At 43.0% G+C, this 144,179-nt stretch overlaps 1 protein-coding gene across 2 annotated transcripts; it reads right to left on the bottom strand.

Moving 5' to 3' along the window:
- Positions 1-76,797: 76,797 nt before the first annotated feature.
- On the bottom strand, positions 76,798-130,697 carry PAPSS1 (3'-phosphoadenosine 5'-phosphosulfate synthase 1). Of its 2 annotated transcripts, XM_088660469.1 has the most exons (13): positions 130,156-130,688; positions 121,213-121,516; positions 120,691-120,805; positions 118,830-119,065; positions 114,410-114,548; positions 112,175-112,293; positions 102,458-102,571; positions 101,654-101,765; positions 97,877-98,082; positions 94,661-94,796; positions 91,500-91,768; positions 83,911-84,140; positions 76,798-77,519 (listed from the first exon to the last, which is right to left on the bottom strand). In XM_088660469.1, exons 3-13 carry the CDS (start codon positions 120,800-120,802, stop codon positions 77,381-77,383), a joined length of 1,812 nt encoding a protein of 603 aa, XP_088516595.1. In that variant the 5' UTR covers positions 120,803-120,805; positions 121,213-121,516; positions 130,156-130,688; the 3' UTR covers positions 76,798-77,380. The 2 variants fall into 2 exon arrangements, with proteins under 2 accessions (XP_088516595.1, XP_034968026.3); XM_035112135.3 differs by lacking the exon at positions 121,213-121,516 and having other exon boundaries at positions 130,156-130,697.
- Positions 130,698-144,179: the final 13,482 nt, after the last annotated feature.

Genomic DNA, 144,179 nt, shown 5'->3' with positions numbered 1-144,179 from the left:
ACTCAGCTGCTCTTGCTAAAGCAAAGCCCTTTCCACTTCAGTTTTTGGAGGGGAAAAGTGCTGGTTATGGTCTGTAAAATACATTAATTTTTTGCTTCTAGGGGGGGCAGCTGCCCCCTCCTGCCCCCCCTGCCTACGCCCATGTGCTAGATAGAGATATTTCAACGTTGTATAGCAGTGGCTACGTAAACAGTATGCCTCACTGCTGTGGGGACTTGACACAGCATAGCATCTGTCTGCCCCTCTGAAACCCTTTCCCATGTTCATAAAATACCCAGCAATGACAAGCCCCTCTCTTTTTCTCAGTCAGTGATTGCCACGAACACAGATGGCTTTAAAAGAGAATTAGACAACTGAAGGCTATCAATGGCTTCTAACCGTGAAGGCTATGCTCTGCCCCCGTGGTCAGAAAGAGTGTTGCTTGTGAATGCCAGTTGCTGGAAACCACAAGAGTGGAGAGTGCTCTTGTGATTAGGTCACACCACGGCCACTGTGAGAACAGGATGCTGGACTAGATGGGCCCCTGGCCTGATCCAGCAGACTCGCCTTATTTCTGCCTACTTGCCTCATATAGAATGCTGCTAGATCAATGCTCCCTAATCTTTGCACCAGCGCATTGATGCACATCTGTGGAGCGAAAGCAACTGTTAACATGGTTTAAATGCCGTTCACTAAAAGTAAAGCTCTAGTTTACTCAGCACATTTCCCTTTGCACCAAAGCATCATTTAAAGGCATTTAAATAGGGCCCTAGTGAAAGTAATTAGATGAGATTTCATTTTGCATAGGAAAGAAATATTGTCCAGTGGGGGGTTTTCTGTTGTGAATCATTACAGGTTTCTTGGCAAATTCTTATTCTGATATTTTCAGCCTTACACAACAGATTATTAAATTACTTTTGGGGGGGGGGAGTCTTACGGCTCGCACAATCTTTGCATGATGGTCCAGAACTGAATAAAGGAACAAGACATAAACTATTCTTTTATACTACAAATGTGGATAGGAAGACATTCATTTGTATGAAGTATACAACAGAAATGCAGCTCTCTCTTTTTTTCATTCCAACAGTGGCCAATAGTTTGCTTTTGTTTTGTGCATCATATGCTGTTGCCCATGTCGAGTAGGCATGGCTAGCATGAATATCTTATGAACACAAATACGGAAGATGTTTCCATGGTGAAAAAGAAATGAGATGAAAAGGCAAGACCTGCTGACTTCTTGAAATCAATGGAACATAAGCATTTCAAAGGGATTAAACCTCCTAAAACCATGAAATCAATGAGGCATCAATAGGCATAGCTGCCAAGTTTTCCCTTTTCTCGCGAGGAAGCCTATTCAGCATAAGGGAAAATCCCTTAAAATAAGGGATAACTTGGCAGCTATGTCAATAGGTGATGTCCAATTAACTTCAATGTAAATTTAAGCATCCTTGACACTTATGGATTGTGCCCAACATGTGCTTGTAATCTGCATTTGTGAAAAATATTATTGACTTTTGATTGGTCCCAAAATTCACCAGTTCCCAGGATCAATCACTGAAATTGGCCTTAAAGGGGGGTGGGATAGTACTATTTAGTAGTATTCAACCAAGTTATAGAAGACTCATTAAAATTATTGAACCTGTTAGTCATGGTCATTAATTTCAAAGGGTGTCTACTCTGAGTAGGACTAACATTGGCTACAACTGTTGTGTTTCATTTTCCCCAAATTGTACAATAAGTGCTCTGCTCCAGAAAGTGATGGCAAGCTCAGCTGTTCTGTTTGCGCACAATACAATGGATGCTGCTGTACTCGGGTAAAAAAGCAAGTGCCCTTTCAAAGATCAATGCTCTGCATGCAGAAATATGGTCAAAGTCATTGCAGACCAGAAAATGTAAAGGGAAAACTTGGATCGCTCTTCTATCAGTTGCGAATGAGTATCTGCTTCGAATTGCCACACTCGATCGCTGGACTTAGTCCAGGTTTTTCTGCCATCAACCATAAGGGAATAAACAACATACTTCGAACACTACTATATGAGTAACAGATTTTTTAATCATGCACTTTCAGGATATTTAACTTCTACATAACTCAGTAACCTCAACATTTACAATTCCTCTTCCTGTTTTGGATATTTTTATTATTACAGTTAGCAACCATTTCCTATTCTGGATTCTCCATGTTTGATGTTTTCACTTTGGGTCATTTAGAACATTAGTTTCCCTCTGTGTCCGTATGCAATGTCAAATTTTAGATGATCTCACTTGCATCTTCCCTAACCGCCACAGTCTGTTTGTGGACTCTGTGTATGGTATGCCACATGTATTAGATACACAATAAAACATAACCATGCTTGAGCAGTTCTGAAGGGTGTTTGGAAATTTCACAGATTGTATAGCTTTATGGTCAATTGTTTTTGTAATTGTGCAGACATGGGCCCACTAATTTACCTTCAGTTCAGCTGTTATCTAAACTGAGGCTTTCTGGGGTTGGTGGAAGTTATCATCTGAAACAGCTGGAGGGCACCAGATTGGCCATGGCTTATAAACAGTTAATGGCAGGCTTAAAAATCAAGAGAAAGAGTGGTCATTAAACTGACCTTGGTTCTTTGCATTAAATAACCATGATAACCATGTTTGGATAGAAATCCCCTATAGATTTCAATGCAGCTTACTAGTAGAGGGGGAGAAATTCAATTCATTTAAAGGTGATTCTGCCTAATTAACATATTCCAAAACAACATGCGAACCAAAATACAGCCATCCTTCAAAATTCACACTTTTGCGAATTTTGCAAAGCAATTCTACAGCTAAGTACTGTGTTCAAAAATGCACATACCCTGTTTCTCCAAAATTAAGATGTAGCCATAAAATAAGCCGTAACAGGATTTTTAAGCATTCAAGGAATATAAGCCATACCCCGAAAATAAGGCATAGTGATAGGCGCAGCAGCAATGCAGTCCGCGGCATGAGCAGGAGGAAAAAAATAAGACACCCCCTGAAAATAAGCCATAGTGTGGGTTTTTTTGAGGAAAAATAAATATAAGACGGTGTCTTATTTTCGGAGAAACACAGTATGGTCATACCTTGATTTTCAAACAGCTTAGTTCTCAAACATTTTGGCTCCTGAACGTTGCAAACCTGGAAGTGACTGTTCCGGTTTGCAAACTATTTTTGGAAGCCAAATGTCCGATGGAGCTTCCACAGCTTTTGATAGGCTGCAGGAGCTTCCTGCAGCCAATCAGAAGTCACGCTTTGGTTTCTGAATGCTTTGGAAGTTGAACAGACTTCTGGAACTTCCAAAGTAGAACTCTACTGGGGTAAGGTGTGCAAAAAAATGCATATGTTAGTGAAGATAACATACAAAAATCCATTATATTAGGGGGGATTCTTTTGCAAAGAAAAAGGTATATCGAAATAAATTTGCACGCTGATGTAGAAATGTTAAGGTATGAATTTAAGACTAGGAAAATGAGAAACTGAGAAACTAAAAATGACAGATTTACCCATCCCTACATTCAAATAAGCATACTTAGGATTGTAGCCAATGACTGACTGACAAGGAACAATGCTCCAGTGCAACCCTGCTCCTGCCATGAATACTTGTTGCATGTTGGTCATCTGGCAATTCTTGCACAAATGGAGTGACTGCCCATTGTACCAATTTCTTACCCACAAACTTTTTGGGATGCATTTGCACATGCATTCATTTTTGCAGTGTCCTGCGATAGATGATAGCAGGAATTTATGTGTTTCATTATGGTTAACAGTTGTCTTACCAAGTGGCTGGGACTTAAGCTTTTCTTTGCTGAGTATGAAACAAAGCAAGATTCCAAGAAATTTGCAACATCTTAGAGTAAACCGGCTTTTCGAGGATTAACTTCATATGAATCAAGCCATCTAATTCATCCCGCATTAGTATTACCAATGAGTGGTCTTTTGAAATAAGTAGAACATCTGGACAAAGCCACAGTCTTCAGCTGCTAAGTGGAATTATTTTTTAAAAAGTAATAAACTTGGAACACGTAAGATTGACTTTTTGTAATCTGGTTTAGTTCCACATTTAAATCCCCTTACTCAATACATCACAAGAGACTTGACTTTTCTAGACCTTAGAAACAGAAAGCCAGCTTTCATGTTTGCAAGACTTTACCCAAGGTTATAACAGAGAGGTGGGTTCTGTCTGGTTTTTATTATGGAACAACTATTATAGCTTGACAAACACAACTTTATAGTCTGACAAAAGGAAAGAATCTCTTCCAACAGGCACTCCATCAAACATAGGGAATCAATTGTCTGTTGTTTCATTCTATAGCTACTGTACAGCCGCCAGTCATCTTCAGCCATAAAGCTATAGGGTCAATAAGATTACACAGGGGCCACTGAAGAGAAAATTAACTACCCCCAGTGATGATAAACAACTCATTTTATTCCTTGAACGTCCTTAAGAAACAATTCTAACCCATCATATAATCAAATATTTTGGGCTGTATTCAATTGACTTTTACTCAGAGTAAATTCAGTGAAATTACTGGGGTTACATTGGTCCCGTCCATTGATTTCAATAGGTCTACTCTGAGTAAAGGTTAATTGACTACAACTTGTTGTGGCTCCTTAACTCCGAATTTACAGTGTTGTAATTCCTATGAGTTATAAGCAACACTCCCAGCTTGTGTAACAGGACTTCAGTTTCCTCTCTTCACAGTGTGCATCCCCAAAATGTGCTCTGGAGGGTTCACTCAGCCCTCTTGAGCTGGTTTTAAGGGCACATGGGGAGCTGGAGAGGAAGTTTCATCACACACAGAGACGTCTGTTGCATAAGCAGAGCTGTAGAGCTGGATACAGTCCTATGAGTAGAGGTTCTTCTATTGGAGATATATAAAGTGGGTACATAGACTCAAGCTATAGACTAAATAGTCCCCAACTTCATGTTACACTGTCACAGAGTCATTAAACAAATTCTTTGTATCTTTCACCACTAGGGAAGATTTTGGACAGAGAACATAGCTTAATATACTTGTAAAGAAGCATCTAATGTTTACCATCTGAAGAACTAAGACTGTGATCCCATGAATGCTTACCTGGGAAGTAAGCTCTACTGAACACAGTGAGAATCACTTCTGAGTAAATGTGCATGCATTTGAAAATCAAACGGAGATGACAAAATTTGAACTCCCAGGCCTGACAAATTGCAAAATCAAAATCATAGGACTAAAATTTGCCTCTCTACAAGACAACTGGGACATAGCCAATGGAACATCACCTTTAAAAAAAGGAAGTCCAGAGGGGAAGCAAACAACAAGCAATAAAAACATACTGAAAACAATTTCATGGCAGGTACAGATTGGGAAAGATCTCTACTGAAAAGGCTGGTTGGAAGAGGAGGGTCTTCAGAGGGTGCTGAAAAGACAACAGGGACAGCGCCTGTCTAATATTTAACAGGATGGCATTCCAAAGCGTAGCTGCCAGTGTAGCTCTACATTGTGCAGAATGGACCTCCTGATAGCATGGTGTCCAGGCATGGCTGGTTTTAGGTTTGATGAGGCCCTAAGTAAGCCCACCTAGCAGTTCGAAAGCACGTCAAAGTGCAAGAAGATAAATAGGTACTGCTCCAGTGGGAAGGTAAATGGTGTTTCCATGCACTGCTCTGGTTTTGCCAGAAGTGGATTAGTCATGCTGGCCACATGACCCGGAAGCTGTCTTCGGACAAACGCGGGCTCCCTCGGCCTATAGAGCAAGATGAGCACGCAACCCCAAAGTCAGGGGTACCTTTACCTTTAAGCTACTGAAGGTAATGGGGCCCTTTATATGTCCAGCTGTCCTTTGTCAACAACAAATTGTTGCTGTTTTTTGTGTTGAATATATGCTATATGGTAATTTATGGACCTAATAAGTATCTAAAGCCTTTTGCACATAACAAAATGTGTATTTTATCAAAGTAATTATTGAACTGAAATACAATTAAGAAGAAGTATATTAATAGTGAAATACAATTAAGAAGTATATGGGGGGGGGGCAAGAGAGTGAGGCCCTAAGCTATGTAGCTTGTTTAGCTTATACGTAAAACCAGCACTGTGTCCGGGTTTCCTTATCCCAAGCTGCATAAGGATTTATATACCAAAACCAACACCTTGAACTTTGCCCTGTAGCTAATTGGCAGCCAGTGCAATTCCTTCAGCAGAAGGTATCAAATGATTAAGGGGTTAAAGCACCTTTCCTACAAGGAAAAGCAAAAGCGTCTTTGGGAGGGATGTATGATTCCCAGTCCAAATCTATGCATGCTAATCAGGATTTGGTCCCACTGAATTCAAACTGCTTATATGTCATGCATTTTTGTGGAGGAAGTGAACTTTTTCTCAACCCTCCCTGTTGACACTAGAATTCTGAGTCATTCAATGGTATCGACTGGCAGTAGATCCAGGGAATTCTTTTTCGCATAGTTTGTTTGTAGAATTCACTGTTGTCACATGGGATGGTTACTGCCTTTGATGGTTTTAAAGAGGGATTAGACAAATTATTCAAGTATAGCTGCATGTGCAGAGGTGTTACACCGGGAAACCAAACTCTTTGATCTGTAAACTTAAACTGCCTGCAGTTAGTTGCTGTTTTATATATGGTTCATTGTTTCACTCATGAGTAGGATGGGACAATCGATAGATTTCAGTCGCTCCCTGTTTCTCATTTTTACACTTTTAAATTCTGCTCTCCACATTTCCACCTTACTTTGTGATTTATTTATTTATTTATTTATTGTTTGTTTAAAAAGCCCTCCTCAACGTCATCAGCATTTTAGTGCATATTTATACTAATATACATTTTTATGAAATTTTACCTAATGTACCTTTTTGCAAAGCATTCATTCACTAATATCATGCATTTTTGTATGTTATTTTCACCAATTTGTGTATTTTCATGCACACTTGACCTCAGTGTATGCATTTATGCAACCCATTACTTGACTGAAGAACTACATTGCAAAATTCAGTGCAAAATTCAAATTATGGCTGTGTTTTTGTTTCAGAAATTGCAAATTTAGTAGTTTTGCCTTTAAATGCAAGCTGAATCATCTTTCTCCCCCAACCCTACTTGTGTGACTTGTTAATTGGAAGATAATGGCCACTACCAGAAACCTCAGCTACATCCTGAATAATTTGCAGGGAGGTTCAACGGTGGCTGCTATTTAGTAAGCATTTGTTTTTGTTTTTGTTTTTTTACATTTTCCAGTCGCTTTCCAGATCACAAAAAGACCAGTCTTTTGGGAAGATGTGTTTTTTTTTGGCGGGGGGGGAGGTTGCATGAGAGTTCCCAATCAACTATGGCTATGAAACCCTGGATTTGCTGGTATTTGATTAAATCCCACCCAAAAATAATGGCAGTCTGGAAGGGCCCATTGACTGAGAAGCAGAGAGGGTGATTCATGTCAAGTCCATCAACCTAAAGTACTTCTCTCTTCAGATTTATAGTCACTGAAAACAGAGAGTAGGTTTGATCAAAAGAATCAGCAGCTGCTGCAAGAGAGAGAAAGAATTGCTCACATTTGATTGCCTCATCTGGCCTCGGAAAAGGGCAGGCTGGGGGGGGGGCATCATAACTTTAAACCTCCAGAGGCACTGGAGGATTTGATTTCATTTAATCTGGAGAGGCGAAGAATTTGTCACTGGAGGAAGATGAAAATTCTCTTCAGCTTTCGTGCCGTCATCCGTACACGATGGCTGTTGACTGTGTCCATAGAAGCTGACATGATGATGAACTGCTTAGTAACCTTCTCCAGCTTGATTTTCCTCAGAGAGTTGGGTATTTTGATGGACCCAAGTGACTACTTCCGTTGAAAAGCTATTTTTGTTTTGGTATTCGCTGGAACGCCTGTTGTGCGTGGTGGTGGGAGGGGGAAATGTGTGTTTGGAGGACTTGACATTGCAGTTGTGTATCATGCTATTACCCCCTCCTCTAAGCATGAACTAAATGGTACTTTAGCTGTGGAAGTTTGGATAAAGATATGCAAGAGAAAAAAGATATGGTGCAACATTATATATATTATAATAAGTTTGTCCAGTGATTCTAGAATATTAAATACTCTCTCTCTCTCTCTCTCTCTCTGTGTGTGTGTGTGTGTGTGTGTATACTTTTTATTATTTTAATGGTACAGAAGATAAATTTTGAGAAAACAATTGTTACAACAGTAAACAACAGATAACTTGATAAAATTACAGACTTGTATCATGCCATGTGTTAAAGTTTCATTTGATTACTAATCATGCTACATTAATTGATAACAATACCAACAGTTTATGATTATAAATAGAACCAATCCCCTTTGGCTATTTAATCAATTTTGACTTAGTTATTAATTTCAGTGTATTATTTATCAGAGTTTTTTTTCTTAAAAAAATGTTTGGGGTACTCTCATTTTGACTCAAGAAGATCACCATTGTATAGTTCAAATCGGGAAAAATAAATACAGGAAATGGACAAAAGTATAAAGAGTCACAAAATGTTTAGGGGTATGCGTACCCCTGCGTAACCCCCAGAAAAAAGCACTGATTATTATTATTAGTAGTAGTAGTAGTAGTAGTAGTACACCATCCTATACTCACAGGGTATAGGGTGGTTCACAACATAAAACAGCTATATGGTTGTCATATATAATAACTTAATGTGAATTCATTAAGATATTATTACACCTTAGCTTTGGAGTATATTGTGTTGTTTGTCCATGGCACACTTGGGGAACCTATGCTTTTCCAAATGTCACCCTTGGCCACTGACCATACTAGCTTGGGCTGCTGAGAGTCAGAGTTGAACAGCATCTGTCCATCTCTGGCCCCATCTCTGGATAGGGCCACTATCCAACCCTGACTATCATTGTCTTACAGCAGGCATGTCCAACTCCCAGCGGATTGCGATCTACTCCCAATATAAAAAAAAACTGGCAGTGATCTACCCATTGTCATTGGATGGAGGAGGAACATGTGTGGGATAGTTGGCAAGCTTCTTTTGGGAAGGGTTGCCCTGAGTTGTTGAGCTGTTTAGGGGGGGCAGTTGTTGTCCCCCTTTTTTTTTTTGCTAGGGTTGCTGGGCTTTGGGGGGAGGGTTGCAAAGAGTTGCTAAGCCTTTGGGGGGATTATTTAGCTTTTCTTAGGGGGAAATGTCGAGAATCAATCAAAAAGCCTTGCCTACACTGCCACTCGTACGAATCGCGCTTACTTCTGCTTAATGACTGATGCCGCTGTGGCAGAGGAAGGACCAAGCACTGGGGGCAGGGGCAGTCTACATTCCTTGCCCAATTTATTTACGTAATCCAGTAATCAACAAGGATCACCCTTGATCAACCAGGATCACCCCTGGGATCTACCTGTCAATCGTGGTTGACCAGTTGAACATGTCTATCTTACAGAGTTGTAAGCATGGGCGCTGTGGTCTAAACCACAGAGCCTAGGGCTTGCCGATCAGAAGGCCAGCGGTTTGAATCCCCACGATGGGGTGAGCTCCCGCTGTTTGGTCCCAGCTGCTGCCCACCTAGCAGTTCGAAAGCACATCAAAGTGCAAGTAGAAAAAAAGGTACCGCTCCAGTGGGCAAGTAAACGGCGTTTCCGTGAGTTGCTCTGGTTCACCAGAAGCGGCTTAGTCATGCTGGCATATGATATGTACGCCAGCTCCCTCGGCCAGTAAAGCGAGATGAGAGCCGCAACCCCAGAGTCGTCCGTGACTGGACCTAACAGTCAGGGGTCCCTTTACCTTTTAACCACAGTAAAGAGTGATTTGTTAGGAGCTAGGGGTCAAGTGGCTATGAGTGACTCTTACCTGTGGTGCCTTTTCCTTCTACAACCAGTAAACCAGCGACGGTAATTTCTGGACTGGGCCCTCAGCTTCTGTGGGAAGAAGGGAGGGATACAAATTTAATAAATAATTGCAACCAAACTCAGCTCTCCCAGATCCCTTCTACATCACAGTTCTTATTTACCTACTTAGAACCATAGAATTGTAGAGCTGGAAGGGACTTCCTTCTGCAATGCAGGAAGCGCATGAGAAGCGCATTTCCTGGCAATGCTGGCGCAAGTGCACCGACATGGTTGTAGGAGTACAAATGTAACAGCTGAGGTGGCACAAAATAGAGGCATAAGACTGTTGTCCATATAGCTTAGCATTGTCTATTCTGACCGGCAGTGACTCCCCATAATCTCAAGCAGATGGTGTGCCACATAAGCCGCTATTTGACCCTTTTAACTGGAGTCGTCATGGATTGAACCTCAAGGCTTTCTGTGCGCACGTGTTCTCTACCACTGAGCTAGGCTCCCTCTGAATTTGCAACTAATGGCAATGTGCAAAGGGAAACAGGGTTGCGGTCTGATCTTTCTCCTTCAATCCTTGACAAACGATAGGACTGGGCAGTCAGTCTGCTGCTTCCCAGTACATTTGGGAGATCACATGCCTTACGACCTGCCTAATGGTCCGCATCCACAAACCTTTCCCTTGAGTCCTAAGAGCTTATCCCTGCACACAAAACACCCATGAGCCAGGCAGATGCAGATGACAGCTCTGAAATATAGAGTCTTACACACACAAAAAGAAGAAGATGATAAATCCAGCAAACCAAAGAAGCCCTAATGCACTTGTCCTGCTTCAGCTGCAATATAATAATACCTAAGTTGATCTTTCCGATTCAAAGTCAGAACCTTAGCCTCACTCCTATCTTCTCCTATCACTGTATATGATTTAAAATGCATTACCGCAGACCTCCAGAGGTAATTTCGCTTTAGGAAGCAATAGGGAGTAAGATAATCCACAAAGGTGAAAGGGGCAAAATCCACTGATGGGGAGGGGGGCATCTAACTTTGACTCCTTTCTGGAAGAAGCTATCCCTAGGGATTCAAGCATCTGGCCAGATAAGTATCTACTTCCTTTCAAGTCATTACTGTGTCAGCATTTTCAGAGATTTATTCTGTCAAATGGTTACGAATATTAGTTTAGGTGCTGTGTTTAGAAGAGCTGTTAATTTTCGAGGTTTTTTTTTTTTAAGTGCTGTAAGGAGACCCTGTTTCTTGTCCTTTTAGCTGTGAAAATACTATTGACAGGTACATCTCTTATAACAGTGGTATGAACAAATGTATATTGCTAAATGATAGTGGTATATTCTGCCACTTGCCTTCAGTGAAAAAGAAGTGTTGGGATACAACCCTGAATCTGGTTCATTTGACCTCATTAATCCATCTATTATAACCTCACAAAGTTTGCAGTTTTTATATGTTTTCATTTCTTCTGTAAATGACTGTGTGATTGACAGATATTTCATGGTTTTATGCATCACCCTGGGGATTTGGAGGAAGGGTGGTGTATAAGCATAAATGTATAAAAGCGAATGTGTTTTGGACATGCTCCTCTCCCGACATATGCTGAGCATAAATTTTTGACTTGAGATCTTAGGTTCAAATATTCAAAACTTGGATGAAAAACAGAGTGCACAGATTCAAAGGCTTTATTCATTGTTAACAGTTTATAAGTAGAGATTTGCAAAATGGAGCACCTAAGCATTAAAATGAAAAAGTAAAAGCTCCTAAAATCACCACTTGACTGGCTGAAGATAAGTTAGAATTTCGTTGAACCTTGTAATTCAAAATCTAGAGATTCTATGCATGTTTGCCTTGTTCCAGGCACCTCTGAGCACAGGGCAACTTTGCCCAGTGGTGCGGGTCCCTAACAGTGGTGGGGTGTTTGTGTTTGTGTCTTCCTGATTTCACATGGGATCTTACAGGGTGGTGATAAACCGTGATATAGCATGGGGGGGGTGAGATGATAAAAAGCCTTGCGCATGTGTCCTCAGGGCCATGTTGACCCTTGTGAGTTTCCCATCCACCCTCCATGTTAAAACCTCACTGAGCTCTTTAGCTTGCTGGTTGACAGGGCCAGAAACATTTTTTCCCCTCCCAGCCTTAATTGGCCTCTTTGTGGGCGGGGGGGGGGTGCATTTCCCTTAGTGACTTTAGCCTTGTACATTTCTCCAATGAAAATAGTGTCAAAGCCGACTGGCTTCCTCTCTTCACACAGTCACCAGGAGAGCCTCCTGGCATTTTATAGCCTTTTATTACAGTATTTACAAGCAGTCATTAGCACATAATGATCATTCATCAGAGTCACTCAGTTCCGATCTCTGCTGAGGGCTGCATTTGCCCGGCCAGGACACCAGAAAATGGCAAACTCTCAAGCTCCATCTTTGGCCCCTCCTCTTCTCTACATGTCTTGCGAGAGTGGGCTTAAACCTTCCCCCCCCCCCCCGATTCTAAGCTGGAACTTAACCCTTGTTGCTCCTGTGAACCTCCTGACTCTACATCTCTCCCTGCCTGCTCCTCTAGACTGACATCAATAACTCTCTCCTCCTCATCCTCCTTGGGAACACCTCCTCCTTCTTCCAACCCTGCATCTCCCCCGCCTTCTGGGAAACCTGACACCCCTGGCTCATCCCTGACAAATAGGATGTCCTATTCCATTATTATTATTATTATTATTATTATTATTATTATTATTATACCCCACCCATCTGACTGGGTTGTCCCAGCCACTCTGGGCAGCTTCCGACATATATAAAACATAATAAGACATTAATTTTTTTAATAAAAAAACCTTCCCTATACAGGGCTGTCTTCTAAAGGTTGTATGGTTACTTATTTCCTTGGCTTGGGGGTCCCATAACCCCATAACCTCCAATATTTCTCCAATGAAAATAGGGATATCCTAAGGAAAGCGGAACATTCCACGATCAAATCAGAAACTGGGATGGCTTTGTGCCTAATGAGTTATGCTACAGCAACAGCCAGACTACTTGTTGCAAAAGATTGGAAGTCTCAAAGAATACCAAATAAAGAAGATTGGCAACTCAAATTATTAATTTATTACAATATGGCAACAAAATATGAAGAAGTTAAAGGAATTAAGGAAAATAAAAGAGCGGAAAACTGGAAACTGTTTACAGAGTATATTAAATGCCAGGTAGAAAAAAACCGATCTCTTTTCAGCCTTTTAAAAAGCTCAAACAAATGAGTTGTAAATGAAAAATAAATTAAAAATAGTAATCTGCAGAAAATTGAAAGGAAAAATATAGCGTAGTATAGAGATGGTTGAGAAGTAAAGGGAAAGGGGGGATGGGGGAGGGCAGGGAGGGCGTAAAAGGCACAGACCACAGGACTTATATTTTGTTTAAATATTTGTTTATAGGTATTTGTTTATAGGTTATTATTTGTTTTTAAACTTATATGTTATTATTTCTGTATTTTTTCTGGAAAATTAATAAAGCTTGATTTTTATTTAAAAGAAAAGAAAAGAAACTGGGATGGCTTTGGTAAATCTGGGGCTGTCCTTGGAAAATAGGGACACTTGGAGGGTCTGGAAATTGTGTTTACTGGTGGAAATGGCATTGGGCCAGATCAACATACTACACAGGGGTCCACAAGGGGCCTTGGAGAAAGATTGGCCATAGTATGCCCTGCACACAGGTTACAGCCCCTGCATGGCTAGAATCTCTTGCCCTGGTCACCCAGGGAAACCCGGGAGGCCTGGTTTGCACCATACCAGGCCCCAATGCTGGGTGGTTCCCACTGAGGGGAGTGGGGCATTTCTCAACCCTGTGGCAGAGGTCCATTCCGTCAGCAAGGACTGCTGGAATTTGCAACAGGATCTTGCTCTACTGCCATGTGAGCCCCGCTTTCTATTGCTCTCGGATTTGGGCTGATTTTTCCCAACCTTGTGTCCTGTCTAGTTATTCCACCACTGTAACAGGGCCCCAAATCACACCTGTCAGGGCAGACTCATAAGTAAATCCTACTGCGTTCTCCATGACTTACTGCCAGGAAAACATGCATAGGATTACAACCTTAATACTTAAATAGCTTTTAGCTATGAATGACAAGGTAACCAAAATAATCAGGTGGCCTTGAAGACAGATTTGGGAAAAAAGCATTTCAGCAACAATACGGAGAAGTCTTTGGAAGGAGTCAGCATCTGTTTCCACTGTTGATGCTGTAATAAGAGGCTGTTTCCCAAATTGTTAGCATAAGAGGCATAATATGTCTTTCATGTATGAATAATTAACTGGCCAACAATTTTCACCCCTTCTAATAGCAGAAATTGATATTGAAATAAAGTTAGTAATATAAGATTGGATCCAGGCTTCAGCTCAGTTCACATTTATAGGTGAACTGACCTAATTCTCACTTTTCAAAACAAAATCTGAATCAAGGCACAGCCCTCCTTTGAAATTTGCAGTTCTCTGAATTTCTATTACTTGTCAAGTAATAGGCATGTTCTATGTAAAGGGCATAAAAATACATTTATTGGTGAAAATAACATGCATTAAAATAGGCAAAACTGTATTAAAGCTGTGCTCCCACAGGAGGCAGTGACAACCACCAATGTGGATGTCTTTAAAAGAGGATCAAACAAATTCATGGAGAAAGGGGCTATTGGTGCCTACTAGGCATGATGACTAAGCTCTTGATACAATTCCCATCTTCCCCGACCACTGGTCCTGTTAGCTAGGGATCATGGGAGTTGTAGGCCAAAACATCTGGAGGGCCGCAGTTTGGGGATGCCTGGCCTAATCCCTCAGGCTTTTATGTTCCTATTGAGAGATATTCACGTTTACTTACAGGTGAATTTTCATGAAAACGTTTTTTATTAAAAAAAAAAAAAACTCAGACTGACGTGGAAATATGGGGTACTAAACTGAAGACTGGAAAAATGAGAAGCTGAGAGAAACTGAAATAGACTCATTCGCTCATCACTACCACGATGCATGCTTTCTACACACAAATCAGGATGAACGCTGAATAAAGTGGTAATCTAAACAAGGGGTGAAACTGACAAAGAGGCTTACCATTGAACGAGTTAGGGTGTGCCAGTTTTTTCCTACTTTCCCAGTGTTGCTGGTCTGAACTTTGGAGCTTTCTGAGTTAGATCTGTGATGCAATAATCCTGGACAGCCATCTCATGGATAAAGTAAGACAGTTTTCTGAACAATTAGCATCCAGTGACCAGAAGCTTGCATTTTAGGTTCTCAAGCACCACCTGCTGGAAGGAAGAGAAGAACCACTTACCAAAAAAAAGCCCTTATCATGTTCTTGAACAGTGGAACAATTTCTGCTTTGCATAATTACCAGAGAACATAAAAGTAGGTCCCTATAAATATATTTTGGCTAATTGTAGTCATGCATCAGTTTTAAACGTGTTTATTCAGATTCACAACCCATTGATTTCAGTGAGGCTTACTTGCAGAGCTGGGCTCTAGAAACATGCTTCTAAATAGTATACATGTAAATAATAATATGTTATCTCACCCTTCCTCCAATAACCTCAGAGAGGTGAACAAGGTTTTTCCCTTCTTATGTATTCCTCCCCCAGCACCCCTGTGGGGTAGGTGGCAGACCCAAGGGCACCCAATGAGTTTTCCAGCTGACCCTAGGAAGCTGCCTTATACTCTCAAATTCTTTATACAGATATCTATTTGTGGTCCTAAAAGAAGCAACCATTGTCATAATTAATTGACATTTAGTCAAAGCCGCATCATATCTTCAAAACAAAAAAAGGTTATGAACGAAAAACATTGCCAAGATACTTCTATGGTTTTGTTCTCACGGCAGAATTGGTCGGGAAGATTTGTTGCAGACAATGGCTATCTGTGACTGAATAATCAACAGAACAAAGATGACACAGTGTAAATTATTCCATATGGGTACTAAACAAAGTCTTCTCTGTAGGTACTTTGAGGCTGAGTTTCGAGTGGTGCTGATTTATTTCGTCCATAAATGTTCCCTCATATATTAAACAACCAGTGGAGGGAAATGGGGAAGATCCAACAGCCTATCTAATATATAGTGTTTTTTTTTCATGGGTCATTAAACCATACTGAGTAGTGCCGCAACAGTTTGAGTGTTGCTGTTTCCATAAGAGGAATAGTTTCATCTTCAAATTATTCCATTTAAGTAATGTAAGGTAGATATGTAAGATAGATATGCAGAATATGTAATGTGTATGGCCATAAAGAAGGCTGATCGCTGAAGAATTGATGCTTTTGAATTATGGTGCTGGAATAGACTCTTGAGAGTCCCATGGACTGCAAGAAGATCAAACCTATCCATTCTGAAGGAAATCAGCCCTGAGTGCTCACTGGAAGGACAGATTGTGAAGCTGAGGCTCCAATACTTTGGCCACCTCATGAGAAGAGAAGAATCCTTGGAAAAGACCCTGATGTTGGGAAAGATTGAGGGCACTAGGAGAAGGGGACGACAGAGGACGAGATGGTTGGACAGTGTTCTCGAAGCTACGAACATGAGTTTGACCAAACTGCGGGAGGCAGTGGAAGACAGGAGTGCCTGGCGTGCTATGGTCCATGGGGTCACAAAGAGTCGGACACGACTAAACGACTAAACAACAACAACAACAACAAAAAGATAGATATGAGGCCACATCTGTACTACACACTTAAAGCACTTTTGTACCACTTTAAACAGTCATGGCTTCTGCCAAAGAATTCTGGGAACTGTAGATTGATAAGGATGCTGAGGGTGGTTAGGAAACCATTTCCCTCACTGACGTTCAATTCCCAGGTGGCATAATAATAATCAGTCCTTCCAAGGGGAGCTCTATGAGGGGAATAGGAAGCCTCCTAACAATTCTCAGTACCCTACAGCTCACAGGAGTCTTTTGGGGAAGCCATGGCATGTTAAAATGGTATGATGGTGCTTTTAATGGTGTGTATGTGGCCATAATATACAACAGCTGGGAGAAAGGAAAAGAAAAGAACAAGGCAAGCATTTCCCCCAGATTGGAAGAGGTGAGCGCCTTGAGGGCTTTTTTGTTGTGATACAGAATATGCAATGTGTAAGGCAAGCTAAGCGTGATACAGAAGTTAAGCCATAAATCCAAAGCAGTGGGACGCTTTAGCATCTTAAGAACACCTTGCTTGCTTTCCGACAGCCGCCAAAGCAAAACACGCTATTGTCTTCTAGACACTCTCTTTCATGTTCCAAGTGCCCCCTTTATAAAAAAAAAATAGGCTGGACACAATAGATCAGATAAACAAAGACACTGTCATTCTTAAATCAAAACATATTCAAGGGGGAGAAAGAATTAAAGAGTCCCTAATTTGCTACATATGTTTTTTGCATACTGTACGTTAAGGGGGTTTCTACAGGAACATATGGAAAGTATCTGAACTAGCAAGACAATGACAATCATAAATCACTCTCGGCTCCAACTTCAAATTATGTCTTGTTCCCTCCACTCTTGGGATATTCACTAGATCGCATACAAACTCATTGTTTTGTGGGCTTGATAATCCATTTCTACCTTTATGAGGAATGATGTCATAACGACACACGAAGGGTAAGTAAAAGCGAAAAAATAAACTAGATTTTACGTGATTCTTCAGCAGATGAATCCCAAGACTTGACTCTTGATCAGATAACCTTCAAGTCACCATAGGGATTATTTCCTTTTTATATATAAAAATATCTCCTACACAATAAACCCAATTCTTCCTTTTTAAAAAAATAGATGGCTTAATAAGTTGTAGATAGCCGCTGACAAGTACTATGTGGTCAACACCAATAGAAATGTAGCATGTGTGCCTGTCCTTATTGGCCCAATTGCAAGCACACACACACACACACACACACAGAGAGAGAGAGAGAGAGAGAGAGAGAGAGAGAGAGAGAGAGAGAGAGACTACCTACTTTATATATGCAGACGATACCTTAGAGTCAAGTCCCTTTTTTCCTTTGTAACTCTATACAGAATTCTTCCTCTATGCATATAGTTATCTCCCGCTTGGACTACTGCAATGCGCTCTACGTGGGGCTGCCTTTGAAGGTGACCCAGAAACTACAACTAATCCAGAATGCGGCAGCTAGACTGGTGATTGGGGGTGGCCGCCGAGACCATATAACTAACACCGGTCCTCCCAGTACGTTTCCAAGCACAATTCAAAGTGTTGGTGTTGACCTTTAAAGCCCTGAATGGCCTTGGCCCAGTATACCTGAAGGAGCGTCTCCACCCCCATCGTTCAGCCCGGACACTGAGGTCCAGCACCAAAGGCCTTCTGGAGGTTCCTCACTGCAAGAAGCAAAGCTACAGGGAACCAGGCAGAGGGCCTTCTTGGTAGTGGCACCCACCCTGTGGAATGCCCTCCCATCAGATGTCAAAGAGATAAATAACTAAATGGACATAAATCTGACATGAGGAATCACAAGACAGAGAAACCAGTAGGAGAACACTTCAATCTCCCAGGACATTCTATACAAGATCTCAAAGTAGCTGTTTAATTACAGAAAAATTTCAGAAACAGACTGGAAAGAGAAGTTGCTGAATTGCAACTCGTTACCAAGCTTAAAACTATGGAGAGACCTGGTATGAACAGAGACATAGGATTCTTATCTCATTATACATGATCAAGCTTTCTTTAGCACCTCAGCCCTTGCTTTTTCCTGCAAGACCAATTGCAGTCATTAACAGTCGCTAACAGTCATCAACAGGTTTACCACTCCTATTAGCCCATCACCCATTCCCATCACCCCCACCCCACCCTCTGACTATACATAAGGGTCTGGTGACTTCTGTTTTAGTGTATCTGAAGAAGTGTGCATGCACACGAAAGCTCATATCTATGACAAACTTAGTTGGTCTCTAAGGTGCTACTGGAAGGATTTTTTTTTTTACCTGACATTTAGAAGACATCTGATGGCAGCCCTGTTCAGGGAAGTTTTTAATGTGTGACATTTTAATGCATTTTAAATTTTTGTTGGAAGCTGCCCAGAGTGGCTGGGGAAACCCAGCCAGATGGGCGGGGTACAAATAATAAGTTGTTGTTTTGTTTTGTTTTTAGTTTATTGTTTTCCATTGGATTTTGATTATATGTTAATTTGCTGTTTATATTGGAAAATTAAAAATATATATTTTTAAAAAAAGAATTAGGTAGAGGGGGTTTCCAGTGTTGAGGGTGACCACACTGGAGGATTGCTTTACTTTGTCCACAGAAAAAGTGGGGGGAGACAATATTCAGAACACCCACACACAGTTAAGCACCACAAGGCAAATGCAATGTTAAAATTGTGCTTCTGAAATAGCAGACAACTCCTGAAATGGCCTAGCATGGCACACTGGCAGCAACTGTTTTTGTGTGTCTGAAGTAACAGGTATGTAGTCTGGGGATGCTTTTGGATCCCTCATTGTTACGTGAAGATCCAACAGGTGCACCAACTATAGGGGGCAGTGGGGCTTCAGCCCCCTCAATATTTCTAGACAGGAGGGCAAGCCCTGCCATCCCCAGGTGACCATTGGCATCAGGTGGGGACAGGATGCACAGAGGGTCAGTTTCACCCTCCACGCCCCCCACCGCTGACAGGCAAGTGTGACCCACTGGGCAGGGACAGAACATGACACCAGGGGCCCCCGATGTAGTGGGCAAGTCAGCGCCCCAGACTCAAATGGCCTCTGGAGCACCTATTATCAGTTTTAGTGTGCTAATGCCTGTTCCTGAATAGGGATAGCTTAGTAACTGTCACCCGCTATGTGGGAATTTCCAGACGACCACAGTGCCTGGAAAAAATCCATCAGGTCATGCATGCACAGCATGACCAGAAGAGGAATGGGAGCAGTGCACAATGAAGAAATGTCGCAATACACTTGCGTCAGCACAACAGATGCCTTCATCTGCCCCAGCTGCAACAAAACATGTCCCAGAGCGTGATTGGGCTGACTCTCCAGATTATACAAAAAATACGATGGAGCAAGCAAGATGTACAATACACACATGGAACAATCAACACAATTAAAGTAATTTGCATCGTTTTTGCTTGAACTGAAGCTCTGTGTGCTTATCGGAGCCCTTTGTAGTTTTGGAGCACAGCCATGAATTTTCATTCAGGCAAAAAGAATGTTAAGAGTGACGGTGGCAGGAGAGAGGGAGAGGGAAAGGGAGATGCCAGTGGATAACATTACATCAGAATCAGCACTTTGAAAGCCCACTGTAATACTTCTGAGTAATTCCAACGGGAAAATCCTACATACATATCTACTCCATTTAATGAAATACCGCTAACATCACCTTGAATCAGAGAAGGAATTTTTATCAGCACCTAATAAAACACAAGCAATAGAACCGTTGTTTTATTAGTTGTCTAGGTTCACACACAGGAAATGCCTATAGAATATAATAGAAGTGGATTATTTTCTAAGGCTTCTCAAGACAATCTTATCTGTGGTGATCAGCTGTAGCATGGCTGCTTAGTTTGGTTTGGAGCATAAGAACTAAGGGTTATCATCCTGAGGTTTGGGAATAATTTCAGCAATGTTTTCGTAGGAGACTCTGGAGTCACCTTAGTTCAATCACTGCTAGGGATTTCTGTAAGATATTATTGATTGTTCTGTTTAATAACTTGTGCTGCCTGTAAAAGATGGAGAAGCCATGCAGAATTGGGTCATCCTTGGAATCATATTTTGTGGGGCTGCCAATGAGAAAAGGCATTATTTTTGCTTGTAAACCTGGCCTAGATATTCAGTGAGATAAGGTGATTACGGAATCCAGCAACACCATTCTTGTACTCAGCTGGCAAAAGAATCAGAGCTAGCCTTAGCCAAGCAAGATTCCCAAGCTGAAGAAGCTCGGAGATTTCTTAACATGTGTGTGTGTTTTCCTCTGAAGGTGTAATTTAACAAGTTGTTGTTGTTGTTTGGCATTTGCATTTATATTCTACTTTTATCTCCAAAAGCTCAAGGTGGCCTATATAGTTCTCCCCCTCTTCATTTAATCCCCGTAACAACCTGTTAGGTCGAGAGACAGTGACTGGTCTTAGATCACCCAGTGAGTTTCATGGCCAAGTGGGGATTTGAACCCAGGTATCCCAAGTCCTAGTCTGAAATCCTAACCACTATAACCACAGTGGCTTAAGTATAACTCGCCACACTGAGTAGCAACCCAATCAAACATGGTTACTCAAAGTCCATTGGTAGCTTTCCCCACAGTGCCTTCCAGATGTTTTAGTGGGAGCTGAGGTTGTGGAAGGCTGTTCTACAGCCATAAACCCATGCGGTCTCCCAAGCCGCTACTGTAACTGCTATACCACTCCAGCTATAAGATGGTCAAAGGTGCATTTAAGGTCCAAACTTCATGTGACAATAAATCATTTGTCACCATACCAATGAGATTTGGACTTGTGGGCCGCCATACCAGAAAGGTTGGAAAACAGTGACCTGAATAAAAGCCTTTTCCCAGTCTCACTAATGGAGCCAAAGCAGGAATGACTAAGAGCAATAATAAAAATAATAAATTAGTTGGGTTTTGCTCCATAGACAAAGTAACCAAGTAATGTGATACTAGATCTTTGAGAGAAGTTGTGCTTCATCATTTTAGTTGGCCTTTTGTTACTCCTGGCTTCAATACAAGACAGTTTTTAGATTTGTTATAGTTTATCAGAACTAGATAGTTATATAGAGTCGACCAAAGGTCAAGAAACAGCTCTGGTTTCTGATTTAAGACAAAGGTTTCACATAAATGTACATATGCAATCACTAAATCCTATCCAGCTAGGGTTTTAAGAATCACATGCATATGTTAAAATGAACTAGTATTTAAATCTAAAATAATCTGTGCATCAATTGAAGAAAGAGGAAGGCAATTGTAGGTTATTTCCAATGATAACAATATTTTAGTCACAGACTTATTATTATTTTTGCATGCCCCTTTGTCCTTTCAAATTCTGAAAAGAGTCATTGGTCAGCATGGATAAATGTTGACAAAATTCTTTATATGTCAAATGTGATCTACTGTCATTCAAAATTGTTACCATTTTCCCAAGAAAACAATTTGGAAATTCCCCCAAAAATGAACTTTAAAAAAAAATCCCTCACATAAATCAGAAAGAAAACAACACTGGGCATTCCCTAAAGCTTTGGGAAACAAATTGAATACAATTATACAGTTTTATCTTATCTTTATGGCCATAAGAATATTCGCTCAGTTTATTTTTCTCAAGCTGTTATTTCTATTTGTGACAATGTATTAAAAGTCATAACTGTTTGATTAAGAACAGTCAAGTAGTAAAAATGTCTTCTGCATTGTCTGATTTCAGACTGTGACTAGGGATTGAAAATGGTGTCAATTTCAGTTTCTCTCAGTTTTTCATTTTTCCAATCTTAAATTCAATTCTCCATTTTTCCACATCAGTTTGCAATTTTTTTAAAAAGTCTTCATGGAAATCCACCAGTATTTCTATGCAAATTTCTCCTAATATCACACAATTTTAATGCAATTTTGCATGGTGTACATATTTTTGCAAAGCAATTTCCCCTAATAGAATAACATTTTTCTATGTTATTTTCGCAAGCTTATGCATCTTTATGCATAATTTCACCCGGTGCATGCATTTTTGTACACATTACTTAGCTGGAGAACTGTACTGCAAAATTCAGAGCAGTGCCAAATTTCAAAGGATGGATGCGTTGCAATTTCTGTAATGTTTAAAAAGTGAAAATTAGGTAGATTTGCCTTTAAATGTGGATGAAATCAATTCTCTCCCCCATTCCTAACTGTGACTGAAAGTTGTCCCAGGAAGGAATGCTGTAATCACAGAAAATAAGCTGGCCATTGAAAAAGGATTCAACAAAATTTTGGCCCTGGGATGGTGGATCATATGTACAGTGGTACCTTGGGTTACAGACGCTTCAGGTTACAGATGCTTCAGGTTACAGACTCCGCTAACCCAGAAATAGTACCTCGGGTTAAGAACTCAGGATGGGAACAGAAATCACGTGGCGATGGCGCGGCAACAGCGGGAGGCCCCATTAGCTAAAGTAGTACCTCAGGTTAAGAACAGTTTCAGGTTAAGAATGGACCTCCGGAACGAATTAAGTTCTTAACCAGAGGTACCACTGTACAAGACATCTGAAAATTCTCACATAACCAAAGAGAAAAAGGGAAACATTCAGACTCACACGTGGAACTGAAGGCTGTACAGTTCAGGAAAAAAAATTATGCTGTGATTCTGTAATATGTTTAATCTGACTCTTACAACCTTGGAGAATTAGGACAATAACCAATGTGTCTGTTGCAGCCTCAACAGGTTTGCATTTCTGTTTGTCTTTAAAAGTAATCCTTGGTGCAATAAAGTCAATTTATACCAGAAGCAGCACTTGCAGCAAGAGGTTTAACCCTTTTCACCCTAGCCAAACCCAGACAAACAACAATAAAACCCAGCACAGCAATGAGTAAATGGGGAAGGGGGTCTCCTATAAAGACAAAATGATGTTTGGGGAAGAAATTTGATTCAATTTGGCTTGAAAAGGAGCCCTTCCTATTTTGCAGTCTGAAACAATATGCGACCCAAAACGCAACCACCTCCTTCAAAATTTGCATTTCCCCCCAATTTCACAATGCTGTTTTCCAACCAAGTAATATCTAATAAAGTGTGTGTAGAATGCATTGTGTTAGTGACAATAACAGACAAAACTGTGTTGTATTGGGGGAAACTGCTTGCAAAAATGTGTGTGTTAGGTAAAATTGCATACAAAAAATGTGTACATTGGAAGAAATTTGCACTAAAATGCTGGTGAATTTTCATGAACTTTTAAAAATGAATTTGTAAACTGGTGTGGAAATGTGGAGAGCTGATTTTAAAAAAACGAGAAAGGGAAATAGCCCCATTCCTACCCAACAGTTTGCCAAAATACTTTAAATGGCCAAAAGGTGCTACTTAGGAATTACTACAAAACAGAATGCTAATAGTACATTGTTAATTATGCCTGTGCACTGCTGACTCCTAATGAATCAATCCTCTTGTGGCCCCTTCATCACTCCATGAAGCCAAGAAAAACAGTCATAAACCCACCAGAAGCTTGGCTAAAATTGATCATCAATTGGCATTTTTAATATAGTAGCACCCTAGGTGCCCCATTGCTTGACAAATAGCAGAGGGCTCCCTACACCCGAGTATCTGGGTTCCTTGCGCAAGCACCATTGGTGTTTGTGAAATTCATCATGTGCACATGGAAGCAGACTTGGCCGTCTTGGATTGGGAGCAGCACATGAAGATCAGAGGATAGTCATCTAGAGTGAGATCCTGCCACTGTCTCAGGCCACTAATAACAACTATCTTAAATCCACAGCAATTAACATTGTCAGTGCTCATAAGTGAACTGAACTGTGAACCCTCTGAGCTTTAGATGAAATTCCTGGTGGATTAAATAAAGCCACCCCGGTTTGCTGAAATCTGTTTCCTTTCAATGTGGTGCACAGCACGAATGTTACAAAAATTATGACTTATTTTTAGGATGTCTCATTTGCATCCTTTCCCACTCACACATATGCCAGCATGACTATGTCAGCGGCTTCTTCCATCTACGGCTCCATCCGAGGCGCTGGCGTGTTTTGCTGATGACCCTACCGTCTGATTACGTGGAAGGAGGAGGTGGGGGTGAGGATAATTCCAACTTTAGTTTCACCCACAATTTCTTTTGGAGCCGTGTTAACTATTCCATTACTGTAGTCAGAGTATTTCCATGACGTTGCTGTTTTGATTGTGAATATCTTTCAAGCTGGAGGACACACAATAGTTTTTCTCCGGAGTCTTGAGGGGGGAAATGAGAGAGACATAACTGACAACTTGTGTACTCTCCTCGTGAAAAAAACAGGCTTTCTTTCATTTCAAAACCAAGTTTAACAAGAACCAGCTCCACTGTGGGAGTGAGTATGCTTTTGAATGCCAGGAACTGCTAGGTGACAAGGGTGCAGCTGCACTCAGATCCTGCTTAGGGACGCCCCATAAGCATCCACTTGAACACTGTGAGAACAGCATGCCGGGCAAGATGGACCCACTGTGGGAGTGGGAGTCCTTGAGCTGGCTTCCACTAGTGGAGAGGCTAGGTGAGCAACATTGCTCTGGGTACCACAACATTAAAGGTCACTCTTCCCCATAATTCGGATGGCAGTAGGATATAGAGCCGTGGCTCCCAACATGGAAAGGGACACGAGTAGCGCTGTGGGTTAAACCACTGAGCCCAGGGCTTGCCGATCAAAAGGTCGGAGGTTCAAATCCCCGTGACGGGATAAGCTCCCGTTGCTCGGTCCCAGCTCCTGCCAACCTAGCAGTTCGAAAGCATACCAGTGCAATAGATAAATACGTACCGTTACAGCGGGAAGGTAAATTGTGTTTCTGTGCGCTGCTCTGGTTCGCCAGAAGTGGCTTTGTCATGCTGGCCACATGACCTGGAAGCTGTACGCCGGCTCCCTCGGCCAATAACACGAGATGAGCACCGCAGCCCCAGAGTTGGTCACGACTGGACCTAATGGTCAGGGGTCCCTTTACCTTATCCCAACATGGGGCACACGCTCCACAGGGGGGCAATTAGATTTTTAAAGGGGCAGCAATTTGAGAAAGAGTTATTAACAGTGAATTTTTTTGCATTTCTTATGGTTCTAGGGGCCTCATATACAGTATATAAATATATATTGTGACATATACATTTTTAAAATTAAAGTCAGAATGGTGACAATGGAGAGGTTATCTAAACAGAAAATACACTGGGCGCATTCAGGGGGAGTAGCACTCCGGGATAGCTCAGTCAACAGTTATGGAATTTCGATACTCGCTAACATGATGCAACTTTTGGAAACCATACTAGATTATCAGCACTTGCTTCAGCCAGGAATCCTCCCTTAAACTATAGCTGCACTGAGCTGCAGAATCTTTCCAGGGCCCATCCATTTCCATGCTGTTTGTTCTTTAGGAACTTGGAGCATCGGTGCTGTAAAGCACTCATATGTTACATATTACACTGGCTCAGTGATTATTTATATAGATAGATAGATGTGCCGTGTGGTAAAGTATACAATAAAACCATTGCAGCTGGGCTCACTTAATTTCAGTGCATCTGGATGGTTCCTGACAAATCAGGTGGCAGAAAGAGTTTGCCTTTCCTCTATTTTATTAGCCAGCACCTGCCATGCAGAGACATCTATGTACCATTTTGCACTGCAGGGACTCTGGATGGATGACAGCAATCCCCAATAATTCACTGCACATCCCAGCAGTCAAAGAATAGTCTGTGCTTCTCTTGTAGAGTGTGGGGAGGGGAACCATTTTTATGGAAACAAGGTGGCTCTGGAGTATAGTAACAGATCATATACCTCAGTCTATCCTATTGCAAACATGAAATATCAAAGAACAACTATATGCAGGCAGGATTTTAACATATGGACTGTACTGCGAAGCCAAAAAGTTGTTCTAAGTTTTTAATCTAGTTTAACAGGGGAAAAAATACTATTGCCACAAGCTAAACTGCTCATAAATATGAATTGGATTATGTGCCATCCCCTCTCCAGCACATTTTAACCTTTGCTCTGAAACAAGGGGAAATTATTTATAAGACTTACATGCCATCTTTCCTCCCAAAGAATGTTCCAGGGAGTAAATTAAAATATACTAAGATCAGTATAAAAGGGTGGCAATGCACATCTAAAGCACATAGTTTCCCTCAAAGAATCCTGGTAGCTATAGTTTTAAATGGTGCCGGGAATTATAGTTTTGTGTGGGGAAAGTATCGTTCCCAGGAGACTTTAGGAATGTGTTGGATTTGTTTAAAATGTTTGGTGTGAATCTGGCCATAGGCTGTTTGGATTCTCCCTAAAACATTAGCAGACGAAGGACAGTAAATCCAAACTAAATGGCTAGCATGAAAGTAACCTAGGAGTCAAGGTCAGGGAGAATGGTTCAAGAGGAAATAACAAAATGTGGGTTTAGAAGTAGGTGCATAGATTCAATGGGACTTGCTAAATTTTGGATAGACGGATTGTGCCATATGAATGCTTCTCTGCAACGGATTGTCTATTGCTGTTCATCATCAATCCAGTTCATCCATTGGTTTTTTTTAATAAAAAACAAACAAACTATCAGATTGGTTGCAGTTTCACAGAGTGCTTTCATCAATCTATCAATGATTTTAGGAAGAAGAAGAAGAAGAAGAAGAAGAAGAAGAAGAAGAAGAAGAAGAAGAAGAAGAAGAAGAAGAAGAAGAAGAAGAAGAAGAAGAAGAAGAAGAAGAAATCATCTATCAAAACAATGAAGCGGAATCTTCTTTATTGTTTAAAGTGTTCATGGCTCAGAAGTTGACATACTTTATGGGCCAGCTTATGGGATCAGACATGAATGCATTTTTTAGGAGCAAGTAGAAGCAGATTGTGGGAAAGAATGTCATAAGTGCAGATGCAGAAACAGACATTTCACTCACACCTACAAGTGCACTCTGAGTCAAAGGTATTATATATGCAGTAAAACATTGCCTTGAGCAGCCAAGAGTCTGGTTTAAGACCCATGAAGCAGAAAACTTTCACTTGGCCATGGAAAACAAGAAGAAGAACACAGTTGTTTACCTTAGGGTAGTTTTACATGGATCAGATTGGAAAGGATCAGAAATAAAGAAACATGGGGCTTCTTTCATCTGCAACATTCTGCATTTCTGTAGCTTAACGCTGAATTGCAAGACTGCTTCCAAAAGTATTAGGAAATCACTAGGTTTGCACTCTGCAAGAAAAAGCAAATGATTACCAGGCATGATGTGTGCTTTTTGCTGCATTTCTCAAATGAGCCATTTAAAGGGAATATCTCTCTCCTCCCTCCCACACACCCCAAAAGTGAAAGCTATACATTAGCCTCTCCTGAACTCTGCGACTGGTAGGAAACTTCAAGATATCCCCCAAATCGTTCATTCCACAGAAATGGTATATTCACGACACTGTTGGGGATGCTATAAATTATTTGTACTTGGAGCAAGCTCTAATAGGGATAACTTCTCCTCCCAAGTTTATTGTGGTTAGTGTGAAGAAGAAAACAATTCATCACACAAGCATATTAAGTGCATTTTAATGAAGAAACACGAGGCCAGAAAAGAAATGAAAAGCTGCTGCTTCCCCAATGTTTTGCAATCATATTTCAGTTTCCCAGCCCATAATTACTTTTTCTTCAGAATTTTGAAAACAGTAAGGAAGAAATATTCCTAAGGTTATGTTTCAGAATTCCTGACTTGGAGCACAGAAGTGCAGGATGAAATGTATCTACATGTGTCAGTATCCCCCTGAGCCAAAGGATCTGGCTCAGAAATACAGTTTCTGCTTAAAGAAGACATCAACAAACTGGAGGTCATCCACATGTATTATCAGAGGCAAATTCTGGATTCTGCTCTAAACCTTCTTGAAAATTAACCAACCTATTATGCATTTAAAAATCTTAGTCTCCCCAATTGTCATAGCTCTTTCTCACTCTGGGTGGCCAGGGGGGGGGGGTGGAAGCATGCTGAATGTAAACTCAATTAATCTCCATGTAAAATAGTTCATCCAAAATACTTGCAAAAGGCAATGGAATCATCTAACACTAAATACTGATTTTTGTTTTTGATAATACAGGTAATCCAGAAATCACCATTGCAGAGAAGAGCACATGCTTTCTTTGCAGAAAGTCCCAGGATCAATCTCTGGCTTCTACAGGTAGGTATGGGGAAGTCCCCTACCTGTAACTTTAAAGAACTGCTGGTCCGTGTCAACAATACTGAGTTAGATGACCCAATGGTCAGGCTTGGTTTAAGGAATTTTCCTATGCATCCCACCAATGGTTCTATTTTGATGGTCAGAACTTGCAACCATCACCTACTTTTACCATGTGTAGTCTTCACAAAAGTCTTGTATTTGCTCGCCATGGTCTACAGAATTCCATCCTAGGACTTAGGTAGAATATGCAAAAGAAATATACGAGTTTCCAAAATCAACATGCTCTCTAATCCAGTTTCTGTTGGTGGATTTATATTCCTTTTCCTTTCTATATTGTATTAATATTTGTGGCATCCAACAAGACAGCTGAGATGGTAAATTGAAGGATCAGATAGTTATGCAAACTGGGCTGAAGGCCTTCCCTAGGACCATATTATTAAAATGTTTGCACTTCCTGGTGGTTCAAGTGCAATAATTGTAAGTAAAATATTACCAGAAGCCAAGAGTGCCTGGTTGGAGGATGGATGGCGGCTAACAGATTGAGGTTGAATCCTGACAAGACAGAAGTACTGTTTGTGGGGGACAGGAGGCGGGCAGGTGTGGAGGACTCCTTGGTCCTGAATGGGGTAACTGTGCCCCTGAAGGACCAGGTGCACAGCCTGGGAGTCATTTTGGACTCACAGCTGTCCATGGAGGCGCAGGTCAATTCTGTGTCCAGGGCAGCTGTCTATCAGCTCCATCTGGTACGCAGGCTGAGACCCTACCTGCCTGCAGACTGTCTCGCCAGAGTGGTGCATGCTCTAGTTATCTCCCGCTTGGACTATTGCAATGCGCTCTACGTGGGGCTACCTTTGAAGGTGACCCGGAAACTACAACTAACCCAGAATGCGGCTCCCAGTACGTTTCTGAGCACAATTCAAAGTGTTGGTGCTGACCTTTAAAGCCCTAAATGACCTCGGTCCAGTATACCTGAAGGAGCGTCTCCACCTCCATAGTTTTGCCCGGACACTGAGGTCCAGCACTGAGGGCCTTCTGGCGGTTCCCTCGTTGCGAGAAGCCAAGTTGCAGGGAACTAGGCAGAGGGCCTTCTCGGTAGTGGCGCCCGCCCTGTGGAACGCCCTCCCATCAGATGTCAAAGAGAAAAACAACTACCAGGCTTTTAGAAGACATCTGAAGGCAACCCTGTTTAGGGAGGCTTTTTAATGTTTAATAGATTACTGTGTTTTATTTTTCTGTTGGAAGCTGCCCAGAGTGGCTGGGGAAACCCAGCCAGGTGGGCAGGGTATAAATAATAAATTATTATTATTATTATTATTATTATTATTATTATTATTATTATGGGTTAGGGGTAGTCAAGAATGTGGAATAGATGGCAAGCGGATGAACATCAGGTAGGTTCAAGACTGGTAATACAGAAGTAGACCCTGCTGTCCTCATTCAGCAGCAAGTCACCTAGACTGTGGGTAGATAGCAACAGAACTGGGAGCAGCAGAACTGGCAGCCATCTGTCACACAGCAGAAGCTGATTTGCCCTTTGATGTCACGTGACTTCCCGGGCCAGGATGATTACGGTCTTCTTTGCGCATGCCTGAGCTTGAACTGCTTGCAGTTCCTTCAATTGACCCAAAGCCCCAGTGTTGTGGGGAAGAAGTGCCGGACAAATAATGGAGGGGAGAAGAAGTAGGGTCTAGTCGTTCTGTAAGAAATTTCAACCTAGGCCTAAGTGTGAACTTTGACATCAGGATAAGGAGCTTGAATGTCCCTCCTTTGGGTTTTGTGTTGCTGCTGTTGAGAATATAGCAGCAGCAGTGTGCATTGGGGCTTTCAAGGGTCCCTTACCTGCGGAGCTTACAATTGAAAATTTGATACTGGGGGAGCAATATCTCACAACGCACATCATTGTATCATTTATGATCATGTTGTTTCACTTTGCACTTCTTTATTGGAAGAGGCCATCCTCTAGACCATGTAATAAATTTTAATTTCCTCCTCTTGCTCAGTAGTTTGTTTGATACCGGTGTCTATCTATTGCAAGTGCTCATGAACCAAAAAGGGAAATTAAATATTAGCATGTGGCTTCTGTCCAGAGTTGTGTTCTTAAATAATGTTCTCAATGATTCCTAGCGAGGCTTCTCCAGTCACCATATAATGTGGGAAATGAGCCTAAACTGGCACCTCTTTGCTGTTCTAGCCATTATCTCTGGCTCACTAACAGAAGAAGAGACCAAAATGAAATGAGAAGCTAAAACATATGCCAACACGTCTGCCAATTTTATCACATAATACAGTATTAGCTGCACATCCAAGACTCTCACAGGCTTTTCCTTTAAACCTGTTCTCACTGGGAGCTGGCAAGTGGTTGACCCAGATGGACGCCTCAGTGACCTTCAGCTCCTCCTTCCATTGGGATTCACAAATTTCACTTTTGCAAATATACAAGAGATTTTGCCAGAACTGGAAAACCTTTCTTCGAGTTTTAAATACCTGCCAAAACACATCGTGATTGTAAGATCTTTGCTTTGGGCAAGGTTCAAAAAAAGAAAGAAAAAAGGCTGAGCAACACAGGTTTCTGCATCCATATTTAGTCTGCGTAGCCTAACTTTTAATGGTCCAAAATTGCAAACTGCCATACCATGCTGCAGCACAACTAAGACCGCAGGGTCTAAGCGTCTTCTGCCACATAGTTTCTGCACACTGCAGGAATAATGCAGCACAGTTCACCACATTGATCCTACAATACCTTCATGCCACCACTCTCAACAACCACCTGGAACTACAACAGTGACACAGAGACATTCAATGTAATGCAAAGGGTTCACATATAGCACATCCAAAAGACACCAGGCATATGCCATTTGTGCTGTGCTCCACGTGGGGGAATGTAATGTGTAACCAGCCTTTCAAACTATGGCCCACAAACCACCGAGGCCAGTCCTTTTGTATATAAGCCCCAGTAGAAGACACATTGACTTGAAATGCAGGGAGCACAGCTTGTTGACTGAAGGCTTAATCTAACAATTTGATTACTGCAACGCATTCTCCGTAGGTCTTCCCTTGGGCTTAACCCAGAAGCTGAAGCTGGTGAAGAATGCAGCAGCTAACTGGTTGCTCGAGGTGCTTGGTCAACACCACATTGGCTGCCAATGAGCTACTGGGCTCAGCTGAAGCTTTTGCATTTAGCCCATAAATCCCTAAACATCTTGGGACCAGGACCCCTAAGGGACTGCCTTGTCTAGAACTGTGCTCCTCAGGTGGGGCACTGCTGAGAGCAGCGTACCTGTATTAGAAGCTGGGCTTTTAGCATTGCAACTCTCACTCTCTAGAATGAAATAAAAAAATTCCTTCAGTAGCACCTTAAAGACCAACTAAGTTTTTATTTTGGTATGAGCTTTCGTGTGCATGCACACTTCTTCAGATACAGTGAAATGGAAGTTTCCAGGCACTTATGTAGAGAAGGGGTGGGGAGGGGTGGGGATGGGGAGGGGGGATCACTCAGAAGGGTGGTGGAAATGGGTGATTGACTGACTGATAGCTGTTGATGACCGCAAACGACTGCAAATGGTTTTGCATGAAAAAGCAAGGGTTGAGATGGCTGAAGATCGCTTATCATGTATAATGAGATAAGAACCCGATATCTCTGTTCAAACCAGGTCCCTCCATGGTTTTGAGCTTGGTGATAAGTTGCAATTCAGCAACTTCTCTTTCCAGTCTATTTCTGAAATTCTTTTGTAGTAAGACAGCTACTTTGAGATCTTGTATAGAATGTCCTGGGAGATTGAAGTGTTCTCCTACTGGTTTTTCTGTCTTCTGGTTCCTGATGTCAGATTTATGTCCATTTATCCTTTGGCGTAGGGTTTGGCCTGTTTGTCCAATATAGAGAGCTGAAGGGCACTGTTGGCATTTGATGGCATACACAATGTTAGAGGATGAGCAATTAAATAGTCCTGAGATGGTATGTTGGATGTTGTTGGGGCCAGTAATGGTGTTGTCTGGGTGTATGTGGCAGCAAAGTTGGCATCTGGGTTTATTGCAGGCTCTGGTACCAGTGTCCATGTTAAGTCTTAAGTCCAGACTTAAGATTTTTTTATTTTACTTCGATCCAGACCAACACGGCTACCTACCTGTAACCAGATCTCTAGAATGAATTACAAGCTGAAATCAGACAGGCACTTACTGTGACGATTCTTAGGCACCCACTGAAGACCTTTTTGTTTATAATAGCTTTCCCTGAAGTGCAAACCAGTCACCCATGGAAGATCAATTTTCTATCAAATGAAATTGTTTTGCTGCTTTTAGATTTTGCATGGATGGTTTTATTGTTTTTAGAGCTTGTGCTTGTGTGTTTTCTCTTGCTTTGAGTGTGTATGCCACTTTGAAGGCTTTAGGTCGGGAAGAAGTCTATAAATTTGTTTATTAATAAAATAAATAAATGAATAATCCTTGACTTTTCATTGGGACTGGAAGTACAAGTGGTCTCTGTGTCTAGGTGGGTTGTTTTTTTAAACAGCTTCAGCCATTCCTGGAAAGGGATCATTTAGCTGCAGTGGTATAAGCATTGGTGATCTCATGAGTATATTATCCCAATGCACTATAGGAGGGACTGCCCCTGTATTTGGTCCAGAAGTTGAAGCTAATGCCGAATGTGGTGGCATGACTTGTAGCCACAGTTGTCAACTCTCAGCATTTAACTCCAGTTCTGAGGAAACTGCATGGACTGCCAGTGTGCTACTGTGCCAAGTTTAAGGTTTTGTTGTTCTAAAGCCCTAAACAACTTGCAACCAGGATATCAAAGAAATCACCTTACTCCCTACATACCTCCAACATCCATCTTGGATGGCTTAAAAATGATTAGGCAAATTCATGGTAGATAAGGCTATAAAAGGCAACTAACCCTGTCTATGTCCTAAGTTCACAGTCAAAGGCAGTATGCTTCTGAATATCAGCTACTGGGAACCACCTATGAAGCATATCAAAGTATTGCTTGTGGGCTTCATATAGGCATGCAGTTTGACAAGGTGAGAGCAGGATGCTAGTCTACATTCACCTGATCCAGCAGGCTCAACTAATGTTCTTAAATTCTTATACCTGCTCATTCATTGCTAACATTTGGGGGGGGGCTTCTTGTGGTACCACATGCAATGGAAGTTCATTCCATGGTGGCTTAGAGATTATGTCCTTCAGCACATCAACACCTGTTTGTTACAATATGCTCATCAAAACAATGTATCTTGGAAGCCCATTCTTCACAAACTGATTTTTGTTCGTTTGTTACTTCCATTCATCATGTTGGCACCACTTTTCCTGAACATATTAAACTTCCTTAAGCAGCAAGGCCATTGTTCAGTGTAGCTCAGCATCATCTACTGTGACTAGCACTGATTCTCCGACTACCCAATAGCCTTTAACTCAATGTACTGGGTACTGAATCTGGAGACTATCTTCATGCAAATCAGATGTTCTCTACAAGCAAGTTGAAGCCCCTTTTCAAGAAACATATGGGACAATCACCATACTAAACACTTGGCAGTAACATTTTCATATCTCAAGGTCATGAGGTCAAAACAAAATGGTCAAGACTGTCACTCACATGCCATTGTCATGAGGGAGACTGGGTGCAACTTCAAAAAAAACCAAAAACATGTCCTTTTAGCTGCAGGCTGACATTTGTTCACGAACAGCTGTTGACATGTGGGTGGATTGCCTTCTAAGATGAAATGGAAGATGGTCTTGCAAGTGGTCCAATAGAGAAACAACCCTGAGGTTCAGTGAAATTGGATTAACATCCTGACTTAGTCACTGCTTCCTAGAAGTGAGATCTTGCTACACAAGCCTTGTTTGAGATGACGAGTGGGAGCCAAGCCCCCGCATGCACCAAAGCCTGGAGCACTCTAACACTTAGAAGGCTTCAGAGGGGCGCCCCCCCTGATTTTTCAGCATCTGGTTTTGTTCTCAAAAGTGGCCAGAAATTCCACAATCAGAAATAAAGTAATTCAAATAGCTTGGTGTTTTGTTTTGCTTTTTTCATCTGCCTCTTGTGATCTTTCTTAGCAGCATATGTCCTAGGCATGTGAAGGAGATCTTGCCACCCACCCACCAACCATGCAAAACATTATTTCGAAGCATTGAGCAAGGATTGGGGAGGGGCATGTTATTCCCCTGAAGCACCAAAATGGGAACTGAAAACAGACATAAGCTGTTTGCTGTGATTTCATTTGGAATAATAGGTATGATGCGTTTCTTGGGAACAGTTTAGGAAGACCTACAGGGCAAACAACTTCCCTGTAGCAATGTGGATACAGAATATGATTCTGGCACCGAAGTAACGTATTTGCAATGTCAGTACAATATGAAACTGAGTGATGCTGTCATAGCAAAGAAGTAGATATAGCTATATTTTTATAATTTTTGTAGAATAGGCCTCCATTTGACAATGTGTTGCTATAATGAATTTTCAATACTTCCAAGAGGTCTTGACTTGATATAAGTTTCAGGTTTTGTTTATTTATTTCTACAGCAAACGAGTCTGATCTTGGATGAAACTGATCACCTTGACTCATTCCAGTCTAGCTTCTGGCCTGGTTTGGGGACTGAACTGGCCTTCATCAAAGATGAAGGAGAGTGTGACCTTGTTATTCTTACTTGATTTCTCAGTGGCTTTTGATATCTATGACCATGGTATTCATCTGAACCAAGATGGCTTTTGGGCACAAAGTTTCTGCAGTGGTTCTGGTCCTGTCTCTGGGATCAGCTTTAGAAAATAGCACTGGGTGATTGTCTTTCAATGACCTGACAGCTGAGCTGTGGGATACTGCAGAGTATCATCCTGACCCTATTGCTAATTAACATCTATATGAGGCCATTATAAAATTTGGGGTGAGATGTCCCAATTCTATTTCTCAGTAACATCTGAATCATTAAAGGGTGTGCAAGCCCTAGACCTGTGCCTGGTTGGGGTGGTAGGCTGGGCTAACAAACTGAGTGAATCCTGGCAAGACTGAGGCACTGTGGGCCAATGGTTCCCAAGTCCAGGTTGCAGAATAAGATATGAGGGGGAGAGATTCAGCAGAAAAGGGAACCTGAAAATGTTGGTGATTAGATTTCTTACCTGCCCTTCACCATGATGGTCCGAGGCAATATGTCCTCCATAACAAACCTCCTCCCACCACCACCACCACCACAAGCCTCTCTAATTGACCCAGGTACTTCCTAACTGGATACAGGGCCAGCCCTACTATTAGGCAGTGAGGTAGCCACCTCTGGCAGTGGATGCGGAGCAGCAGCAGCCCCTGCAGTCATTTCTCTTGAGTTTTCCCTGCTACTCCAATCCTCCTGAGCTGACCTTCCAACAGTGGTGCTATCTCACCTGAGAGTAGCCTTCTGGCAATTCCTTACAAACAGCACCGCTGTCAGGAAATGCTGATGATTTGCAAGCAGTGAGACCAATAGTCTAGGCCAAGGAAGTCCAGCAACCTACACCACTTCTGCATACGTTGCTTTGCTTGTGCAACGCACACTGGTGACACCACTCTTAAATTGCAGCATCTGTTTGAATTGGCAGCAAGCAGGTGTGAAGCAGAGGTGAGTCCTCTGCACTTAGGTATTGACAGGGCAGAATTGTGTGTGCCACACTGCTTGCCTTGCACCCCCTAATGTAGCTAGCTTCTCTCAGGTGTAGTAGAGAATGAAAGGAGGTGGGAGAAAGCAATCAGAAATGGAGGGTTATTCTTAAACATCTTGATTTATCAACTGTATAATTTGGAAGAGGGGATTCTTTTATTGCACAAATCTCAAGCACCTTTCAATAAGCAACAGCTAGCAATTTTAAAAGTGCAGGTCCGTGTTTGTTCAAATATGAATTTGGAATGTGAAGTGCAAAAAGAATGTGGGGGAAATGTTAAAATTAATCTGCCAGGTGTATAGCATATTGACCTGGATGCTGAGCAGAGGAACAGATTGAGACAATAAAAATAGAATTGCTTCAGGATCAAAAGTTCTCTCCTGTTCAGGAACAGTTAGACCCAATGCTGCTGCCTTCTAGACCCACCTGTGATTTCAAGCAGAATGACTTGGATTGTTCAACAATGTTGCACCTGTTTCATTCACAAAGTGTTTGCATCTCTAGCAATCTGTAGAGAGATGGACTATAAAAGTCCAGGGATTTGCGAGATATACTTGGCTTGACATGAAAGTGGAAAAAGAAGGTCAGCAGGAAGAAATGAGGGGGGAGGAGGCAAAAACACAGAAATTTGTGAAGAAAAAGACTTCTGAAGCTGCATTTTTCATATGGCTCACACTCTGCCCTTCTATCATGGTCACATGCAGAAAATGAAACCACAAAAGCATCATATATATTTTTTGTTACCTTTGACCTCTCATAAATTGTATCTGCTTAAATGGGTGGGTGAAGTTAACCTATTACATCATTGCAATAAAGTCTTCCCTCTGCATGTTGTTTTTTTCCCGGGTCTGTGAGAGCAGACCTGCATTTTTACAACTATCATTTGGAGGGATATGAAATTGGTAAATAGAGAGGTGGAGGCTGTTCTGGACACAGAGAAAAAGATGTCAGAAGGGTTAGAGAAAACAAATAAGTTATTGAAGGAGCGCCTCTCCCTGTATGTTCCTGTCTGGTAGTTAAGATCTCTGTACGTGAGGCTTCCTTAATGGTTCTCTGCTAAGCTCCAAGTGTTTTTTAGAGGGTAGGGTAGATTTCCTACCCCCTAGAAATCCACCTGATGCCAGGTTTGAACACCCACCTTCCCTTCCATTCTAAACATAGAAGTGAAAGGAAGTGACGGATGCAATAACCTTTCCCCTCATTGAGGGAGTGTGGTTGATAGAGGGTGTGCCTTTGCCATTTTGTGGCCCTGACTCCTCTTTTTATGCCATGCCGCTATGGCATCCATTTTGTGAAGTGCCACACTCACAGGACATCCATTTTGTGACTGGATCCCATGACACTTCCTCAGAATTCCAAATGTGCTCACTAACCGAGAAATGTCGGTGACCCCTGCCGTAATGACTACCCAACACAGGCTCTTCCTTACTTCATGTATTGTATCTGGTGCTTACCACCACCACCACCCTGCAGCTATCAACCCTCATGGAGGGACAATAGCTAATGCAAAAGACCTGCATTTCCCCTAAAACGTTTACAATCCTGGCCATTCCTCTTAAAGAACAGCACATTAGAAAGAGTTGTAGCCAGCTGTAGCAAGAGATTATTTGCCGAACTATCAGCTGAAGCAGGAGGTTCCAATTTTGTGGAGCTTGAAAATGGTCTCCTGGCAAAAAAAGGAAGGCTGTATATATACATGCTGACAAGTACAAGATAAGCAACTTTTCCACTCACTGTAATTTTGTCAGTTTAATTACACTCCCGTGCCTATTTGTGGGAGCCACTTGGGAAGTCTGCGTCAATGATACAAATTTAAGGCAGGTTCTGCTAGTTATCAAGGAGACACACCTTTCAATGGAGGAAATTGGACCCTGATTAAAAAAAATAAAGAGAATGGGAGAAAAGTCGACTGTGGCAACTGCCCACAGGAAAGTTCTATTCTAGCTACTGGGTGACTCTGGAGTCAGTAAAGTATTTCACTTTATTACAGTTAATAAGTGACCATATGTAGTTATCATCTCACACATCGTTACAGGCTGTCAAGCGTGTAAAAGCAAGTAAATAGGCACTAAAGATTTCATAAAGAAGGTCTCACTTCAAAAAAATGTGCAGTGAAGTTTTTTTTCACTTGTGTGAATTGTTTTGCATGCTTAGAATCATTGGGTGATAGCTATCATCTAGAATACTTAGAGTAGACCCATTTTCTTTAGTGTATATGCAGTTAAGCACATCCCCCCCCCCCGATACTGTACACAGTTTTGTACACATCATTTGTTAGGAAAACTGCATAATTAAATTAGGAGAAATGCAAATTTCAAAGAATGGCTGCATTTCAGTTTATGTAGTATTTCAGAAAGTAAAAGTTAATATGCAAAATGAATTTAATCCCCCCCAATTTTTAGATATCACTGAGACTGGGAAAGCCTCACCACGGCACATTTGGAGAGCGGGTAGGGAGCCTGTGGTGTCTCTCTGTTTCCCCAAAAAGGGATTTAGCAACTTTTGGGGTGAGGAAGTTGAATGAGTACATGGAGAAAGAGTTAAATTGCCCCCTGTGCACCACAACACCAGTCCAAAATTCCTCTAGCTTCTTTTAAATTCTGAAGAATATATTGGGATATATGTGATCTTATCTCTCACTGTTTCTTTCAAACATCCACAGAGCTAAATCTAGCTTTGCGGCAGGGTTGGAGGAAGAAGAGGAAGGCAGAACAATATTGAGAAAATCAAGAGTCTGTGAGTTTAGGAAGTATGACAGATCAGTAACCAGTACTATCATTGCACGGACTCTATCCTGCAGCACTACAACCCTCCCTTTTATTGAAATCCTAGAAAAAGGCTAGGCAATGAATCTCAATCCATTCACATTATACTCTATGTAGATTCTCATGATCATTCCCATGGGGACCATTCATCAAGCAAGTGACTTGTTTTAAGCCTTTTCTACCTCTTTCATTTCCCTTTGTTCCAATCTATCACTCTAGTAAAAATATTCCCCCACCCACCCTCAATCAAAACTTCATCACACAAGTCATAATCCTGGCCCAAAGAATAATGCCGGCAATATATAGCCCATTCATTACTTGTAAAATGTACAGCACTCACTGGAAATTGAGGGCGAGAAATATTTTAATGCTTTTCAAATACTATCCAACTACTACTCAGTTTTTCTTTGGTTAGCTCTGTTGCAGCCAACATTATGCTTTTCTCGTCGTGAACTTTCCATCTTATTCTTAATTCAAAACACTTGGAACTCAAGAAGTAACAAAGCACAACAGAACTTACATCCTCCAGACTATAAGAGCTAGAGAAGAGAGAGGCGAGCTAGAGAGGTAGCTTCTCCAACCTTCTGCTTTATAAGGCTCAATTGGTGCTTGCATTTAGCAGAAACAACTGGCATGTACTGTAATGAAAACCTTCCTTTTCAATCCTTTTAAGAAAAGATCTTTTCCAGCCTGCATTAGACTTTTTAGATGTTCTAAGTGTGTTTGTCACCCTGGGTTACTTTGGGAGGAAGGGAAGGATAGTGATGATGATGATGATGATGATGATGATGATAAATGAAGGGGTATCTGCTCCAAGTCCAGTTCAAATATAAAAAGAGAGTGGTTGGGAGAGAGACCCATGGCAGAGAATCATTCAACCAGCTGAGAAAGTCATTGGAACAAACATGTTTTCAATTTTTTAATAGAAGTGCAAATAGTAAGCACCTGCCATGTCATGACAGGAAGACTGTTCCACAGGAGTAAGTATCCTTGAGCCCTGTTCTTTGCATGTTGATGAGCAACAAAGAGGTCGGGTCAAGCTTCTACCTGAGCATTAAATTTTCTGAAAACCTTTGGCTGGAAGGCACAGCTTCAATCTATTCAACTGCAGGCTGAACAATCAAATGAAATGTGGAAGTCTTGGAGGCATAACAGGAACAAATCCTTCCGCTCTTAAGCTAGCTAACAGAAGTTAAAATATAACCCCAGATGTTACACAGTGCTGAAATGTGGGGCTAGTGTACAGATGGGAGACCGACACTGGAAAAGTGACTTGCCCAAGGCCAAACCATAAATCCAAGCAGGCTGGAATATTGCTTCTCAAGGACAAGTTATTGGCATTAGAACACATTATATTTCTTGCTATTCCAACCCTGTTTTGTCTTTCTCTGAATGTGGGCAGGACAATCCAGATGGACGGGGTATTGAGAGGCTACTTTTTGTGAAATAGGGAATAAACACATCAAGGAATGAAGAAGTATAGTTTTCTCACTATGAAAGGTAGTGCAAAATACCATCAGTGACAGATTGGGGGCACCAAATTTGGGCCTCACTCAAAGCGCCATATTACGAAAGATTACCATAGTCCACCCCTGGGACTACATATGTCACCTTGAGCACCAAAGAGAAAAGGCAGGATACAAATAAATAAATAAGAACTTGCTATGATGATTATTTTTATTTTTATTAATTTCCTTTATTTTATTTTTTTATAATAAGTTTTTATTGATTTTTTTTTATTAAACTTTTTACAACAACTTAATATCTCAAGCATTGTACCTTTATCAGTTTCTTACAGATTCAAACTTCCCTCCTCTCTTTGGTAGAAGTTATAGTTCCCTTTAGTTCGCGCATTTTAAAAAGACATATCACAACCCTGACAACTTAAAAGATTAACCGGGGAAAAAGAATATCTTAGAAACATCAACTTTGTAGGTTCTAACACATGCCCGCCAGAGTCTTTAAACTTTTATAGTTCTCTTTAACATACTCTCAGAATTTGTTCCATTCTTCACTGAATTTCGTATCCTCCTGGTCCCGGATTCTGCATGTCAGATTCGCAAATTCCAAATATTCCAACATTTTCACTCGCCAGTCCTCAATTGTAGGCATTTCAGTCGTCTTCCACCTCTGGGCTAATAAGACTCTCGCTGCCACTGTGGCGTACATGAACAGTCTTTGATCTATTTTCTGAATTTCATTTCCCATCAGCCCTAGCAAAAAGGCCTCGGGTCTTTTTGGGAACGTGTATTTAAATAGTTTTTTTAGTTCATTATAGACTTGTTCCCAAAAACTTTTAACTTTCTCGCGCGTCCACCACATGTGGTAGAAGTGGCCTTCTGCTGCCTTACATTTCCAGCACGCTTTATCTTTTTTTCTGTACATCTTTGCCAGCTTTGCTGGAGTCATGTACCAACGATACACCATCTTTAATTATTAATTTCCTTTATGAATCGCTTCCTATAAAGCATATCAAAGCAATTTCACAATGCAACAAAATAACTTTTTTTATAAAAAAAAAAACCAATTAAAAACCATTACATACCCTGCTCTGGAAGGTAGGACTTGAACCAATGGCTTCAAGTTACAAGAAAGGAGATTCTGACTAAGCATAAGGAAAAACTTTCTGACAACAAGAACTGTTCGACAGTGGAATGGCCTCCTTCAGGGGGTTGTGGACTCTCCTTCCTTGGAGGTTTTTAGGCTGAGGTTGGATGGCCATCTGTCATGGATTATGTTCCTGCATAGAAGGGGTTGGAATATGCAATTACCTAAAGGTAATGGGACCCCTGACCATTAGGTCCAGTCGTGACCGACTGTGGGGTTGCGGCGCTCATCCCCAAAGCATTTTTTAAAAAATTCTTGCGTACAGCTTCCAGGTCATGTGGCCAGCATGACTAAGCCACTTCTGGAGAACCAGAGCAGCACACAGAAACGCTGTTTACCTTCCTGCTGTAGCAGTACCTATTTACCTACTTGCCGTACTTTCGAACTGCTAGGTTGGCAGGAGCTGGGACCAAGCAACGGGAGCTCACCCCGTTGCGGGGATTCAAACCGCCAACCTTCTGATCGGCAAGCCCTAGGCTTTGTGGTTTAACCCACAGCGCCACCCACGTCCTATACATTTATAGAAACAATTTCAAATCCAATAAAGAACCTAATTTTTTTAAAAAAATCCTTGCTTTAAAAAGGAAAGTCCTTAACTGGTTGCTGAAAAGACCACAGAGATGGTGCCTGTCTCAAACATAATGAGAAGGTGCTGCCACACTAAAGGTCTGATTCCAACATTGTACAGAATGCATCTCATGATAAGATGGTAACTGCTGGGTATATAAAGGATGAGATGGTCTTTTAGCTCATACTTTTGCATATCAGAATCAACAGGCAGCTTCCCCCGCCCCCAGCCCTGTGGGGAATAATTGGAACCTCCTGGTGCTATATTAAATAAAATTGTGGCTTGCAGTCTATGTGGAAGTCATCAAGAGTACTTTCACTTCCCTGCCGCCATAGCAGCAGTGGCTCTGAGCCACATCACCTATGGGAGTCCAGCTGGATCACTAAGAATAATTCCAGGGCCTGAAAAAAATATCCAAGGCATAGAGGATTATGGAGATCAGCTGACAGCTACGAGCCAAGTCTTCAACTTCACAGCACCCTGACTCCTTATGGTACCTCATGCCAGTCAGATAAATGGACTGAAATGAGAAACAGCAAAACTCTATAAAGGCCTCTGAACTATTTATGCTGGTATGGTAATAAAATTATTGCTCATGTTGATCATCTAATGTATATTTCTAAAGCCTTGCTTCTAGGACCCTCTGATGTGTTCGGAATCATTATTTATCCATTTCCTCAACAATCCCCTTTGAAGTGATCCTGGATTTAATTCTGTTATTCATAATGTCTAGGTTTGCCGTAGCCAGTATAAAGTTCCTTGGCTTTTCTTTTGATCCTTCCTTACCTACTTGAGGGCATATCTGTATGTTATATCCCTTGATCCACACACAATTTTATTTTATTTATTATGCGAGGAGGGGGGAAGGGAACAAACATATGTAAAGATGGAGGAATCACAAGAACAAGGCATCAGTAGCGCATTAGCAATAGGCTAGATTCATAGCTCCAATATCCATTTGAAGACAGACAAAAATTATACATACAGCTACTTGGTTAGCATCACAGAACAACCAACTTCCAAGCAATGAGGGTTGGGGAAGAAATTTGAGTCAGTTCATATTTAATCTATCTAATTTACACTTTGCGGGACAGGACACAAACCAAAACACAAACCATCCTTCAAAATCCACACTTTCTGCAGTTCCACATCTAAGAAATATGTTCAAAAATGCATATATTAGTGAAAATGAATGTGTAAATCATTTGCATAGATGAATTGTAGAGTTGGAAGGGACCCTGAAGATCATCTGGTCCAACCCCCTGCCAGGAATGAGCAGCTGCCCCATACAGGGATCAGACCTGCAACCTTAGCATCGTGAGCACCACATTCTAACCAACTGAGCTATCCAAGCTGCACAGTGGTTTAGAAGGTGATTAACAAATCAGTGGTAATCATAATCACACAAAACTGCATTATAGAAGGAGAAATGTGCTTTGCAAAAATGTGTGCATTAAGGGAAATTGTATTAAAAGATGTGTCGACTGGGAGAAATTCACACTAAACTGATGCTGAATTTTCAAGAGGACTTAAAAAAAATGAGGAAACAAACAAACAGAAAATGATGCAACAACATGGAGAACCAAGCTGAAATGTGGGGAAATGAGAGAAACTGAAATAATAATAATAATAATAATAATAATAATAATAATAATAATAATAATAATTTATTATTTATACCCCACCCATCTGGCTGGGTTTCCCCAGCCACTCTGGGCGGCTTCCAACAGAAAAATACAATACAATAATGGATTAAACATTAAAAGGCTCCCTAAACAGGCAGAGTTCCCTAGCAAACAGGCAGATTTCCCTAGCAAATTACAAGCAACTCAGCGTCATCTATGCAATGGCATTTCCAACTATCTCCACCAAACTTACCAAGTATAGATAGATTAGATAGATAGATGAAAGAGATAGATAGATGATAGATAGATAGATAGATAGATAGATAGATAGATAGATAGATAGATGAGAGAGAGAGAGAGAGAGAGAGAGAGAGAGAGAGAGAGAGAGAGAGAGAGAGAGAGAGAGATGATGATGATGATGATGATGATTATGATGATTATGATAGATTAGATCAATGATAGATAGAGATAGATAGATGATAGATAGATATAAACTCCAGAGGCATTCTCATCCCCCATGCAATGATAATTGTGAGGGGGGGCAAGGACAAGCACATTGGCTCTGCCACCCACCCATCACCATCCTCATTCACATCCTCCTCTACTCATGAAAGGTGCCTGCAGGATTTAGAATCCTGGAAGATCAGGGTTCTAAATTGCACAGAGAGCCCACCCAAGTAGAAAAGCTTCACCATCACCACCACCCAGCTTCAGATGGGAATGGCAAGAGAGGGGAGCTGGTTCTAGGGTAGCCCACATGCTCTACTTTACAGAACAGTCCTCTATTGGAATGTATTCTGTGCTACAAGTCCACATTGGCATTGCACATATCTGTGCAGCACCCATGTGCACCCATGATTACACCTCCAGCTAGAATTTTGGCTACAAAAGCTTTCTCCTTGCATTCATATGATTACTAACTTGACCAGAGCACCTGTCTTTAAGGAGTTTGCCATTTTACAATAGACTGTAAACTGCACCTTTATTATTTATTATACCCAGACATTTTCAACTCAAATGGTAGTCTTCACTCTTGGTGTTCCAGTTTAGGCCAAACAGTTTTGCACAGATTGACAACATGAGAGATTCCTTTTGCATGTTTTCTCTGATGCAAGTTATTCCGCACACACAAAAAGGCAGTTCTATTTCAGTTGAAACTTGTCAAACATGCAATTTTACAATTCAAAGGCCAAGTAAATTTGAGCCATCAAGGTCAATAGAGTTTCTCTTGCTCTATCACACAATTCCCCTCGCAGAATCTTATCTCTGCTTAATCTCCACTTTAGTGCAATGAACATTGCAACTCCACTTTAGTTGCAATGAAACACGATCTGTACCTTGACTTACATATAGCAATGTCATCCTAAATAAATAAACAAAAGCCCAAACGTACACAAGGTTTTTAAAAGGCATACAGTTTTGTGCCTCTGAAATTGCCCTTACAGTTTATCTCTTGGTAGAGTGTGTCAGCAGGCATTAATCATACATCTGGGTGCAGTTCAAAGCAAATTGTCCCATTTTGCAAGTACAAAATCTCTCTGTCCTTCTCAATCACTCCATCTTACCAAACCATTCCTACTAGCCAGCAAGAACTCCATCACTTTGGCAGTGTTGCCATTCTAATGGCACCTTAGAGCATCACAGTGCTGGTGCTTAGCTTTAAAGCCCAGTATATCCAAGGACCTGCAGGAACACTTGCTCTGAAATCACCCTGTCCAAAGGATGGAGGTAATCTTTGGAGGCTTCCCTCCACATGCCCCTGCCATATGAGGTAAGGTAAGTGGCAGGCAGAGAGGAGGCCTTCTCAATGTTGGCAAGTGCCATCCCCTTTGTGGAATTCCCGCCCCAGAGAGGCCCTCCTAGCACCAACATTGCTATCCCTTCAGCACCAGGCAAAGATGCTTTGATTCCCTCAGTCTTTTTCATGTACAAAATAAAAGTTGTTATGCTTTATTTATGTGTTGCATCTTGCTTTTGTAAACTGCTTTGAAATATAAATCATTTTAATATATTTTTTTAAAAAAAATAAGTTGAGAATTAGTAAGTGAGGATCCTAGATTTGCAACTCTAGCTCTTCAAAGTTAAAAGGACTCGCGGACAGTGCCTTGCCAAAGAGCTTCCAAATTCTTGGAACTAAACTGCATAATGGCATTAGTCCGGGGCATGGACCAGGCAACCCACAGGCTCCCCTTCAAAGAGCTTCCACGTGGGGGGTCATGGTATATACACTGGCTCTCAGAAGCACTGTAGGTTTTCCACATGGATCAGTAGTATCAAGGCTGTTAGTCAAAAGGAAAGAAATGTACTCATGTAACTGTAATGTGGGCTGACTCCAATACTCCCCTGAGTTTTATAGGAAAATGAAGTGGTTCAACATGAACATTAAATCAAAGCAATGCTTAGATTTCTTTGATATACCAGTAAATTTTGGATGGAGACCAAACTGTTTAGCTTGTTGCTTTTGAATGTCATCTACCCAATATTAATGGTGACTTGGGGACTCATTAGCTTATAAAATACTAAGAACGTACAAAGAAATATTATGGCTGTGGGGGCACACAAAGAGGGAAAGATTAAGTTTCCGTCTTCATATTAACACACACAAAAAAGTCACGGTGAGCTTGAGAGTATCTGTTTAGCGGGCCAATATTAAAATAGCATTTTACTTAGATGCAATTATAGCGTTACAAAACTGCAGCTTGCACAGCATGTGAAATAATCTGACACGCGTTGCAACGAAACCAAAAGAACACATCTGTTGCTCACATGACTCTCTGACATATCTTCAGAGTCATCAAGAAGTCACCTTCCTAATTTCTTCTCAAGAGGCACATCCTGTGTTCCAGCTAATCAGTTCCTCCTTTGGGGTGGGATGAGTGAGAGCAGGAAAAAGAGTAGGAACTCTCTCTCTCTCTCTCTCTCTCACACACACACACACACACAGAGAGAGAGGGTTATGGTTCCGAGTCTGGAACACCATGAAAGGGCATCAGAATGATGGCTACAGATCCTCTAAGACTTCATGCAAAGGCTTATTGACTTAAACATCTAAGATATCTTTAGCAATCTCCTTTTGGGATTCTTTGTCAATGTTTTTTTAAAAAATAAAATAAAATAATCTTTATTGGTTTCAAAAAGCGTTATTAACAATCAAATAAAAGGACATGCAATCATAACCTTGGTGTTACATTGTCTTATTTCCCCGCCCCGTACCTCCCTTCCTCCCCCTCGTTTCCCTCCCTCTTCCCTTCCCCTTCTACTTCTCAACCTTTTCTGAGCTTATCCCTGAATTCCAGATATGAACTACATACCATAAACTTATATTTACATTTGCTTCCTTATATTTTCCTTATATTCTGTCTTTAATCCTTTCTTTAATAGGGCCTTTAAAAATCTGAGATGAGATTTGGATTTTCCATTTTATCCTTTATATAAACTGTCAATGTTTTTGTTACAGCTCTGGAGCTTTCTGTGAGGCGGCAAAAGGAAAGAATCGGTTCAATCAGTGGTCGAGCATCTGCTCTGCATACAGAAGGCCCCAGGTTCAATTATGGCATCTCCAGGAAAGCCACTTCCGTGCTTGCGTCGGAGGTGGGGTTGTGGGCTGCCCGACTGTACCATCGCGTAGGGGCTGCGAGCTCAGCCCCTACGTGATGGTTGGTTCCCGCCTGCGTCACCCCCCCGACCAGCCAATGAGGTCGGCTGGGGCGGGGCCACGCCACTTAAAGCGCTCCGCGGGCAAAAAGCTCCCTCTTTCTTCCCCTGTGCATAACAATTAGATGGAGGAGGGGCAGGTTACGTCATCAGCTGCCCAAATTTGGAGAAGTAATTCCGTTAAAGGATTCCGGGGGCGAGGCTTGGTCCTGAGCCTGGAGTTGCCTGGGCAGTAAGGCACGCCCCTTCGGTGGCCACAGGAGGAGCTCTAGTAGATCTACGTCGCGGGGCTCCTTTCTGGTGGTTAACTTCTCACAGACTTCAACACACGGGTTGGAGTCGGATATAGTCTGTTAGGTTCCAACGCCTAAGCCAATTCCGCTCTACATGCATAATTAATAAAGTTGTGGCCTTAACCACCCAATTAAATCTTAATTCCGGTGTCATGAGTCTTCATTCAGGGGAAGGAGGGCATATTGCCACACAATGTTTCCTCCCTGAAACCTTGGAGAGCCACTGCAGGTCAGAGTTACCAGTAGCAAGCTACATGGACCAATGGACTGACTCAGCATGAGGCAGGTTCCTATATTCCTATGTTTTGATGTGATGAACAAGGTCTTTTATATTCAAAAGGAGTGGCCACAAGAAAAGAGATTCTGACTAAACATCAGGAAGAACTTTCTGATAGCAAGAGCTGTTTGTCAGTGGAAGAGACTCCCATGAGGGGCGATGGACTCTCCTTCCTTGCTTTTAAACAGAAGTTGAATGGCCATCTGTCATGTGTGATCTAGTTGAGATTCCTGCATTGCAGAGGGTCGGACGGGATGAACTCCAGGATAAATTATTTTATTTATTTATTTATTTATTTATTTATTTATTTATTTATTCATACATACATACCCCACCCATCTGGCTGGGTTTCCCCAGCCACTCTGTTTGCTTCCAACTCTGTTTGCTTCCAATAAAATATTAAAATACAGTAGTCCATTAAGGATCCCTTCCAACTCTACAATTCTATGATTCTACTAACCCTCCATAATAATATGTACAGTGGTACCTCGGTTTAAGTACACAATTGGTTCTGGAAGTCTGTACTTAACCTGAAGCGTACTTAGCCTGAAGCAAACTTCCCCATTGAAAGTAATGGAAGGTGGATTTTTCCGTTCCAGACGGGTCCGCAGAGTACTCAACCTGAAGCGTACTTAACCCAAAGTATGAGTGTAATTGGTTCTGGAAGTCCGTACTTAACCTGAAGCGTACTTAACCTGAAGCGAACTTTCCCATTGAAAGTAATGGAAAGTGGATTAATCCGTTCCAGATGTGTCTGCGGAGTACTTAAACTGAAAGTACTCAAACCGAAGCGTACTTAAACCGAGGTATGACTGTATGTTTGCTAAGATGTATGCAACTGGCATTTAAATTTGGAAAATGCTATTCATGAATAGAATGCAAAATCAGCTGGAAACAGGTCCTTACTCTTGTCCTCACCGTAACCCAAATAGCAGGCTAAGCGCCCCAGCACATCTGATGCTGCCCAAGCCTTGAATTGCCAGCACGATTTTGTAGACGGGGGAATGAGATCCATGGGCTTGGCAAAGCCTGCCCCATCACACACACACACACACACACACACACTTGAGACAAGATTTTGACTGTGTTCTGTTTTAAGCACACCTAGGTCCGAAACATTAATATTAACATGCAACTTCAAGGCAACAAATTAAAAAATGTAGACCCACTTCTGATACCTTCCTGTAATTGTTCACTTGTACTCATCCTCTTGAAGTATTTGCAATTACTCCATAGACCAAGGAGCTGTTGCTATTCTGCCTTTGGTCAAAATAATAATAGCCACAAAAACACATGCACAAGTATGGAAGTCTGCCCTATGAGGAGGAGGAAGTGTGTGAGAGGGGCAGGTATAGAAGACATTGGGCCTGCTCCTGTCAGGCTGCCCCCTTCTCCCCTCACCACCCCCGAGTGCCACATTGCTTGTTATATTATTTGTCTTTGCCCTTTCACATTGGCCAACTGCCTTGGGTGCCTTGGCAGAAATGCAATGCAATGAGTAAATATAAATAAATACCCCCCCCCCAAAAAAACCAGGTTGTTTAAGAAAGCCAACCCAGATTGCTTCCACATGTAACTGGTGGAACGAACGTCTTTATGAGAATGGTCCCGATCTGACTCAACACTTCCCATTTGTTCTAGTTATAGGTAGGTAGCTGTGTTGGTCTGACATAGTCGAAACAAAATATAGTGGTGCCTCGACTTACGAATTTAATCCGTTCCGAAGGCACCTTCGTAAGTCGGAAAATTCATAAGTCGAAAAACACCATTGGAAACGCGATTTCCCATAGGAATGCACGGAAAAATTCGTAAGTCGAAGCAACCCTATCTAAAAATTCGTAAGTCAAAAAATCCCTATCTAAAACTGCCACGGGTTTTTTCGGATGTCGAGACATTCGTAAGCATGCAGCCATTACCCCCATTCATAAGTCGAAAAATTTGGTTGTCGAGTCGTTCGTAAGTCGAGGTACCACTGTAAAAAAATTCCTTCCAGTAGCACCTTAGAGACCAACTAAGTTTGTCATTGGTATGAGATGAGAAGTGTGCATGCACATGAAAGCTCATACCAATGACAAAGCGCTTTATATCATCTAATATAAAGCGGATTGTGGTAGGGCTGTGAAGAAATTTAATATAGGGTTTGGGCTGGGGCCTAGGCCACAGGTCATGATGAGTAATGGGGGCGTGGTTATTTAAATGCATGTATTGGGATTTGTGGAGGGGGCCCCCATTTAAGATTGTGTCCTCCATTTTCTGAACACTTTTGCCTTGGCGTTCAATCTCCCTCCCACCCACCGCTTTCTTTTACAGGTTTTAGCCTGACATTGCTAGGGGTCGCCTGTATTCAGGGGCCCAGTAGGAATTTTTCCAATTGGCTGATTGGCTTTGCCTCTTGGTTTTCGCCTACTGCTTAGCAAATCGTCACAACTTGTTAGGTTGGCGGTTAGGCTTTTGGTTGGTGAATCGGTTGGAGAGGGTTGTGGCATCCAGATGCCTACTTCCCCACCTTTGTTGCTCCACATAGAAGTATTCCGTTAAAGGAATCCCGGGGCTTACGCTCTCGTCCTTACATCCCCGCCATAGGCGGGATGGAGGGGCCAATTATAAGAGTAAGAGCCTTGGGGAACATTCTTGGAAAAAGAGAGGAGAGAATGCCTGGCCTCAGCTACCTCCTCTCCCAGGGGTGTTCACTTGACTTCCCTTCAGGAAGTCGGAGCTGGTACTGTCCAAGCGGACAGTGGTGAGTCCTGTCCCAAGTGGACAGATGAAGTGAGTCCTGTCCCAAGAGAGGGCAGATGATGTGAGTCCTGTCCAAAAGGGGACAGATGATTGAGTCCTGTCCCAAGTGGACAGATGAGTTGAGTCCTGTCCACAATGGACAGATGGAGATAGTCCTTCTTAGGGAGATAGTCCTTCTTAGGGAAGGACGAATGGTTAACCAAAAGCCTAAGCCAACACTCGGATTAAAATTGTATTTAAATAAAGTTGTAGCCTAAATTAATGCCAAAAACCAAACCAAAATTTTCATGTCTGTTGTGAGTTATTTTAAGGGTAATTTCTGGTAAGCCTCGACACACAAACCTAGTTGGTCTCTAAGGTGCTACTGGGAGGAACTTCCCATTTGAAATGCTTCATTTCCTGGGTTGACGACAACAGTGTGGCTTTTACACGGGAGACAGGTTAATGGGACCAAGCTGGGCCTTTCATAGCCCCTACAACCATGGTACAGTATCTAAGGCTGTTTCCGATATGGAATTAAAAGGCAGTCTTACTCATTAGCAATGCAGACAGGCCTTTTTAAGAGATCAGAAAGTCTGGCAAGATTAAAGTACGCTTCCCACAGAAATGCCAAAATGCATAGGCTAGAGCTGGGGTGGAGGACCTGCTGTTATTGGACTCCCAACTCCCATTAGGCCTTGAGAGCATAGAAATGGTCAGGAACAATAGGAGTCCCAGTCTAGCAACATCTGTAGCATCCCAGATTCCCCACCCCTGGCCTAGAAAGTGCAAGCATAGATATTTAAGACATTTCAAACGTTCTTGTTCGTATCTACATACATTGTGACCCATCAAGCTAAAAACTGTTCACCAACCAAATATAACAACCTACCAGATATTCAAACAACCCTTATTTTTTCTGCTTGTCTGAGATTTCAGAAATGTGGGTGGGATTGACCCTTGGCAGGTACTGTCCATGACTGGAAGGATGAATTTGGTGCAATGGTTCACAAGCTATTTATACTTGCGGTTTTTGCATTGATAGACATCTTCGTAGCGCACAAGTTCTCTGTAACCTTTTATGCAACCCATCCAACAATATTGCAAAGGGCATTATTCCAAGGCACAGCTGCTCCAGGTGCTAACAAGTAAACTCTCAGAAGCGACAATGTGACAGTCATGCACTCAAATTGAGCTTGATATGCAAGAATGCACACATTTGAGATGCATCTTTATGCCATCTTGATTTTCTTATTGGAAACATATTGGGTTAATAATTAGCTCAATATCCAGTCTGAATTTAAGACACTAGGACAAATATAAACAGCTGGAAAGTGAGTCATGTCACATTGTCAGGAACTATGTATTATGCATCCCACGTTTATCATGTTTTCATGTAATGATGCTTACCACAATATATTATACTAAATATACAATGAAAATGATAACATGAAGACTTCCATGGTGAAGTGGCGCCGCGGGGAGCATTTAATGAAGTCCCCATATAATATATTTTTAATATGGGTGAGGATGAAAGATAGTGACACAAAATCAGCAGCACAAAATAAGTGCTTTCAACACTTATATAGCCACATTCCAACCACCGCTGCATACCCAACATTTCATTGGCAAAATCACATTCTCTCTTATATTTCAATCCACAGTTTGATATTCAATAGTTCTCCACCCCTTTCTATCTTCTGCAGGTGATTGCATACTCATAGTCTCCAGCTGCCCCAAAAAAGCATCACAAAAACCTTTAAGCCATCACAGCTTCTCAGTTTGCCATGCTGAGTCCCAAATTCCTAAGAGGCCTTCCCTTCACTACAGTGTTTCAACATGTTATTGGGAATTCAGATCCGTTAGTCCCTCTAAAACATTTATATGCCTCTCACTCACTCCCTTCCTCCTCTCCACCCCACCCCCCGGTCAATATGGCGTTACTTCCTATTTTTATGAAAACAAGATCCTGGTCGCTTGGATGCCCCTGAGAAAGTCTTTCACTGTTTCCTCAGTAGGTCGGACGCCCATAAAGAAAGCGGAAGGTGGGGGAGCGAATGGGGCAGGGCTTGTTGGCAAGCCTGTTGCGCTTGCTTGGCTCTGGTTTGCTTTGCTTGGCTACCAAGTCTATATCCCTACCCCAGCCTTGGAGGAGGAGGAAGAGGCACTGGGGGGGGGCAGAGAAAGCTGAAGGGTTGCTGAAGCCCAGAGACCACCAGGCACTGAGGTGGTGACCCTGCGGGGGGGGGGAATGCCTTTGCTAGAGGTGGAACTGGGCTTTCTGGAATGGAAGAATATGCTGCCCCTCAAAGCCCAGGCTAGCATTCCTATTTTCATCTGAGGAACGGAGGGTAGGCTATGCATCCTATTAGTAATTGCAAGAGAATCTCTGCAATAGTTACATAATCTTTCATTTAATATCAGCAACACTTTAGTTTATTAATCTTGGAACTAAGGAGGGTGTCAAAAAAGTTATACTAAGATTAAGTATTAAAAAGGACCGTTATTATGAATAAAATATTTTCCGGGTGAGGCCGTTCCCCTCAGAAAAAAAATAAAATGAGCAGGATTTTTTTGTCATCCGACACTGTTTGTCCTGACAGCCTTCCAAGTATGATATGTCATTCTCTCTGAAGGGCATTTGCAGATTAAAATCCTATTAAAGGACAGTTAGAGCTGGCAAATTGGCAGCTCAAAGCTCAGCTGTGTAACATTAGAAATGGCTCAACAGTAAGAAACTGTTGATGAATACTGAGTGTGTTTCTCCCCCATCCCACAGCATACACACCCATTTTGCATATGGAGACTTCCATAATAAAGTTTTCAAAAGCCTCCTAAACACCATGTGCATCAATATTTTCATTGAAATATATAAAACAAGCATAGTTTTTAGTGTGTTTGTTCCATGCACAAATGGATCATAGTCCAACAGTGCCATGGGAATGGGGTGATTTCATGACCTTGTTGTCTACTCTCTGTGGTACTTCTGCCCAGATTCCCTTTTAGCTGCCCCTACACATCTCAAGCATTAGATCTATATCACACATATACTCATGCATACATATGCAAAGACCTTTTTGTTCGTTCTTCTGCACTTCTCAACACACCTCTCCATTTTGAACTTTGTTTTTCCACTAGAGATGGATAAATCGATTGTCCTACAGAAATTTCAGATAGGAGAGTCCGTAAAGGCAGCCCAGTTAACCAAGTGAGCCTTTCATATCCCGGGGTTGCTTAGTTATCTAGATCATCCTGCCCATCAACTTCCCAGTTGAGTGACCAGATGCAAGAGAGAACATTTGAAAAGCCCTTTTGGATCAGGCCAAAGGTCCATCTAGTCCAACATGCTCTTCTCACAGTGGCCAAACTGATGCCTCCAGTAAGCCCACAAGCAGGACTTGAGTGCAACAGCACTCTCCCAACTTCTGATTCCCAGCAACTGGCATTAAGAAGCAGAATCCTCTGCTGTAAACAACTGGAGACAGACATTAACCAAGTGCCATTTGTCATGCTGAAGTGAGGAAAGCAAGAACTGCCTGCATTCCCTTTTCTGCACAACTCTTGCAGGTAAGACGGACTCTGTTGTCCTTTGTAGCTGGTAGCTCAAGCTCCTTGTTCCTTGCTTTCCTAAACTGCAGAAACCCTCTCAGCTTTCACAATTATTATTTGGTCCTGCAGGTTATTCCCTTACGACTTTAGCAGTGAAAGTCATTTGCGCACTGTGGAACGCTACATAAAGGTGTGAAAATATAGCTTGGGGCTATTTTGCCACCCCCGTGAAAATGTGATTCAGTCCTTTTGCGTTATATTGCAACTCATATAACAGTCACCTTGAGCCTCTTGCCTTCTCGGTTAGGTTATTGGTTGCAAAACACTATTTTGATAGGCACCAAATGGGACAGGAAAATCAACTTCCTTTCTGTATGCCCAGTTTGAATGACATCATGCTCCAGGTGATTAGGATACGGATGCTAATAATGAGGCTTTTAAAAAAAACTGGGGTGGGGGAAGTCCTGCGGATCTCAAATATTCCATTTTGGATTCCCAATTCCCATGGTCATCAACAGTAGAAAGAGAATTAATACTTGCTAATCAGCCCAGCATTCCATTGCCTTGAGCCCTACAGGTGCCCTTGCTCTACATAAAAGCAGAGATTGGACATGCTTTCTGAGGCTGGGCATCCTGTCTCTCTCCCTCCCCCCCACCTCAATCTATAAAACTGCAAGCTATAAATTCCTCCTTCCCAACAACCACATGGTATGATTTCACTGGCTATTTTTATTCATTAAGACCAGCTGCTTAGCAGTGCCTGAAGGTAAAGGTAAATAACAAATACATCTATGCTGAATGCAACAAATACGAATACTTTAAACATACACTTCATTTAAAGAGAGAGAGAGAGAGAGAGACTTTTAATGTATCAAAGAAGCTGCTGATTCACACGTGGCAAATTAATACAACAATAAGCACATGGGAAGCATATAAAGCAGGACTCCAGCAAATCCTTTATTAACATCAACTGTTTAAAAGGGTGATATGTGTCTTTTTGTTCGCTTGTGACAGGACTAGAAGAAAGCTCTCTCACCACCACCACAAGTAATCACTATTAATCTCAACACAGTTCAGATGGAAAATCCGGTTATTCTGGACAACAATACAAGAAATGTGTACCAAATAGTACCAATGGTACCAAATAGTATGGGAAACAGCCTTATTAGAAAAACTAACCAATAAGTTGAAACTGACACAGGTACAAATATAAGAGGACACTTTCACCCCGGTACGGCTCCCCTTTATCACACACACAGCCCAACAAGACAATGGCAAAAAATTACCGACAGCATACGAATCAATATGGCTAACCTGATCAAAAACACCAACCCAACCCACTCACACATGAAAATAAAGACCAGCACAGCTAACCACAAATGAACAACCACACCCTAGGCCAACCCCAATCTCTCTTACTACCAAAAGAACACAAGCGAATAAAAGAGAACTTACACAAGCAACGCTGACATCAAACCCCACATATATTAAGTAAAACAGAAACATCGCCACCCAACCCCACCCACCACCTCGTTCCCCCTCTTTCTTCCCAGTGTCTCAACAAATGAAACTGATTTGCAAAAATGATACATGTAAAAAAGATGAGAGACACCTCACGTACCTTTGTAAATCAATAAATCTTATTATAAAGATCAGGCTCACTAGCTGCTTTGCTTCTCAATAAAACAAACAAACAAAAAACACAGTTCAGATGGCAAAAAGAGCCACTCTGTCACCACTATGTTTCCCTTCCTCCCTACTCCACCTAAGCATGTGTCGCCTATATTTTAATTTCTTAATGTTTTCCAAAACCTCTTCTATGCCACCAGGTTTATGCAAACAGTTAAAAAGGAGGCAGAAATGTTTGTTACTGTTGGCTGATTATCTGTGATTTCACTTATGTAGTTTTTATTGTTTATGTGCTTCTTGTAGCATGCTCCAGTCTTTTTTATTGATGAAATTGTGTGTTCTGAATCCCTGGCCTACCTGGCAGCAAATCAGTATGCCAAGTCCCAATTTCAAAGTCTGAAGGTCGAGCCACACAAGTGAAGTCCAAAGGTTGGGAAATGAGGTTCAGGGTCAGTGCAAATAGCCAAGTCTGAAGTCCAGCCAGGGCCGTCTTAAGTATGTTTGGCGCCCTGGTGCGACGGGTCCCTCCGGCGCCCCCGCCCCGTTTCCCTGGGCGGGCGGGCGGGCTGGCTGGCGCAGGGCACAGCACGGCTGCCGGGGGTGCAGCTCCGTGGCAGGTGGGCGGGTGCAGCTGTGCAGCACCCCCCTGGCAGGCAGGCAGTCCAGCAGTCAGGATACAGTCCAGAGTCAAACCTGAAGCACAGTCCCATGGAGCATCCAAGCCAAGGTCCACCAACATGGGCAGTTGGGCAGACACAGCACTTCAGCTCTGCTGCCCTTTGGCACCTGCTGATTGCAGCATCTGGGCTTGACGAGGAAGGTGACCCTCACCTGCCCTGAGCTGAGGAATCAAACCATCCTTCCAGAGCTAGCAAGCCTCACCTGACCAGTGAGGGATCTGGACTGTGGGCCCTTACTTGCCTCAGCCTCCTAAAGCACCATTTCTGCTGCTCCCTATGCCTCAGAACCCACCATGGTCTTGGAGACAGGGGCCCCTCAGGCTCTGGTGATGGGTCCTGCTGCTCCTCTGCTTCTTCAGCCACATCTGGTGCACCTTCCTTTGTCTCAGACTCCCCTGGCTCTCCCCCCTTCCCTGTCTCCTGCCTTGTGGGTGAAGTCACACCTCTTATATCACTGGTCCGCTCTGCTGGGTTACTCCCCTGGTCCCTTGCCTCCACCCACATGCCCCAGCTCCTAGGGGCTGAGGCACTATTTGATCTCCCCATTGTTGTTGTTTTTTGAGGTGGTTGGCCCCCCTCAATGTTCAGAGGGCATTTGCTTCCTCACCCTGACTCCTCATGGCATTGCGTGTGAGACATCAGGAAGTCACGTCAGGCCCCCTCAATCATCTTGAGAAGATAGTGCCTCTGCCTCCTCCACATGCTCGCCAGAGCCCTAGTCCCTGACAGGCTCCCTGGAGCAGATGTGGGGTGCGTGCAGGTTGTGCACGGGGGGAGAAAGGTTGGAAATTCCATTGTAGAAGCATAAGTGGGTGGATACCACTCATGGTATGCGCAGCATCACCACATTTCTGCCAAACAGCTGAAGGCCATGCACAGTGAGAAAGAGTCAGACCAATGCTCAGTAGAGTAGCAGTGTGCCCTGATGGATAGAAGTTCTCCAAGATCTCAAGCAGAAATATTCATGAACATAGGAAGCTACCCAGGGGCATCGCAATGGGGGGGCAATGGGGGCGGTCCGCCCCGGGTACCACTCTGGGGGGCTGCCAGCGGACTTTTTACCAGGAGGCTGGAGGCTTGGCTTGGGAGTTGCGGGGGTGGGGGCACCAAGTGGCACCTCCCCCACTGCACTGCACAGATTGGAGTCGCCGGGGGCGGTGATACCCCGCTACGTAACACGCATGCGCAGCGGGATGCTGTGCATGCGTTGTTATGTGGCGGGGTATCGCCAAAAAAACCCCACGCGCTTCCAAAGCCGCGCACCTCCAGCTACAAACTCCAGGTAAGAAGCCTGCTCAGCTGGAGTTTGTAGCTGGAGGCGCATGTGTCGTTACGTGGCAGGGTATCGTCGCCCCCCCCCCCACGCCTCCAAAGCCGCGCGCCTCCAGCTACAAACTCCAGGTAGAAAGCTCGCTCAGCTGGAGTTTGTAGCTGGAGGCGCGCGGCTTTGGAGGCGCGGGGGCGGCGATACCCCGCCACGTAATACGCATGCGTAGCGCCCCCCCCCAGGTGCATGGCAATTTGCCGCCCCAGGTGTCACGGCGCCTCTCTACACCCCTGAAGCTGCCTTATGCTGAGTCAGACCATTATAAGGTCTTGCTCAGTATTGTCCACACTCACCAGCAGTGACAGGGGATATTTCCAGACCTACCTGGGGATTCCAGGGATTGGACCCCAGGGAAGTTTGCCTGGTGCCTTCATTAATACACCTTTAGGTGCCAGGCAAAAACATTCTTTTTAAACCAGACATTTGATTGATTTGATTGACAGCCTATGCCCTTTTAAAATGTGGGGTATTGGGGGGTATTGTTTTTATTTTGATGGTATATTTTGTGTTTTTATATTGTGATTTTGTTCTGTGAACTGCCCTGAGACCTCCAGGTATAGGGTGGTATATAAATAAATAGGGTGGTAAATCTTCTCCTTCTTCTTCTTCTTCTTCTACTACTACTACTACTACTACAACAACACACAAAGCCACTGAACTACGGCTCTTCCCCAGCCCTGCAACACCAGATTCCTATTGAATGTGGAGCTGGACTTCATATATGGAAAATGTGTTTTCCATTGTAGAGCTATGACCTTTCTGCCAAGCATTTCCCTTTCTGTTTGATCTCCCACCAAGACCCAGCATAAAGCTCAGCATCCTGGAAGCCTGTGCCTGCAGAGCACTGCTGCTGTCAAACAGCGGAAATATACTTATACCCAGCATCAGTACAGAACCCTTAGCAGTGCTGGCACCAGGAACTGCCTAACTTGAAAGAGGAGGAGCGTGCAAAGTAGAAATGGTAATACTGTTTAATATAGAAGGCCTTCTGCTGGCTTCCAGGCCCTGGCAAATGCAGTCGAAATCCAAACTCAGCTATCACCTGTGGCTCCTAGAGGTGCACTCCATTGTCTCTCAAGACAGATGGATGCCAACAACAGTTGAACCCTGTGGTCATGGGAAGAGGTGAATGGGATAAGTATCTCCACCTGCTTGATCACTCCAGTGATGGGCTTGTTCCTCAGCTAGCTCCCTGCATTAAGATGAAGTGAGACTCTGGAAATGTGTGCCACAAGCAAACTACCTGCATAGCTTGGCCAGATTATCTCATCGTGTATCAATCAATGGAGGTCCACTGGGACTGGCACTGTTTCCTTCCCATCATGGCTTGCTGGAAGCAGCAACCTGAGCTCCAACCAAATCTTAGGAGGAGAGAGCTGTCCTGACTAGCTATTCAGTCAGGAGCATTAACAGGAAGAGCTAGAAATGAACACAGATTCAGGGGTGGTTCTAGGATTGAAGGGTCCTGAGCAAAGTGACTTACCTGGCCGCAGCAGCTGCACTCTGGCGTAGCCTAGCCAGCTGAATGCAGCCACTCTTTGCATTTCCCACAATGCCCTATAGTGATGTCAAGTCAGGAGAGAGTGCTTTCTAGTAAATCAAAATGGCGGTTGGATCCAGCCAGCTTGTAGCAGTGATTTTAGATTGATGCTGGCAAACCACATCAGATAAAAGCTAGCTATCAAAACCCTCAGCTATCAAACACAATGTACAGTGCTGGCAAACCTTCCTGTACGTCAGTATGCACAAACATGCATCCACAAGTTGGGTCAGGGGGACATTAGAGGGCAGCAGGTCACTACTGGGCTGGCCAGAGTTGGGAGGATCCTGATGGAACCGGTTAGAGCAGGTTAGAACAGGGGAGGCTGGTCCAAGCCTGAAGGGTCAGACCCAGGTTAGGAAGAAGACAATGGGAAAATGGCAGAGTGGTGGAAAAACCCCAAGAGTCACAAGATTGAGAGGAGGGGGATGTTTAAGGAGTAGCCATGTGACAGGGCGAGGTCTGAGAAGTATGTGAGGACCAGGCACTTCCTCTATGGCGGAGTTTTGGGGTGTTGGCAGGATGTGACCTATGCAAAGACACCACCTCTTTTGGAGTTGACCACTTGTCATTGGATGAAGGATGCACCTCTAGTTAATCATTGACAGTTCTGAAACTTTACAATAAAAGGGGGTGCCTGCTTTCATTCTGGGCGACCTTCCGATCCACATTCTGTCTCCCGCTGTGTTCTTTATCTCGTGCTCCCCACACCAGCTGACACTGAAGTGTTGAACCTAAAGTTGAGGCAGGCATCAGTGTTGGAGGCCTTGGCCACTGGCCAAAAATGCTAGGTGCTGGCAACATCCCGGGTCAAATTAACCAAGAAGACTGAAACGGCTGGCACTAGCATGGATTGGAGGGGTGGGGACAACACCACAAAACAGAATGAAATTATTATTGCTGTTAGCAATCCTTACCTCATTCTTTTCCCTTTCAGTTTTTTCCCCCCTTTTTTTTTTTGCTTTGATGAGTAGAGCCTGTTTTCCCCCAGCACAACAATTCACAGTTAAACTCAAAACAACCATTTATATGGGAAAAGAGCCACAATCAAATCTTCATTATCTCCCACCTCCTTGTTGTATCCTTGGTCATAAAAAAGCACCAGCACACATGCTCAGCACATGCCCACATGTCACCATCACTCCCTTCCACTCTACACACACCAGATGCAGAGCCATCTCCTTCCCACAGGTCTTCAGCAACGGCACACAAATTGCGTTTCCTAAGATGCTGTCTTGAGCTTTGTCAAGAGAACACACAGGGTCCGCAAAAGGGTGGAAGGGTTAATGCAGGATGGCTATGCAAGTATATATTCTGCATAAATATAAATGTTAATTCAAACCATGGCTGTGCTGTAATGTACATCATTCAAAAGAAAAAGCAGACTTTGAATTCAAAACAGGCTCTGTGAAAGTTTGAACAGTAATGAAAGCCCAGAGCAATTAAAATTTCTTTATCATCACAAGCCTAACAGGAAAGCATATGTCAATCATATAGCTCCAGCATGAATGGCTGTGTCCGTGCCATTGCATCCATGCAAACTGTTTCCAAGAACATCAGCTTGAAGTGAGGTTTTATACAGTCTGCTCATCTAATTGGGCCGGATACTATGTGGAGTTCGAAGAAATGTCTTCCTGACAGTATCATTGACATGTCAACAGGCAGAGAAAAGGGAGTCTGGCAGGAGTCCATGAAAAACTATGTTTATTTGGGAGGGGGGTGGATTAACAATGAAATCCTTTATTCTTTATGGAAGTCAACCAAGAATTAGAATGCCATGTGTAATGCAGATATATCCTTTGCATCACCCAATACTGGATTATTTTTCCACTATAGTCCTTTGCAGACACTAAACATGATTATAATGCAGGACGATGTGGGTTGGTGGTTCTTGTGGAACAGCAGGAAGTGAAAGACAAAATAGAATGGGAAATACAATGTGATTTGGAAATACAACGTGATTTGGAAAAACCTCACGTCACATGTTGGATCACACTCAGACAGATTCATCAGCCCAGCTGATGTACACCAGAGTACTTAAATTCATTTTAGCAGAGCTTTAATTGATTATAGATTGTTCCCGCTTTTTCGCCAAGGGGCTCAGGGTAACACGCATAGTATTCCTACAGCCACACACACACACACACACACAGAGAGAGAGAGAGAGAGAGAGAGAGAGAGAGAGAGAGAGAGAGAGAGAGAGAGAGAGAAACACACACCTTTTATCCTCACAGCAATCCTCTGGGGTAAATAAGGCTCAGAAATTGTGATTGGCCAAATGGAGATTCATGTGCCTCTCATCCTAGCCACCATACAAGATCTTATGTGTGGTTTACTAACCTTAAGTGAAAGGCCAGTCACCTCCCTTTCAGAATGGCAATGGAGCCTTCAGAATGGCAATGGAGCCTTCTTGGTTCAGCCTCTAACATATTATGGATCTTAGGCTATGTGCAAACATATTGTTGTGTGTACCTCTATCTCTAAGCAGTGACATACTTCAAGGATTCCAGGACATACCTTGGAATGAAGGTCATTGGAGACTGTGGTGTCTTTATCTCATATGCATCCCTGTGGAACACCCTCCCATCAGAGGTCAGAGAGATAAAGAATTACACAACTTTTAGAAAACATCTGAAGGCTGTTCAGGGAAGTTTTTAATGTCTGACATTTTATTATTTTTTATATTTTGCTGGAAGCCCAGAGTGGCTGAGGAAACCCAGCCAGATGGGTGGGGTACATATATTATTATTATTATTATTATTATTATTATTATTATTATTATTATTACTACTACTACTACTACATTTATACAAGCTGAGCATAAAATGGAAGGACTCACAGCATCAACACCTTAACAGATCTTGCTACACAATTCGGTTACAGCTTTGGCTTCAGCAGAGAGCAAGGCAAGTCTCTCTGACACTCAACCGCAGGTCAAAAGGACAAGACAGACTCCTGGTCTGTTGTTCTCCCTCTACTCAGAATGATATCACCTGAAGCCAGGTGAGGAGGGAAAGCCTGACACCTTCTTCTGGAAGCCAGCCTGCCAGGGATGATAGGAGTTGGAGTCCAGCAATATCTGTATGACCACAGGTTCCCCACCCCAACTTTACATAAACCTCACATAATCCTACCCAAGGAATCATTAACACACAGTACTGTTGCAGGTCTGTTTTCTCTTGGATTCTGAATTGAAAGTGACCTTTGTGTATTGAAAGCTGTGCATCAGCTAAGTGGATGAAATAGCCAGACAACAAGTTAAATGTGTTTCACAAGTGTTATATTTAGGCTGTGTGCTGATCATCCATGTTTCATGGGAAAAATCAGGACAGAGTGACGCATTAGATGTTGGAAAGTGATGAGGATTTAGGAGACACAGCAATATATGCCATCGTCTGAACCTCCCTGGGATATTGTGCTGCCTTCAAGGATGGTGGAGGATGCTATCCCATTACCCGTGTTGACCTAAGATTCATCTCGCAATCCATTCAACTTCTGTACATGGTACATCATTTTGTCCTTTTGCATCAAACAGCAAAACATTGTTTATTTTATTTGTTGCGTTTATGTCCCACCTTTTTCTCCAAGTTGCTCGAGGGGGCATACATGGTTCTCCTGTTCCTCAATTAATCCCCACATCGACCCTGTGAAGTAGGTTGGGCTGAAATAGTTACTGACCCAACGTCACCCAGTGAGATTCATGGCCAAGTGGAGATTTGAACCCTAGTCTCCCAAGTCGTGGTCTGACACTCTAACCGCTAACACCACACTGGCTGTCATGAGCCAGCCCTAATGGGGATACTATTCACTAATCCAACGGAGGCAGGAATAGTTATTGGGAAACGGCCATCAAGCCATTATTAACCATCTGGGCTTTTCAAAATGTTTTTGTTTGTTTGCCGAGCATGGAACGATTGGGCAATGTTTTACAACACATCTTGCAGTCTTCGTTTACTAAGAAACGGAACTATTTAATCTCCACATCATTTTTCCAATTGGAAAATGCTTGCTTTGGCCCTGGCAAAAGGGTGCTATGGGAAAGAGTCCAGCTGGCTCCCTAACTGATCTATCAATCCACAATGCCAACAGAAGTAAACACTTGGTTTCTCACAAAAGAAAACAGATGAGTGGCAACGACCCCATGAGTAGACGCTGCCTCCTGGTTAAGCCCAGTGCTGTGCTTTGAATTTAGACATGAGCTAGTGACAAACCATCTGCCTCGCTCTTCTGTTAGGACTCACTCCTTAACCTAATTCACGTGTCTGTGGTGAAGAGCTGCATTTCAACACTGGCAGCACTCTATGTGGTGGAAGCAGCTGGTTGTGACATGAAGAAACAAGTCTGCCTGGGAGATGAATGGAGAGGGAACCTGTGGCCTTCCGGACATTGACGCCAGACATTTGACTCCAACTCCAATCATCCCCAGCCCATTGGGACTGGTAGGGTGGAAGGCTGGGAGCCTCACCAGAGTCAGCGACAAGGGGAGCCAACTCATTCTAGTTTCCCATCACCTCCCTGCTGAGTTCTATAAGGGCAAAACTGAGACTATGGAGGAGAAGGCCAACAGCCAGGCCCAACCCCTGGGTTGGTCATAAGTAAGGAGGGGGCCACTGGTGGCAAACATATTTGCCATATTTGCTGTAGTGGACCTGCCAGGGATAATGGCCAATGGAGATGGGAGTTGTAGTCCAGCAATATCAGGGAGTGCACATGTTCCTCACCCTATCATACAAGCTCTGGATCTTCACTCCTGCATATTCATATACAGAAGCAGCCCCAAGATTTGGAAGCGGAAAATGCAAATGATGCCCTCACTACCACCCATTATATACTGATAATACAAAGCACATGATGGAGCCTGCAGAAAATGCTGCCTTCTACTAGGTCAGACTCTTTGCCTATTTAGCTTTGTGTGGTCTACTCTGACTTTAAGCGACTCTCCAGGGTGCAATTAGGAACTCCTGGTTTATGGGCCAGGATTCTGGCTCGCATCAGAATTCTATCTGGCCAGTGGTCAACTCCAGCCCTGCCCTACTCAGCAAGATAGCTTCCATAAACTGAGTAGTAGTGTTGTGCTAAATTTTCATGATGGTCATGGTGAAAGTTGCCATCAATGGAGCATGTATGTGATGGACCCTAACCTTCCAATCTCCTGTTCTCCTGCTCCCCTGACCCCTCCCCCTGACCCTAGTTTCCAGGCAGAGTCATAGCTGTCAACTCTCCCATTTTTCACAAGAAACCCCCGTATTTAAATCCGTTTCCCGCTGTTATCCTGAATTGCAAAATATCCCGTAAATCCCCCGGATTTATAAGAAAGCAGCTCCTGCCGGCCAGGGACGCTCCTCAGCTGCATAAATGTCCCGGCTCCCGGCTAGCTGCTTGCTCACTTGGCTTGCCGAGTGCTGCCGGAAATCACCTCTGCGCATGCGCAGAAGCAATTTATGGTGCCCAGACATGCAGACATGGGCAGCCCGGCACCAGAAGTCGCTTCTGTGCATGTCTGGACATGTGCAGAAGCGACTTCCGGTGCCGGGCCGCTGCTGATCCCTTATTTTCCAATCCGGAAGTTGACAGCTATGGGCAGAGTTTCTCCAATATACATACTGCTTGTTCATTTTTTTATATTAAAAACATGTATTTATTTTAAAGGGCTTTTTCAGTGGATGACGCCATCTAATAAAGGATCATGGAGTGCTTATGATGTCATAATGGCATCACGTAGCCAATGAGATTTGGCTACTAAATGGGACGAGGAACATATGGAAATAGATGATTAATTAATTTTGATTTAATCTATCCCATCTAGAATCCCCCAGGCAGGTAACAATAGATTATAAGTAAAACTTAAAAGTAATTAAAATTTAATTTTATGTTAAAACCTGCATCTTAAAAGGAATGGCTTCCATGTCTTAGGGATGAGGTTCTCAATCAGCACACTGGCTAAAAAACAAAACCACCATCTGGAATATTCTTTTACCTTTGATCTATGACACGTGCTTGAGAAAAATATCTCATAGGAAGGGCGTCACATATGAAGAGGAGTAATTAGATTCTATGGTGTAATCTTGTGATCAGTAATTTCATTGCATATTCTAATTTTTTATGTTTAAATTGTTGTTTTTAACCAATAATAGTGTTTTATCTATTTTTTTGTTAAACCACCTAGAGTATTTTCACAATCAAATAAAACATGACATGAATTAGTGGGTGCAAATTTGTCTTTGGGGCCTGTGCATAAGAAAGAAATGTTCTGAGACACAGCATCACTATTTCAAAAGTTACGAGCAGGAGCATTTCAATAGTTAGCAGTTGCCCGATGCCTTTGGGTTCCCACAGAATGAATTGGCAACCACAGCTGATTACCTTTTAGGAAGCAAACAAGCTTCATATGAATAGAAAGGGAGGGTGCAAAATATATATGGCACTCTTGTTGCAATAAAGCACTGGCAATCTATAGCTGCCTTCTTAGAATAAAGTCTCTAATCGCCGTATAATTAAACTCCCTTCAGCCCCCCACTTTCCATTTTGGGCAAGAGATCAGAGCGTGTGTCACATCTGAGCAGCAGGTCTGGTTGGGGTTTGATGATGATGGGGGGGGGGGGAGACCCTATTACGATTCTTGCTCATTCAGCACAAACCCTTATGGTGAGTCGGGGGAAGGTTTGTTAGTTCTTCAAGTTATATAATTTATTGAGATTTTTATAGTTTCAAGAAATGCAGGCCCAAATCAAAAGCAGTACCAGAAAAGAAAAAAGAAAGGCAAGCCACACCACACACACACACACACACACACACAGAGAGAGAGAGAGAGAGAGAGAGAGAGAGAGAGAGAGAGAGAGAGAGAGAGATTTTGTTGAGACATTTGGGCAATCTTCCAATCATCAGAAATAAAGGGAAAAGGGTGAAAACAAAGCTGGTTCCACTGGTTATATCCACCCCATGCTGAAAGCAAATTTAAAGCACATGGTTCCCCGGGAACTGTAGTTTCTTAAGGATGCTGGGGTTATAGATCTGTGGGGAGTAAACTAAAGTTCCCAGGAATCTTTGGGAGAAGTCATCCACCTCAAATGCATGGGGTGGATTTGACCACATTGTGTACAAACCTGTGTAAAAAAAAAAATGCAGATATTGGTAGAAATATGCATGAAAATGCAGAGTAATTTTCACGCAGAATTTGCAGTGGGGCAAATGAAACTTTGGGACGCAGGTGGCACTGTGGGTTAAACCACAGAGCGTAGGGCTTGCCGATCAGAAGGTCGGCGGTTCGAATCCCCGCGACGAGGTGAGCTCCCGTTGCTCGGTCCCAGCTCCTGTCAACCTAGCAGTTCGAAAGCACATCAAAGTGCAAGTAGATAAGTAGGAAGTGGGAAGGTAAACGGAGTTTCCGTGTGCTGCTCTGGTTTCGCCAGAAGCGACTTTGTCATGCTGGCCACATGACCTGGAAGCTGTACGCCGGCTCCCTCAGCCAATAACGCGAGATGAGCGCCGCAACCCCAGTGTCAGTCACCTAATGGTCAGGGGTCCCTTTACCTTTACCTAAATGAAACTTAAGACTGGGAAAGTGAGAAACAAAATGGGACATCCAGCAAGGCAGGAAAAGATTAGCATCATTGTCCCAATCATGGAAAATCACTGTTCCCACTATATCCAAGTTTTTGCATTATTTAAAATCACATTTAGTATTGCATGGAGCTTAGTCTTAATATGTGGAGTGAAAATGATAGGACAGTGTATGCCTTTTAATGCATGTGTTGGTTTGTAATCACTTTTTTCCATCTTAAATGTGGCATCCAGTGTATTTTAAAGCTGGGTATATTTGTTCCATCAGTATGTGTCACAGTGCAGTACATTATACCGTAGCTATTCATTTGGGCCAGGTAGAGAGAGAACAGGAAGGCGAGAGAAATAGGAATTGCTGGCGCATGGTCTGTGTTTTTGACAGCCTGCTGAAATAATGTCTTAGCTCTGCACCAAAAAGGCAGAGGGGAAAGAGGCTACTATAAACAATTATTTCCCTTAATTTCCAGCTATTTAACACTGCAATAATGATGATGATGATGATGATGATGATGATGATGATGATGATGATAGAGCTACCTTTTGGCTGATTTTAATATTAGGAATTTTGCTTGGAATTTTCCTATTTAGGAAGTCTCCTTCTCTTGCTGGTGGCCGCTGCTCTTTTAAATGCATGTATTTCCAGCTTTGATGCAAGGAGTCAACGATCTTTTCACCTGCTGAGACTGAGAAGCAGCAGGGGGTGGCTGAATCCTGTCTGCCTCCTTTTCAGCGACTACATGGTGTCTCACCCCAGCTTTGCTGTGGCTGCAGTCCCACAAGAGAACCATGCACAAAGCTCTGTATTGCATAGCTCTACTAATGGGAACAAAAAAAACCCCAGTGCATCCTTCTTAGTTCTTGAGACCCAGCTCAGACAGTGATGCATTCAAGGAAGCTTGCTGCAATGCCTGGATCTTTCTTGCTCAATTCACGTGCGAAAGCAAGTCCATTTAAAAACTTGAAACCCTTAACCAACATCTTCAAGTAGCCCCTTCGTTCTCTTCACACACGTCCAAGCGGAGGTACAAGAAAGCATCTGCTACTTTCACTTCCCACTCCTTTCCATCCAATCATTGCTAGGCTTAGCGTATTGTAACATGTCTCGTTGCAAAATTACAGGAAATTGCCTGTTAAAAAATTTCACAAAATGCAAAACAATGACTGGTGTTAGAATTCTCTGCCAAAACATTTATTTTATTTACAGGGCGGGTTTTTTTGGGGGGTGGTGGAGTATGCAGAGTGTGTGCAAAAAAGAAAGATTTTGCTATTTTTACGTTACATTGTGCGTTTTTTAAAAAGAGGAAATCAGTTTTCCCCTTTCACGTGCTTTGTCTGCCTTGGCCCCCACTCCTCACATAATTGAAAAATGATGTTGATTGAAAGGTTTTAGTTTAATTTTTTAAAAAAATCTGGATACTGGAATACTGGAATCTGTGAGAATCTTGACTCAAAGCTGAGCAGCTTTAGAAAAACAAAGTTCTGGCATCCGTGGCAGGAAAAAGCAAAGAACCTCATGCTATGGGGTTAAAAATAAATGTAAAGCTGTCGCTGAAGTCCATCGCTGTTCATTCAGCAAATTTATTTATTTATTTAGTTTCACTCAATATTGCTTCAAGTAGCCTTTAAGGAGCCATTGATAATGGCACCCATGAGCATGTCATGCCATTGACTAACAACAAAAGAGGTGAGTTTCTCTTTACCAAAGAGCTTAGAATCAGAGTTGAAAGGAAATAGCACAACAAACCAATTTCCCTGCCCTCCCCTTTGCAGGTTGCAAAAGGTGAGAGAATCCATTTCAGATAATTTTGAGGTAGATGAGGTGATACGTAACTCACCAAAAATCCTCCCCGCTCCTGCTGGAAATGGTTTACTCAGGATGTCCTGGAATGCTTATTGTTAATGTGTATTACATTAATAGCCCATCTTTTGCCTAAGGAGCTCAAAGTGGAGTACATGTACCTCCATTTTATGCTCATGGCAGATCTCTTGAGGTAGCTTAGGCTGAGAGAAATTGACTGGCTCAAGGACACCCAGCGAACTTCATAGAAACATTGTGGGCCCCCACAATTCTAGTCCAAATCTCTTAATGGCTACATGATGCTCTGAGGCATTCTCAGAAATCCAAAATGGCGGTTAGCTGCCACAAGGAGCAAAGATGACCACCTCCTATGCATGGAATTCACCTCCTGGGTTCCCCCAAGAAGGAAGGTCATTTCACCCACACATTCCCTAAATGTGGTCAGGAGAACCTGGCACATAAAATAAAGCCAGGACAACTTACAACCTGAGAGGCAACACATGTGAGGTAATTAAGGGAGGGGAGGGGAGAGGAATATGCATTTAGTTACACAGAGCTTCCTTTTATTTCAGAAGGCGATGAGGACTAACAGGGTTAACAGAAGAGGTGGGGTTTGAAGAGGGACTTAGAGAGAGAGGCAGCTTCACATAGGTGTGTTGGGGTGGAATAAGGGCAAGCAAGAGGCGAAGGGTGGCATTGCTTAAAAGAGCAAGTACCACCATATGGCAGAGAATAGTAGGGCTGGAGGAGCAAAGGTTATAGAGCAGGAAGCCATTTGGGATATGAGAGTGGAAAGAGCCAGGGAAGGAGAAGGCCATGGAGTAGTTTGAGTAGACCCACTGGAATAAATGGGACTTGTTACTAATAATTAACTTCAGGTCTGTTCATTTCAATGAGTCTGCTCAAAGCATTACTAAGTCTGGCCCAAAGGGTTTGTACTGGATTTGGGACCAGGTCTGCCCTGGCATTAGGCAGAGTGAGGAGGTACCTACAAACAACAGGTGCTGGAGAGTGGGTAAGTTGTTGGAGGACAAATATAGATTGAGGCCATGCAGCTCCTCTGCATCTTCTAAGCGAGACTGCTACCCTCAGGAGGGTACGGGCCAATTGCCAATGATGAAATAAGATCCAGCTATCAGTCTGGTTATCTTCAACAATTTCAATTTTGCTCATTGTTTTAAAAATGTGGGGTTTTTCCCTGTTCTTATTTTTTATGATATTGTTATTAATTGTAGGTTTTATTAATAGTTTAATTAATAAAAACAATACTCCAATTTCTAGAGAAACAGATTAGCACTCTCACATTTGTAGCTCTAAAATTATATTTTATATGTGAACCACTTTATTTTATATTAAGCACTACATGTTTTATTTATAAATAAAGAAGATTTAAATCAGGCATTATGTGCTCATCGCTTTCTCCAACAGAAGTTAAATTTTTACTGGATTATTTTGTACAGTGATCTATAACACTTGGTGCAAAAAGTAGGGATGTCGTATCCAGTATGTAGGTAAAACTACATGCATTTCAGAAGCCACAAATCTGTGATTTTGACCAAAGAAATGGAGCAACCAGTTGCTAAACATTTAAGTCCTGAGAACAACAGCCTGTCAGACTTACCAAAAATTGTTATAGAGATACCAGCAGACCTAACCATGTTAGCAAAGAGAGAGAATTTCTGGATGCGGAAACTCAACACATTAACACTGCAAGGTCTCAGCCTGGAGGGTAGTACCAGCATCACTTAGCTCCAGCAAATGAAGCCCTCCTGAGCATGCCATCCTCAAAGCTCTGTAACTTATACATTGGAAACTTTATAATTTCATTTTTATCAGAGCACTTGATTATGGCAGATTTTGCCACATCCTTTAAAAAAAAACTCTGTAGGGATTATAGATATACACACTCCTAATGGTTGGAAAATTTGCCAGAGTAAGATCAGAAAAAGGATGGACCCCAGGTAAAAACAGGATAACAGAGCCTATCCCTAGCAAAAGAAAATAACTAGTTTTCCTAAAGTGATGTTTTCTTATAAATAACTTCTAAAATCAGATTTCAAGATGAGGAAGACCAATCTCACAAGCACAGCTACAGTAGTTTTAATGTTATAGTTCTGTCTCCTTGTCACATATATTTCACTTCACCCTTGTGTAACTTCCACACTGGACCTCGGGGTTGAAGGAGGGTGGGATGTTGGGATCATCAATATTTCACTGGAGAGCCATTCAAACAGATGCCTTGATTAAATGGCCAAAGGCATCTCTCAGCATATCAGGTCCTGGAAGCCTCCCTCTGGATTCCTTAGCTCCAAACAAGCACATCAGATCCTTCCTAATGAATCTTAATTAAATGCGAAGCAGCAATTATTCTTGATTATGCCTCAACAGCAATAATCAAGGGAACTGGAGGGAGGACCAAGGCCCAAATAACCATCTGGGAAAGCCGCCACTCTAGACTAAGCATTCTTAGTCCACCAGAGAGTGGGAAAATGGAAAAATACAAGGGTAGGGTTACAAATGATGTAGCTGTTCCTTAATGGCTATATAAAATGGAGGGTGAAATTCTCCATGACGAAGAGATTCAATGCACGGCTCAAGTACTTGCTTAACTCCCACTGGGATTTATTTACGTGTGTAGGGTAAAGCATACTGGATAGTTAAGTTCGCCACAATGGTCTTGTGCACAAGGAGTTTGGAGAAAGGTTCCTTTGATTCCATCCAAGCCTCAATGAATTTTATGGGCGAACACAAGTGATTTATACTTGGGGCCATTTCTTGTCTTTTAGGAGTTGCAGATGTGGCTTTAAAACCTGGTGATGGTTTTCAGGGGAACAGCCTTATCCTCCTCTTTCCACTTGAAGAGTTCAAGCAGTATAAACATGGAAAATCGATGGTGACATTATAGGAATGAACTTGGCTTCCCTACCAGCCACTCTCACCCGTCGTAACAAAAGGGAGATGGGAAAGAAAAGCTTTCTTTTCTTTTCTTTTTGCATGGCATGCTGTAGGAACTTTCAGGAGCCTCTAATCTCCTGGTCAGCAACCAGTTTCCCCAAAAGGCCTCTTTTAAAAGGACCAGAAATAGACATGGTAGGTCGTAAGCCCCAGATGAAAAGCCTGCGGCCTACTACCACCAATGTCACTCTTGCATATACCGGTACCAGTATCTCTCTTGTCTCTAAATTGGCAATAAAGCAGTAACATGATGTTGTGAAAGAGCCAAATTTCGCCCTTCGTTTAGCAGTCTCTACCCAAATAAGGCAACTTGATCACCAGCGGCTGGTATTCAGATGAACAGTCACCTCCAACAGTGGAGATAGAATATAGCTCTATCCTCTATGAATTTGTCTAATCTTCTTTATAAGTTAGTCCAGTCCTCACATCTTCTGGGAACAAATTCTAGTCTAACCTTGCACTGCATGAAGAAGTACATTCTTTTGTTTGTTCCAAGACTTCCAATGTTCAGCTTAACTGGATAGCCCTAAGTTCAAGGGAGATTTCTCCACTTTTTCAACACCGTACATAATCTTACACTTTTCTGACATGTCCTCCCTAACTGGTGATCATAACACCTAGGAGGGTCTGTAGGGAAAGAGGTGGTCTTTAGCATCCGTGGCCAAATCCATAAAAAGTTCATGCATATAATGTGTGCAAGGAGGGAACACACTGACTGGGGAGGCCCAGCTGGCCCAAATCCGAAGGCCTGTGCGTTGAGCATGGATGGTTGAAGAGGAGCACTTACACATAAGCAGCTGTTGTTGTTGTTTAGTCGTTTAGTCGTGTCCGACTCTTCGTGACCCCATGGACCATAGCACGCCAGGCACTCCTGTCTTGCACTGCCTCCCGCAGTTTGGTCAAACTCATGTTCGTAGCTTCGAGAACACTGTCCAACCATCTTGTCCTCTGTCGTCCCCTTCTCCTAGTGCCCTCAATCTTTCCCAACATCAGGGTCTTTTCCAAGGATTCTTCTCTTCTCATGAGGTGGCCAAAGTATTGGAGCCTCAGCTTCACGATCTGTCCTTCCAGGGAGCACTCAGGGCTGATTTCCTTCAGAATGGATAGGTTTGATCTTCTTGCAGTCCATGGGACTCTCAAGAGTCTCCTCCAGCACCATAATTCAAAAGCATCAATTCTTCGGCGATCAGCCTTCCTTATGGTCCAGCTCTCACTTCCATACATCACTACTGGGAAAACCATAGCTTTAACTATATGGACCTTTGTCGGCAAGGTGATGTCTCTGCTTTTTAAGATGCTGTCTAGGTTTGTCATTGCTTTTCTCCCAAGAAGCAGGCGTCTTTTAATTTCGTGACTGCTGTCACCATCTGCAGTGATCAAGGAGCCCAAGAAAGTAAAATCTCTCACTGCCTCCATTTCTTCCCCTTCTATTTGCCAGGAGGTGATGGGACCAGTGGCCATGATCTTGGTTTTAAGCAGCTAGCCAGCCACAATAAATGCATCAACATCAGCAGGTGGGAGCTGGCATAGCCTGCAGCACGGCCCCTGCATCCTGCTCATCACATGAAGGGGACTTTGCTTAACTCCTATTAAAATCAACATGACTACTTAATCCCATTCATTTCAAGCTATGCTCCCATGGTACCATGCAAAGAATTCAATAATTATTTGGCAAGATGCAGATGGGCAGTCTTCAGTTCCAATTCCGTGTTTTGCCCCTTTCTCTTCATCTTCTATTTTTTCCACTTTTATCATTTCCCTTCTTTCGTTAATCAATAAGAATGGGATAGTGATGGTGGAACTTCTCAGAAGTTAACCACTGACCTATCCTGCTAGAAACACAAGCAATACAAAAATTAGGCAGCATTAAGTCAACGATCATTCTATAAATGGGGAGAGAAAATAAATGGGAATTTCAATAAAGTTTAGAAGAGCCTAGGAAATGTTATTTTGGTCCCTTTAACTGAGGACTGTGAAGGTCACTTCACACCATATGGCCCTTGGAGGTGTAAGTCCCCAATACACTAAGCATGGCTCACATTTCCACTGCTAAACCGCCTTCCAAGATCACACCAGAAGGGTATGATGCCATTTTGCCAAACACGATGCTCCTTTTAGAATAAAGCTTCTATTTAAAAATTTGCTTACCAAGGTCTTTGTGGCCCATTTCTTTTAAGAATCAGTCAACAGGGCTGACTTCAGTGCTTCACTTGCAAATCTCCTTAGACAATCAAAGACCAACAAAACTGAAACCCACAAATACATCCATTGTGGTTTCTCCTTACTGATTTTTATTAGTGGTATTATTTGCAATGTAGACCTTTGGGTTGGCTCCAGGCTTTTTCTTTAATAGCTTTATGCAACAGTCCCACGTCTGGTAGTACTTATTGAGCAAACCAGGGTTTAAGATCTCTTACCGAGCATCCCAGATCCACGCCAGCATCCTTAATCTTCATTAAGAGAGCGACTTCTCCATCCAAGTTCAGGACCTCAGATTCTGAACGTGAATTTATATAGCTTTAAAAATAAACAACTTGCAGCCTCCATCTTGCAAAGTGGCATATACCTAGCCTTTAGCTTTTTTTGTTGACCCCAGGGGAATAATTGACGTCACTTAAAGTAGGTTAGAGAAGAAAGCATCATCTGGAATAGATATCTCATTGATGAACTGTAATGGTTTTATAGCACTTATTCAACTCCTCACCCCAAGATTTAGCAAACTCCATCCACCTCATTAACTTCAGCTTCAGGGGAAAGGAGAAGAGTGTCCCCCACTCTCCTGCTTCATTGATTTTAGGGTTCTTCAAAACTATCAAGAGTTTATTTTATTACTCTCCTTCTCCACCCCACCTCCCAACCCTGAGACAGTCATGCTCCATGTGTCAGGATGATTTCTGATAGGGGCAAATAAAAGTCCCAAGGTTACAGCAGGATTAGGACAAACATATGGTCCTCCTGCGTAAGATTAAGAAGATTTCAGCACACTGGCAAGGACCATAGCTAGACAGGAAAAGTATCACTTCCGTGAATTTTGTATCTAAATTTAAAGTTAATGACCCAAAGACATTGCTTGAAAAGATTGTCAGCATGATCCAAGAAGAGAGGGTCTTTGGATAGATTGTCATATACGGAGTAGCTTTGGGGAAGGTTCAAAAGCAAGTCTGCTTCAGAGAAACCAGGTGGAAAACTTCACTGGTTTTCAAGAGACAATTTGGACCAGTAAATCTAGCAGGAGTTAACAGGAGCCAAGAAGCCATTCTAGTGTCTTCCACAGTGCCTGGAGTTGAAAGATGGGATTCACTTGCCCTATCAATGTATCTAGAACTCACACATCTCCCTATGGGGCAGATATGCAAGTACATTATTTGGACATTACAAAAGCAATGCAGAAACAGAAAATGACTTGTTCCTCCTCATCCCTTTCAAAGATGTAGCAGCCAAGCATGTGCTTGGAAATTCCTCAATTGCTGGAATAAAGTGCCCAGTTTTACTGTTTTGCTGTCGCACATCAGCATTCTATACCATCATCTTTGTTAAGTGGGAAGAGCATTCTGTAAAGTTAATATGAATAGGAGCTCATTTACTCAAGAGTAAAGCAATTGGAACACCTACCATAGGTCAACATTTTCTAATGTAATGTCCCATGATCTCAAGCAGAAGTCACTCTCAGAAATCTCCGCCTAGGGTCTTTCTAACTCATTTCTGACTATGCTGGCTGGGGCTGGTGGGAGTTGTAGCCCAACGACGTCTCGAAGATGACAGGTTTCCCAGACTTAGTCTTGGAAGCCTACCACATTTTTTCCACAGCCATTTTAAACTCTGCCTTTTTTTCTGTTGACATTACCCATCAGGATACAGAAATAATTTGAATTACATTCCTCCCACCTTCTTCCTCCTCAATTTTCTCTTTGCATTGCCCTATTTCTGCCCGCAGTTTAGGGTCTCTGTTAGTGTTACTCACTTAATATTAAAAGAACAAATGCATCGAAAAGCACCCTATGGGCTCTTCTCATTTTCTTTGGTGTTTATACTGAGCAGCTTAGTTTAGCTTTTTACGCACCTACAACTGCAACATACAGTGGTACCTCGGTTTAAGTACACAATTGGTTCCGGAAGTCTTTACTTAACCTGAAGCAAACTTTCCCATTGAAAGTAATGGAAAGTGGATTAATCCGTTCCAGACGGGTCCGCAGAGTACCCAACCTGAAGCGTACTTAACCCGAAGTATGAGTGTAATTGGTTCTGGAAGTCCGTACTTAACCTGAAGTGTACTTAACCTAAAGCGAACTTTCCCATTGAAAGAAATGGAAAGTGGATTAATCCATTCCAGATGGGTCCGTGGAGTACTTAAACTTAAAGTACTCAAACCAAAGCATACTTAAACCGAGGTATGACTGCACTTCGCTGTGGAATTAGAATGATCAGGACTTGAGATGAGTGTAGGAAGCTGCCATATATACAGATTAAGACCATTGGTCAACCTCACTCAGTGCTGTCCACGCTGATGGTAGCGAGTCTCCAGGGCTTTCCCCCATCTCCATCTGGAGTTGCCACCTGGGACCTTTTGCATGAGAAACCTGGGTTCTCCATTGGGGTAGGGCCCTCCCCCATCTAACAGCACTAGTGATTACCATAGCACATTCAGTAAATAATGTTAGGGGGTTGCATCCAAAATAGACCTGCTGAAATTCATGGGCATGGCTAACTTAGGTCCATTAATTGCAGTGGGTCTACTGGGAGCAGAACATCTCTAGATACAACTCATTGTGTCTAAGTAACGAGGAGACAGTACCTAGCAAACATTGACATTCCTGACTATCTTTCCCATATCAAGGGTATGTTACCATCATGTTTTGAAAGGAGAAACGAGTGAGGTTCAAGGAAGCACCTTTGAAGTAGCTCCCCTGCTCCTACTCCCTAAAAGTGTATCTTAAGTGATAGTCATCCAATGGAAGTGACAACCTGCTCTTCAACAACTAAAAAATATTAATGTCATGTTAGTAGACCAGGGCGAGGTTGGAGAGAATATTGCAAAACTTTTTTTTAAAAAAAAACAAGCAGGCAACTGTGTTAAACCTACTACAAGTATGTGAGGAAAAAAATCAGTAATGCTTGAGGATTGGCAACCACAAAATTCACAGATTTGGTACAGAAAGTTTAATTTGCAATACAGTGTAGTCTATTCTGGAGATTCCATACAAGAACTTCAAAGAGCATTGGCTGAAAAGTACAAGGTTAGTATCTTTTTAAAAATCTTTTTTCGTTTTGATTCGATTTAGCACCTATATCTAGCTGGTATAATCAAACTGCCATATCTAGCCCGTAAACTATGAAAAGCAACATACCCACACAGAAAAAGACATGATATACATTAAATAATGTGAAAGGAGGGAGGGGGAGAGTTTCAGCAGCACTGAGAACTGCAGGGCACAGAGGTATAATAATGTTTTAGAAAGGCGAGGTTTAGAAAACGTACTGCAAGAATATCAACTGTAATAAAAATAGAAGACATTAGAACCAGCAGTTTGTTGGGAGCCAATAAGTAATGGAACCCATAAGAGAAGCAGAAAACGATGCTAAGTTAAGGAGAAAGGGCCTGGTGTTTTTTAGAGGAAATGCTTCCTGACAGACACGACAACAAAGCAGCACCAAAACGGCGATTGTGTGGTCCTCCTTCTTGCTAATAAATCAAACGTCAAAGGCTAATCTGCAACAAATAAGTAGCCTAAGCCTTTTCCAAGGATTTGTAATACTCTTTCAGCACAGTCCATGCTTTGGGAGCCATGAAGCCTTCAGGAGGGTTTTGTCCTTCCTGAGCCATTTTGCGCATGCGAGTTCCTGAAATGAATTCAAAGTCTTCGTGGCTGAAACGAAAAGCAAAAAAACAAAAGGAGGGAGGATGAATCAACAGTTTCGACTATACTTTGTATTTTAAAAATACAACTGTGATCTGCAAGTGCCCACTGCTGAGCAGTCTAGACCCTAAAGGCCTTCCATATGTTGTCAGACTACAGATCCCATCAGCAGGGCCAACCGTCAGGAATGATAATGTGAGTTTTAGTCCAACAACTGGAGCAGGCTTCCTCAAACTCAGCCCTCCAGATGTTTCGAGACTACAATTCCCATCATCCCTGACCACTGGTCCTGCTAGCTGGGGATAATGGGAGTTGCAGGCCAAAAACATCTGTAGGGCCGAGTTTGAGGAAGCCTGATCTGGAGGCATGAGGTGCAGGAATTGCTGCTCTACAGCATCTCTATATGCAGTAATAAATAGAACAAATAGGAAAAACCATATACACAAGCTGGACATACAATAAAATGTCACTCTTTGGAATGTTCCTGTTCAGAGGTCCAGCCAGCCATGCCCTTCACCATATAGTCCATTCCATCTTCCCTTTCTCTTCCCCCTCCAACAGTCAGCTGGCATTCCATGGCCACCATGCACTCTCAGTTCTCATTGGGCCATTTGGAGGGATTGTCCCACCCCTTTTTTTGTACTTCTGTAACTCTCCAGGTACCCTCGAGCCAGCTGGTGTCTTCCTCTTGGGTGTGGCTGGTGCTGTTTTAATGGCACAAGGATCCACACTAATAGGTCTGCTGCAAATGTATGTGTTTGTGTGCACATGTGTGCGTACATACACACAGAGAGAGAGAAGATGCCGAGATTAACCATTGGTTCTTCTATACATAATCACCTTATGAAATTCATTGCTACAGAATGTGATGTAAGAAATCTAAACTTCTGGTTTCTTAGACGGAGTAGAACAACAACAACTAGAACAACAACAACAACAACAACAACAACAACAACAACAATTTATTTATTTATTTATTTATACCCCGCCCATCTGGCTGGGTTTCCCCAGCCACCAGATGTAGCTAACAGACAGCTGCCCTGGACACAGAATTGACCTGCGCCTCCATTTGATAGCTGTGAGTCCAGAATGACTCCCAGGCTGCGCACCTGGTCCTTCAGGGGCACAGTTACCCCATTCAGGACCAGGGAGTCCTCCACACCTGCCCACCTCCTGTCCCCCACAAACAGTACTTCTGTCTTGTCAGGATTCAACCTCAATCTGTTAGCCGCCATCCATCCTCCAACCGCCTCCAGGCACTCACACAGGACCATCACCGCCTTCACTGGTTCCGATTTGAAAGAGAGATAGAGCTAATATAGAGAGAGAGTATATATGGTACTTATCATAGTGACTCTGATAAAGGGACTGCTATTCTTAGAAGCAATATCCCTCCAGGTACAAGTGTTGAGATTGAAAAATAAAACAGGTGGGCATCAATGCCTGGATACCCGGCTGACTGCTATGGGAGATAGTATTATGCAACCCAGCATGGCAATTATTGGCTTAAATAAAAGAGTGGAGCCACTTTCCTAGAATGGAAAATATTTTCATTCAGTCAGAAACATAACATTTATCAAATTGCCAGAAGGACCCACGGGGCAAAAACCAGAAATCCAGGTCACCATGGGATTTTAATTTTTTTAAGTACCTAGATTGAATTTTATTAAAGCAAATTAAAAATAAGGATGCAAAGAGATGGGAACTTCTAAATCCTCTGAAGCAACAGCGATTAATCCAACAATAAAATGCAATGGTTTTACTTACTCTGTTTATTCAGTTTGCAGCATCTATTTGTTACTCATCCTCTGCTAGCTTGTTTGAAATACAAGCCAAACGCTGACCTCAGTTGGATATGGCTCAGGGTGGTGGTAGTGGTGGGAGGGGGAGAATAGAAGCCAAATGTTTGCTGGGGATCGTTTGTTTGCGTGGATATTAAGCTACACTTAGCAAACAGGGACTACGTTTTTCTCACAGTGCATGCAACAGAACAGCGGCATACATCTTTAATTCATTGGATATTAAGTTGCAATATCCAGTTATTTTTGTATGCAATTCAAGGTGGGATTGTTGCAATTTTTTTATCGCCCCTGTCGGACAGAACTGCATGAAGAGCAGTCCTTGATGATGCCCATCAACTTTGACTGTGAACAGGTTTGAGTTGGTATACAGTGGTGCCTCGCTTAACAAATGTCCTGCTTAACGAAATTTCCGCTTAACGAAAGGATTTTTCGAGCGGAGGTTGCCTCGCTATACGAATTCGTTTTATGAAAAATTCGTCTAGCGAATCGTGGTTTCCCATAGGAATGCATTGAAATTCAATTAATGAGTTCCTATGGGCAAAAAAAAAATTCAAAAAAAAATTCAATGCATTCCTATGGGATTCGCTAGACAAATTTTTCGTTATAAGAAAAGACCCGTGGAACGAATTAAATTCGTCTAGCGAGGCACCACTGTACTCATATTTTACCTTTTTGAAGCCCATTCATTCATGTCTGGGTCCTGTTCAAGGCACTTGTTTGGACCTGGGTCCTCTTTTTTCCTTTCCTATCTAAGCAGAAGATTTCTAACTCTCTCTTTTGCTTGCAATTCTCTGCTTGTTGAGATCTGGTCCACTCAACTCATTCATCCTTTAGGAACCTTAGCAAATAGAGGCTTCGATTATACTCAAGTTGGCTAGATGAGTATCCAATTTCTCTTTTTAAAATTTCTATGCTATTTATTAAATTGCAATCTTTGGGGCAGGAACATTTGTTTTTTAAAATTCCGTACGATGTTTTGCTTTTTATAAGGACTTAATATTTCATCACTGGCTGCCAATTAGCTACTGGGATAGGTTTGAGGTGCTGGCATTGGTGTGCAAAGTCCTATACAGCTTGTGACAAAAAGATCTAAAAAGCAGGGTTGGACTTTGGTCTTTCAAATTTCAGCAGTGCCCTGTGCAAGGCCAAATCCCCCCCCCCTAAAAAAACCCCTCTCGCCTGCTCAAATCACTATGTCATAGTTGCGGTGACCTGCGGTGTCCCCTAGGCTCAGTGCCCAGTGTGGTGGAACCAGTCACACTGCTCTAAATCCATCTCAGCAAAATGATTACCTCATCCCCTACATCCCCAACTAATCACTGCATTCTGAAGCTAAAGGCCCCTCCTGCTAAACTGTAGCCATCAGTCAAGAAGCATGTGTGTGGCAACCACCTCTCATTCTCTTGGGCCAACAACATATGCTCCAGAAGCCGATATAAACTTCCTAGAGCTATACAAAAACTCTGCAAGGAATAAAGGGACATCCAATATTGCAAAAGACACAGAACCATTAACTTCTCCAAAGGGACTACTCTTGAGTTTTTTACGAGACACATTTCCATGCTGAACAATGCTTGTTCTGAGCAGCACCCTGTGGCTAAATTGTACAGTACTCTTCCAATGAAAGCTTATGAATCTGTGCACCACCAAAACAATATGGTTGACTTGCCAAGTCTTGTCTCGTAATATATACCCATCCTCACATGGCCAAATACATGTACTCTTAAAAAAAAAATATTAAAAAAATAGGCCAGATGTTCTTTCATCATATGCAGTCTGATAACTGGCCAATCTCTCTCTCTCTCTCTCTCTCTCTCTCTCTCTGTGTGTGTGTGTGTGTTTACTGGCAAATTTTCATCACAATCAATGTTTTCAATACTTCAAAAGCCCTCCCACTGTATTTACTGCCTGGATCGCCCAGTAGTCTTGCCAAAGTGCTACCTACAAAATTGAGGAACAGGCTGTGTATTGATAGTCCAAGACTGAGTCTAGGACTCTGGAAAGGCTAAACCCATTTTAACTTCCCCCTTGTGAAACATTCCCTATGCACACTCCTTCCCAATTTTCCACTTTGCGCATTGGGCCTGCAAAAAATAAAATAAATGGCGGGTGCCTGCCAAGGTTTCAAAAACATCTTTCGGATTCAAATACAAATCGCGCTGGGTGAGGGGAAGGCGGAGAGAAGAACAGGCAATCTGCATTGTGCTCTAGGGCCACTGCTTGTCTCTACAGGCAATAAACTGCTCCAACGTTGCATTTTGTTTAATCAAAAATTCCTCAAGTGACAATACCCATATTTATGTAGAAGATTTGAGCATGACCTGCTGTCTGGCACAGGAAACGGAATAATAAAAAGGCTACAAGTTTGTTCTGTTCCGACTTTTTGATTAAAAGAGGGGAAAGGAGGCCAATCAAAGCCTTATATTCCCCCAGAGTGCCAAGCGCTCTCTCTCTCTCTTTGTGTGTGTGTGTAGCTCTGTCAGCTGGCATGCTTCCCCTTTGAAGGCGGATTTAAAGCTCCGCTCCCTAGGCACCTTCTTCTGAGAATCTTTCACCCTACATCTGCGCTTCATGCTGCAGACACCATTCCAAATGGGAGTTCTGCTTTCACGTCTTGCCAGCCATCTTCTTTCCAATCCAGCTACAGTAAACACATCGGCACAGCCTAATTAATTAAGAACCACTTGGAAGTTTTTGCCCGGCCGCATGCTTTTTCTTTTTTTCCACCACCGCTGTGCCTCACGGATGGAAAAGGGCACACAGCACGCAGCGAGCTGTTTTTACACAGCAAGGGAAGTATAAATTTTCCAGGCCACCACCAACCAGCAAACAGCCACCTGCGCCACAAGGCAGGCTGCTCTGGAAACTTCGCGGGGGTTTGATTCGCGGCAGAGCTTGGCTGCGAGCGAGTGAAGGCCGAGTGCAGACACCATTCCCAGCCGAGACATCCAAGGTGCTAATCTGTGTGACAGACAATGCCTGTCCACACGAAACAGCGAGGCAAATAAGAGTGACGTTGCTACAGAGCATAAAAACAAGAATGCTAACTCCCAGCTACGCTTTCTGACTGGGCCCTCCCAGAAACTGGTGTGTGTGTGCTCCAGAAGAAACACCATATTCACTGGCCCTGCTTTCTAACGGAGGACTTAACCCTGTGTGACCAACCAGCCCAATAGATGACAGAATATGTCTGCTATTGGATTTGTGACACTGTGCACACAGCCAGAACAGGATTGTCACTAGGGCTGCATGTGCAACTCATGCTGAAAAATGCATTCTGCGCTGAAATTGTGTCAGAATTTATTTCTGCCTCTCATACGAGAGGTGATGTTATGGAAACTGCCGTTTCCCCCCCCCTTAATCTCCTCCATGATGCAGCATATCTTAATTAAAAACCTCGGAAATTAAACTTAAACAGTATCATTAACAATAGTGTTGTATTTTATTTTTCTGTTGGAAGCCGCCCAGAGTGGCTGAGGAAACCCAGCCAGATGGGCGGGGTATAAATAATAAATTATTATTATTATTATTATTATTATTATTATACAAATTGTTGGTGTAGGCTGCATTTGGAATACAGTGTGTAGAGTCGCGTGACCCGAAAAAGGATATTGTAGAGCTGGAAAAGGTTCAGAGAAGAGTGACCAAAACATTCAAAAGGGTGAAGCGACTTCCCTATGAAGAAAGGTTGCAATGTTTGGGTCTTTTTAGCTTAGAGGAGGAGGAGAGTAAGAGGTGAGATGGCAGAAGTTTATAAAATTATGCACCAACTTTGCAACATAACGCCTCTGCTTGCCAACAATATTTTATATGAAAGTGTGTCTTATAAATATTTAAATTAAATAAATGAATAAAAATAAACCAACTGATCTACTGTCTTTTGTTGAGGTCCCCTTTTTTAGGTTTCTTTATTTACTGTGATAATAGGATGTTTTTTCTATCAGAAGCATAAACAGGCTTCTTTAAATCTGTCAGTGGCGTGAAATGTACAGCCTACCTTGCATTTGTTTTCTGTCCTACATGACCCAGCATTCTGCATAAAGTGTGCTAACAAAAAATTAAAGATTTTATACAGAGGGATTTTAGACAGGTACCACAGACAAAAGAACTACCCATAATTATAAACATACTGAAATTGAAACATAACCTAGAAACTTGTAAAACTGAACAACAGTATCAAGTGTAACCTGAAACAAAACTCTTAAAAGAAGAAGTCTGAAACAAAAATTTGAAACATGGCCTACATTATCATGGCAAAGCAATATTTTGTATGATAGATGCAGGGAAACAGTCTGGTTTCATTCCAAGGCCACCCAGAATGGCAAAGCAAATTCAGAGCAGCGCAGATTCAAGCTGGTTTTCGGGAGGGGGGTATACAAAGTTCACAAGATACCAGCTTAAAATTGCTAAATGGTTTCCTGTGGGGGACCATTGGTTTCTAAATAAGACAGGAATGAATGGACCTTGGACCCCGAGAAATGAGAATTTACTTGGAAGGTATATGCTGAGACGTGCTGGTGTGCACAGCCAAATCCCAAATCACCAATTCCTGCGTCCTGTGTGGGACATTAATCAGCTCTTAAACCGAAAAAACTTACTGTTCCAAGTCATAGTAATCCATGCATTTCTTTTTCTTGTTATAAGCTGCCACTCTGAAGGGTACGATTTCCAGCGTTATCAGGCCTGGCGCCATAGTCAGCACTTTGGCACCGTGGGTTGGATCGTAGAGATCTTTTCCAGTCTCGGGATGAGACATGCCGGCAGGATCCCGACCCACAATGTAGAAGTTTGCTCCAGCTACCATCCTCGACCTGCAATGCCACTGAACCTAGAAGGAGATCGGAAAAGCAAAGTTAGCAGAAGCGAGGGTGGAACCATGGAAACCGGAGAAGGAGCGAGTCGCTCGCTGTACAAGAAAGCAAAATAACATTCTCCCAGAGCAGAGCTACTGTGGTCACCCACTTGTTTATTAGGTATGGGTGAACACACACACACACACACACCATTCGGAAAGGCAATACTTAAAAGTAATTTGTATAGCAGTTCCCTAAAACAGTAGACGGCCCCTTGGCAAAGAAACCTTCCTGCCAGGAGTCAAAACTAGCACTCTTGAGGGGAGGCTACCCATTTGAGTCAGTTAGCTCCCCTTTGATCAAGTGACCATGAAAGCATGCCTCTGGACAAGACAGAGACTAGTGCCAAGCAAGGCTTTCAATCGCAGCCATGCATTCACTCTGCTTGGCTAAAGGGGGAAGGCATGGGGCAAGGAGGGGAAATGGATTCTTAAGAGCAACAAGTTGGTGGGATGGCATGTAGAAGCAGAAAGCAAAAAGCTGGTGAGCTGGTTTCAAGGTCATGAGTGAACCCATTGCCCAGAGAAATACGCATTTTTTCGTGTATAAGATGCCCCCCCTATTTTGGGGGGCTCCAAATTAAGAAAATGGGGGGAGATTGCCAACAGTTGTTAAGCTTTGTTGGGGAAGTATTGCCCAGACTTGTTGGGCTTTTTTTAAGGGGGGGGGATTCCTGATAATCACTCACCCGCCAGGCAAACACAGGCAATCTCATGCATCGGAAAAGCCACCAATCGTCTGCCTGGTCGTCACCAGCACCCGCCAATCACCTGCGCAATGGCTGCAGCGACAACCAATCTACAACAGCCCTTGTCGCAGCCACCAATCACCTACCCGATCGCCAGTGACCATCTCCTGCTCACAGAAGCAACCAAGCGCCCATCCCCACACTGCACTATCCGTGTATAAGACGACCCCCAATTTGTAACATAATTTTTAAATAAACAATCCTTGTCTTATACATGGAAAATTACAGTAATTGCTGGGTATGAAGGCAGCCCTGTTCAGGGAGGCTTTTAATGTTTAATAGATTACTGTGTTTTATTTTTCTGTTGGAAGCCGCCCAGAGTGGCTGGGGAAACCCAGCTGGATGGGCGGGGTATAAATAATTTTATTATTATTATTATTATTATTATTATTATTATTATTATTATTATTATTACACCCTTTATGTTGTAGGAGGGTTTCCTATGTTACCAGTCAATCTGAATGCTACCATTTTATGCCATAATATTAACCCTTATTTGAAATCAGAATAAACCTGGAAAGATATAGGCTTAGAATCATAGAGTTATAGAATCATAGAGTTGGAAGGGACCCTGAGGACCATCTAGTCCAACCCCCTGCAATGCAGGAATATGCAGCTGTCCCATACGGGGATCAAACCTGCAGCCCTAGAGTTATCACAGCACCATGCTCTAACCAACTGAGCATGTACTTCTATTTTTTAACACTTTTTAAAACAAAAACAACAAGAGTTAGCCAGGGCACCCTTTTAGTCAAGCAACAGATTTTGTTTTTAAAAATAAGAATGATCTAACCAATCAATAAATCTTAACTTTGCAGCCCTAATCATGAGATGAATTTTGTGAGTTTGTTAGAGATCTTTTATTCATCTCTGAGTTTCTGAGGCTTTTGCACAACCACAGAGGAAAGAGAAGTAGTAAGCCGAGATCCTCCTAATTTTTTCCAGAACCTCTGCTCAAGAAAACAACAACACTATTTTGCTTATTCAAGCCAAGAGATTTCCAATTCACATCCTTTTGACATAATAAAATAAATTGCTAATAAAAAGTGTTTGCAACAAAAATTATTTATTTTAAGCTGGATGCGTAAGAATAGCTCCAGAACTGCAAGCTGACAACGGTTTATACTTCTTAGCATTCACTCATCTTCCCCCCCCTCGCCCCCTTGCTTGCAAGCTCCTCTGCAGTAGTGAAAGACTGCAGAATTTCTCATCTACCCAGAAGTGACAACACAAACAAAACACAAAAGGCAAAGTTACAAAATTTAGGAAGAAAATGACTTTTCATAGTAAAGTGATGTGCTTGGATTGTGCCATTATATAGTTTAGTCACTAGGTGGCACTGCAGCAGAATCAGGAGTTTTCCTGTTGCTGTTCTGTTCTTCTTGGAGAAAAATAATAAAGTTGTTGTACAGCTTCCAGGCTAGTGTGTCCTCTAAGCTTTTCCATGGTGTGTTGAATACTGCCTAAAATATTTTTATCTGGTTAAGGTTAAGGGATGTCAGCCTGACATCAATACCAGGAAAGATTCTAGAGCAGATCATTAAGCAAACGGTCTGTGAGCACCTAGAAAGGAACGCTGTGATCACGAAAAGTCAGCATGGGTTTCTGAAAAATAAGTCATGTCAGATTAATCTGATCTCATTTTTTGATAGAATTACAAGCCTGGTAGATGAAGGGAACGTTGTGGATGTAGCCTATCTTGATTTCACCAAGGCCTTTGACAAGGTGCCCCATGATATTTTTGTAAAGAAGCTGGTAAAATGCGGGATAGACAATGCTACCATTCAGTGGATTTGTAACTGGCTGACTGACTGAACCCAAAGGGTGCTCATCAATGGCTCCTCTTCATCCTGGAGAGTAGTGACTAGTGGGGTGCCACAGGGTTCTGTCTTGGGCCCAGTCTTATTCAACATCTTTATCAATGACTTGGATGATGGGCTTGAGGGCATCCTGAGCAAGTTTGCAGACGACACCAAATTGGGAGGGGTGGCTAATACCCCAGAGGACAGGATCACACTTCAAAATGACCTTAATAGATTAGACAACTGAGCCAAAGCAAACAAGATGAATTTTAACAAGGAGAAATGTAAAGTACTACACTTGGGCAAAAATAATGAAAGGCACAAATACAGGATGGGAGACACCTGGCTTGAGAGCACTATATGTGAAAAGGATCTAGGAGTCCTGGTAGACCACAAACTTGACATGAGTCAACAGTGTGATCCAGCAGCTAAAAAAGCCAATGCAATTCTGGGCTGCATCAATAGGAGTATAGCGTCTAGATCAAGGGAAGTAATAGTACCACTGTATTCTGCTCTGGTCAGACCTCACCTGGAGTACTGTGTCCAGTTCTGGGTACCACAGTTCAAGAAGGATACTGACAACCTGGAACGTGTCCAGAGGAGGGCAACCAAAATGGTCAAAGGGCTGGAAACAATGCCTTATGAGGAACGGCTTAGGGAGCTGGGTATGTTTAGACTGGAGAAGAGAAGGTTAAGGGGTGATATGATAGCCATGTTCAAATATATAAAAGGATGTCATATAGAGGAGGGAGAAAGATTGTTTTCTGCTGCTCCAGAGAAGCGGACACGGAGCAATGGATTCAAACTACAAGAAAGAAGATTCCACTTAAACATTAGGAAGAACTTCCTGACAGTAAGAGCTGTTCGACAGTGGAATTTGCTGCCAAGAAGTGTGGTGGAGTCTTCTTCTTTGGAGGTCTTTAAGCAGAGGCTTGACAGGCATATGTCAAGAATGCTTTAATGGTGTTTCCTGCTTGGCAGGGGGTTGGACTGGATGGCCCTTGTGGTCTCTTCCAACTCTATGATTCTATGGTATCTAACATTATTTATTTTATTTATCTCTTGTGAGTCTCCTTGGGGGCTTTCTTTGGCTGAAAGGCAGCACAGAAATAAACATTAGCATAACACATCAGTGCCACTACAGATGCAGTCAAGCCCTTTTCTGGCACATTACGTTGCAAGCCAGACGTCAGCTTTAAACCAGGTGTTTCAGGGGTCTAATCTGGCCCATCGGTTGATTTAATCCAGCCCCCATGGCAGTATATATCTTGGGGTAAATTCCTTTAAAAAAACTTTGGGGTAAAATTGTAAAAAAAAAAAAAGGTCAACAACCCCGAAAAGCTCAACAACTTCAGTCAGCCCTCACGCATGTTCACTTCATCAAATCCGGCCCTCTTTGAAAAAAGTTTGGGCATCCCTGCAACCATCACACTCACAACTTTCTTCAAAACACATTAGGCTCCCAGTATGGTGCATGCTCTAGTTATCTCCCGCTTAGACTACTGCAATGCGCTCTACGTGGGGCTACCTCTGAAGGTGACCCGGAAACTACAACTAATCCAGAATGCGGCAGCTAGACTGGTGACTGGGAGCGGCCGCCGAGACCACATAACACCGTCTTGAAAGATCTACATTGGCTCCCAGTACATTTCCGAGCACAGTTCAAAGTGTTGGTGCTGACCTTTAAAGCCCTAAACGGCATCAGTCCACTATACCTGAAGGAGCGTCTCCACCCCCATCGTTCTGCCCGGACACTGAGGTCCAGTGCCGAGGGCCTTCTGACGGTTCCCTCGTTGCGAGAAGCCAAGTTGCATGGAACCAGGCAGAGGGCCTTCTCGGTGGTGGCGCCCACCCTGTGGAACGCCCTCCCCTCAGATGTCAAAGAGAGAAACAGCTACCAGATTTTTAAAAGACATCTGAAGGCAGCCCTGTTTAGGGAGGCTTTTAATGTTTAATAGATTATTTTATTTTCATTTTTCTGTTGGAAGCTGCCCAGAGTGGCTGGGGAAACCCAGCCAGATGGGTGGGGTATAAGCAAATTATTATTATTATTATCATTATTATTTAAAATGCGACATTATAAAACACACTGATTACTAGGAAAAGAAGTTTACCACCCAAACCCTCTGCACAACAGAGTGCAAGTATGACAGCCAGCGGCTAATCTGAACAATTGCCAGAGTGAACAAGTGGTAAACATTTTCACCTTGACCACAAAAAGGAGGGACATGCACTACAGATTATGCTGCAGCTGGAGGGAGGTATGTTTCAAAAACATGTGGGTTTCCCCCCCCCCTTGTTATCCCAAACTTTTAGGAGTTTGCTCTACACCAGTACCGTATATCCTATTTAAACACTGGCGCACAGCTGTGCCACTCCAGCTCTGGGTGTTTAGGGCAGATTTGGAAAATTATTTGCTTTAGGTTTGCTGGAGGAGACTCTTGAGAGTCCCATGGACTGCAAGAAGATCAAACCTATCCATTCTGAAGGAAATCAGCCCTGAGTGCTCACTGGAAGGACAGATCCTGAAGCCGAGGCTCCAATACTTTGGCCTCCTCATGAGAAGAGAAGACTCCCTGGAAAAGACCCTGATGTTGGGAAAGATGGAGGGCACTAGGAGAAGGGGACGACAGAGGATGAGATGGTTGGACAGTGTTCTCGAGGCTACGAACATGAGTTTGACCAAACTGCGGGAGGCAGTGCAAGACAGGAGTGCCTGGCGTGCTCTGGTCCATGGGGTCACGAAGAGTCGGACACGACTAAATGACTAAACAACAACAATGAGGCAAAGGAAGCAAGATTCCCATCCTACTGGTAAAAATCAATAAGGTTTATTATCAAGGTTGTTTTCCAAAAGACTGATAGTAAAGCAGTGTTAGACACAAGCCGCTATGCACTGATCTTCCCCAATGATTTTAGCATTCAGGATTTCCCCCAACCCCGCTCCTGCAAAAGTATCTGTACTTTTCAAACATATCCTTTGCTATCATATAGGTAATAAACCTATAGGCTGCAAACACAATTTCCTAGCTTATTGGACAGCACCCCATAAAAAGCTTGTTTTTAAAGGCGTTTGAAAAAAATAAATAAATGTCAGATTGAGACTAACAAAACATGTCCATTAAATCTTTACTGACTGGGAAACCATGTTCAGACAGTTGATAACCATATTGGCTTAGCAGCTGTCTGTTGTTCTGCAAGTCATTTGTGCTACAGAAACAAATCTGGTACCAATGTCTTCCAAATGACCTACAGAAAATGATTAAAGGAAGAGTTGTATTTTATTAGTTGTCTAAAACACACTATTGGCAAGTGGTTTTCTGAGGTCATTGAAAAACGCGGCATAAATTAAGGAACATTTTTTCTTTTATTTGCATCCATGACTGAAAACAGTGTGTACAGGTTTTGTTCAGCTCCTTGCTTCCATTTTCTCCAAACGCACATCTCAAGCCCACAAGGGAAAGCACGTTCACATGCAAAGTTTTCGGAAAACACAATAAATATGGCCAGTAGTGAAGGGATCGGGCATGTTATCTGTTTCCATTGTAGTGAACAGGATTTAACCAACCCCTGTTCCAGATTGCAGCCCATAGTGTGAAGTGTTGAAAATATGCATTGGCAGTGCTCTTCCAAGAATAAACTAGCATTTTAGGAATGCAAAATGGAGATAAGGGAAGTCTTGAAAAGGAAAGCCTGAAACGAAGATGCCAGAGATCCAAAGGATGGAATTCTCCACAAAAAAAACACTTGCATTGCCCAAGTATCAGAATCCTTAAGATTATAGTTTTCTGTTTTGAGTTTTTGCAAAGCTCCCACTGCAGTTATTTGAGGCAGACACCTTTTTAGAACATCTAGACACACACAAAGGGCATGATAACTAGCTAACAATGCAAGACCCCACAGCTTTGACGCTATGAGTTTAGCACCTTTTCAGTAGAATTTCCCTGGACAGAAGACGTCCCAAGTAGAGTTTACTATCCTACATGATACCTCACCCTAGTCCAGTCTTCTCCCCTAGGCTGAAGAGTCCATCAAGTGAGAGACTCTTTCAAAATACGGACAGGGCACAGATTAGAAAGATCATCAAAAAAAAGTGGCAGGATATCTTTCACCTGAATCCTGGGAATAAGGTGGTTCTGACTTCTGCATGCCTTTTACTCTCCACCAGCACCACCCCAGCAAGCAAGGTAAATGGCCTAAAAGCAAATGGACCTTAAGAAATTAGGAGAGGCAAAAGAAGTGAAACGACCTCAAAAGCTTTACAAAATGCAAAATGGCAATAGGGTATAAAAAAGCTAATCCCCATCATGAAGCAACTCAAACATTTCTAAATCGCAGATTGAAAGAAAGGCATCTTTATAGCACTGCATGTCATGCCTCGAAGCCATTTGCTCAGTCAAGGAGCCTGCCAAAAGCACGTTCCCTTCTCAGCTGTTTTCCTCAACTCCATGTAGATCAGACGAAAAACATTGGAATAAGAAGAGAACCCAGCTCTTTCAGCTTTGGCCACGATTCAACCTGTTAAAGAGCACTCATAAGGCCTTTGAAATAAAGGGGAGAGGAAGGGATGGCACAACAAGCCCCTTTAAGTGTAAACAGGAAGTTTCTGAAGGACCTCCCATTTAAGGCCTTGAAACCAAACTCTGGAAACTCCTCGCAGCGCAACCACCGCGCAAGGGTTTTTTGTAGTGTAGTGGTTGTCTCTGAAGGCGGCCGCATTGACAAACGAACATCAGGAAATCAGTTGGGACAAACTAAGAACAGAAACACACAACTCATTATACCTCAGTTGGTCCAGCATACATCATGGGAGAAGGAAATATGGCCACCACAGTTGTTTCTGGGTTCAATATCCCTTCCTCCAGGACTGCTGCATGTTGCTTCATTCGCCACGACAGAGGAACATCGTCGTCCTTTGTCCAGCCCCCCAGAGGATGCAAAAGGAGGACTGGCCGCCTGTAACCTCGACCCAGAAGCTGCTTATGAGTATCTTGCATTAGCAGGGCATGTCCGCTGTGCACAGGGTTGCGCAACTGGAAGGCGAAGACAGCGTCTAAGGAGAGAAAGAGAGAGAGAGATGTCAATATGCTTGACGGTTATTGATTCAGGCAGAAGCCGTCAGCGGCAAGCAGCCTGCAATGTTCTATAGGCCTCAGTTTCAGACCTTGCACAGTCTATCATTTGCAGAAAGGCTTCGCTCCCAATGCTGCTGGGAGAGGAGTGGGTGGGTGACAGGAACTCTGCCAGACGACTGAAGAGAGATACGTCAACACAACTGTCCGCTTGGCTGTGCCAAGCATTTGAGAGATCAAAGAACAAAGCTGCTGCAATGAACTCTACTACACAGGGCTGTACTTCTACTGGGAATATTTAAAGTCTCAGCCAGTGGCTGGCTGCCTGGCATTTTCTACAATCACATGACATTTTTCCAGCGCTATTGTCACCTGCGTTTGGTGCCAAGGATCCTTCAAATGGCAGCCCAGAAGCACAGGGCTGCCGCATCTCATCACTGGTCATGTAATGTCTCAATGCTGTCAACTGAGCGATGAGAGCTCTGGCAGGGATATTTAAATAGCTCTCAATGAGATAAATGGCTGAAAATAAAAGAGTGGCAAAACTAAGAATCAAAAGAGGCTCGGCCGATCAACATATTCCCTTGAATCAAGGGAATTTCTGTATGCGTTATAGGCATACCACAAAAAAGCCAACCCCAAACAGGAGCACCGAGTTGCCCCCTTGCCCTAAACATGTTTTAGAAGTTATCAAAACTGGCAAGAATCAGTCACTACATAGGGTGAAGCCCCTCCCTTTCATAATGGAGAGGGTGTGTGGGTGGGTGTGGGTGTGTTTTCCCACTTCAACTTCGCCACGCATGGAAATCTCTTTCCACATGACTTGCTATCACTGGACTAGAGCCTCAGTTTTCTTAACCCAAGTATAACAAGTCCTGTTTATACTTGCTGTTCGTTTTTTACTACAGAAAAGTGCAGCAGCTCAGTTCTCATGTTATGTTTGGTTTTCCAAACAAGCTACTCAAGATCTGTAAATGTCAAGTTGCTTCTTTTTAAGACAACGGAAGGTTTTAAATTTCATTATCTAATTTCTAGCTCGGGGCAGCTAATGACATTCCATGCAGATGGGACCCCACTCCCCATCAGCCCCAGCCAGCAAGGCCAGTGGTGAAGGATCATGGGAGCTGTAGTCCAAGAACATCTGGGGTGCCCCATGTTGTCTACTCAAAGCTCTAACCCAGGCATCCCCAAACTGCGGCCCTCCAGATGTTTTGGACTACAATTCCCATCTTCCCTGACCACTGGTCCTGTTAGCTAGGGATCATGGGAGTTGTAGGCCAAAACATCTGTAGAGCCGCAGTTTGGGGGTGCCTGCTCTAACCGATTGAATGAGCTGATCAGTTTAAGTAAAACTAACAGTACAGTAGCAAAACTTTAGGTCCAATATATTCTAGAGAATGTTTTCTAGTACTACTCATTACTAGAAGTTCCTTCCCACTGCAAACACACGCACAGAACTTTTTTCTATTTTTTAAAAGATTAACTTTATGGACTTTTGGGGAAATTAACACACAAGGCCCTTAACAAAAATTATTGTGAAAATACAAGAATACACAATCAGCAGTCTAAAGACACAGAACAACAACATAAAGTCTGGATGTCTAAAAAAAAATCAGGATTTTTTTCCTTATTCATGTAGTCAGTTGTAAATGAGTCCTTGTGTCTCGCTCATGAGCTAACCCTGTTTTGTTGTTCAATTTCTCCATCAGGCCAAGCTCCATTAATTCAATTTGGTAAGGATACCCCTTCCAAAACCGGGCCAACAGTGGATAAGCAATGAGAGATTTAAATAAGATATCTGCATTCTGACTCTGAAATATATTTAATGAAGCTAACTCGGGTGAATGAATTACCAGTGATAATTATGTAACTCTAAAAGTACTGTCTTCCAAAAACCTAACACTTCAGCACAATGGCATCACATATGCTGCCATGCCTTTTTACCCTATTAAAGAAATATCTCAGGGCCAAAATAAATTCAAAGAAAAAAGTTCACCCTTAAAAATCAACCTTGCCGATGGAAATTTAACCTGCCTCTCTCCCATATGAAGCCAGAATCAATTCAAGCTTGTAGTCCTACCTATTATAATTTGGTTATTTCAAAGAAGAACATTGGTTTTCTTTTTTTTTCCTGCCTCTGTTTTCAGCCGCCTTCCCCCAAGCACCCTTCTGAGTGTTGTACAGGAGGCTGCTCTCGCTACCCCAGCTAAAACAGCACAGAACAATCAGCTGCCAGACTATTACTGCTTGGTCTGTTCCTTATTTCTCTAACACGAAACACAAAAATGGAAAACAAAACAAACAACCTAACAGGCTGTGGGTTTCTCAACTCGGCTGTGAAGCTAGCAAAACTATTCCCAAAACTAATTTTTCAGAAAAACTGTAATACCTTTCATCGCACTCTGAGTTCCCTGTGAGACACATGTGGGTTGTTCCTTTGCAATAACCTTTTTTTTTTTTTTGCTTTCACAAGAAAATCTAGGACAATTCAACAAAGGCAAAACAGTCAAAGTACTGAGAGAGATCATGGGATTCACTACACACTGGGATTTACCTGGCAAGTCTTTTAAAAGGTGCAGAAAAACTTGCACACACGATCAACAAAGGTGTTTGAGAAGTTGTTACCACCGCCGATCACTTTTTGGAAGGCAAGCAAACACTTTCAGAACTACTTTGACCACAGTCCTTCGCTACTGCAATCACAGAAATTGTGTTTTGTTCAAAACAAAAAGGGGGAAATAAAGTAAAATCCCACTGGTACTGTGCTGCCCTTTGCTGAAAGAGACATTGCTAGCGAGCTTCTGGGCAGCGGGAAATGAATTTCTCTGTCTCTCGCTCTCTTTCACGCCACCCCTCTTCATGCAATAACTTACCAGCATTCATGTCTTTGAACTTCTGCTTTAGTTCAGCAGGCGTGAGACGGTATTGGTCAAGGCCATCATTCCAGTAAATGCGATCAAGGACTTGGAGATCGCCGCCCACAAGCCAATCCCCTTGCTCCATGACCATCTGGGAAATTCAAGGAAGGGAGTTGTTTCAACAGCATGCAACACTATTCCTGCAATTTGTCTTAGTTGCTTTTAATTCTGAATTTCAGATTTGGGGTTCCGGTTTCCGCCTGCAGGAATGGCGGACCTGTTTTCCATCTCTCTGACCTTCGTAAGGAATTTGGCGGTTGCTAGGGGAGTAAATGGCAACCCCCTACCCTCTCCGGGGGTTACGGAGAGGGGCCGCTGGCCCGCGATGCCCCCAGACCCACTCCGACTGTTTTTGGAGTGGGGGGAGCTTGGGCTGAGCACTTACGAGGGCCAGGACTCCCGGACGCTAATCTGCATGGCGGGGATTTCCATGGTTAAAGAAGATAATTAGGCTTAAATCTATGGACATACTTCAGAAGGAGGGGAAGAAGCGCTGTTTACTGCTGAGAAATTTATGCTGCTGAGGGAGAGGAGTCAAAAGACTGTACTGCATCTGGAAGAAGGATTGATGGGGACGGAGCGATAAGGGAAGTGAGTTTTTATTTATTTTTCTTCATATTGTTGCCTCGTACCTTCCCGGACGCGATGTCCTGGCTTGTTTGGAGTGAAAGAGAAGCAAAAGACTGTGTGAGTTGAACTTTATAACTGTTGTTACTGAGCATATTTTTTAAAGATGTGGAGTTGCCGATGAGAAAAGCCCCCCCCTAGTCGGACGGAAGGAGTTCTGGACGCGTTCGGAGGATTTATGAGCTGTGACGCACTTTAAATTGGAGCAGCGACCTGAAGCTAAGTTCAGCTATAGGGCAAGGAGATCCATTAATTTACCAAGAGTTTATGGTTTGATGTTTGGGTCTCCTGCCTGGAAAAGCTGTAAATTCTATAATGATCGTAAATCTTCATGGCTATGAGAGAAAACGAAAGTGATTTGAGCTTTTTAAGATGGCGCTACTTCGAGCTGCTTCGACGCAACAGGGAGCTCCATTAAGAAGATTTATGGGGAGGCTGGACTGATTAACTCACACAGGAGAAAGAACATCTGTGAAACTTTGTTTGATATTTATCTCAGCAGCTGGGAAACAATCGGATGAAAGTGGAAAACATCTATGTGACTGTAAGGGGAAGATCTGGATTATTATGAACTTGGAGGACGATTTGAACTTTAGAAAAAAGACGGCAGTGGACAGTTGCGAGGAATTCCCAATTTCTTGAAGCATGGGAACCCAAATAAAAAATTCTTTAGATGATTTGGCATAACATTCGGTTTGATTGATATATATATATGTATAATTTGAAATATTGAATGTGATATAATTGGTTTTAATTGGAAAATTAATAAAAATATTTTTTTTAAAAAAAAAAGAATTTCAGATTTGGGGATTGAGCACTGCTATCAATAAGAGTTACAATGACTGAATTCTGCTCTGCTATCAGAGACAACATACCACTTAAGGCCACTTGCTGGGAACAGGAGTAGCTGGCCACTATCGGAAACAAGATGCCTTTGATTGATCCAACAGGACTATGGCGTTTTAAACAAGCACCTTGAATTGGGCCCAGAAATTGATCAGGAGCCTCTGTTGACACTTTAAGACTACTTAAGTTGGTGTTCGAGATGCCCTCACCTAGTTTGCAACAGAGCTGCTATATGCGCCTGGCGCCATCGCCCCAAACTATACTTTACATATTTATTTTCATCCAACTTTTCCCAAAATAACTCACTTTTAAAAATAAAAAAGCTCACAAATTAAAAAGAAAACATATACAGTACAAGGGAATTAGGGTGCGGGTGGGGATGGGAGAAATGGAGAGGAAGGAGACCAGTTTGACAATGCCGTAACAAAAATGGTGAGTGAGTTGGAAACAGGCCTTTGTGTCCACTTGGGGCCAAACTGTTGGTGGTTTGTTTATATATTAACTGCATTTATATCCCACTTTCTTCTCCAAGGAGCCCGAGGTGCTGTACATGGTTTTCCGCTCCTCATTCAACCCCCCACAACAACCCTGTGAGGTAGGTTAGGATGAGAAGCAGCAACTGGCCCAAAGTCACCAAGTGAGCTTCGTGGCGGATTGGGGATTTGAGCCCTGCTCTCTCAGATCCTAGTGCGACACTCTAACCATTGCGCCAGACTCTCTCTCTGTCTTCCTTGTTTTTTAAAAAATATATTTTTATTAATTTTTCCAATTAAAACCAATTATATCACATTCATTATTTCAAATTATACACATATATATCAATCAAACCGAATGTTATGCCAAATCATCTAGAAAAATTTTTTTGGGTTCCCATGCTTCAAGAAATTGGGGATTCCTCGCAACCGTCCACTGCCGTCTTTTTTCTAAAGTTCAAATCGTATCTCTGTCTTCCTTGAATACAAGTTCTGCAACTCATCCTACAGTGTTGCTCCTCTGGCCAATGGCAGAGGCCAGATTATGTTTCCCAGACCTAGGGCAACTAGTGGTTGGGGCAGAGCATTCGTTCTGTTGGTGGGGGGATGGGACAAACTCAGTTCCCCACCTGCCCCATAGATGCAGCGAGGCAGTTCTCTCCCCACCCCCACCCCCGCCGTCATGATGTTCTTTTCCCAGCCCCACTAAATCCACTTACTACCCTGTTTAAGAATTTGAACTATGACCTGAATTAGGGCCATTTAACCATTAACATAGCATTTTTTTTTATTAAAAAAATCAACAACTTGAAGACTGGGCTCTAAATATTCTGATCCGACTGAGCCAAGCCCTCAGGCAGAGCAGCCAGCTGTTTTCCTGTCATCACTGCTGAGTAATTCATTTTGCTGTGCTTCCTCTATGTCTCTCGCACACAAGGCTACACTTATAAACCACAGGAGAGGACAAAATTCTCTCTGATCTTCCCTGGCAGACTACAGGGCTCGTCCTAAATCTGTTTCTGTCACATATCTATCTATATGTGCACACAGAATCATCCGAGACAGGCTTCCATGCTCTGAACGGCCACAGAATGTGTCCACAAGCAGTCGGCTGTACCAAACGGGAGAGAGAATTTGCTAGGGAAGATTGGAATCTTATTCCTGGCACTTCTGTATGGAACTTCAGTAAGGGCTTCAGGTTAGCAAGCCTTGCAAAAGAGGCTACCTTGATGTAAGGGTGGTCCTTGCACGTTGTCCCCCATTGGCGGGCACAGCGTTCCTCTTTCCGGTGCTCGAAGAACTCTGGATTGCGGAGAATAGCCACACGGCGACCGTCATACAGCAGAGCAAAAGCTGTGCAGCCATCTAGTCTCTCCTTGTCTTCCGTTGTGGCTGTCAACACTATAGGCACTGACAGGTTAATGATTCCCCCTGCAGGGTGAAAAAAGAAGAAGCAACGCAATGGTAGTTGTCATCCAGGTGTCCTGGTAAAAAACGTGCTTAAAAGCCTACTGTTCTGAGAGCCCGCCCTTTCCTAATGCATAGCATGGCTACCTAGCCTTGGGTTCACTTGAGGTATAGGCCTGTTTCGGGAATCCTTTGCAGAATTTTATTACCTCTCCATACTGGTATCTAGGTAAAGGCAACAAGGAACAGGTCTATTGTGGGTGCAAGTGGGAGATCCCTTGCCCCAAGCTGGAAGACGGAATCAAGTTGCATTAGACTCTCTCATTCTAACATTCATTCTCACTGCAAAGCAAATAGCAATTGCACTCTCCAAACACATGTGGCATTCGGGCCGGCATTGCAATGCTTCCTAGTTCTCTGGAAGAGTTGCAACGCCATCAATTCACAGCTACACCCAGGAAACGTGCCTTGTGGAAAAACCCGCCAACTCAACAGGAAACACTTTGCGAAGTCCCAGCTCTTCCATAATTGAGTAGGGCACACAGGACTGTTCCCAATACTGTCCCTGCCATATTGTCTTGAAATTGCCCTGTTGTCATGCAGTTGAAGCAAATAATGCCTGGGGCAAAGAGGCACATCTTTCCTTCTGGTGATCCACAAGATTGGAAACTAGGAGATACCCAACTGCCGCAGAAAAGTTGGAAGCACCCACTGAAGCATTTTGAGAAAATAAAAGGAAGTTTACATTTTGGCTGGGGTAGGTATAAACACAGACACACTTACTTTACTTATGCAATCCATTCTCCAGTATTACTTCTACTAAGGTGGTTAGCAACGCACATAAAAATGAGTAGGAATAATGCAATAATCTCTCAAATGTCAAAAGTACTATGCTAAAGTACATATATACCCATTCAGCCACTTCAATCCGCAGAACTGGCATGGCCACATAGCATTTGTTCTGGAGTTGGAATAAATCAATCTTTCATTGTGGCAGTTCCTACACTTTGGAAAACACTGCCTTCCGGCATCAGGCAAGCTCCTTCACTTAGAACAGTATTTCCCAATGTCAGGGTTTGTTGTGACTACTCTTAAGTAACGACCGTCCACATGCTTGTCTTTCAGACGTTTTTAATTGGTGCACATTATTTACAGTGTAACGGATTGCTCATTTCATGTCTACCTGCTCGAGTCAGATCCCTGCACTAATTCCTTCCGCGTTCGCGACCAGCATAAAAGCCTCGGAACTGAGAAGCGCCTCCCTTTCCTCCTCTTTCTCAATTCCGGCATCGGAGGGACGGGTCTTCTGTCTGACCTATTCCTGTCCACTCTTCCTGCCTCCCTCTCTTCCTGCCTATGGAGCAGGGGCTCTTTAGTGTTGCCAGAGCCCTGGCACTCCCTCTCCGTTTCCTGACTCACCCCTTCAGGCCCCTCGCTCTCATGACTGCTTGGAGACGGGCTGCTTCTGATGAGGGGGGGGGTTCTCTATAATCCCTCCCCCTTACACCCAAGTTTGGGTCGCCAGCTGTTTTTGGACTACAGTTCCCATCATCCCTGACCACTGGTCTTGCTACTTGGGGATTATGGGAGTTGTAGTCCAAAAACAGCTGGAGACCCAAGCTTGGGAAACACTGACTTAGAAGGCAATTAATAAATCAATGTTAATAATAAGAACAGCACTCCAAAGTATGAACCTACTGTAACACTGACAAAACTTATGGTTCAAGCTGAAAAAGCCTGTGCACATATTAATAGGGAGTTCCTACAAAATTAATCTGGAACATGGCATTTTTGTCTATGTCTTGCGAATTCGACACCCGACAGCCTGCTGCAATGCATGGCGATCCTACAACAATACATGGTTTGTTTTAAATATCCATTTCCTTACAAAGAAACATTCTGCATTTATCACTTCAAGCTTCAACGATTGCCAGTTGATTTTATGCTTGCGGGAAGCTATTACCTGGAATTCTTAGAACTGCATTTGTTTCCAATAAAGAAACAAATTTTAGTATACAAGGTTATAATATTTGTAGAGTAAATGTTTTGCAGATGGCTATCCATGCATTTGACATATTAGCTCTTCTCTTACATGTTTCTCACTCCTTTATGAAACTCACTACGACCCCTGGTCTCCTGGCAGGTTCCTTCTTTTTTTAAAAAAAGCTTTCCTTTCAGCAATGATATCTAGATGATTATTATTTTTGTCCCTACTAGTCCACAAAATAAATTAACACATATGTGTGTGTATATAAATATATTTAAGCATGTGCATATATATTCTATGTGACAGGGAGTTGTGTGTGTTGAGTGTGTGTGTGTGTGTGTGTGTGTGTGTGTGTGTGCGCGCGCGCATCTTACATGAAGTTCACGTATGTAGTTTCAACCATACGTGATGTCATGGTCTGGCGGGATGCAGAGGAGAGGTGGGAAGCACCAGCTGGGGAACCTCCAAGGGACGCCCCTAGGGGGAACAAGGCTCAGAACCAGAGGATTGGTGGGGGGACAATGGTGTAAGGTCAGAGAAAGAAGATGGAGCAAACTGGCGGGGAGGAGATGTCGGAAGCTGAAGGGGCAACAGCGTTTAGTGAGCAGGAAGAGACTGTGGCAGAAGGCAGACCAGACTCAGAGGCAGGAGAGGAGGGGGACCAGGAAACAGACGAGACAGGCTGCTGAAGAATCCAGGGAAGACGGAAGGAGTTCTGGACGCGTTCGGAGGATTTATGAGCTGTGACGCACTTTAAATTGGAGCAGCGACCTGAAGCTAAGTTCAGCTATAGGGCAAGGAGATCCATTAATTTACCAAGAGTTCATGGTTGGATGTTTGGGTCTCCTGCCTGAAAAAGCTGTAAATTCTATAAAGATAAATAAATCGTAAATCTTCATGGCTATGAGAGAAAATGAAAGTGATTTGAGCCTTTTAAGATGGCGCTGCTACTCCGTCGCAACAGGGAGCTCCACTAAGAAGATTTATGGGGAGGCTGGACTGATTAACTCACACAGGAGAAAGAACATCTGTGAAACTTCGTTTGACATTTATCTCAGCAGCTGGAACAATCGGATGAAAGTGGAAAACATCTAGGTGACTGTAAGGGGAAGATTTGGAATATTATGAGCTTGGAGGACGATTTGAACTTTAGAAATAAGACGGCAGTGGACAGTTGCGAGGAATTCCCAATTTCTTGAAGCATGGGAACCCAAAAATAAATTATTTAGATGATTTGGCATAACATTCGGTTTGATTGATATATATATGTGTATAATTTGAAATATTGAATGTGATATAATTGGTTTTAATTGGAAAATTAATAAAAATATTTTTTAAAAAAAAAAAAAGAATCCAGGGAGTCTCCCCCTCCTGTTGCAACCAGCTGCCCTGCCCCCTGGTGCCCCATAATGCAAGAGAGAAATGAAAAGGTCAGGGGGAAAATCAGTCAAGTGCAGGCGCAGTGTCCGATTGCTTGGGTAAACCCTGGAGAGGAGAATTTTTTACTGGGCCTATGACAAACTATGTTTTTAAAGGATTAAACGAGATGATTATCCACATGACCAACAGAAATTGATGCTGCTGTATGCAAATTTCAAGGTGTCTTACCATCAAGCAGGCAGTCAAAATGAAGGCACTGCAAGTATTCTCTCTCTCTCATAAAGCCATTCAGCGGTGTTGCCCAGCCCTCCGCCAGGACTTGTACCCACTGCATATCCAGCTAAAACAGGAAAGTTGATAGTATTAGACCAAAGATTCCCCATCACTGCTTTACTGCATCTCTAGACGCAGCTGCTCAGAGTGATAAACAGAGACAAGCAGCCATTAACAAACAAGGGATCAATGAAGTTGCATGAATGCCACAGGGGTCAACAGTCAAATGCAGGACTGCAGAAAGTGAAGTCAACCAATTAAAACAGAGGCATAAATCTGTAAAGTGAAGTGGGAAGAGGGGGAAATGCATAGCATACTGAAGACTTCAAAAACGTGATTATATTAAACTACCGGCTACTCAGATGCAATAGAGATGATGTAGGGGGGAAAATTACTGGATACAGTGGCAGACTAGTTAGAAAGGGGAAATAGGCCAGTTCAATGATATCAACAAGATACTTCCTAAAGTAAGGCAATTTGTCCCAAAGCACTGACACATTGCGGGGGGGGGGGGATAGACTTATGGCTGAAAGGCAGAATAATCAGGATTGTAGTCTGAAATTGAATCATGGAAACAGAACCCAATTCCTGCTATCTCAAGCGTGCAAATTGCTACTCAGCCGATCACAAGAGGTGAGCAAGAGAAGACTCCAAGGCAAAACAGTTTTTGCACGACTGGGAGATCAATATGCCACAAATAACACAGGTTCTACCTGGACAAGTAAAAATACTTTTGTGGCCTTTGCAAACCTGTATTACCTTATTTATTTCCAGGACAGGTAAAGACTCTGCATCTGTTTTGGCCAATTTAAGTTTGTTTTCAGGCACATACAGCTCCTTAACCTCGTAAGAGGCATCCACTGGTACAATGTCCTGAAAGACAAAGGCGAAAGTTGTTAAAATTACGTATTATTATTTTATATGCTACATATCAAATGGTGGTGCTGCAGGTCAGCAGCCTGCTGCCTTTTAAAACTAGCTGTAACCTGTATTTATGCTAGTGCTTTTGCCATTCAAGTTATCTGCAGGAACATCTTTATCATCTCACATCGCTGAAAAATCCAGCAGCCGCTCTAAAACATTCTGGAGTTAACTGAGAGTTAAGTCCCTTTGAATTCAACAAGATAGATTTGGTTTAGATTGCATTGTCATTTTATTATTATTATTTACTGAATTTATATACTGCCCTATATTAGGAGGTTTCATTGTCTCCCCTTATAGCTAAGAAAGGTTGAACTGACCTCTCAGCCAAAGAAAGGCTCGGCCCTACTTTCTTCACAAGAATGTACATAATCTGATGAAAAAAGAAGGGGGAGGCCTAGATAAATGGAAACAAGTTATATACACAAGGAAAAGGAGGTGTCCTAGAATTGGGAGCCTAAGTAGGAAACCAATTGCCCATCCCTACAGTAAAAGTGGCCATTCAACCAGACCTATTAATGGTTAATGGTTAAGAGTGTTGAGATTAAGACCTGGGAGATCAGTGTTCAAATGTTCACGTGCAGTGCTATTTTTCTAGAAAAAGAGGTTTTTTTACAATGGCGATGGCGCCCACCTGAGTGGTGCCAGAACTGAGTTCTGGTGAGTTCCGGCAGAAAAAAAGCCCTTCTCATTTGGCCACGAAGCTCATGGAGTGACTCTGGGCCAATCACAGTCTCTCATCATAACTTACCTCAAAGGGCTGTTGGGAATATAAAATGAAGAGGGGAAGAACTATGCGCACCCTACCTTGAATGAATGGTAGAAAAAGAAGCAGTTGTCCAATTATATCTGCTCCCCCAGCGTTATCAACCTGCACTAGCAACCCCACTGACAAAACTGATGGAACAATGTACACTAGGATAGAAAAAAAGAAAAGGAGACTCACACTTCCTTTGTTGCTGCTTACTCTGCACAGGGCGACATTCGTTCTCCTAACTGATGGACAGAACCATACAGCTATACACCTTCCCCTTTGTACCTCCTCCTCCTCCAACTTCACGAGGGACGACAAAGCAGCAACAAAGGAACTAAGAATTATTTGTCCTTCCTCCACTTTCTAATCAAAAACTTATACAGCGATAAATTTGTCCTCCCCTTTCTTACTGTGGGATGGCCCAAACTCATCACAGCTAGGTCTTAAAAGCATGGCAGAAGACAATACAAATGTGGTGCCTGGTTTGGAACATTTTGAATAAAAAAAAACAAAAAACAGTGCAGTTCAGCATTTGCCAGACAGCACAGAGGACACAGACAACCAGAACAACATTTGAGTGGGAAAAGAACGTGACAGAGTCACCGCAAAGTTAAATTTCTCGCCAATGACGTCTCCAAATGCTATAAGTAACTTAAAACATGTTTAAAGATTGGTGCTTAAGCAATCTACTCTTTGTCCCACCCTCCCCCTGCCCAAAATTCTGTGTGCTTAAAAAAAAGGAAAGTCTATCATGCTTTGATTCTGAATCTGGAAGAATATACTGCAGGGGCTCTTAAAATAAGGCAACCATTCAAAAGACTTAACACAAACCAAAGTCTGCTCCTAAATTCTTCAATTCCTCACAAGTAATGGGCAGGCTGGAACATCTACACCAATATGCTTGGAATCTGTCAAAAGGTTCAGTAACTAGATGTACAGGGGATTCTTCTATCCAAACCTAATTAGCATAGTTTGAGAAAACAGCTCAATGAGAGCCTCATTCAAAAATTCGTATGTTAATTCTTTCCCAGAGGAAACAGCAATTGCTGTAGAAGGAAGATGATGGGCTGTATATAGACAGTGACTGATTATCCAAAGAGCATCTAACAAAATATTTTAGAAACTAACAAAATGAAAGCAAACACCCTGCCACTCAGATTTCAGTTCATAGCATCTGGGCAGCTTTAACTTGTTCTGTACACATACAGTACATACCGGTAATACTGCACAGAAAGGAATCTACTGTCAGGACCAAAGGTAAGCAGTGTTGCTGACTTTACAATGGTAGTGGTATGTTCCATTAGTTTTTATTTTATTAATAACTGTTAAGAATAACGGCTGCAAAAGATTTAGGAAGAAAGCAGTAACCGAGGCCAGTTTCAATGTCTCTAAAGGGTTTTAAAATGGCAATTTGTCCATGCTTATTTCATGGGCCCTTACTCCCAAAAACCCAAGTTTTAATATTTTTTCAGTGACCCTTGTGACTGTGGTGTAGCCCTTTGGCAAGCAACAAACCTTCCTGCAGGATGTAAGCATGGATTGCTCCAATCAGCTGGATAGCAATCCCTGACCTAGGATGACTAGCATGCCTCACTTCAGAGGAACCAAGCTGGCAAGCTTCCTCTTTGCCCTATCCTTTCCCACAGAAGAGGCCAGCAGGGGTCTTCCTTGGCTACTGTTTGGTAACTCTGTCCAAAAGTGGCCAAACCATCTGCCTTTCCAACAGGAAAGTCCAGGAGGTAACTGGCTCAGATGAAGCACATACTGTTTTTGGCTGGGCTGTTGACACCACCACCACCACCACAATCTAGATCTCTGTAACTAACACCATAGGATGGCGTCCTAGGGATCTGCACCAAAATACTAAAGAAAAAATATGAACCTACAGGCCAACAGTGGAGGTTTATGGGGCTTGCTCTCAGGTTGTGTGTGTAAAAGTTTGCATCCACAGAAATGCAGGATTATGCCTCACACTGAGTCAGACCATTCAAATGAGCTCAGAATTGTCCAGGGTTTCAGATGAGATTATCTCCCAGCCCAACCTGGAGTTCAGGGAGATGATAGATAGATAGATAGATAGATAGATAGATAGATAGATAGATAGATAGATAGATAGATAGATAGATAGATAGATATAGATGGTAGGTAGGTAGGTAGGTAGGTAGGTAGGTAGGTAGGTAGGTAGGTAGGTAGGTAGGTAGGTAGTGTCTTTGCTTTGCAGTGTTATTTTATGCACTGCAACTTGTTATTTTTATTTATTATAGTTTAGAAATTATTTATTGCACTTAAGAGTGAATTTCTGTTTATTTGCTGAGATTTAATTTTATTGTGTACAGTACTATTATATTCCAATGATTTATTGAATAATACTCTATTTCATATAAGTTGTTCATTTTAAAGTTATGTTTTTATTATGACATTTCTGTATCGGATCAGATTGTTGTAAGTTGTGCGATCTTCAGCTTGTAAACTGCCTTGTGTACAGTAATATAGAAAGATGGATTACAAATTAAAAGTGGAATGAATGCAATGAGATGACAGATCTTGAACCCGAGACCTTCTGCATGCAAATCAGATGCTGTATCCTTCCCCAAAGAATTATGGAAGCAGGGGATATTTAGGGGCAGTCTTTGCAAAAAAAAAAGGGGGGGTGCTAGGATAAGCTATAATGATAAGGATCAGATTGGACACTTAAAACTGGTTCTGAACCCCCATTGTAACTGCAAAAACAAGATGGATATGAATCACAGTTAACACAAGTCCCAGTCACAGCCAGATCGGTGTCATTCAAAGAACTTCCGAGCACGCAGATCCAAGCATATCCAAGATTCATGCATCAATGATTCATACATTACACTCTTCGGTGCTTGCAGAGATGCAAATATCTCTTGTTTTTAGTGTGTGTACAAAAGATGTCAGTCAGCTTCGGAGAACAAATATTCCTCAGGTTTAACAGACAAGGAACCCGTTTAGTTAACAACGAAGTCGAATCATTTTACTGCAAGACTCTATGTCTTTTTTGAAATTAATACTACTTTCTTTACTTCATAACGCCTAATAGCCAAAGTCTATAAATAAGCTGCCTTAAAAATATTGTCTGCTATTTTGCAAAAATACGTAGTCATGGGTAAAAGTTTTAGAAACAAAGCATTTTAACGAAGTTGTTTTTTAAAGCATTTTAACGAAGTTGTTTTTTAATGTAATAAAAGGAATTCTTTTGCACAGTCGTTTTTCACATGGGGCATGCTTTATTTATGAACACTACAAGTCTATAAAGTATAAGCCAGAAAGCCTATGGGGAAGGCAGATAAGAGACAGCATCTAAATATGTGGTGTGCCTTGTTTTAAAACAAAAACAAAAAATAGCTTTAGTTAAAGAGTGTTTCCAATCAAACTGCTAGGAATGAACATTCTGTTAAAAGCTCCTTCGTTGTCATCAGCTTTGAAAGTAAAAGAACAAGCATAGAGGCAAGTCAATTTAGGAAGCATTTTAGCAAATTACTAAAGCATTTTTCTTTTACACTTTATGAAGTTGTTCCAAACGTGGGAATCAAGTCTTGTTGTATGACTACTGCAGAAGTCTACTATCTCGACTGCCATAAATGTAACACACACAAGGCACAATCAGCGTACATACTTGCATTTCACCCTTAGCCCAAGATGCAAACACCAGCAGTATCTCAACACTACTTGGGCTGAGAAGCTTGACTTGTGCACGGGCACAAAATACATTTCGGAACATTCAACCGTGACTACATGAAAAGGCTAAACATTCAAGTAATTTATAGCATTAGTAAATCTAATGATCCTGTATCTAGTACAGATACAACTTTTAAAACATCACTTTAGATTAAAAACAGAGGCAAGAACCTCATCTCTTAGGAATCACATACAGCTCGGTGAAAAATGTGGTGTTTGGAAGCCCTCTAGTGGTGAAGCCTGTGCTTTTTTCAAAGCGTTTTTTTTAATGCAACTTTTATTAAAGAAAAAATACGTGCATTGTCTCTTTTCTCAAGTTTTGTTTTCTACAGCTCAGATTCATTTGTTGTGAGGCGTTAGTGTTGCATGCGGTTTAAGTTTGGGAAGAAAAGAGGGGGGAAGAGTTGGAGGGTTTCATTCCCCGTCTGCAGACATAGGATTATCATATGACTGTATGTGTTTTGTTCCCACAGAGTGGAAGTGACGTAGACAGGATGTTTGTCTTACTCCTGTTCCTGAAGTGGGACTGTTGTCTCCTTTCTTCTTTCTCTTTACTGGCTGTGATGCCAGAGAGAGGGAGCCATAATGTAGAGCTCCCACCTGTTTATATGTAAATAAAGCCGTTTAGCCTTATTTACTGACTTGTGTGTGTTGTTCTACACGTTTCTGAGAGCCATCGCAATTTGCCCTGTGGGACCAGTTTAATAATAATAATAATAATAATAATAATAATAATAATAATAATAATAATTTATTTATACCCCGCCCAAGTGGCCGGGTTCCCCCAGTCACTCTGGGATGCTTCCAACAAAACACTAAAATACAGAAATCAAACATTAAAAGCTTCCCTAAACAGGGCTGCCTTGAGATGCCTTCTAAAGGTCTGGTAATTGTTGTTCTCTTTGACCTCTAGTGGGAGGGCATTCCACAGGGCGGGTGCCACTACCGAGAAGGCCCTCTGCCTGGTTCCCTGGGAACCGCCAGAAGACCCTTGCCGCTGGACCTCAGTGTCCGGGCAGAACGATGGGGGTGGAGACGCTCCGTCAGGTATACTGGACCGAGGCCGTTTAGGGCTTTAAAGGTCAACACCAACTGGCCCTCCGGCATGGCTCAATTGCTAACAGGGTACATAGGGTGGGTGGGGTGGCAAGGATTCTGTTCTTCGACTTTGTTGTGGTTTAGTCGTTTCCGACTCTTCGTGACCCCATGGACCAGAGCACACCAGGCACTCCTGTCTTCCACTGCCTCCCGCAGTTTGGTCAGACTCATGTTGGTAACTTCGAGTTAGTACACTTTGACTTAGTGTATGTGTTTCCAAGTTTCTTTTAAAATGTATCTTAACATTGCTCCACATTCCACTGCGATTGTTGGACATACCAATGCATTTATCACTAGTCAGAAAATGCAAAACCACCCCATCATAAAAAGATAGTATTCTATTATCTACATAGCTGCAATGCTATGTGTAGTGCTATGTGTAATGTTATTCGTTTTAATGAGCTGTTAAGTCAATATTAATTCATTCATTATTCAGGACTAGGAACCAAAAGATGCTTATTATCACACCCACTAAAACTGAATGCAGCAACATGAGATAACTTCTTTTTAACAGCTATCCAGAGCCTAACAAAATTCTAACACTGCCTGAATCAAGTGCATATCCACAGGAAGATTACAGAATGGACATTACAGAGGTAACTAGAATAATGAACTTAGCTGTACTATATATACACCAGGTGACATGCACAACATTGGATGAACAAAGCCCTAGATTTAGTTAAATCAACCTCTTTTGGGCTCCTTTGAAAGTGGAATATAAATTGAAATAAATAATTGCAAAGGATTTGTTCCGTAGCAAGGATGTTGCCTGCTGCTTAATAGCCATGAACATTTCACATTGCAAACTGTGTCCAAAAGAAGTCAAAGGCCACAATACAGAAATGCTTAAAACCACTAGTATCAGCCAGAATGATCTGATTCTGTTTGGTCACATGAGAAAAACATTGTGTCTTTGGGGCATAAATATTTAAACTTCTGTTGCAATGCAGAAAACTTTTCTGGTTTGACTGCTCTTTGTGAGCCACGGTTTCTTACTTTAAGGCTATAGCTCAAGGATAAAGCATCTACTTAGCATGTAGAACGTCCCAAACTCAATTCCTAGCCTCCCCAGAAAGAGCTGGGTATGTCCTATGTTCCTATAAACAGGGAGGCAGCGTTTGAAAGTTTCCAATTTTCTGCATTCTGGTGTCCCAATGTACCATTTATTGGCAGGTGCTGCTGGACTTCCAATTCCCATCAAGCATGGTCAATAGCACCCATATTTGCTTATTTTCATCTCTGGTAATGCAAGGCTTTGAATTCTTTTATTTACCATTTGAATGACAACCTGTTTATGAAGGGTTTTTGAAAAGGCTCCAAGAAAAGTAGTTTCCAACTGTTTCACTTGAATGCACACAACTCAGCACAAGTCATTTTGGACAGCTGGCTGGGTGAGGAATCTGCTAGAGCTCTATGTGGATGGAGCCAGGTGAACAATGCTCATTTGAAAAATGGCGAGTTACAGGATGCTACATCCTAGGAGGTGTATCAATTACACAGAGGCCATATTTCACCCAAGTCTGACATGACAGCAATGAGAAATATTATGAGACACTTTACCTAACCATTTATTTTGAGTGACAAAACAAAGGAAAAGCACGTTTATAACTCAGCTGAGAACATTTGTTCCAGGATACGTCCAAAACTGACTGCTTTCTCTCCTTTGGGTCCAAATTGCAATACTTGCTGGGGAGTTTAAAACATGTCATCTTCTTTGCAATAAGAGAAACAAAATGGAACATGAGCGGTCTCTAGGCAGAACCATCATGGCCGCACAGGTCAAAACCCATTTAAGAAGCACAAAGCAAAAACAGGGAGTCTTTCATACTGGCACATTGGCTCTGGAGCTGAAATGGTGCGAAATGAAACTTATTTCAATAAAAAGCAACTGAGGCATCAGCAGAAAGCTGACTCAGCAGCATCAAATGGAAGTGCTAATGCATGTATACAACAAAATAAACTGGATTACTAATGGTACTAGGAATACCAGCAGTTTGAGAGTTTAGGTGAATTCACTGACTTTTGGGGGGATTGGGGGGGTTAATTCTTAAATGCCTTTGAAAATCTCCAGTAAGTTGTAAGAACATAACCTGCAAGCTGGCCATCTAGTCCAACACCCTCTTTAGGATGCCCATGGGAAATCCACAACTAGCTACCAAGTGCAACCACACTCTCACCTCCTGAGTTTTCCAGCAACTGATATCCAGAAGCATACCGCTTCCAACAGTGGAGGTAAGGTGGCTTTCACAGTAGTAACAAACCGGGGGATTTGGACCCAGGTGGCGCTGTGGTTAAACCACTGAGCCTAGGGCTTGCTGATCAGAAGGTCGGCGGTTCGAATCCCTGTGACGGGGTGAGCTCCCGTTGCTCGGTCCCAGCTCCTGCCAACCTAGCAGTTCGAAAGCACATCAAAATGCAAGTAGATAAATAGGAACCGCTGCAGCGGGAAGGTAAACGGCGTTTCCATGTGCTGCTCTGGTTTGCCAGCAGCAGCTTTGTCATGCTGGCCACATGATCTGGAAGCTATACGCCGGCTCCCTCGGTCAATAATGCGAGATGAGCGCGCGACCCCAGAGTCGGTCACGACTGGACCTAATGGTCAGGGGTCCCTTTACCTTTACCTATTGAAGTTATCTAGGTGGTGGTTATTTACCAGACTGGGACTCAAGGCAGCTTATAACTGCAAAAAGTTGAAAAGTAATTACTGTTTACTGTTGGATCCCCACTGGGTACCCAATGGGAGCCTCCACATGGACCAGCCAAACGCAATTAAACTATGTTCTAGCAGCCATATACAAGCCCCAATTGCTTTCTCCTTTCCGTGATAAGGATCTCACAGAGCTCCACGACTTACAAAGTAAAAAAGTGATTCTGCTAATGTGCATTAATGTAGCAGAAACGTACAAAAAAAGGACAGCAACATGCCTTTCTTTTTTCTTTTCTTTTCATTCGCTCACAGTGAAACGAGAACAAAAAACAGGTAGTTCATTTCCGTTTAAGACAGGGGGGCAAGGGAGTTCCCAAAAGTAAGAGTGCTGCCGTAGAGTCTCTCTTTATTGATGCTCTGCGTATTCATTCCCCACTTCTCTTCATTCAAGCAATTCCACTATGATCTCTGAACCACTCACAGCTGGCAACTCACGGTAGCAGCTACAACCTGCCATTTGGGAATTACCATTTCAGAACGGAACAACTTTTCCTCTTGCAAAGCTCTTAGCTGTTCCTTTATTACAGACACTTTCATGCATGCACTCCTCCCTCCACCCTCAAATGATCCAATTACAAGAGGGACAAGTTTTATCTTTTGCTGTCCCTTTTCCTGTCAAATTGTGAAGACTGAAATATTTGAAGTCAGGCGGGTGAAGTACTGTTTGCTCACTGATGCAAGATATAGATTGCTGGGTATCACCCAATAGAATTAGACCCACTGTGTTGGTTTTAGGGGTTTTACACTCGAGCGTGACTAATTTTGCATTTCACCAGATTCAACTACCCCATTCCACTAGCAGAAGTCAGTGCCAGGACCTCTGCTACCACATCAGGGCTTCCCCTACCCCTCCACCAAACCCTTTTTGGAGAGTGGGAAGAACCCCCCCCCCAGCAAAGCACATGAGGGAGGAAAGTGGGGATCACTCCACTGGGCAAGTAGAAATGCTTGCATTGACAATATTCTTAGCACTATTATGAATTCTACCCTCAAACAGGGATATCAGCAAGCAGCGAAACTTAACTTGAGTAATGGTGTAAGTTTGCATTGAGTAGATCTGCAGAATCCTGCATATTAATAAAACCACATTTCTGAAGAGAGGAACACATTTTACCTGTTCTTGGAAAATACACAGGAATTGCCATTGAATTGGAAGTTTTCAAATCGATGAATCTAACCAAGTAAGGGACGAAATGTTGCACCCCCTACTTTACAATAAGCCTGTTTACATGTGCAGTGAATATTAAGCCGGCAACTTTACAAGATGTTTACAAGTCAGCACTACAAGACTCCATACCCTCTCTTGCAGAAGTTCCACAACTTGCTGAATGCAGTCATTGACATCACAGGAATCCGTTTTGAGGACCAACTCGGGGGCTTCAGGTTTCTCGTACTCTGAGTCAATACCAGTAAAACCTGAGTGGGGGGGAAAAACAGAACATAGGACAAGGCTGCTTTTCAGGTGGGTCTTCTCAGATGGGCTGTAATATGTTATTCCAGCTACTTATCTGAAAAGCTTGCTTGCATCCAACATTCCAGGTCTTTACTGGTCCATCCCAAAATAATTACTGAACTGTAACTAAAAGGGTCCTTCTGTCTCACTGTAAATCTACTTGTGGACAAAGACAATGTCTTTCTGTGGTGTGATCATAAGCACATTTTTGAACAGGGAATATCAGAGTTACAAGGAAAGCTTGTGCAGGCTGATACGTCAGTAATTTCAAGTTTTCTTTCACTTCTGGGCGCGCGCGCACGCACACACACATACACACACACACTGTCAAAGGTCTGTATAGTTAAAGCTGTGGTTTTCCCAGTAGTGATGTATCGAAGTGAGAGCTGAACCATAAAGAAGGCTAATTGCTGAAGAATTGATGCTTTTGAATTATGGTGCTGGAGGAGACTCTGAGAGTCCCATGGACTGCAAGAAGACCGAACCTATCCATTCTGAAGGAAATCAGCCCTTAGTGCTCCCTAGAAGGACAGATCCTGAAGCTGAGGCTCCAATACTTTGGTCACCTCATGAGAAGAGAAGACTCCCTGGAAAAGACCTTGATGTTGGGAAAGATTGAGGGCACAAGGAGAAGGGGACGACAGAGAACGAGATGGTTGGATAGTGTTCTCGAAGCCACCAACATGAGTCTGACCAAACTGCGGGAGGCAGTGGAAGACAGGAGTGCCTGGCGTGCTCTGGTCCATGGGGACACGAAGAGTCGGACACGACTAAATGACTAACCAACAACAACATATACACTGCATATATATATATATATATATATATATATATATATATATATACATACATACATACACTTCGACAACATATCTTGTTGGGCATGTGCAGTTTGAGAGAAGATACTGGATTTTAAAAAGCAGCTTTGTATCCAGAGTAAACAATAGCCAGAGTAATCAATAATTTTGCTCTCTGGGAAAATGAACAATAGTTAGACAATTAAGTATGGTTCCATTTGGATTCTTTGCAATGTTACTGGGTTGTGTCTCTATCCCATATATATGCTTAGACCAGTGATGGGCAACCTTTAGAGCTTGGTGTGTCAAAATCGCCAAAAAACCGGGCATAACTCGGGTGGTGTGTCACTTCGAGGAGAAAAACCATAATTTCACGATATTTATAGTTTAAATAACAAAAATGTATAATTGTAATATATAACTGTATTTAATAAACCAAAAACTAATTATTTAACCAAAGCAAACCAAAAATCCCTTATTTATCACAAAGTGCCCAGAGTTGTTGAGCTTTTTGGGGGGAGCTGCTGACCAAAGTTTTGGAGGTGCTTTGGGGGGGTGCAAAAGTTGCTTTCTTTTTGGGGGGGGATGCCCCAAAGCTGCTGCGGTTTGGGGGGGGGAAGAGAACAGAAATAAATGGCGAATAATACCTTCGCTGGAATTAACATGCAGCACTGACATAGTCTGCCAAAGCGCCAAAAAACCAGCACAGAATGCGTTAAAAAACGAACGCTGTTACACCCAATCATCGTCTGCCAAAGCGCCAGAAAAAACAGCACACAAAGGGTTAAAAAACCAATCTGTGACTACCAGCAACAACAACGACGAAAAAGGATCCGGGGTTTTAACAGTGGAGACAAGCTGTAGGAGGAGTGGGAGAACGAATGGGGGAGAAAAACAACAACAACAGCGCGAATGGGCCGATGGGGCGCGTGCCAGCAGTGAGGGCTCTGCGTGTCACGTCTGACACGTGTGTCATAGGTTCGCCATCACTGGCTTAGACATAGCATATGAGACCACCACTTTTCTGAAGCTAAGCAGGTGTGTGTCTGGTCAGTACCTGGGTAGGTGGCCACTTGGGAACTACATCTATGCCACCTTGGGCTCCATGTTTTTTAAAAAAGGCAAGATATTAAAGTAAGAAAATACTTTTCTGTACCCTAGTATTACAGAGAGCAAATGTCCTGCATTACATTTTGTTGGTCATTAGCTTATTCGTACAGTAGGCAGTAGCCCAACAGCCCCAGTTGGGACACCATAAAAGAACTTTGACATGAAAGCTCACCTTTAATTTCTCCAGCACGGGCTTTTTTGTAGAGGCCTTTCACATCTCTCTGCTCACAAACATACAATGGAGCATCCACAAATACTTCAAAGAAAGGCAGGCTTGCCACTTCGTGAATTTGCCTTGCATTGTTACGGTCCTGAGAAGAAACAAAGAGAAAAGCAATGGCAGAAATAAAACTTTCCACCACGTAACACGTTAAACAACAACCCAGTTAAATGTGTAGCTATGCAAGTCACGGTTAACACAAGAAGGCTTTGTAACCTTGGTTCTCAGTATCAATAACAAATACAAGTCCTCACTGTAGAGGGAAGTATCAGTTTGAAGAGGGCTTTCAAACCGAGAAAACCTAGTTTGTTCTGACGCACATGTAAGGTGCTGAATCGGACTCCCAATTTACAAAACCTCAATTTTCAGGGAACCAGAGCTATGTCTACATGAGGGTACCATGTCGGAAGGTGGGCGGAAATGAAACACACTAAGGCATTGCAAAGTCTAATGATTAGACACAGTGGCTGCTTACATATCAAGCTAATTGAAAACGTTGTCATATGTATCTGCTTGAATGACTGCTGGCCTTCAAAGCACACAAAACAAGTAACTGATTTAGACTTGCACAGTAGGTAGCGTTTTTATATGTCCAGCTTAAACATATGCTTGCCACAGTTGCCGTGGTGAGCATCCCACCCCTTTGGGGTGGATGTGGTGAGTCCCAGCCTACTCCTAAAAATGGAGCTGGGGTGGGAAAGAGACTGAGGATCAGCAGCAGCTTGAAGTTTATCCAAGCACAGCACTTCCAAAGTGCAACACAGGAGGCTGGTTTGCACATAATGTTAGGCCCAGATTTGAATGATAATGTTTGCACATAAATTAATGTGAATGAGCCTCAGAGAGCCAGAAAAAAGCACCCAGTTCACATGTGGGGCGGAGTTGGAAATCTACTGAGTTTACTTTCAAAGGATCTCAGTTTAATGTTAAGTGTGAAACAGGAAAACTGGTATTTTAAAAAAGTTTTTTTTAAAAAAAAAAAGATAGTTAAAAAAGCCTGCTTTGTAACTCATGATTTGAAAATGACTTGCTTAGAAAGTAACATGGGCTTGGAGGATGGATGGCGGCTAACAGATTGAGGTTGAATCGTGACAAGACAGAAGTACTGTTTGTGGGGGACAGGAGGCGGGCAGGTGTGGAGGACTCCCTGGTCCTGAATGGGGTAACTGTGCCCCTGAAGGACCACGTGTGCAGCCTGGGAGTCATTTTGGACTCACAGCTGTCCATGGAGGCGCAGGTCAATTCTGTGTCCAGGGCAGCTGTCTATCAGCTCCATCTGGTACGCAGGCTGAGGCCCTACCTGCCTGCAGACTGTTTCGCCAGAGTGGTACATGCTCTAGTTATCTCCTGCTTGGACTACTGCAATGCGCTCTACGTGGGGCTACCTCTGAAGGTGACCCGGAAACTACAACTAATCCAGAATGCGGCAGCTAGACTGGTGACTGGGAGCGGCCGCCGAGACCACATAACACCGGTCTTGAAAGATCTACATTGGCTCCCAGTACGTTTCCGAGCACAGTTCAAAGTGTTGGTGCTGACCTTTAAAGCCCTAAATGGCCTCGGTCCTGTATACCTGAAGGAGCGTCTCCACCCCCATCATTCTGCCCGGACACTGAGGTCCAGTACCGAGGGCCTTCTGGCGGTTCCCTCGTTGCAAGAAGCCAAGTTGCAGGGAACCAGGCAGAAGGCCTTCTCGGTGGTGGCGCCCACCCTGTGAAACACCCTCCCATCAGATGTCAAAGAGAAAAACAGCTACCAGATTTTTAGAAGACATCTGAAGGCAGCCCTGTTTAGGGAGGCTTTTAATGTTTAATAGATTATTTTATTTCATTTTTCTGTTGTAAGCCACCCAGAGTGGCTGGGGAAACCCAGCCAGATGGGCGGGGTATAAATAATAAGTTGTTGTTGTTGTTGTTGTTGTTGTTGTTGTTGTTGTTGTTGTTGTTGTTGTTGTTGTTGTAATAAGTTGTTGTTGTTGTTGTTGTTGTTGTTGTTGTTGTTGTTGTTTAGTTACTGAATATGTGGTATTCAATAAAAAAAATCCTTCAGTAGCACCTTAAAGACCAACTAAGTTTTTATTTTGGTATGAGCTTTCGTGTGCATGCACACTTCGTCAGATACACAAAAGCTCATACCAAAATAAAAACTTAGTTGGTCTTTAAGGTGCTACTGAAGGTTTTTTTTATTTTGCTTTGACTCAGACCAACACAGCTACCTACCTGTAACTAATGGTATTCAATGTTCTTTCTAAAAAGCCCATTTTCTCCATGCTAATGATGTTTTAAAAATTCTGCCTTACTAAGACTGAGGTTATGTTTTGAAAGACAGTGAAAACTTGCTTCAGATTTATCTTGCACGAATTCCCAAGCCTATGCAAGGCGCTGACAGCTTCCCTTCCACCGTATTACCTTTGTGTTTAACTACCTGCCTAACCATTTGCAGGTCCAAAATCTTAAGCTCTCCAACACAGGCAAAAACACACCAGACGCCATGTTAGTGGCCACCTGCCCCAAGCCTTCTAAATAAACAAGTAGTTTACAAAATTTTAAAAAAAATCTGACTTAAAGGGAAGCTAACCCTGCACCCTGCCAGTATCTACTAAGGTGTGAGCCAGTTTTGCCTGGAGTGAGAGAGAGAGAGCATTAACCAAAGTGGAAAGGAGTTGCCGATTTTGATGTTCTGATGTGATTCTCACTTAGGAGGCTATGGACCTAGTACTCGAGTGCTTTTAGCTGCACCCTCTGGTGAGCTGAACTGACACATCTGCAAATAAATTGCACCACAGGTCTTCCTTTCTATAGCAGCAGTTCCCAACTGGTGATCTGTGGGTCCCAAGAGATCTGCATATCCCACCCAGGGGCTCCATTGTGCCATTTACATGAGTAAAACAACCATAGAGATACCGAAATTTTCAAAAGTAGGGGATCCATGGCTTGGCTTTTGAAAAACAGGGAGTCTGCAGTACTTAGCTTATTGGGAACCACTGTTCTATAGCATTCCTAAGTCTAATAGCTAATTTCAGGGCTGTACACCAAGCTTGTCCTCGCCATGGCCTCTCAAACACCCCTTAGAGGGCATTTCTGATTACTGAGAAACCCCTTCAGATGAGCAGATAATGCCCACTGAAAAATAATAATAATAATAAAATTTATTATTACGGTCAAAGACGCCCACTGAAAAAATACAATTTCTGATGTGTGTAAGGGGCTCCTACCGTGTTTCTCATATTATAAGTCATGTCTTATAATTTTTTTTACTCAAGAAAATAAGCCTATGGCTTATTTTCGGGGGGTGTCTTATTATTTTTTTAAAAAATTACAGTATGGCACCGTACCTCCCCTGTTGCGGCTCGGCGCCCGGAACTGGATGCTGCTGTGCGCGTTGTCGGCGCTTCAGCAGGGCACGCTGCTGGGTCCCGCTGGGTCGGGGCTTCACGCGGCGCGCGCTGCGGCTCTTGCCGGATCCCGGCTCGGAGCATCGCGCGCTGCGGCTCTTGCGCCAACCCAGCGGCGGGACCGGCAGCGCGCGCTGCTCCAAGCCCTGACGCGGCGGCGGGACGCAGCAAGAGCCGCAGCACGCTCAAGCTCGGGGCGTTTTTCACTCGCTCCTGCTTGGCGCCGAGCTCCCAGCAAGACTCACCGCCGCTGCGGCCTCCGCGCGCAGCAGTTCAAAGCTCCAGTGGGGCAGCCTCTTCACAAAGGAGCTCCGGGAGGGACCAGCGAGTGGCAGCCGCGGCGGCCAATGAAGGCTCGGCCGGGTGTTTTTTGTTGTTGTAGCTGCGTCCCGCTGCGTCCCTCCTCTTCCTGTTGCGGCTCGGCGCCCGGAACTGGCTGCTGCTGCGCGCGTTGTCGGCGCTTCAGCAGGGCACGCTGCTGGGTCCCGCCGGGTCGGGGCTCCACGCGGCGCGCGCTGAGGCTCTTGCCGGGTCCCGCCGCCGGGTCGGGGCTCGGAGCAGCGTGCGCTGCGGCTCTTGCTTCATCCCGCCGCCGGATCGGGGCTTGGAGCAGCACGCACTGCGGCTCTTGCCAGTCCCGCCGCCGGGTCAGCGCTTGGCGCGGTGCATGCTGCTGGACATTTTGGAGGGGCAGCAGCAGCCGGTTCCGGGCGCTGACAGGCATCTTCCTCTTCCATGGCGCCATCCAGACCTGCTCCCACCACTACGGCTTATTTTTGGGGTATGTCTTATATTTCTTCAACTCAGAAAAATCCTGCCATGGCTTATTTTGTAGGGATGACTTAAAATATGAGAAACACGGTAAGTCTCAGCCAAAATGTAACATATTCAACAAAGGAAGGATTATTTGACCATATTCTTGAAATGGTTAACGCCGCAGTACAATTTCGGTGTAAAATGAGGACATGGGGTGCTCACCTGGGCATAAGGAGAAATAAAACTAGCGATGCACACCAAGCCAGCATCTGCAAACAACTTGGCAACCTCAGCAATCCGGCGGACATTTTCTTCCCTGTCTTCTGGTGAGAATCCTAGATTCTTATTCAGGCCTTGCCTGATGTTGTCACCATCCAGGGTATAGCATGGAATGCCATGGCACACTAGGTATTCCTCCAGTGCCATGCTAACTGTGGTCTTCCCAGCTCCAGACAAACCTACATTAGTTTTAAAGCAAAAACAAAACAAAAACAAATAAATACAGGATCCAGTCAATGAAAGTCAATAGATGGACTGACATTTAAAAATCATGCCTGGCTGATAATTAGGAGAGTGGAAACGCAGTATTTATCATGTTCATTCCAAAATAAACTACATGAATGGGATACACTTCCAAGTTTAGCATGCTTAGGACTCCACTTGTGGCCACACAACTCCTGCAGCTTTTAAGTATATGCCTGAAATCTGGGGGTGGGGGTGGGGGCTTAACATTCTTGAAATGTTGGGTTTAACATTCTTGAAATGTCACACGAGGCCCACTAAAATGTTACCCTCCCTCTTTCTATCTAGACAAATGGGTACTCATCTTGACACTTCCTATTTTTTTCAGAGTTCATCAGCAAAGCATTCACTCTTTAAGATAACATCAAGAAATCAGCTGCCTTGAAAAGCTGTGTACAGGATCTCCTACACAGGACAAAAGCACTCTGTGCAGCAAAATGTGAACAAACTGCATGCATCACCACATGGCAGAAGTCCTTGCATACATTTCACTCCATAGGCACGTGCCAGTTTGCCAGTGAGCAAAACTGCAAAAAAAAAATGCATGCATATGTGCCAATTTCATTTTTCCCTGTGCCAAAGGGCTACCCATATGGGAAATTCATAAGCTTCTATCCAAATTTTCATTCTCTTAATGTAACTATCGTATTTTTCCGTGTATAAGACTAGGATGTTTCGTGGTGTGTTTTTTACCAAAAAAATAGGTTTAAAATTGGGGCTCGTCTTATACACGGGTAGCGCTGAGGGGTGTTTTCTTAATTTGGGGTCCCCAAAAATAGGGGGCATCTTATACACGGAAAAATACGCAAGCCTTCCCTGTGTTCCCCAACTCTAGAATCTGTTGCTACTGTTTGAGAGGGAGCCTGTCTCCCTTGGGGATTTGTTTTTTTATTTTACAGTGGTACCTCGGTTTACAAACACAATTGGTTTTGGAAGTCTGTACTTAACCTGAAGCGTACTTAACCTGATGCGAACTTTCCCATTGAAAGTAATGGAAAGTGGATTAATCCGTTCCAGGCGGTCCGCGGAGTACTTAAATTGAAGCGTACTTAACTTGAAGCGAACTTTCCCATTGAAAGTAATGGAAAGTGGATTAATCTGTTCCAGACAGGTCCGCGGAGTACTTAAACTGAAAATACTCAAACCGAGGCGTACTTAAACCGAGGTATGACTGTATTGTATTCTCCATGAGGCTCAAGGGGGTGTTAATGGTTCTTCTCATTTTATCCTCACAACCACCCTGTGAGATAAATTAGGCTGAGAGACAAGTGACTGGCCCAAGATGACTGAGTGAGCTTCATGGCTGAGTGGGACTAGAACCCCTGTCTCCCAGGCATTAGCCCAACACTCTCTAACCACTATGCCACACTGGCTCTTCCGGACTGGATATGGTGCAAGGGCTACAGATGGAGGGGGAAGCTGGTGGAAATCCCTGCCTCTCCAAGTGAATGAATGAGTAGTCTTCAATCCAAACTGTAAAGCAAACTGCAATCACTTTATAATGGCAAGAGAGCAAACAACACACTAAAACAGAGCAAACTTATGGGGAGAAATATTGTACCTGTTAGCCAGACTGTGCAGCCCCGAAAGCCGCTTCTGGTCCCTACTACCTGACCCCTCTTATTGCGACTGACATGGTGGGCTTGGTAGGTGACGTTGGTTGCTCTCTGCATTCCCTGAAAGAAATAAACAGGTAAAGTTCTTCACTTCCTTAAATAATCAATTTTCGACAATCCAGGTAACCTATTAAAGCGAACTGGCACAAACGAGAACTATTAACAGAATGCCGTGCGAGCAATAAATAAACGTGGAGTTCAAGTATGTAAAATAGTGCAGCAGCACTGTAAGATAATCTTCTTTGAATTACTGGAGTTTCAAAATGCTTTTACACTACTATCCAGACACTTATTGATACTGTCCATTGTTTCAGGCACTTCGCCATCACATTTTAGAGCTGCCAACAGTGAACTCTAGGCTCAATTGAACAAGCATAAATTGCACAGAGATTTGAATGCTTCTTCGTGATTTCTAACAGGGCCACTAAAAAGGCACAAGATCCATTTCGATGCAAGGGACAACTAACCGTGTAGCCATGTTGGGATGGCTGCCTTCCACAGCTCCTTGTAGCAAAAAATTGTTAAGACTAGTGTTTGCCAAGGAGGTGCCTTCTTGATGTTGTTGGGGCTGCAGCTGGCAGGGGCTGATGGGAGTTGTAGTCCAAAACATCTGGAGGGCATCCACCTGGCGAAGGCTGGTTAAGACCAAGAAAGGGGCACAGGCAGTTCTGCCTTCCTCATAAGACAGGGTATTGAAAAGCACACCAGAGTTTTGTAGCATCCCAGGACTTGGAGAGACCTATTTTGCACAACTTCCTGCTGATAAGGGTTCTAAGAAAAGGAGGGGAGTAAACAGGCAGTTCAAAATTCAGCAGGGTGCTCTCAGATCACTCAAGAATCTGGCAGCTACTGCTCCAAGGATGACAAACTTAAACTCTTCTGGCTACGAAGATACTACCATGATCCCCTTTAGTTGGCAAAATTAACTATCCAACATCTATGCTTACTAAATAGTGTTTGTACTGTATAGCCCTAGGTCAATGCTTACTAAATAGTGTTTGTACTGTATAGCCCTAGGTCAAAGTGATTCATATATATTATCTCACTATAATTCTTGCCAACCACCTGGTATGGTAGGTAAGAGTTATTTCCATATAGCGGATATAGGGCTGAGGCTAGAGATAGGCAAGCTACAAAGATTACCTAGCAAAAGCATGGCAGAGATCAGATTTAAACTGGGGAGCTCCTGATTCATAGTTGTTCCCCACTACACACACCAACTTCCTTCTTGGGCTCCCCATGGCTTCTGCAATATTTGTCTTGGGGGTATTGCCCTGTGCTGCAGTCAGAAATCCAGGTGTTAACTCCCAAATTAAAATTATGTGCACTTGGATCGGGCAGCTCTGAATGCCCACTCATGATTTTGCAATGCCAGCATTTAAACAATTTAACTTCTTGAAAACAGAGTGCAGCCTTATACACTAACCACAAGCACAAGACAAAAATAAGAAGCTACAGGCAAAAATTTAGTTTCTTTTTAAAGCCACTCGGGTCTCTACTACATTTAATTTGCCTATGATCTATTTTACCCCACTTGGGATTCTTCTGACAATGGAATTATACTAGTCTTTCAAAAGAGGAACACATACAAACCTCAAGTTACTTAAATGGCATTTCTCCTCTAGTCTATTCCTAATGATAAAAAGCAGAAGGATCTGGAGGTCATCACAATTAAATACGTTATTGCCTAACACAGTTCCACTCCTTACCATTGTACACATCCATTTACACAACCACAACGGTTTTTCCCTCCCCTATACCAGCCATGTCCTAGACCTAGACCTTCATTGACTAACAATGTGTTATGTAAATTATTACACCACCTCCACTTCCAAGCTAAATCCATTTAGGAAGTCAAGTCACAACAGCATACTCACACAATTTTATCTTTGCAAGCACCCTGCAAGGTAGGTTATGCTAAGAGGTAGCAGCGATCCAGTCAGATTCCTAGCTGAATCTCTCCAGTTCTTACTTGGAAGGCTGAATCACTACACAAACAATGACTGATAAAGATGGCTTGGAAAGCCCTGCCTGTTTTCAACGGAGCAAGATTTGAAAGTTGTTTCACAGGACCAAATCTCTTTATCTAAACAAGCTTCCAGGGATAGCCAACGTGGTATTTTCCAGATGGCTTGGACTCCCAACTCCCATCAACCCTAGCCAGCATGGCAATAACTCAGGAATCATGTTTAGCCTGCTGTAACTTAGTGTGGGGTCCTTAAAATAGTTATTTCCCTTCTCTGCACCCTGGCATCCCCAGAGGGCCACAAAGAATACCACCTTACTTGGGCATCTAAGTAGAACCATTAGTAGAACAGCTGTTAGCTCCCACCATATTTGCTTTATATTTATGCCTGTTTTTGAATACAAAAATGGATGTCATTTTAACTCAAGATGGCAGACTGAACCTTTCAAAATTGCACTGATTTTAGCCACTGACTTCAAATAACTGCATTTTTTTCCTTTTGCTTCTTAAAATTCCTGAGCAACACTGGATATGAGGCTGCTACTTCAGAATACAGATAAATATGACTCTATGGTAGCCTGACTAAAAGGCTGGAGATAAGAATGTGAACTCAGAATCCCCTTGGATCAAACTATACCAGTTACGCTATAACCAAGCAGAAAATACAGAGCATGATAAAAGATAGAATTAAAGTTTCTTCTAACTTCTGAACTATCAGCTTAGCTCAGTTGGTAGAGCATGACTTTGGGCTGTGGGTTCAAGACCCATGTGGGGCAAAAAGGGCGTTGGACTAGATGACCCTCGTGATCCCTTCCAATTCTACGATTCGATTCTGCTGCAGCAACAGCTAAGCCTGGAACCAGAAGTCTCTCTTTCTATTCTCCTGGCAGATAAACAATGTAGACTTTGTGGGACCTCTTCACCAGCTAACTCCAGTTGAAGTTCACTAGCACAGAACTTAGCAAGCATTTCTAGACCTTGCCTGTGAAATTGACACAGTAGTCTGAACTGCATCAGGATGGTGGCAGCAGAGAAATGAAGGTCAACCCAGGTTGCCCATTCAAGGAAGAGGAAAGAATACTTGGGCCTTGGGCTGTAACGAAAGGTCAAACCTAAAACATTTTAGGCATTTAAAATAACTTAACCCTAAACATCCCAACTTTCCACGGCACCTGCATCAACAAAGAACAGTTGACGGTTATGACACAAGAAACTCTGCTGACACTGCCCTAAAAAGTGAGGAATAACTGTCACATATACAACATGTACCAAATATACAATAGGCCTACAATTTTTCAGTTTCCTGCTGGCTGCTCACTTCTTAACATACAGGCACTGTGAACCTACAAAGGTAATCTAACCTCCAAACAGCAACAGCAGTTTAACAAATTGGCATTGTATTCAAAAACATTTAAGTAAAATCTTGCACTAACAGCTGACATAGGACCTTCCTTTGAGAAGCAAAAGTAGGAGATTATCTCCACAGCAACAAGAAAAGCGAGCAGATAATCTTCAAGTTTTGCTTTCCCGGACATAGGAACCATATCATGATAGTTAAAATACAGGGGATATACGTAATAGTTTGCTTAAACAAAAACTGGAGAAGGTTCAGAAACTCAGTTGGCTACGCCTGCTGAGAATACTTACCTGGCTTGCCAAGCAGCAAGAAAGAACAGTTCTCTAGTCATAAGCACCCCATTGCTTTTCTCTCTCTTTTTTTAGAAAAGCCCCTTCTTGCTCAGCTATGTTTGGTAAGAATTGATAGAAACAGTCCATATTGAAACACAGAGAAATGGTCATTAGCTTCCTAGAAAGGGCAAGACATTCCAATACCACAAGGAGAGGTAGATTTTTCCACATTGGAAAGCCTTCTGTTTTGGTCCTGGGAAGAACAGGATAATGTAATTTGAGTGAAATATCCTATTTGCATCCTTGTGGAGAACAAGAAATTATCTTCTCTCAGTGATGTCTGTATTTGAAGAAATGTGGTCATCTTTGAAAAAACCTTAAAAAAGGACTTGCAATCAGTCTTCTGCTACATCTATTGCATATATATTATTTGAGAACAATATAGTTTATTTGCATATTTTAGGTTCTAGTATTGTCTATGCACTGTTATATCCAGTCAGACTATTGGTCCATTTAGCTCAGTGTTGTCTATGCTGATTGGCTGTGGCTTTCCAGGCAAATGCTATTCCCAGAAGATACCAGGGACCTTCTGCATTAGAGTCAGATGTTCTGTTACTGAGCTACAGTTCTTCTCTATTAGGATTTATATTTCCTTAGTACAGTGGTACCTCGGTTTAAGTACACAATTGGTTCCGGAAGTCTGTACTTAACCTGAAGCATACTTAACCTGAAGTGAACATTCCCATTGAAAGTAATGGAAAGTGGATTAATCCGTTCCAGACGGGTCCGTGGAGTACTCAACCTGAAGCGTATTTAACCCAAAGTATGAGTGCAATTGGTTCCGGAAGTCTGTACTTAACCTGAAGCATACTTAACCTGAAGCAAACTTTCCCGTTGAAAGTAATGGAAAGTGAATTAATCCGTTCCAGATGGGTCCGCGGAGTACTTAAACTGAAAGTACTCAAACCGAAGTGTACTTAAACCGAGGTATGACCGTATACCACAGACCAGATGTGAAAGTATGACACTAGCATTTTGAGAGGAGTGAGGAAGGCTGAAAAAAAATATATCCACCTCGGCAACACCACCCACCTAATCTATTCGCTGTAATCTGGACAGAACTCCAGTAATTTTTTTAGAACAGGCAATGCAGATACTTGCAGAAGATATAAAAATATCTAAGCAATCGTCATGTTCTATTTGGAACCTTGCTCCTGGCAGCTTTTGTACCAATCCAACGTCAAGGCCAATTAAACACCCCCTTCCTTGTTTTACTGAAACCAAACTGAACAGAAATCATCCATGCTAAGGTCACCTGCCCAGGTGCAGAGCGTTTAAACAAACCAGAACCACACATTTATCAAGAGAAGCATGATCCAAGGTTAGGCAAGGTTGTGCATACTGAAGAAATGTGCAACAAAACTCCACTTTTACCCTTAAAAACACATGTCTGCAATCCTATGCTGGGGGAAGAGAGAGAAATGGCTTCTCTGCTCCAAACTGTCCCGCACTTAAACATTTTGAGGGGATTCCCTACACACAGCAGCCTTTAAGGCTGGGTATATTCATCTGCCTGTAACAGGAGTTCTGTTCTTTAAGCGTCTTAGAAAACAGAAGGGAAACAGTTGGAATATCCCCACCTCCCAGCCCTATAAATATGAAAAAAGAAATTAGTCCAAAATTTAAAAAAATTAAAGAGAGGGAAGAATAATCACGTCTTGATTTAGGAAGCATCTGTGCAAACTTTTACTGAGCTGCTTTGGAAGTTGTGCCTCGGAATGTCAGTAACGTCCTTTTCAGATACAAGTAGGTAGCCGTGTTGGTCTGAGTCGAAACAAAATAAAAAAATCCTTCAGTAGCACCTTAAAGACCAACTAAGTTTTTATTTTGGTATGAAGTGTGCATGCACACGAAAGCTCATACCAAAATAAAAACTTAGTTGGTCTTTAAGGTGCTACTGAAGGATTTTTTTTGTCCTTTTCAGAATTAGCACCCTGAACTTTCCAGCTATGTTGGCTTTTCTCAAGCTAACTTATCTGCTGTCCATGTTTGTGCTTGGTTTACTCAGCAACAGGGTGCTCTACCATTGAGTACCAGAGTGCTTGGCAGCTCCTTATCTATAACAGTCATGCATTGCTAAAAAGGAGCAATGCCATTTATATTGATGTTATACAAAGTTACTGATTAGCGTGATAAAGTTACACTGCACCGTACTGGATACCCTTTAGTGTGGTATATGCACAACCAACCGTTCCTAGGAACCCTGTTGTTTTCATTTTCAAAGCCTACCAGGGAGTCCTCAAGGATAATATTGTTAAGTACAGTAGCAGTGAAACGGTCAAGAAGACATACTCGTCTTCTATTACTGATCTAGTCCTACAGGGAACAGCCAGAGAAGAGTGTTGGATCAGGTGTCTTCCATAAGCAACATTTTAAAGAGAGACTTATGCAACCTTGAAGACTAACAAATTTATTGTGGCCTCTGGCTCAAGGAAGCCACATTACCAGGTACATTAAGTGGTCAAAGTAAATAAGTAAGCTTATGAACTCACATGTATGCACACACACACACCCCTAGTGCAGAAAGACAAGAGAGCTGGAATTATTACTTTACAAGAAGGAAGAGAAATCATAAAAAGCTGTTATGATAGCCACACTTATCTGAAACTTTGAATAAAGGGCAATACATTACCATAAAAAACATAAAACCAGTCCTCTTGGATCAGATCAAAGGTCATCTTCTGGTGCTGCCCTGCCCCACAGATCAGCTGATTCGCAGGGCAAGGCAGCACCAAAAGAGACATGTCTTTTGGTGCCCCACAAACGAGCTAACTGGTGCAGCATTGCCTGCCAGCCAGATGAAAATGTTAGCCACCAAACCTGGCAACCAGACACCTCTCCACTTGCTTGCAAAGGGCCAGTTGCCTGTTGTGCAATGTGACTGGTGCCGGGTGAGTTTTGAATGCTGGGTGGAATAATTTGTTTCACTTGAGCTAAGAAAATTTACTTTAAAAAATTTTTTACAGAGACAGGGGCAGAACCAAGGTGTGACTTAGAGCAGGGGTGGGGAACTGAAGGGTGAAGCAGACCCCTACAGAAAGCAAGACCAAACCCTCCACTCCAGGCATCCCCAAACTTCGGCCCTCCAGATGTTTTGGACTACATTTCCCATCTTCCCCGACCACTGGTCCTGTTAGCTAGGGATCATGGGAGTTGTAGGCCAAAACATCTGGAGGGCCGCAGTTTGGGGATGCCTGCTCCACTCATTAGCTGGTTGCTGTTCTGCCAACTTGCTTCCTGCGGATGAAGCAGACCCCTCCCCCATGGGTCCACTTTCACAGGTGGGCAGAGCTACCCAACTATCAGTCTCCTGATGTCAACTAAGGGTGCCTTCTGCTGCTGCCCTCTGGGCAAAGCTGGCATGGCGGGGGTGAAATAAAGATCTGGCACCCCAGGCCAAAAGGGTTCCCCACCCTGAGCTTACAGCCTCTGATTTCCTGGTTTGTCACATGATGGACTATGAGATGTAACTGTGGCTTGTTCTTCATTTAGAGCTCATGGTTTGTCTGTAGGAGACAAATGACGAGTCTGGTTTCAAGGGTACTGTACAGTAAGTCAAAGCATGTCTCTGCCACAGATTGCAAGACAGTAGCAGGACCAGGGGAAGCAAGAAGTGGTCATGAACTTCTCTCTAGGAACCCACATGCTTATACTAAGTCAGTTCCCCAACACAGCACCCTTAGAGTCTTTTCCTAGCCCCCACAAAGCCTCCATCCAAATGCTCCCTTGGCCATTAGGTGATGGAAGTTGTTAACATTTTCTCCCTCAAAAAGTACATGGAGATGAAGGGAAAGTTGCAAGAGTGGCATTCTTTCCCACTTCCTCTGTGAATTATTTTGGGCTTTTCAAGGCTCAGGTCAATTCTGCTGGGTTCAAGTTCTACCCAGATTCCTTGAAAAAGTGAAGCACATGCACAGTCTCTGTTTCTGCCTTTTGGAGGGATGGAAACTGATCTGGTCAGGGGATAGGGAGCGACCAGGAGGAGTGGCACTGACAGCACTCACTCAAAAATCCATAAGTACCCACAGGCCTGAAAAGGTTGGCAATCCCTGTGCTAAGCCATGATTTGGCTAAGGGTTATGTGAACTAAGAGCACTCCAGCTGCTCTTCTGGGCTACATGTTTTCATCAGGAACACTTTTCCTCTTAGCTAAAGTGCTGCTATAGGAGGCATATCAGAAGAAGCTATGGAACTCAAGCAGGAATCTGAGGTCAGTGTTAGTCAACGCTCATTTCAGACTTCATTCTGGCCTTAGAATCATAGAGTTGGAATGCAGGAATATGCAGATGTCCCAAACAGGGATCGAACCTGCAACTTTGGCCTTACCAGCGCCACGCTCTAACCAACTGAAGGCAGACCATCAAGGAATTTTAACCACCAATAACATGCTCTCTGCATCACCTCAATTGCCCAACTCCATCCTCCTTGACAGCCCTTTAGGAAAGGATATAGCAGAGTAGAAGAGTAGAAGAGCATCTATTTTGCAAGAAGGACGTCCCAGGTTCAATCCTCAGCATCTCCAGGAAGGGTTGGGTAAAACTTCCCCATCTGAAACCCTGGAGAGCTGTTGCCAGTCAGTGTAGACAATACTGAGGCAGATGGACCATGGGCTTGGTGGCACTGGGCCGTTCCTATGTTCACATGGCCAGATTCTAGGTCTCACAATCACAACACGCATCACAAGACTAGTCCTTTTTTCTAAAGCAGAATCTTTGACATGAAATAGGTAAAGGACGCCTTCTAAATTTCTACCTATTTTTTCTTCCATTTGAAAAATATCGTGATAAAGCTTTTAGAATCATGCATTAAGAAAGCAACACACCTCCCCCCCCCCTAACTACAGCTATTCATTATGCCATCAAAACCCACCACCTCTTTTCTAGCAAAGGCCTCTTTCCACCACTGCCCCCAGTAGTTTCCTAGCCTTTGGCCAGTACTGTAAATTGACCTGTTGGCACCTTTGGAAATAAAACCCAAGTTTGTTCATGCCTCCTTCCACAGTGCTCTCATTCAACAGGCAACCCACAAAGAACTTCAGTGTTGGGGCTGCCCAAGATTTATGAATGCTCACATTGTACTCTTGAGATCCCACTCCTTTCCTCCTCCAATAGACATGAAGAAAAAGGAGGAAAAAAGAGAAGGGGGAAATGATGCTGAATGAGGTTACATGCTCCTCTGCATCACAGTTATGCTTGCCACCCACAACTTTTAAAGCAAACAAGGCACTAGAAGGCCACTCTTAGCAACGGAGAACTGGTATATTTAATCTCATTCACAAAGACAGGCTATACCAGAGATATTTGCAGCAAGGAGAGCAAAGAGATGAATTGCCTTCCTCTCTTTTTTCCTCCCTCAAAGCAAAAAATAAAAATAAAAATGCAGACACGTCAGTGAAATCTATTGAAATGCGATCCTCCTGCCGAGCGAGCAAGGCTTCGTATCCCAAGCAGCCTCCACCCACTTCCCAAGCCTGCCCCATCTTGTGCAAACGCAAAGAGAGAGGCGCTACAAGCCACTGCGCTCACCCCACTCGAGCCTCCGGCAGCCAGCAGCAAAAACCACCACGCCAAAAGGTTGCTCGAGCAAAGCCGCATCCCGGCAGGAACGAAAGGGCGGCATCCCTCTGCCCCTTCCTCTTTTCTCTTTTGACTGTTTTCTTCATTGGGAAGGGGCCACCTTCCTATCACCAGGTGCGCTATTTTGCCAAACTGCAACTAGCTAAAAAGATTTTTTTAAAAAAACAAAACAGACTTACCCAACTCTGCACTTTGTTGCTCAGCTTGACTTTTTTGCAGTGGCTCGCGGGCAAATCCATTTGCAAGAGAGCCCGGGACGCCGGGGATGTTGGCAGAGGAGGAGGAGGAGGAGGAGGAGGAGGAGGAGGTGCGGGGGGCAGAGGCAAGGCGCGCGCGCGCTGAGAGCTAGGATTCGGCGCCGGGCCTGAAGGCGGGGAGTTGGGGCGGGGAGGGGAGGATGCTGCTGCTGCTTGCTTGGAGATGCCGGCTTGGCGCTGGGAGGCTCTTGCCCGAGCTGCGCGCGCGCGCGCCTGCGCCCGCCTGGCTGGCTGGCTGGCTGGTGAAACGGAGACGCGTGGAGAGTAGGTGGGGCGCGAGCCAAGGAGGAGAAGGGACCGAAAGGGGAGGAGTGGCCGGGCAGAGAGAGAGAAAGCGAGCTCTGGCCACGCGCACGGGGGCGCGCTCCCAGTTTTCTCCCAGAACGCGCAACTCTTGACTGCCACGCCGCACAGCGCTTGCCTCTCCGCGCGCGCGCGCGCGCCTTCCCTGATGCGGGAGAAGACGAGGGCGGAGGCGAGAAATGCGCGAGGCGGGGGAGGGCGGCGTCTAAGACGGCTCCGGCCTATGAAAGGGAAGGAGGAGGAGGAGCAACGGATGGGGACCAGTGCTTCCGGGTTTGCCCCTCTAGCCTGGCCGGCGCTGCTCTCTTTTGCCTGCTAGTGGAAGAAGAGGCGGAGGCGGGAGGAAGGTAGTTGAGCATCCTCTGTTGCATTTATATCTCACCCTTACAGTTCTTAATAGCCTTCAAAATATAATCTGTATTGCACACACACGCACACGCACCCTACACAGCTAGACAGTAGAGGACCATGCAATGCAGGGAGGTGGGGTCGGTTGTACCACAGCTGCTCCCTGGGAGGTGGAGCGGGCTGACGCAGTGCCGGATTTACGTATAAATTAAACAAGCGGGCTGACGCACTCTCTTGGGGCCCCCCAAAAAAATTAAGTTAAAAAAAACTGTACATTTCCAAAATACAAGATAAAAAACAAAATAAAACCTACATACAGCAGCAGTGGCAAATGGCCTTAAGATACCTGTTAGGTCCATAAATTCCTGCCATATACAGTGAGAGAGAAAAGTATTTGATCCGCTGCTCAATTTGCCCGTTTGCCCTCTGACGAAGAAATGACCAGTCCATAATTTTAATGATAGGTTTATTGTAGCTGTGAGAGACAGAATAACAACAGGAAAAAACCCAGAAGACAAAAGTCAGAGATTGATGTGCATTATAATGAGTGAAATAAGTATTCGATCCCTTATCAACCAGCCAGATATCTTCACATGTACAGGCCCGTCTGCAGTTTGCCAATGCACATCTAAATGACCCAGAGGAGAACTGGGTGAAAATGTTGTGGTCAGATGAGACCAAAATCAAGCTATTTGGCATCAGCTCAACTCTCCATGTTTGGAGGAGGAGGAATTCTGCCTACAACCCCAAGAACACCACCCCCACTGTCAAACATGGAGGGGGACATATTATGCTTAGGGGGTGTTTTTCTGCTAAGGGGACAGGACACCTTCACCGCATTGAAGGGACGATGGATGGGACCATGTATCGTCAAATCTTGGGTGAGCACCTCCTTCCCTCAGCCAGGGCATTGAAAATGGGTCAAGGATGGGTATTCCAGCATGACAATGACCCAAAACACACGGCCAAGGCAACAAAGGAGTGGCTCAAGAAGAAGCACTGGAGTGGCCTAGCCAGTCTCCAGACCTCAATCCCATCGAAAATCTGTGGAGGGAGCTGAAGGTTCAAGTATCTACACATCAGCCTCAAAATCTTACTGACTTGGAGAGGATCTGCAAAGAGGAGTGGGACAAAATACCTCCTGAGATGTGTGCAAACCTGGTGGCCACCTACAACAAATGTCTGACCTCTGTAATTGCCAACAAGGGTTTTGCCACCAAGTACTAAGTCATCTTTTGCAAAGGGATCAAATACTTATTTCACTCATTATAATGCACATCAATCTCTGACTTTTGTCTTCTGGGTTTCTGGGTTTTTTCCTGTTGTTATTCTGTCTCTCACAGCTACAATAAACCTACCATTAAAATTATGGACTGGTCATTTCTTTGTCAGAGGGCAAACGGGCAAATTCAGCAGCGGATCAAAAACTATTTTCCTTCACTGTAGCATGTATTCAACACAAAAAACAGTGACAATTGGTTGTTGACAAAGGACAGCTGGACATACAAAGCGCCCCATTACCTTCAGTAGCTTAGGGCCTCATCAAACCTAAATCCGGCCCTGCACACCATTCCCCGCATCTCCAGTCTGTTGTGCCACAGCTACTCCCAGGGAGGTTGACCGGGCTGTGCTTGGTATGGTGCAAATGCATCGGCACGTCCCATTGTTGAAGCACTTTCAGATATACTTGATCCAGGGAAATCGGAAAGATTTGCCTGCTTCCATAGAATCATATAATTGTAGATTTGGAAGGGATCCTGGGTGTCAGCTGGTCCAACCCCCTGCAACTGAAGAATGGGAAGGTTACTCAGAGGTTCACCAGCCTCTTGCAAGTGCGACAGAATTTTAAAGGAAAATTCGCTTCTGAACCAGTGTAGGCTGATCTACCACCTTGCTCAAAGTCTCCACAAAGAAAAGCAATCAATATTTAACTGCGCAACCACTTCCATTGGCCAGCCGCTTTTTAATGGGAAGTTCTTTCTTAACACCTAAGCCTGCTTTCCTGAAGTTTTCATCCCCTTACAGCAGTCATTAAATAGCTCAGCAGCAGTGGAAAACAAGCCTTCAAAAATTATTGATTATTTGAGAATTCTTTCAACACACATTTTTCTTACGCTAGATAAACTTCTCTCATTCTTTGCCCTTTTACCATACCGATTGTGAAAAGTGTAACTAAAATGTATTAAAGGTCATTCATCTAAATTCAATATAATTAAATAATTATATGTAAGGTGGCGCTGTGGGTTAAACCACAGAGTCTAGGGCTTGCTGATCAGAAGGTCGGCGGTTTGAATCCCTGCAACGGGGTGAGCTCCCATTGCTTGGTCCCAGCTCCTGCCCACCTAGCAGTTCGAAAGCACATCAAAGTGCAAGTAGATAAATAGGGACTGCTCCGGCGGGAAGGTAAACAGCGTTTCCGTGCGCTGCTCTGGTTCGCCAGAAGCAGCTTTGTTATGCTGGCCACATGACCCGGAAGCTGTCTGCAGACAAACGCCGGCTCCCTCGGCCTATAGAGCGAGATGAGCGCCGCAACCCCAGAGTCGGACACGACTGGACCTGATGATCAGGGGTCCCTTTACCTTTACTTATTGTAAAAAATTAAATAAGATTTGACGTTTGTGGTTTGCTTGCAGTCAGAATTCTTCACAGACTGACCTGCTAAACCAGGGTGGTATTCAACTAATTTGTACTTAGAATAGATCCTCTAAAATTAAAGGGTTAAGGTTAGGGAAATTATGTACATTAATTTTAGTGGGTCTAGCCTGAGTACTGGTAGTCAACAATATTAGGATATTTTAGTGCACTGCTAAATCATTGTGCTTTAGATTATTCTCAGATCCTTGTTTAGAAATTCAGTTTATCTGTCCTGAATCTTCCAGCATTCAGCTTCCTTGGATGTCTACAAGTTAGAGTGATATGAGAGAGAGAGAGAGAGAGAGAAACTTCTCTGTCCACTTTCTCCATTGTTCACACTTTCCCCAGAGAGGCTCTAAATAAGATGCAGTGATCAAAACATTGCACAATGTGAAGAAAATGAATGATACAGAGATGTTTTCTCTTCCCCTCTCACAATATTAGAACCCAGAGTCTTATCCAAGGGAGCACAAGTATGAGAGATTCGGGACAGACTTTGGAACAGTCCCCTCCAGCTATACTAGAAACACTTGCAGTGGGGTGCTCTCAAGGTGTGTTAAAAACACCTTTATTCCTTAGGCTTTTCCTGACTGGGCTATCGTCTCATTTTAGATGTTGTTATAAGTAAGAAGCTGCATATATTTTCCCCATTTGCATGTTGTAGCTGTTTTGCAGATGTGTTGAAAAGGTAATAATAATAATAATAACCCATACCAGAGCAGGAGAGATTGCAAGCAATTCTATTTCTGTATTGGTATGTGTTCTCCACTAGAGGTCACTCAAACTTTTTTTAAAGAAAAGCTGGGGTGCTATTTCTAGAGGGGTATAATGCTGGCCTCTTGAGTTTTATCTCGCTTTATTTATAGCAAATGTCCCTTAAGATTTCTTGCACTATTAAGTAAAACTCAACAATCACAGCAATGTATTTTAATGTTCTTGTCGCATGAAAAAACAGATCATAAGGATGCAATGTTAAAATTAGCCTACATGGGTTTTAATTATCTAAATTGGTGGCGCTGTGGGTTAAACCACAGAGTCTAGGGCAGGCATCCCCAAACTGCGGCCCTCCAGATGTTTTGGCCTACAACTCCCATGATCCCTAGCTAACAGAACCATTGGTCAGGGATGATGGGATTTGTAGTCCAAAATATCTGGAGGGCCGAAGTTTGGGGATGCCTGGTTTAGGGCTTGCTGATCAGAAGGTCGGCGGTTCGAATTCCTGCGACGGGGTGAGCTCCCGTTGCTCGGTCCCTGCTCCTTCCAACCTAGCAGTTCGAAAGCACGTCAAAGTGCAAGTAGATAAATAGGTACCGCTCTGGCGGGAAGGTAAACAGTGTTTCCGTGTGCTCTGGTTCGCCAGAAGCAGCTTTGTCATGCTGGCCACATGACCCGGAAGCTGTCTGCAGACAAACGCCGGCTCCCTTGGCCTATAGAGCGAGATGAGCGCTGCAACCTCAGAGTCGGACACGACTGGATCTGGTGGTCAGGGGCCCCTTTACCTTTACCTTTAATGATGGTTTTAGATAACCTTTGGAATATGGAAAGTAGCTTTTTGCCTAGTTTTGACTCATCCCATTGAAATTGTGGGTCCAGGCAATTGTCTCTGAGCCTCTGCATCCTGAAAGTGATCATGATTAATAATAACAGTCAACAGGAAAAGAAAAAGAGAAACAGTGATGGGTGAGGACATCTAAAGAAATTTAAAAGACTGCATTCTTACAGAAATGCACTCAGCAGTATCCGCTTACCATAAACACCAAATTAATCACTTGAAGCCCCATTGATTTCAGTGGGGGGGGGAATCTATGGGGCTTTGAAGTATTAAACTTTGGCTGGGCCTACAGGCATCTGTTTGCAACTTGCAAATTTCGATGGCTATTCATGTATCTGGGGATTCAGAAACCAGAGGCTTGGGCAAAGTAAGAGAAGCTGTCTTTAGTTTTGTTGAATAATAGAGCCCCCCCCCTTCCAGAAACTGCCCCCGAATATCATGGCAAGAGAGAGGAGTGTACAGGCAGTACCCCTGGGCTGAGACAAAACTGCATTGACTGAGGAAGCTGGAGGGGGGGCGTCTGCAGGGACTTCTAAGGCCTCAGTTCACCTCCAACCTTCACCAGAGCAAGTTGTTCAATTGGAGCTTTCCAAGGTGCTGGAAATATCTTGCCTTGTGGGCACTACTGAGACAGACCAGAACAAGTGGGAGTCGGGCAAGTAAATCATTGGAAGCTGTCTCAGAAAAATTATCTGATATCTTCGCGGGACAGGCGAGAGGTGTTGGAAGATCTCGGGTAGTCTCTAGGTTTAATCCGAGGCTCACTTCAGACAGATTGTTAATCTCTAAGAAGTGGGGGTCCTTTCTGGACCAGTGGGCCAGACCTTCATCTCCCCACCCTCGTGGGCTAACTTTGACAGGTGGGCAGAGTCACTCATCTGTCAATTATCTGATGCTGTAATGGTACCAGGTGATGTCGTCCTGCCCAGGTGCTTAAGGTAGTTTGTGGGTGACTGCAGGGGTGGGGAACCATTTTTACCCCAAGGGCCACATTGTCCTGGGCCAGGAGTCGGCTTCACCTGCTGAACAGCAACCTGAAGGAGCAGAAGGCGAAGTGACTCCCCCTGCTACTGATAAGCCTTCTTGCTCCTGATGAGAACCAGCAGGCTCCAGCTTTCTTAAGCAGAGTTTCCAGCCTCAGTCAGTTGCTGGAAACAACATTTGTCTTTCCTGACCAGACCTTGCTGCTTCTTGACCTTGGACCCTTGGCATTCTTGACCACCATACCGTCTGACTACACGAACTGAGATACTCCTGACCTTAGGGCTGGGCTGGACCTTGTATATATGGACTCTGCCTCCAGGCAAGTACCCCCCTGAGACTTGGCTGGTTGGCTGGCTTCTCCCTCCACTGAGCTCTGCTGTGGCTGAGCAGCACAGGACTACGACACACATTCTGTTCTAGGCAACCTTATGGAGGCCACATGCCAATGGGAGGTGGGGCAAGAAGGCAAAGCGGGAGCAGAAGTGGACCTTTGCCTAGTAGGCTGGTTTCTACACACATTCAAACCCACTCCTCTCTACCATCCATCCAGGCAAGCAAGAGGCATTATCAGAGTTCCAGGGCATATTCCAAACAGGCAGAAACACTCAAGGAGGATGCAAAGCACAGCCAGTGAGGCGTGTGGCCTGGAGAGGGGGGAGCAGTGTTGCCTGGAAAGAGTCGCAATAAGAGGCCTGGAGGGCATATATATATATATATATATATATATATATATATATATATATATATATATATATATCATTAACCAATATGACAATACATTGATCATTGACTTCTCTACCCCCCCCTCCATGGTTCCTTTTAGTTATTCGTTGCTTCTGCATATTCTAATTGCTCCATTTTTTCCCATTCTCATTAGATCTCTTCTTCATTTATTCTGCTGAATTTCCTCTAATCTGGCTAACATTTTAACCCGTTAACAATGATTCATCAGATATTCTAAAAACATTTCCCCATGTTCTTAAAAAACTCTCCCTTCCTGCTTTTTTATTCTGTTAGTTAGGTTTGCTAATTCTACATACTCCATCAATTTCATCTGCTACTCCTCCCTTGTTGGTATTGTTCCCTCCCTCCATTTCTGAGCACATATCATTTGGACTGCCGTAGTTACATAGAGAAACAAATTCTTTTGATCTCTGGGTACATCTGTGGAGAGTCACATTTAGCCCACAAGGCCGAGGTTATTTTTGATCCAGAGGCAAGCATCTCGGGTGGCGTTCAACTAAGCTTTATTCAGAACAGATCTATTGAGATTAATGAATCGATCTTGTTCATTACTTTCACTGGGCCTGTTCTGAGTAAAATCAAGTTGAATACTATAAAAGGAATATTTTAATACAATAATTTTAAAATAAATATATACTTACTCGAATTCTTTAGAATGTTTCCTTCTATGTTGATGTTAGTTATACGTTTTAAGTTTCAAAAATATTCACTTATCCCCAAAGTGTTGAAAAAAGAGGCCACTGGTATGAACAAAACCAAAGGAATTAAGCCTGCTTTCATTTCCACTCCCAGGTCAGCAGTTTTGACAGTATTTTCCATTGCAGACAGACATAAATAAATGTGAGGTCCTTTCCAAGATTAGGTTGTGTAACAGAATAAGTACAAAATGTGCTGTTAGGCAGGTGTGGAAAAACATCTTTAAATGTGCTCTGAAGACACTTTTGCTCTAATATTTGGGTCGGTGTTCTGCTGGTGGTTTGTGATGCTCTTGTATTGAATGCTTCAGAGCAGTTGTCATGACTCAGTGCTTAGAGGAGACCGAAGACTGTAGGGTGGGAGTTAGGGCAGCATGAAGGATGAGCTGCAGTAACAATAACCCCTCCTTTCCTCTCACAGTAATCCAATAATGCCCAAGGATGCAAGTTCCCTACCACAAAATAAATAAGGGGGAAAATTATTGTCCTTCACAAACGTTGCCAGAGAACATCAGTTTGCCACCATTGTGGGACCCCATACCTTGCGTCTGAAGTCTCCATTTTGTCTGGAAAGTTTCGCTGGCAAAGGTCTAGCTAAGGCCTAAGACAAAGGCCACTTTCCATCTCTGCTTACACCTTCCGGAATGGAAAAGACAAGAGTAGAGTGGAGTCAACACTGGTATTGTTGCTGCTTGTCTGAATGGTTCTGGGGTGGGCCTGAGGTTGGGGCCATGCAGGTCCACTAACAAGCATTGGATTGGTGGTGCCAGTGCACTGCGTGGCCCTGCCATACCCTTAGTAGAAAAGTCCTCTTTCAAAGATGACCTGGAGGAACCCAAGGCAAGCCTTAAAAAGCAACTGTAAGATAGAGCATGTTTCCGTGTTAAAAAAAAAATCCTTATGACTATGAAACTTCAAAACAGGGGGGGGGGGGGTTTGAGTGCTGCACACCCCAAGTCCACATTTGACCACCAAAGCCATTGCAAGTTGGGGGTGGGTGGGCTTTGTGTTTGGAGAATGTGTATCAAACCACCATCCCAGTAATTCAAAGGATTCGTTGAGAGGCTCAGGAAGACCACATTGTGTCAGGGAAAAGGGAGGGAAGCTAAAGGAAGAGCATATCTCCCCCCCACCCCTTTGGCCTTTTTTGGGGAGCAGAAGTGGAATTCAAACCCAGGTCTTTGTGACTCATCAGAGCTCACACGCTGAACATCTACATTTCTCCTCAGGCCTCACAATTGTGAGTGCACCTCAGCAGTGATTTAACTTTGTGCTTGTTGGTTATGAAAGCAAAGGTTATAGCCTACTTTTAACTGCATTAATGATAGTTACAGGTAGGTAGCCGTGTTGGTCTGAGTCGAAGCAAAATAAAAAAATTCCTTCAGTAGCACCTTAAAGACCAACTAAGTTTTTATTTTGGTATGAGCTTTCGTGTGCATGCACACTGTGTATCTGAAGAAGTGTGCATGCACACGAAAGCTCATACCAAAATAAAAACTTAGTTGGTCTTTAAGGTGCTACTGAAGGAATTTTTTTATTTTGCATTAATGATGGGTGGGAAGACATCATAAACTGGCCTAGGATATGTTTTCCAGCACAAGGACTGCATTCTCCTGTGGGAGACCTACCAGGGGACTATGTGCCAGTGTTGGGCAGGGTCAGAGGCATCGGGAAATGGAACAATGCCTGTGATTTTATCGTCGTACCGTGGGCTCCATTCCAGCTGTGCAAAGGCCAGATGTTTCTACATCCCTTCTCTATCTCTCAATCCAGTTAAGCAAGAAGCCTCATCATAGTTCAAGGAAACTTTCCAACCAGGCCAAAGGATTCAAGAGGAAAGAGTGAGCTAGGTAAGTGGTGTGGTATGGCACATCGACTATCCCAAGGAGCAGTTACAGTGGCCTGAAGAGCTGTATTTGGCCCACAGGGTAGAGGCTCCCTACTCCATCATAAAATAAATGAAATCAGCTGGTCAGTGTGCTGAGAGTTGCTGGGAGACCCCCTTTCCCCTCACAAATTTCCCAGAATCCCCTGGGAAGAGGGATTGACTGTTAAACCACTCTGTGAATTGTAGGTCTGTGAGGAGAATAGGGATCTCCTAGCAGCTCTCAGCACCCTTAATAAACTACAATTTCCAATTTGAGGGGGAGGGGGAGCCATGACTGTTTAAAGTGGTATGATACTACTTTAAATGTATGGTGCAGATTTGACTGGAGTCTTTCGATCCACTTCAAATGCAGAAACCTGCAGTCTAACAGTACTCTCAGATTCGTAAACTGCCAGTTCCAAATGGCTCATGTTGGATAATAGTAACTTCACAGCCAATGAATTAGAGCTAGTTAAATTAGAAAGCTTAAAAACCTGCCTCCACAACAATTCTCTAAGCTGTGAAGGTTCAAGCCGTTTCAGTTATCAAATATTCCTTTTCAAAGTCATATTTTAAAGATCAGCTTGATGTTTTTCTACCTTGCCCCTATACGTCTGGAATTCCAGCATGAAGCGTTTTATACAAATATTGAGCGTAATGTGTTATTTTTCATAACTGTGAAAAACATAGCATTTGATAGGAATGAAGTTTAGCCAAGGGTCAAACTGAAAGATGTGATCAAAGCATCTTTCAAACAATAATTTATGAGGCTATAATCCAAGGGCAGATCAGGCTGAATTCACCTCCTATCTATTTATTGTTCATCAATGTGCATGATCTATTTTTCATCAAAGAAGAAACAAACTGAAATGATCCCATAGCTTATATATGTGAATCTTTATAAAAGCTCCTCTACTTTCATGAAGTTATGCAAGCCCCTCTTCCCCAGGTGGTAAGAAGCCGGAGATATCACTGCAGGACTTAGGTTTTCCTTGGCGGAGAGAGTAGCAGAGATGTGTGATGTCTTTGTTATATTTGTTTCACATAATAAATACCAAGCAGAGCATACTTGAAGCAAATTGGCTTCTATAGCAGGATGCAAAACCTTCAGATTTGTAGAGCAACAGTGGATGGGCCCCCAAGCCTGCCTCCAGTCAGTGTTAAAAGAATATTCAACAACTCTCTTAAGGAACTGAGAGTTAGTATCTGGAGAAGGGGCTATCTGCATTCCAATGCAGTGTCAAAAGAAGAACCTAACTTAACCTACTGGCATACATAGCAGGAAGGCTTCCCATTTCAGAAGACTGCCATCCAACTTGTGGAAGGTGATCAGTGTCTTGCTCACTGCTTCAGGTCTCCAGAAGAAAACTCTGATTTGGATGATGCCCCAGTCACCCCAGACCCCTCAGGGAAGGCTCCTAAGAAGCAGCACCTCCTCAGGATCAAACCCCCTGCATCCTGCTGCTTCTGAAGAGTCTTCCCTGTGGTGGAGGCTCTTAAGAAGCAGCACCTATAGGATCAAAGCCTCCCTCTCTGCCGGGAGGGAGGAAAGAGGGTCAACAACCATCCTTTATTCCAGTGTTTCTCAACCAGTGTGCCTCCAGATGTTTTGGGACTCCAACTCCCATCATCCCTAGCTAGCAAGAGCAGTGGTCAGGAATGATGGGAGTTGTAGTCCCAAAACATCTGGAGGCACAGTGGTTGGGAAACACTGCTTTATTCACCTCTTCCCTAACTTTCCCTTCAGTTTGGGGTGGAGCTGAAGCAGGATTCACCCCTCCCTGCCTTTGGACTCTCTTTTAGCATTTCCCAGCCTGCCATTTCCTGTTTCTTTCTCCTTGCTTGTCATCAGCTTTCCTGTTTCCTTTTCCTGGCCTGGAATTAATCATAGTTTCCAGGTCAAGCACCCCCATAGGATTTGCAACATGGTTGTCTCTTGCCATCTCTTTCTGACTGCCTGAACCTTCAGCACAGACAGCAACCTCGGATGAGCCCCTTGGCTCCTGGACCTCCTCCAGCTGCCCCACCAGAGAATGTAGAGTCCCCTCCCCTCCCCACCCTTTTCTGTCTTGCTCTTACATACAAATCACAGAATGGCAGATGTAATGAGTCACAATGTAAACAAACGGTTTTCTATGCATTCCTGCATTCCAAGCTGACATTCCTAGGGTGCATCACCGGACTATTATCCAGACCGTCTACCATTATCTTTATTCCCCAAACCATTAGGGGGGAAAAAATATTGTTTCTACAGTTTCCGCAGGATGTTTCCAGATTTTGGTCCACTGGAATTAGTCAAGACATATAAATTTTCTGCAAAAACAGAGATTTGTCACCACCTGGAACAATTTCTGCCAGTCTTTTCACATTGTGTTCTTTGTGGTTTACTGTGTGCTCTGCTTTTGTTTCTGGAGTCTACGAAATGTACACACACGGAATGTTGACAGTCCTTCCTAAGGCAACAAGAGTCCATAACTCGTTTGGGGTTAGATCTTTAAGTACCAACTCTCAGGGGTGAACACTGGCTACATAACAGAAACTGCCTGGTCGACAAGACCCTGGAGAGGGACTGTTTGTTTTTAAAAACATGCCGTGGGCAATAGCCATTAGCAGGTGTTGGCCTATAACTAGTCCCAATGGAATCAGGTAGCAGGAGATCATACTTAGAGCTCACTGTTCCTTAAAAAAAAAAAAGCAACATTGTGTAGAATAGCTCCTTGCGGAGGATAAATGTTCACAAAAAATATTGGTTAGTTGTGGTCGGTGGGATGCTTCTTCAAAATACTTTCTCCTCTGGTTCTTTTTCCATTCTCCATTCCAAGAATGAAAAAATGCTTGCAATCATTCCTCCTTCCAAACTGGATCTCCATCCCCTGTCCAATCTTCCACCATTTGCATCCCCATTGCCCCTTAATTCACCTTCCTTTCCATCGTCGCTCTTTGGAACATCTTGTTGCTGGCTTCCGTGCTTCCTTATATAAAGCAGGACACTTCTGGAACACCTATTTATCTTCGAAGGATAAACAGTTTGTTTCATATCCCTTTTAAAGAGATTTGGAAACGCATCCATATCTCTAAGAATAGAGATAACAGCAAGAACAGGGGAGTAAATGCAGGCATTTTCCAACGGGAGGCTGGAAAGGATCTGAATGTCATCACATTCAGCCTCTGGACACCAGTGGAGAATCGATCATCATCATCTCTTAAAGTTTCTTATAGAAACCAGGCAAACAGTTTGGCTCCAGGGATCTGGGACAGCTAACAGCCTCTGCGTTCTAAAGTCAGCTTTTACTCAGACAGCACAGCTAAGGAGGGGAGCGAAATTCAATTCAGTTTGCATTCAATTTTGAAATTGACATTTCAAAAATAACATATGGGCCAAAACTCAGCCATCCTTTGAAATCCACACGTCTCTGAACTTTGTGATGCGGTTCTTCAGTCAAGTCAATGCATATACTAGGGTAAAAGTAAAGGTAAAGGGACCCCTGACCATTAGGTCCAGTTGTGACCGACTCTGGGGTTGCAGCGCTCATCTCGTGTTATTGGCCGAGGGAGCCGGCGTACAGCTTCCAGGTCATGTGGCCAGAATGACAAAGCCGCTTCTGGCGAACCACAGCTGCGCACGAAAACACTGTTTACCTTCCCCCTATTTATCTACTTGCACTTTGACGTGCTTTCGAACTGCTACCGTAGGTTGGCAGGAGCTGGGACCGAGCAACAGGAGCTCACCCTGTCGCAGGGATTCGAACCGCTGACCTTCTGATCAGCAAGCCCTAGGCTCTGTGGTTTAACCCACAGCACCACCTGCGTCCTTTTATATATTTATAAGCACCCTTTACTAGGGTATATAAATATATATGTTAGCAAAAATAACATACTAAAATGCATTATATCAGGAGGAAATGCTTTACAAAAATGTGTCCTGTATATTAGGTAAAATGGCATACAAAATGTATATATTTGGAGAAATTTGCACTAAAATGCTGGTGAAGACATGCTTTAAGAAAGAGACAAAGTGCAAACTGATGTGGAGAAGTGAATGTAAGATTGGGAAAATTAGGAAAATATATATATTTTTCAAAGTGCAAATTACTATTTGTATACCTTTATGCTGTATGTTCGAAGGTTGTTGACTTTACTGATCAGATTTTAATCAAATATCTCTGTGAAATTAGATTGCAATCCTTCACTGTGCTGCAGAAAAGTATGTTAATAGGGAGCTTTTGTTCTCCAGAAAATTATAGTGTGGAATCATACTTAAAAATGCTAGGGCAGAGCGGGGGGGGGGGATGAAACCTGCCAGTAATTTTTAAGAAGGGATGGCAAATGGATATCAAAGAAGCTAGTAAAAAGCTAAAGAACAAAGAAAGCTTTGAATCAGAAGACCAAATGCTTTCTTTTTCTGGCAGAATTGCTAGAACACAGGTGCGCAAACATTTGCCCTCTATTCCTCTTTCTGCCTCAACTTGCTGTTAATATAAAGAGAACTCGCCTGACGATTGCCATTTAAACATCCTCACTCTGTGAACTGTTTTCTCTTGATAATACTTTGTGCAATTGCACATTGTTTCCTCTAATAAGCATATAGTAGTTCTGTTTGTTCTCTGTTGTATCTTTTTTGTTTTAGATTACTATACAGCATCTTAACGTTAATTTTCTGAGCAAGGCCTCCTTCTATTTCCCTTGCAGTACCCATCATTGCAATTATTATCCTTTTGTAAGATTTTTTTATAGCTCAGATGATGTGAACTATGTATATATCTTTTCTCTTCCAAACGGCCCTACATAGTTTTCTTTTTCAGAGATATCAGGTGAGGGT

Source organism: Zootoca vivipara, chromosome Z1 (genome assembly GCF_965207765.1).
Source record: "Zootoca vivipara chromosome Z1, rZooViv2.hap1.1, whole genome shotgun sequence".
Classification (NCBI taxonomy): Eukaryota; Metazoa; Chordata; class Lepidosauria; order Squamata; family Lacertidae; genus Zootoca; species Zootoca vivipara.
This window is presented reverse-complemented; position numbering and strand designations above follow the sequence as displayed.

What these genes read in the sequence shown, in the direction of transcription:
- PAPSS1 (XM_035112135.3), bottom strand. Translation starts at nt 130,215, where the DNA reads ATGGATTTGCCCGCGAGCCACTGCAAAAAAGTCAAGCTGAGCAACAAA. An exon ending in TTATTTCTCCTTATGCCCAG is followed by an intron (nt 114,549 to 118,829) that starts GTGAGCACCCCA and finishes GTTTCTTCTCAG; the next exon opens with GACCGTAACAATGCAAGGCA. An exon ending in TGGAACTTCTGCAAGAGAGG is followed by an intron (nt 102,572 to 112,174) that starts GTATGGAGTCTT and finishes TTTGTCTTTCAG; the next exon opens with GACATTGTACCAGTGGATGC.